The 125,088-nt window shown below is 41.8% G+C and overlaps 2 protein-coding genes across 2 annotated transcripts; both read left to right on the top strand.

Annotated features, from left to right (window-relative positions):
• Window positions 1–25,178: 25,178 nt before the first annotated feature.
• Window positions 25,179–30,599, top strand: oaz1b (ornithine decarboxylase antizyme 1b). The gene is given in 6 exon segments (XM_060936011.1): window positions 25,179–25,374; window positions 28,068–28,122; window positions 28,124–28,210; window positions 28,545–28,717; window positions 28,836–28,921; window positions 29,818–30,599. Coding segments are annotated over 6 exon segments (657 nt in total). The 5' UTR covers window positions 25,179–25,249; the 3' UTR covers window positions 29,949–30,599.
• A 4,680-nt stretch (window positions 30,600–35,279) lies between these two features.
• Window positions 35,280–123,598, top strand: LOC132895418 (E3 ubiquitin-protein ligase UHRF2-like). Its single transcript, XM_060936010.1, has 16 exons — window positions 35,280–35,596; window positions 85,416–85,718; window positions 86,988–87,277; window positions 100,294–100,512; window positions 105,248–105,357; window positions 105,496–105,682; window positions 107,116–107,239; window positions 110,729–110,836; window positions 111,025–111,129; window positions 112,921–113,027; window positions 115,539–115,701; window positions 116,018–116,155; window positions 116,245–116,494; window positions 116,618–116,766; window positions 116,895–116,993; window positions 117,348–123,598. Exons 1-16 carry the CDS (start codon window positions 35,444–35,446, stop codon window positions 117,492–117,494), a joined length of 2,652 nt encoding a protein of 883 aa, XP_060791993.1. The 5' UTR covers window positions 35,280–35,443; the 3' UTR covers window positions 117,495–123,598.
• The last annotated feature ends 1,490 nt before the right edge of the window (window positions 123,599–125,088 follow it).

Genomic DNA, 125,088 nt, shown 5'->3' with positions numbered 1-125,088 from the left:
AGAAGGCCTGAATAGCAGGTTTCAGGCAGGAGACATGGAAAGTGGGGGTTCTAGTCTGTAAGAAACTACGTTGATACACCAAAGTACCTTGTATGGACCGATGTAGCGTGCCTGTAGCTTTCAGCATGTGTTGGGTTCCTTGAGGTTTCTTGTGGAGAGCCATACTCTGTCACCTGGAGAAAATTCTGAGTCGCTACTTCTGTGCTTGTTGGCGTACTCCTTATACTTGGTGTTTACAGACTCAACGCATTGGTGAACCTTCTCCCATATTGCTTGGCTTCTCAAGAACCATTCCTCAACTGCTTGTATCTGTGTGGGTGCGTTGTCCCTTGGGAATGGGGGCAGTTGGTAGCCAAGCATACACTGAAACAGTGTTAGTTGAGTAGCAGAGTGCTTGAGTGAGTTCTGTGCATACTCAGCCCATGGAATGAATCGGGACCAGTCCCCCTGGTTCCTCATGTAGAAAATCCTTAGAAAACACCCAGTCTCCTGGTTTGCCCATTCCATCTGGCCGTTGGATTGGGGGTGATATCCAGATGCGAGGCTCACTGAGAATCCTAATCGTTCCATGAAACAGGCCCATAATCGTGAGATGAACTGGGGACCACAGTTGCTGATTATGTCCTCTGGGATGCCAAAGTACCTGAAATAGTAATTCAGCTGTTTGAAATGCAGTGGGGATCCCAGGTAGCAGAATGAGCCTCAGAGCCTTAGAAAATCTGTCTAGTTACCATGATCGTGGTGTTACCTTGAGATGGTGGTAGATCCGTAATGAAATCAGTGGCCAGGTGGGACCAGGGTCTTTGAGATACAGGGAAGGAACAGAGCTTACTAGTAGGAGGGGTTCATGGAACTTTAGTCTGGGCACACTCAGAACAGGAAGTGATGAACTAGTTGACCTCCATTCGCATGTTCTCCCACCAGTACTTGTGCTGAAAGGAGATACGCAGAACCTTTTATTTTTAAATACATTTCTGAGTGGATCGTATCTCCATCCTTGACTCTTATATGCTGCATAAATGGGAATAAAAAATATGTATTTGAGAGTTAAAATCGACTGCAAAGTTGGCATTTGAGCTGCCCTGCTGAGCCAGCCAGCCCTGAGTGCGTGACATCACAGCAGGAACCAGTTTTAAGGCTGAGGCCTTTGACAGCTATAGACCAAAGTCATATAAATAAAAATTTATGGTGAAAGTAAGAGATACCATTACCGACTTGCTCAACTAAGACTGATTTGACTTCATTGATTGTGGGTTGACTCTCATTAAAACAGGATAGGTGTTCTAACTTATGCAACATACATGTACATGCATGCATTTTCACTGATAAAACATAAGGCTAATTAAATAAATCAGATGAACTAAGATGATCACATTATGAAGCAAATTAAATAATCTTATACCGGTAACTTAAATACACAATACAAGTTACATGTATTAATCTAAATGCAGGTAAACAACGAGTGTTGTTTTTGTTTTGTAGTATCCAAATGAGAGTCGCATCTTACCCATCTGTGTTCTTCCTTCTTGAAGGCTGAGCTTGTGGCAGATTGTTTTGAAACAATGACTTTCAGTTGTTCGTTCAGTTCTCCGTTCATTTGCTTCTTCCACGTAAGGGCAAGATATTGCTGCTGAGGCAAGCATATCCAGCAGAGAAATCAGACAGCTGGTCATTCTCCATTTTCTCCATACTGAGTACTCCGCCATTACTGCTTGGCTCAGGCAATTACTAAAACCCGGGACAAGATGGGACGTCACCGGTTTTAGCAACAACCGTGGGGAGGTCAATGCCTGAGTGATAATAGGTCACGTCCTGTTCCGTCCCAGGTTTTAGCAACAACCCTTGGTTCACACTCCGGGAGAACTGGTGCAACGGAACTTACTTTCCTTTATAATAAATAAATAACCCTTTTCTTGTAGTTTTATTTTCCGTTAATTGTTGGTACTGCACCCTCTTTCAATACCGGCTTATAGCCAACACTCCTCAACAGATCAGAGGTTTCATACAAGTCTTCAGTAAAATGTGCAGAGCAGAGGAGAGACCACTTCGTAGGTGCCCAGTATGCCCATGAACTTCTCGCAAAACGCGTCCAAATCTTTGCAGTTTGAACATTCTTGGGCCATGAATGCAATGTAAATCCACCTTCTGTCATGTTGCTGCACCCGCCAGCAGCACATTTACATGGCATGGCGATAAATTAGCTCAAAATGGAAGCTCGAAGTTGCAGTCAACTGTGTTTTAGTATAGCGGAAATGGCGATGAGACTGATAGGCTTTCTGCAGTGAGGTCACTGATGTAAAGGTCATTCACTCAGACCACTACTTGTATGGATCATTTTAATCATAAAAATTACTATATTAGATTTATTGTTAACGCTTAAAACTATTCCTATGCCATTCTTGAAGTCTCAAGGCATTTATAAACAAAAAGTGAGGCCGTGGTTCTGCATATCTCCTTTAAGCATTTTGGGAGTTTGTTGGCTGCTTGGATGACCCGTGGTGGGGGATGCATGTGCCCATGTGAGGAGTGTCCCTCAGAGGTGCTTCAGGATGTAAAGGAGGCCCGGTGGACGGTTCACTGGACTCTCCTGAGGTTGAGAGTTCTTTATTTCTTAATCTAAGTCTCAAGTGATGGTCTGGACAAAACAGTCAGGTGAGAGAATGAGGTGAGATTTGGGATTGACATGATGAGTTGAAGGTTCAGGACGGGGTGTCAGCCTTGGTATTCTTGGAACCAGGATGAAAGGAAATCGTGAAATTGAAACGTGTGAAGAGTGCCCATCTGGCTTGGCGTGGGTTAAATATTTTGGCCTTCTTGAGATATTCTAGGTTCTTATGGTTGGTCAAGATCATGAAGGGACGTGTGGCTCCCTCCAGCCAACGTCTCCACTCCTCAAGGGCAAGCTTGATGGCTAGTAATTCTCTATTCCCGACATCATAGTTTGTCTGCAGAAGTGAGTTTCTTTCAAAAAAAAAAATGCCACCGGGTGGAGTTTGGGTCTCTCGTTGAAACGCTGAGACGAGAGCCCTCCTACTCCAGTGTCAGAGGCATCTACCTCGACCATGAATGGCTTGGTCATGTCAGGGTGTTGCAGGATCGGAGCTGAAGTGAAGGCATTCTTGAGTCGATTGAAGGCTCTCTCAGCATGTCCTGTAGCACGTCATTGATGAAACACTGAATTACACTTGGTGCTGAAGAAAGGCCATAAGGCTTTACCTGGTACTCAAAGTGGCCAGTGGTAGTGCTGAAGGTGGTCTTCCATTTGTTGCCCTCCTTGATTCTGACCAGGTTATAGGCACTGTGCAGGTCAAGTTTGGAGAAGATCTTGGGAGTACGAAGTTGTTCTGAAGCTGAGGGAACCAGTGGAAGAGGATAGGGGTATTTGACAGAGATCTGATTTAGTCCTTTAAAGTCTATGCAGGGTCTGAGGCCTCCACCTGTTTTCTCCACAAAGAAGAACCCCACTGATGCTGGTGGCTTTGACAGACGTATGCACCCCTGCTTGAGAGCCTCTTGGATGTACTCCTCCATGGCAGCCTGTTCTTTCTGAGAAAGGGGGTAAATATGACTGTGTGGAGGTGACGCACCTGACAGACGATCGATGGCACAGTCATATAGACAAAGTGATGGTAGGCCACAAGCTTTACCCTTGCTAAAGACTTCCTTCAGGTAAGAGTAACACTCGGGAACATTCTCTATAGAATCAGGCTGTGGACTTTCTACTGAAGTAGAGGAGAGACAGGGTTGGGGATGTAGGAGACAGTTCTGAAAACACATGGATGACCACTGGAGGATCTCCTCATTCTGCCACGAGATTAGTGGGTTGTGAAGCTGCAGCCAAGGATATCCCAGGATGATATCATGGTTAACGGTGGTGGTCACATAGAGAGAAATGAGTTCAGAATGAAGTGCTCCCACCTGAATACGAACGGGAGCGGTGCAAGTAGTAACGAGACCATCCCCTTTTGGTCCTCTGTCGATGGTCCTGATGCTGAGTGGACTCTACAGAGGGATTGTGGGCAGATTGAACTTCTGGACGATTGAGCAGTTGATGAAATTTCCCTCCGCCCCTGAGTCAACAAAGGTAGACAGCACATGTGTCGAAGAGGCCAGTTTCAGCAATACAGGTACTTTAAAAGACTGAAGTGAATTTTCTTACTGGACTCACTGAATCGGGTGTAGTCTCAGCTGGGCTGGTGTGAGTTGGGCGAATGGGACACTGAGCAATAAGGTGATCTGAACTCCTACAATAGAAACAGAGTCCCTCTCTCCTCTCCTCTTGTTCAGAGTGTTTCAAACAGGTATGTGAAACCTCCATAGGTGGGGAGGCATCAGAAAACTGAACAGGTCTGGTGTCCTCCTTGAGAGAAGGTCGGTTGGAGAGTAGATGATCGAGTTGAATTGCTAGATCAATGAGGGAGTCCAAGGTAAAGTGTTCATCTCTGCATGCCAGTTCGCTTAGAACTTTGGGGTGAAGACCTTGGCAAAACACCGCCTTTAAAGCCGGCTCATTCCATCCACTGGCTACCGCCAGAGTTTTGAAGTCCAGGGCATATTCTGCGACTCCCCTAGCATCTTGTGTGATGGTGAGTAAACTCTCGCTGACTTCAATCCCCTCAGGTTCGTGATCAAACACTCGTTTGAACAATTTGAGGAAATGTTTGTAGGATTCTGTGTGCTCCTCTCCATTCTTCCATACTACGCTAGCCCATTGTAGTGCTTTGCTGGTGAGAAATGAAAAACTTGGCGAGCTTACGTTCTTCAGAGATGTTAAGCATGGCTGAGAAGTACATGGAACACTGAAGTAGAAATCCCTTGTAATTGAGGGCAACCCGGGCATATTTCTCAGGAATGGGGAGCAGTTGTGCAGGACTCGGAGAAGCTTCAGAGTGCGTTAGGAGGGCCTGTGGCATCGCAGCTGCTAGCTGTGCCATCCTGGTGTAGAGGTCTACAAGCATCTGTTGATGTTCTCCTAAGAGGCGTCCCTGAGCATTCAGAGCAGTTTGCTTCACCTCCTCTGCTGCATCCATCTTTGGCGAGGTATCCTGTCAGGATGCAGGCACTTACAGATGTATGTGCAGGGGAAAGCGGGATAGCAAACAGGAAATGTAGCTAAATCACAAAACTAGAATTGTAGTCACAAAGCAGGCAAGGGTCAGTTGATTGGCAAACAGAACAATATAGAGAAGACGAGGCATAGACTCAGATAGCAAGGGTCAGGAAAACTAGATGGAGGGAGGCAGGCAGAGATAGAAAGGCTTGTTATGACTGGGTAAACTCAGAACAATACTTCGCAATGATTGAGTGTGAGAGAGGCTGAAGTAGCGTGGCTGATTAGATGTGAATGAGAGACAGCTGTAATCAATAAGCTGGTGACAGCGGGCACTGTGGTTCTTGGGCGTTGTAGTTGTGAGAAGCCATGTTTGTAGTTCGGTTAGAGCTGTTGCTCTCAACACCCTTACCGACAGCTGCAAGATGCTAAGTTCTTAGTTTCATAATGGGTCTCCAAAGAGGAATAATGTTAACATGATAGTGCTAAAAGAAGCAATCCAATTTGATCAAAGATATGGTTTAATACAGATTCTACAGTAATTGCATCCAACAATCATGTTGAAATGAAAACTGAATCATTAAATCTAATGAGACCTTCAGGACCAAATCCCATGGTGTGTTTGCTTGTACTGTATAATACTTTTATTTTGAACTTCGTCATTGAAGTAACAAGAGCTAGACTACATTTAGGGTCATTGAGAACCGAGATTAGTGGAAACATTTCGAGCTGCACTGTTACTGTTGTAGTAAAATGCTGCTCATGAAGGAAAGTGGTATGATAAAGCAGAGTTACTGTTACCACCCTGACCTGTTTTCTTATAACAGCACATCCTCAAGTGTTTTATTCATCTTGTACCACAGCAATTGGCCAGTAATTCCATCTTTTTTAAATTATTTTAAAAAAGGACATTTCATACTTTTTATCTTTACCTCTAATGTTGTGGAATGTCAGCAAAACAAGTGAGTTCCTGGTATTGCTTTTGTTATAACAGCTATAAACAATCCCTCACCAGCCTCTCCCCCCCCCCCCCCCCCCTTTAAGTTAACAAGATTAAAAAGTGTCTTGACGACTTTGCCATGTCAGAGTTTTACAGCTTTACCTCTGACTGTTACAAAGCACTGACACTGGTGTCTCCTTCCATAATGTTAAATAAATACCTCCTTACAGAAACTTCACCACATCATACTTTTTCTTCAATGAATAGCATATTTTTAATCAGTTTATTATTAGCCTTGGATTACATAACATATAGGCCATACCAGCCCCTGTGTAAGTTGTTACAGTACTATAGAAACAATAACATATTAGAAAGAGTGCATTAATATAACCCTATGATTTGTAAGAGCTGGTGTTGGCCTATAAAAACTAATCACCTTCTGACCAATCAGACTCTAGAATTCAGTGAGCATTAAACATCATAAATATTTAAAGAACATGTACACAAGCCTAAAGATCAGATAGCCAGCCTCTCAAAAGTGTTTATTTAGGTGTCACTGACACCTACTGATCATTTTAGGTTTTTATCTTTACAGCTCTTCCAGCAGGGGGCGAGATGAGCATTATCACATGACTGCAGTGGCCTTTGGGGTTGATGTCAAAGCTCTTAAAATATGAATAAAATGGATGCCTGCCTAAAAAGTTCACCAGACTTTGACATACCAATGAGCTCAAAGCAGAGCAACTATGAATGAATCAATACTTAATAATTTCCATCATTAGTAACAGGAGTAAAGGTAACAGTCCAACATCTGCATTTTGAGTTCTGAGGGCCATAAACTAAGGTTATTGTGGTTTGTAACATTTTTAATAAGTGCATTTACTATATACGTTGATTATGATTGTGAGTCAGTGTAACATTTATTTTTGCTTCAAAACAATTACATAAATTGTCTGTTCATATCAGAGTTATTGCACTTTCGCAGGAAAAAAAAAAAATGATGCATGCTTATTTTCACAAATATCCAGAGACGTAAAAGTACCCAAATCTTTACTCAATGTAAATGTAAACTATTAAATTTACTTTAACCATGAAAGTTAAAGTACAAATAAACATTAATAAATGTTCACAAAATAAAAAGGCATCTGCTTTAAATCATACACTGATTTTCGTTCTTGGTGGTAAATAAGCCAAGACATGTATGAAAATATTAGCTAAGGCTGACAAACAGCTTCATTTCTTAAAAAAAAAAAAAACCTCATATTTTTCACAGGATAATAGCTCTAATCATACAAACGAACTGAACAAAAACACACATACAAAATGTATGTAGCAGCAGATAGATTACAATCATGTTATTAGGTCCCACTTGCTGTTACATCTGTTAACATATAGATTTGCGAAGAATTTGGACTTATTCATTGAAAATGTCTGATGCTAAAAAATTGCCTGTATAACTTTAAGAGTGGCACGGTGGTGTAGTGGTTAGCAGTGTTGTCTCACAGCAAGAAGGTTCTGGGTTCAAGCCCAGCGGCCGGCGAGGGCCTTTCTGTGTGGAGTTTGCATGTTCTCCCCGTGTCTGCGTGGGTTTCCTCCGGGTGCTCCGGTTTCCCCCACAGTCCAAAGACATGCAGGTTAGGTTAACTGGTGACTCTAAATTGACCGTAGGTGTGAATGACCGTTTGTCTCTGTGTGTCAGCCCTGCGATGACCTGGCGACTTGTTCAGGGTGTACCCTGCATCTCACCCATAGTCAGCTGGGATAGGCTCCAGCTTGCCTGCAACCCTGTAGAACAGGGTAAGTGGCTACAGATAACGGATGGATGGATGACTTTACAAACATATAGAGAAATGCAGTGAAAAGTCAAAAGTGAAAGAAAAACTCAAAGTACAGATATGTCAAAACCTGAGTTAGGTACAGTAACAAAGTAACTCTATAAATGTAACTTATGTCCTACCTTAAGAACTGTATAAACTGTATATACCATGCAATTGTAACTTGTACCACAGTAATGTTGATTCTGGATTCTTATTGGTCAGAAGGTGTTGACGAATGTTCTGTAACAGCAGCTCCAACAGTAGTGCAGCCGTAAATCACAGGTTTATACAGCATTAATGTCTTCATTATAATGTTTTTGTTTCTATAGTAACAGCTCATTCACCAGGGACATGCACCGATCAGCAGTAAAATGAAATCCACTGACAAGTAAAGCATATTACATTATGTTGTGACAATGGCACCTGTCAAGGGGTGGGATATATTAGGCATCAAGAGAACAGTCAGTTCTCAAAGTTGATGTGTTGGAAGCAGGAAAAATGGGCAAGCAGAGTATGCTCATGACCTCCACTGCTTTGATGTCTGTAGCAAATTGTAAATGAAAACCAAGATGTAAAGGTGACAGACCAGGTAGGTTAGCTTGTGTAGTACAGTACATTTATCAATATTTAAAGTATCCGTACACAAGTTTATTTTAAGATTATTTATTTAAGCAAAATGTATAAAGATATACTGTACATTATACCGTACTGTTTTAGCCAGTATTAACTTTTTCAGCTACAGTAGCTCTTCTGTGGGACTGGATCATATGGGCTAGCCTTTGTGCCCCATGCAAATCAATAAGCCTTTGACACTCACGACCCTGTCGCTGGTTCACCAGTTGTCCTTCCTTGGACCACTTTTGGACAATTTGGCCCATGTCAAAATCGCTCAGATCCTTACGCTTGCCCATTTTTTCCTGCTTCCAACACATCAACTTCATGAACTGACTGTTCACTTGCTCCCTAATATAGCCCACCCCTTGACATTTGCCATTGTAATAACATAATCAATGTAATTCACTTCACCTGTCAGTGTTTTTAATTTTATGGCTGATCGGTGTATGATAGACATTCAAACATAATGTTTTCTGTAAGGAAACATTTATTTAACATCTATGGAAGCATAGACATATAAACATAGATGCCGCATTCTGCATAGAATCATGCGTCATCCTCGCCACCATATTGGATGTGGCAAAGTGGAGATTCTTCAACCGTCTCTGGTATAGCATCTAGACAGTAGCCGAGAATAAAGATGCCTCATTCATGTGCTGCGTTTAACTGTACCAACAGGTTTACCGTCCAAACGAGATCACATGGGATTACCTTTCACAGGTGAGACTGGAAAAATACTTTTCATTGTATTTGGTCATTATAACGTAATTTTATGAACAGATTTTTCTGACTTTGTGGCTAATATGAAGTCTCTCGCATAATAGCCGCTCGGTGAAACCTGTCTCCAAACAACGAAGTATTTCCTTCATAACTAGGCAAGGCAAGTTTATTTATATAGCACATTTCATACACAGTGGCAGTTCAATGTGCTTTACAGAAGTAAAAGCAAAACAGTAAACAACAGAAAATAAAATTACATAAAATAAATGGGGAAGAAAATAATAAGAATTAAACAATAGTAGCAATAAAATAATAAAATGAAGTAAAAGTTCAGTAAAAAAACAGCAGAATAAAATAGAATAAAAGATAATTAAAGTTTAAAACATGCAAAGACTGTAAAAGTTAAGAAAGTTTAAAACATGTAAAGATGACAATATTAATCATTTAGCAGAAAGCATCTGAAAACAGCTTGGTCTTTAGTCTAGATTTGAAGCTGCCAACAGCAGGAGCATTTTTGATGTCCTCTGGGAGTTGGTTCCATAGCTGGACTGCATAGTCACTAAAAGCTGCTTCACCACACTTTGTTTTAACAACAGGTTTTACCAGTAAATTTTGCTGCTGCGATCTGGTAGATCTGATTGGGTTAGGCTGCTGCAACATATCAGAGAGGTAATTGGGCCCTGTACCATTTAGAGATTTGTACACCAGCAGCAATACTTTAAAGTCAATTCTGTAGCTTACTGGAAGCCAGTGAAGGGACCTTAGAATTGGAGTAATGTGCTCTGTTCTTTTTGTTCGTGTGAGAACCCTAGCCGCTGCATTTTGAACCAGCTGAAGTCGTTTGATGGTCTTTTTTGGCAGGCCTGTGAAAAGGCCATTGCAGTAATCAACCCTACTAGAGATGAAGGCATGTATAAGTTTTTCCAGATCATTTTTTGACATAAGTCCTCTTAGTTTGGAAATGTTTTTTAGGTGATAAAATGCCGTTTTAGTGATTGCTCTCATGTGACTGTCAAAGTTTAGCTCGCTGTTAATGAAAACACCAAGATTTTTAACCATATCTTTTGTTTTAATCCCCTTTGTGTCAAGAATAGTGGTAATCCTGTGTCTTTCATCTTTTTCCCAAATAGAATTACTTCTGTTTTATCTGTGTTCAGCTGAAGAAAATTTTGTGACATCCAGTTGTTGATTTGGTCGATACACTGGTAGAGACATTCAAGGGGGGCATAATCATTAGGTGATAGAGCAAAATAAATTTGGGTGTCATCTGCATAGCAGTGATACAAAATTGAGTTGTTCTTGATAATCTGTCCAAATGGGAGCATATAAAGGTTGAATAGTAATGGTCCAAGAATCGACCCCTGGGGGACACCACAGGTCAAGGACATTGACGTTGAGGTACAATTTCCCATGGTAACAAAGAAGCTTCTATCTTTTAAGTATGATTTTAACCAATTGATAACTTTACCAGTCAACCCAACCCAGTGTTCAAGTCAATATAGCAGTATGTTGTGATCAACAGTATCAAAAGCTGCACTGAGGTCCAGTAACACCAGGACCGATGTTTTGCCTGCATCAGTATTAAGACGTATGTCATTTATAACTTTAATCAGCGCTGTTTCAGTGCTATAATTGGCACGAAATCCTGACTGAAAGTTATCAAAACAGCTGTTTGATATCAAGAAGACAGTTAATTTATTGAAGACAATTTTTTCAAGGATTTTCTCGATGAATGGTAGATTTGACATTGGCCTGTAGTTGTTTAATACTGAAGCATCCAGATTATTCTTTTTAAGTAGGGGCTTTACAACGGCTTTTTTTGTTGTTAGTTGCTTAACTTTTCCCAAAAATAAAGACATGAAAAAGCAGTGGGAGACAGCTGTGCGACGGGAAGGGTTTTCTGCTACTCCGTCATCCATGCTCTGCAGTGAACACTTCAGAACGGAGGATTTTTACAGAACAGGTCAGACAGTCAGGATCAGAGAGGGAGCTGTTCCTTCAGTCTTCAGTTTCCCAGCTCATCTCCACCAGGTAGGTGTATAGTTATAAGCAGTGAGAATTAGATAATACAGTGCCACACTATGATGAACGTTTTTGAACGTATGATGAATGTTTTTAACCTTTCTGAATGTGAAGGAATCAGTGATGTATTTTGTTTTGGTATGACGTTAGAACCTGGCCGAACTCAGTTTGGCGGTCATTCAGCTCACTTTATTCAACGAGAGTAGGTCTGTGTGGTGACTCAATAAATAAAACAGTAAATTTTTATTTTCATTCACTATTTCCATCATTTATCATATTCAGTCTTGTAGGTTGGTTATTTTGGCCTCAGGTTTTGGTAGCTTGCTACGGTATGCTGACTGATTAGCTTACCTGAGCTATCTATCGCGTATCTGTCGCTAGTTTGCAGTGTACAGGGTATTTCTCACACTATTTATAACCATCACATTAAAAGTTATATATGTTGTTTTGATGCCTGTTTGTTTCGCAAATATACGTGTGTCTCTTAATGGGTGAATAAAAGGCATCGAGTTAAATATTATTGTAGAAAGGGGCTTTATGAAGTTCAGTCCATTTACTTGCATTGGTTTACAGGGAAGATTTGCCACATCCAATATGGCAGACACTCTGACGTATCCCAGCAACGGGCCACCCAGCTCAATGCAGCGTCTATGTTTATATGTCTATGTATGGAAGGAGTCTCTAGTACCAGTGTTTTGTAACAGTCGGAGGTAAAGCTGTAATTTAAAGTCTTCAGGACAGAGGGGTTTATGTTTTCTTTGTAACCTACAAACTGCATTTTTTTGTTTTGTTTTATAAACGTCATGACTGAGGGGAAAAAAAGAGGCTTGTGAGCAAACGAGTGCTTATAACTGCTATAATGTGAATAACAGGAACTAACGTGTTCTGTGGATATTCCATAACATTACTGTAAATGTAACAATAGAATAAATGGATAAAAAGAATGACACACCATTATTTAATAAATATTATAAGAAATTGTAATTATTGATTAATTGCTGTGCTATAAGAGGAATAAATAATGTGGGGATGTGCTGTTACAGGAAAATGATCAACTTTGGTGTGGTAGCAGTAACTCCACCTCATCACACCACATGATAACTTGTGGTGTGGCGTGGCTTGATAACTGTATATTTGATATTTTATCTAACCTGCTGATTTGTTCACAGAACTGATATCACTGAATTACCATCTGACCAGATAACATGGCTGTAAAATGAAAGTTGGTCCTAAATGACCCTCAGCTGATGTAAGTTATGGAAGGATGTCACATCGCTCACGTACATTCACCAGTCATGTTGTAAGAAAAAAACATCAACTGAGATTAAAAAAAAGTGAACAAAAAGAACAGCATGTATGTAGTCTGAATTTTGGTTAAAAACATGGTCTACGCAAATGTACCACTTCACCCCAAAACAGCCAAAACTTGCTGTATTTTTTTTTTTTTAATCTCAGTAAAATTTATCATGGAAACTTATGAAAATACGAAGATCATGGTTGGGGTCACCAAATAGTCACACTTCAAACACCCATAGGGTGGCAACTAACACACATTTCCACTTCTCACTTATCAGCTTTTAAAGTTGTCTTCCAAATTATTTAAATGAAGCTTAAAAAGTTTAATGAACACAACCTGGGCTGAAAGATACAACCTTGAAAATATCAGACAAATTTCTGCTCCCAAGACACATGAAGCAGGAGGGCAAAACAAAACTGGTGTTGAAACCCCTGCTTACAGGTACAACAGTGTTTAAGTCAAAAATACTATACACGAGTTTACCATTAATTTTTATATATAACAGTGGCATGCAAAAGTTTAGGCACCCTTACTGAAAATGTCTGTTACTGTGAATAGTTAAGTGAGCAGAAGATGAACCGATCACCAAAAGACACAAAGGTAAAGACAACACATGTCTTTTCAGTGTTTTCTGCAAGATTTGTGTATTATTTTTGTTTTGTACAATTGGAGAGTGAAAAAAGAAAAGGAACACCATGGGAAAGTTTGGGCCACCCAATACATTTGAGTTCTCAGGTAACTTTTACCAAGGTTCCAGACCTTAATTAGCTTATGGAGCACTTGCATGTGACGTCACAGCCGATCCAGATTGTGACAGACGCCATCTTGTCGGTCAAACGCCATATTTCCGCCTTCTACTTCTACTTCTACCTTTTCTTCTGGAAAACCCTACTATATACAATTCTACTACAACGGCTGCGGCTACAAGCTCTCCCTACCTGTGCATGTTTTTTGTTTTTTGTGTGTATTTTTGCATGTTGTTCATCTGTACCGGACTTCAATATCCACTACAACCGTATGGACTTACTGGACATTGGTTTCCAGCAGAAAATGACGGTTTGTAGCGATTTCCATCGCATGCACAACATTCCGGACGAGAGAAAAAAAAAAACATTCCGGACGAGATAGCGAGACCAGCGGGGTCTCCGTGGATTGTTATCGGAAGCAAAGCGAAGGAGGCGGCCCCGGGAGCGGAAGCAAAAGCGAGGCTGCAGAGCCGGCCTGTTGACTAAGCTCAGAAAACAGCCACTCAAATCTCCACTGCTAAGCCTCTATCTCTCCAATGCCAGATCCATGGTAAACAAAACGGACGATTTGGAATTACAGCTGGAATTACCTTATTCTATTCTATAATCGGCTGGTCAGTGCAGTACTAGTAATACTTAAGTGACTTACCCATCCAATGAGGATTATTTTCTTGTTTACAAGATGCCACATCTGAGTCGCTGACAAATCCTGAATTTCTGTAAAGATAACTGTCCAGAGATTTATAAGCACGCAGTGCTTCACCACTGAGCAGCGAGGGAAAGTTAATGAGGTAATTATACACGTCTGGGTATTCCGCTGGCAGTTCAACATCCACTGACACGGTCATGAAAACTCTGTCCGGTAAGCCATAAGGGTCACTAATCTGTAGATCATTTATTTTAGACATATATCTAGTTATCTGTTCATTAGAAAAATGAGCCGTGTAGTCCGTCGGTTGAAATTGATCCATTCTGTACACAAGTGCAGCAGTATTCAGCGGTGTTCTTTACCGACAAGATGGCGTCTGTGTACTTTCCGGTCACGTGACTGCAAGATCTCTATTGAGCTGTGGCTTGTTCAAATTATTTGTTAGGAAAGGTCAGATGATACAGATTTCAAAGCTGGATAAATTCTCTGACTCCTCAAACTTGTCCCTAAAATCAACAGCCATGGGCTCCTCTAAGCAACTCCCTCGCATTCTGAATAATAAAATAATTGATGCTCACAAAGCAGAAGAAGGCTACAAGAACGTAGCAAAGTGTTTTCAGGTAGCTGTTTCCTCAGATTGTAATGTTAAGAAATGGCAGTTAACAGAAACAGTGGAGATCAAGATGAGATCTGGAAGATGAAGAAAACTTTCTGGAAGAACTGTTAGGATTTTGGTGGGATTTGGACCTGGTTTGCTGGTGTGATAATCCAGCAAACCCCCACTATGCCACCAGGGGGATGACTCAAGTGCAGAGGCATGAGGCGGAAGTAGAAATGTATCAAAAAGTTTATTTACAAAATTTATAATCCATGGCAAAAAATAAAAGTAATCCAAAAGCTCAGAAGATAAAGGGAAAATAAAACATGTCCAAAAGTTCAAAGTCCAAAAATAAGAAAAGAAAAGGCAAAAATGCAAACGCTCAGAAGATCTCAAAAATGGGAAAAACAAAATTCAAAAAGGTCCAAAAAGAAAGCAAAGTACAAAAACCACAAGGAACAGAGGGAACTAGCACTAACAGGCATAGCATAGGAAAAAAACTCCGTGACAAGAGGGGTGTTCACACGGCAACTTTTACTCCGGTGTAGCACCGGGGCTGCCCCGGTAGAGTGTTCACACGGTACAAAGTTATAGCGGTGTCGCCCCTGAAAGCTGCTTAAACCGGTGCAAATCTAACCCTGCTCGGGAGGTGGTTTAAGAAATTTACTCCGGAGTAAATGCTAGTTTGCGGGGCAGCACCGATATAAAATGGGGCGTCTGAACGCTACAGGGGTAGACTCGCTACGCGTGAGGAGAGTTGATTACATACGGGCATTGCATAACTTGCATCCTGGTATTTTGCGCTTCCAAAATGGCGAATATCAACAACAACAGAACTGCGTGTCTTCCAGTGTTGCCAGATTTGGCAGTTTTAAGTGCATTTTGACGGATTTGAACATATTTTGGGCTGGAAAACGTCAGCAATATCTGGCAACACTGGTGTCTTCATCCACGTTGTTTTCCCGGCGCTTGGTGATGCCATGACAACCGGGAAAAAGAAGTACAGTTTCACGCATGCGCATATTTCATTTCCGCATTATTACTATCGGAAATGATAGTAATAATGATAGGAAATTATAGTAATAAAAGGAAATATCAAAACTTTATTACTATCAAAGGAAATGATAGTAATAGTTTTTGCTACTATAACACGGTCGCAGAAACTGCCGTGTGAACGCAAGTGGGGCTGCACCAGTGCTAACACGCTTCTCTCTAGTAAGCAGGGTTGTGACGTGTGAACGCTGCGCAAAATTTACACCGGTGTAAGATATATCGCAACAAAATACATCGGTGCAGCATCGATGCAAATATGTGCCGTGTGAACACCCTATAAGGTAACAAACAGAGGGGTATTTATACACACACACTAATTAAGGAACAGGGCAGGGCAGGAAACAGGCAATGAAGACAAACACAAAAACACAATGGCGGCCTCTAGAGGCCAAAACAAACATGACAAGATGGAAATAACAACGGCCTCTAGAGGCCAAAACAGTCCCAGTCCTAACAGGACCCCCCCCGCCCCCCCTCTAGGAGCGTCTCCTGATGTTCCCAGGGCGATCCGGATGGGCCGAATGGAAGTCCCGGCATAGTCCTTTATCTAGAATGTCCCGGGTGGGGACCCAACAGCGTTCCAAAGGGCCATAGCCCTCCCAATCTACTAGATATTGAAGCCCACCGCGGACCCGGCGGGAGTCAAGCAGGCGATGCACGGTGAACACAGTCTGACCCTGGAAGATGCGGGGGGGGTGGGGGGTTCCTAGGGGCCGGGGCATACATGGACGTCAGTACGGGCCGCAACAGGGAAACATGGAATGTGGGGTTGATCCTCAGAGTCCGGGGCAACTGGAGCCGGTAGGCGACAGGGTTCACCCTGCGCACTACCTTGAAGGGGCCAATGTAGCGAGGAGCAAGCTTGTGGTTCTCCACCCGCAGCGGAAGGTCCTTAGTGGATAGCCAAACCCGCTGCCCAGGGCGGAAAGCGTGGGCAGGTCTTCTATGGCGGTTGGCCTGAGTCTGGTTGGTTCTGGAGGTCTGGATGAGGGTCTTCCTGACCTTGCTCCAGGTCTTGCGACACCGTCTCACATATTGGTTGACCGAGGGCACCCCCGCGTCCTCCTCCTGGTCCGGGAACAGAGGTGGCTGGAACCCGAATTGGCACTGGAATGTCGACAGCTTGGTGGCCGATGACTGCAGGGTGTTGTGGGCGTACCCTGCCCATGGCAGCCAGGTGCTCCACGATGTCGGGTTATCCATAGCCAGGCCTCGCAGGGTGGTTTTCAGGTCCTGGTTGAGCCTCTCTGTCTGGCCATTGGACTGTGGGTGAAACCCAGAGGAGAGCCTGGCAGTGGCTCCGATGACCTTGCAGAACCCGTGCCACACTCGGGAGGAGAACTGGGGCCCTTGGTCTGAGACGATGTCCTGCGGGAGACCAAAGACTCGGAAGACATGAGTGAATAATAGTTTAGCAGTTTCAAGAGCAGAAGGGAGCTTGCACAGTGGTAAAAAGCGGCAGGCCTTGGAGAATCTGTCAACTATGACCAATATGACAGTGTTACCTTGTGACTCAGGGAGACCTGTGATGAAGTCGACTGCCACGTGGGACCAGGGACGCCGGGGAATGGTCAGAGGATGCAGGAGACCCTGGGGGTGCTGTCGTGGGTTCTTGCTTCTGGTGCACACTTCGCAGGAAAGGACAAATGACCTCACTTCCTTTTCCATGCTAGGCCACCAGAAGCGCCTTCTCAAAAAGTCCAGGGTCCTTCGAGCTCCCGGGTGGGTGGTGAGAGGGGACGAGTGACCCCACTGGAGAACCTTGGCCCGGGCTTGATGTGGGACGTACAAGAGGCCCGGTGGCCCCGTCCCAGGACCGGGGTCCTGGCGTTGGGCTCGTTGGACGGCCTCCTCAATACCCCAGCGGACAGGGGCCACAATCCGGGACACAGGGATAATAGGCCCGACTTCACTCTCCCTGTTAGTGGCAGAGAACAGCCTGGACAGTGCGTCAGGTTTGGTGTTCTTGGAGCTGGGGCGGTACGAGAGGGTGAAGTCAAACCGACTGAAAAACAGGGCCCACCTAGCCTGTCATGGGTTTAGTCTCTTGGCTTGCTGGAGGTACTCCAGGTTCTTGTGGTCCATCCAAACCAGGAATGGATGTTGCGCTCTCTCCAGCCAGTGCCTCCACTCCTCAAGGGCCAGTTTGACCGCTAGCAGTTCTCGATCCCCCACATCGTACCGGGACTCAGGCAGTGGGAGAAGTATGCGCAGGGGTGCAGCTTTCCTTCCGAACGTTGAGAGAGCACCGCGCCGACACCACTGTCCAAGGCATCCACCTCCATGATGAATGGTTGGGAGGTGTCCGGGAGGACCAGAATGGGTGCTGTGCAGAAGCAGTGCTTGAGGTCTTTGAACGCTTTTTCTGCCTGAGGAGACCAGACATAAGATCCACCTGTCCCTTTGGTGAGGTCCGACATGGGTGCTGCTACAGAACTAAAGTTCCTGATAAACTTGCGGTAGAAGTTAGCAAATCCTAAGAACCGCTGAACCTCTTTGATGGACTTGGGAGTGGGCCAGTCCCGGACGGCCAGGGTCTTGGCTGGGTCCATTTGGAGTTGGCCTGTCCGTACAATAAAACCCAGAAAGGAGACCTCGGGAACATGAAATTCGCATTTCTGGGCCTTGGCGAACAGATTGTTCTGTAGCAGCCTCTGGAGAACCTGGCAGACATGGTGGCGGTACTCCTGCACGGTCTTGGAAAAGATAAGGATGTCGTCGAGGTAGACAAAAACGTACAGATTAATCATGTCCCTCAAGATGTCGTTGATTAGGGCCTGAAAAACAGCTGGTGCATTGGTGAGTCCGAAGGGCATCACCTGGTATTCGTAGTGCCCAGACGGGGTGTTAAAGGCAGTTTTCCACTCGTCTCCCTGTCAGATAGGGATGAGGTGGTATGCGTTCCGTAGGTCCAACTTGGTGAAGACGGTGGCGCCTTGGAGCAGGTCGAATGCTGTGGACATCAGCGGAAGGGGATATCGGTTGCGCACAGTGATCTTGTTCAGGCCCCTGTAGTCAATACATGGTCGGAGCCCCCCATCCTTCTTGCCGACAAAGAAGAAGCCGGCACCAGTGAGGTGGAGGGTCGAATGAACCCAGAGACCAGGGCATCTTTGAGGTATTCCTCCATGGCCTTGCGTTCTGGCTGAGAGAGGGAAAACAGTATGCCATGAGGAGGGGTAGTCCCAGGGAGCAAGTCAATGGCACAGTCGTAGGCCCGGTGTGGAGGAAGAACGGCGGCCCTGCTTTTGCTGAATACCTCCTTCAAATCCCAGTACTCTGTGGGAACTTGAGATAGCTCGGTGAGATCAGGGGGCTCGGCAGGAGACACAGGAGAGCTAGAGAGCAGACAAGAGGCATGGCACGCAGGGCCCCATTCCACAACCTGGCTTGTTACCCAGTCTATGCGAGGGTTGTGGCGGGTAAGCCAAGGAAGGCCTAGAATCACTGGGAACTCTGATGAAGGAATCAGGTGCAGGGATATTTCTTCCTTGTGACCTTGAGACTGGAGGAAGACTGGAGAAGTTACTTGGGTGACTCTTCCGTCACCTAAGGCTTGGCCATCCAGAGCAGACACAGACAGTGGGACTTCAAGAGGTGCAGTCGGGACATTGATACTTTGGGCGAAGTGAACATCCATAGTTTCCAGCCGCCCCGGAGTCTAACAAGGCTTGACAAGAGTGGACGGACTCACCCCAGGAGATGGAGACCGGGATGTAAACTCCTTGGCCAGGAAGTTCAGGAGAGAGGGTAGGCCCCGTCACAACCCTCCCTCGGCTGGACGGGGCGGTCCTTTTCCCGAGAGCTTGGGACATGATGCTCGGAAATGGCCAGGCTTGCCACAGTAGATGCAGCACTTGTCCCTCCTTCTGCGCTCCCTTTCAGCTGCAGAGAGACGAGTACGGCCAACTTGCATGGGCTCTGGACAGTCACTGGAAGAGGTAGACAGGCTCCAGGTCGAGGCAGTGAGGCCGGGGAAGCTCTGGACTTGGTGGCGCTCTCTAATCCTGTTGTCCAGACGAGTAGAATGTGAGATCAGTGTTTCGAGGCCACTAGGGCATCCGATAGAAGCCAGACCGTCTTTGATGGGGTCAGACAGACCATGGTGGAAGGCTGACACCAGGGCAGTCTCGTTCCATCCACTTACTGCTGCGAGCATCCGGAATGAGATGGCGTAGTCTGCGACGCGTCCCCCTTGCCGGATGGACATGAACTTTCTGGCTGCGTCTTTACTGATGTCTGCTTGATCGAAGACACGAAGCATCTCCTCAGTAAACAGCTGGAAGTCAGAGCACTCGGGTCCCTGTCTCTGCCAGATAGCAGTGGCCCAGGCCCGCGCCTTACCAGCTAACAAGGTTATCACAAAGGCAATCTTGCGGCGATCCGTAGTGTAGGTGGTAGGCTGAAGCTCAAAGGTGAGTTGGCACTGGCTAAGGAACTCTCGACACTCACTGTGCTTGCCGTCATACCTCTGTGGTGCAGGAAGGCTGGGTTCGCGAGGTGAAAAAGGCAGCATGGCAGGAGGCACTGGAGCAGGAGCGGATGGTGGAGCAGGAGCAGAATCAGGCGGAGGAGATGGGGGCAGAGAAGTCAGCTGTGCCAGGGTTTTCCCAGTCTGCTGAAGCAGTACCTCGTGGCGAGCAAGGGTCTCACGTTGGCTTGCGAGAGTCCGTCCATGAGTGTCCATGGTGGATCTGAGGCGTGTTAACGCAGCCATCATTCCCTGAAGGTTGGCCGGGTAGACAGATGAAGAAGCCTCTGCTGAGTCGGTCATGACGGAGTCTTTCTGTTAGGGTTTTGCTGGGATTCGAACCTGGTTCGCTGGTGTGATAATCCAGCAAACCCTCACTAGGCCATCAGGGGGATGACAAGTGCAGAGGCGTGAGGCGGAAGTAGAAAAGTATCAAAAAGTTTATTTACAAAATGTACAATCCACGGCAAAAAACAAAAGTAATCCAAAAGCTCAGAAGATAAAGGGAAAATAAAAAATATCCAAAAGTTCAAAGTCCAAAAATAAGAAAAGAAAAGGCAAAAATGCAAACGCTCAGAAGATCTCAAAAATGGGAAAAACAAAATTCAAAAAGGTCCAAAAAGAAAGCAAAGTACAAAAACCACAAAGACACAGGCATGGAACAGAGGGAACTAGTACTAACAGACATAACATAGGAAAAAGACTCCATGACAAGGGAACAAACAGAGGGGTATTTATACACACACTAATTAAGGAACAGGGCGGGGCAGGAAACAGGCAATGAAGACAAACACAAAAACACAGTGTCGGCCTCTAGAGGCCAAAACAAACATGACAAGATGGAAATAACAGCGGCCTCTAGAGGCCAAAACAGTCCCAGTCCTAACAAGAACTGCTCGTTGGAGTGCTAAAAAGGCAAATAAAAACCCCTGTTTAACTGCAAAAGACCTTCAGAAAGATTTAGCAGACCCTGGAGTGGTGGTGCACTGTTCTACTATACAGCGACACCTGAACAAATATGACCTTCATGGGAGAATCATCAGAAGAAAACCTTTCCTGCGTCCTAGCCACAAAATTCAGTGTCTGAAGTTTGCAAATGAACATCTAAGCAAGCCTGATGCATTTTGGAAACAAGTCCTGTGGACTGCTGAAATCAAAATAGAACTTTTTGGCCACAATGTGCAAAGGTATGTTCGGAGAAAAAAAGGTGCCAAATTCCAGGAAAAGAACACCTCTCCAACTCTGAAGCATGGGTGTGGATCGATCATGCTTTGGGGTTGTGTTGCAGCCAGTGGCACAGGGTCGAGGGAAGCATGGATTCGAATAAATACCAGCAAATTCTGGAAGCAAACATCACACCATCTGTAAAAAAAAAGTTGAAGTTAAAAAGAGGATGGGTCCTACAATAAGACGATGATCCAAAACACACCTCAAAATCTACAATGGAATACCTCAAGAGGCACAAGCTGGAGGTTTTGCCCTGGCCCTCACAGTCCCCTGACCTAAAACATCATTGAAAATCTGTGGATAGATCTCAAAAGAGCAGTGCATGCAAGACAGCCCAAGAAACTTGTAGAACTGGAAGCCTTTTGCAAGGACGAATGTGCGAAAATCCACCAGGTAAGAACTGAAAGATTACTAGCTGGCTACAAAAAGTGAATACAAGCTGTGATACTTGCCAAAGGGGCTGTTACGAAGTACTAACCATGCAGGGTGCCCAAACTTTTGCTTTTTTTTGGTCATTTTGAAAATGTAAAAGATGAAAATAAAAAATTGTTTTTGCTTAAAATATACATGCATGAAAATCCCTAACCTTTCGGCGAAATTCGCCGTTTTGAAACCAAAATGGGTGACCTACATGAATCGTGTAGATCCGATGAGGAAAAAAAAATGGGGGGGGGTTGATATTGACCCAAAGGGCAAGGAGGTCGCACCCATAGACAGTTCGTGCCGGTTTGCGCCTCCTCCTCCTGCTTTGATATTGATGCCATAGCGACGAGTACATCTCGCTGCGAAGGGCAAGCAGCATCATTTCGCGCCTCTTCTCCTGCTGGCCAGAGCGTGCACACATCAGTCAGAGTGCAGACCAGACCGCTGGAAGCTGGATTGAGTCATCGGACTGAATTTCCTACTTTTTTTCAAACTTTCCTGATTTGCCATCAAAACAAACAAAACTTCCGGCTTGATTACGTCAGCATTCGAAAGAGGGCACGTGCGTCTTTTGACAATCCCTGTGTCCGAAATTGCTCGCTACTCACTATAGAGGGATTTCACTGACGTCACCCGAAACCGGAAGTAAACAGACCCTGCGCCATTTTGGAAGACCAACAAACTTGTGATTACGGGGAAATAACGGCAGCGGTATGTGAACCCACGAGAATAAAATGCAGTGGCAAACGACTTAAACAAACAAATCTGAGCTGTTTTATTTATGATTTATTGGCCCAACAGTAGACTTGAAAGAAACCTGTGTGAGACTTGGCGAAAAACTGTGTATATAATGGATAAGTCTGTGCATGATCTGTGGACACTTTGAGGTAAGCAAACGCAAGAAATTCAGATTTAAAACATGCTAAATTGGCCCCAAGTTGATAACTGTATGAGGAGCAAGCCTCCCAGACTTCTACAATTTAATAATAATAATAATAATAATAATAATAATAATAATAATAATTTAGGATGGTTTGGGGCTTGCTCTCCCTCCTATTATATAAATAAAGCATAGTTGTTGTGTAGGCATATATCATAAATACATATGTATAATTTGGATAAATTAACCTAAATTATGGATACCTTAATAGTAACAAAAAGTATTAATTTTTCAACTGAAAAGATATATTATTAAAAGATAAATATCAACAAGATTACCTTGGCCATAACTATGTGTAGGTTATTCTTAATAACAGCTGTAATATCACAAACCAAGCCACTAACAACATAATTGTAAGCCTGTAGCCCTTTGTAGGCCTTCAAGTCATCAGCAGTGTAGGCACTGGGTGTAAACAACAAATAATTTACAATGTCTGGGTAGCAAACAGATGGCAGAATTGGTGTCAGGTCCTCCTTATGTTTCCATTCTCCCTTGCCCCGAGTCTTATCATATGGGTCAAACCCATCAATCACAGCCAGTTTCTCCACATACCATGCCCTTTCTGCAGCTGGTAATGTACTCACATAACCAGAATTATCATCCATCGTGTCACTTTACTCTTGCTCATACTTTGTTTTATATTGTGAGTGCATGTACTTGGTCTTCCAATATGGCGCTTAACAAAATCTCGCGGCGCAGTGACGTCATGCGGTAGCCCTCTATAGGGCACTGTATAGTGGAGACGCCATTTTGTAGTGCTGTCTGTGCTGAAAGAAATCAAATTAAAAGTCTCAAATTTGATTTAATAAAAGACAGCAGCAAAGAAGAAAGTATTCAGCCTTGATTTAAAAAGAACTGAAAGCTGCAGGTACTTCCATATCTTGGCAGGCTGAGTGGTATGCTGGGGCACCTCTTGCCAGCAGACCAGGATATCCAGAGGGAACTTGTGCGGTTCAGTGTTGACCTGACCATCCCCAGCTTCAAGGAGGGAGAGAGCATCGTGGAGTGGTGGGGTCATGTCTTCGACAAACCAGACAAGTGCCCCTCCCTGGGTGCACTGGTTAAGTGTTGCCTCTCCATCTTTCATGGACCTAGAGTTGAGTCCTCATTTAGTCTGATGAATGATGTAATTGATCAAAGGAGTGGCAACATGAATGTGGAAACATTTAATGCAATACAGACGGTCAAGTATACGCTGATGTCAAGGGGGAAGACAGCTATGCAGCTGTTTAGAAGGGAGGACGTGAAGTTTAGGGAAGTGGACAGAACATTAACTCTGCAGCAGCCACATACAAACACCAGCAGAGGGTGAACAAGGAGGAAAAGCAGCAGAGCAAGTATGGCTCTCAAGCAACTTGCAGTGCTCAGCAGGCCAAGAAACCGACTGCTGAAGGAGAGAAGCGGGCAAGGTTGAAACATGTGGCAACTCAGCGAAAGCGGGCCATGGAGATACTGGTGGTCCAGGCAAATAAAAGGAAAAAATGATCACTATTCCTTGTGTGTTCCACTTTCTTCGTTCTATTATTCGCATTTTTTTCCAGGCCATAATTTCACTATAACTGCATGTATTTGTACTGTATGTCCTTGTGCAAATGTCAATACAGTATACTTAGTAAGGAGGCTATAATATTTATTCTGGGGAAGGACCCCCCCAAACAAAATAAAACAACACCAGAGGCCACGTCACCACTCGCGCACCCTTCTCACCTTTTTCACCCCTGACCTGTTTTCATGCCTGAATATAAAGGGAATGAGTCATCTTTAACTTTATGCCTTTTGGAGATCATTTCATCTTCAACTTGCTTAACTGTTCATAGTAACAGCAATTTTGACCAGGGGTGCCCAAACTTTTGCATATCACTGTGTGTATATATAATGAAATCTAAATGTACAAAATAATACCCTTGAAATTCTACAGTAATGAAGGAAATGGTATAGATTAGTGCCAGTGTTTTTTAAAAAAAGAAAAAAATGTCATTAAAAATGCTGGATTTTTGCTTTTATTTAGAGCAGTTTTCAGACATGTGGTAGCTCAAAGTGTTGCACAATCAAGTAGTAAGACACTAAATTACAAAAAGAATGTAACAGAATGCACAGGAGAAAATAAAGTGAAAGTATAAATGCAAAAAGAAGATGGAAAAAGTATACAATAAAACAAAAGTTGATTGTATGAGGTGCAGTAGGAAAGCTACTGGTTTCAACACATTGGTGTCAGAGTTGTTTTCTGAATTGTTCAACATTTACATGTTCATTTAAATTCAAGACATGTACAAGAACTCTGAACTAATTTCTCTGTGTTTAAACTGTACACTTCAGAACAGCCGGGATTAAAAAGATTTAACACGTTCTCCTCCCTGCAACTGATGATGTATGAACAATTCAGTCAGCTCTATTTCCTCTGTTTTTATCTGCAGCTCTCAGTAATTTTCCATTGCCCTGCGTATTTTTTAGTAGGAAACAAGCGCCCCATCCCAAACACCTCAAAGATTCCTCCGTCTGCGCCCTACGAAGGGTACAAAAACAACGGCAGTCTATAGATAACTTTGCGCATGCGTATTCAATAGTTGGACATTTTGGAACGTGGCCCTTGTTTTTAAAGCGTGACACCGAAGTACCGAGAGGTTTCTTCAGTCTAAGGAACTGAGAGACAGTCAGGCGGCCGTGAACCTCTCCGAGGCCGGATGGTCAAATCCAACCTCCAGCGGATACTCAATAGTCATTGTTTCGCCCGTGAAAAAGAAGGAAAACCTCAGTGTCAAATCCAAATGGATGCTTTAAATTGTAATCTTTCTGACATGATTAGCAAGTAAGTGAAAATGAGGAAGCGCTGCCTGGTGGGGGAAGGGAGACTAGCTTCTGTTACTCATGCTCATATTATTTCATCGAAAATTAATTTCTGTGGATATTTTCTGGCTGTGTTATGTCTTTTATCAAGATATCTTTCGTCAATGTTTCTCATATTTTCAATTGTTGAGCTTCAAGAGCGCTAGCCAGGAAGCTAAGGTAACGCAGTTTAAATAACCTTGTCATAATTTGACCTAAAGTTAAAAATTTAACGCTTTAAATTTCGTTTAGCTCGTGTTTAACGATATATGACACTAAATATCGGCACCTAGTTTAGTCACGGTAAAATGACGACGTAGCTAGCCGGATTAGCCTGCTAGCATTAGAGTCTACGATTACTAGATTCGATGGCTAGTTAACGATCCTGGATTTTCTTCCATCTTCTTATTAACTAGCTAACGAGCCCGAACTCTCAGTGCTAAAACTTCTTGAACATCAAGTCCTGATGGTGTGTTCTCTCAAATGTGGGTTTGTTGTTGTTGGAATGTTGCTAGTAAAGTAAACTAGCGTGATTAACTTGGCCGTCTAGGCCTCGTTTCTTGACATTTGCGTCACAGGTTCCTCATGGTGCTGTGACGTCATATGATTGACATCTCTGTTGTTTTTTCTCCCCATATTATTTTTACATAAGAATTAAAAAAAAAAAATCCATGGCTTTTATAACTTTAATTTCGCGTGATATTTTGCTCTGTTAAGGTGCACAACTGGCCATAAAGTCAGCATTGTATTGTTTAAAATAAATTAATGTCAGCCTGTTTGTGTGGTTTTTGTTGTTGTTCTTTTAAAAGCTGTATAGAATTTGAGTTAGAATGTAAAGCTTATCTGTTAAACATGCACATCTAATCACAAAATGCATCTTATTCCTGCTCAAAAGTATTAAAATAATAGTCCATTTGTGAAGTTTGATCCAAAGTACCTTCATATCGAAGTATTGTCTCCGTAAGGAGGAATTCTGTGTAGAATTCGGTGTAGAATTGTTTTTTTTTGGGGGGGGGGCCTTATTGTGGTTGGCTTTTTTTTTTTTTTAAAGCTGATTGTACTGTTCAACTGGGTCAAAGCTGCAGAAATGCCATGTTTTCTGGCTACCTGGGACCGATGAACAAGGAGAAAAATAAACACTAGATGCAATATGCCGAATATTTTTAAACTAAAGATTTACATAATTTGTGTTGGGTGGTTAGCTAACTTGTGGTTTCTGTGGGTGCCTTTGGTAAACATTTGACTTGCTGTATTTGACAGATGTGCATTTTCTGCCTTGCGCAATTGCCCTCAGTGGGTGTTTTGTTTGTCCCCCGTGCAACATGCAGAAACCAAACAGTATCTGTTTCACTGTTCAAAGTGGGGGGGGGGGAACTGACTTTATCTCTTTAAAAGAAATTAAACCCTAGTCATGTGACACATGGTCAGATGTTGTGTTAATGATTGTTTTCAGGCACTTGATACTGTATGTAGGGTTTATCCAGACACTCTTGTTTCCAACCTGAAAGCTTTTGTAACCCAAATGAAGGTTGGGTTGGTGTGCAGTGGTGCTGACTTCCCAATGCCCTTATGGTAATCCCACTGTCGGTTATATTGCCAAGTGCATCGTATCTCGTACACTGTCTACCTGAAGTACAAACATCCATCGTCTATACTGCCCATCTATCAGGATCATGAGGAAAGCTGGAGCTGGGCGAGAGGTGGGGTGTACACCCTGGGCAAGTTGCCAAACTGTCACAGGGCTAAAACTGAGACAAAGAACCATTCACACATGCACCTATGGGTTTTTTTTTTTTTTTTTTATAAAAAGAGTAACCAGTTGACCTAATTCACATGTCTTTTGGACTGTGAGGGGAAATGGGGAAGACTATGCAAACTCTGCACAGAAAGGCCTCAGTTGTCCACGTGGTGCAAACCACTGTGCCACCCAGAAGTGAAAGCATTTTACTAGAGACCTAATTTTGTTCCTGAAACCTCTCAGATGAAGAAAGTTGTAACTCTTGGCCAGTGAGGTAATGTTGGCGTGTTGACTTTATGCTTTTATAGCTGATGGTCTTTGGTCTTGAACTTATATAATCGGTTAGTTTGTAGATGTGATGCAAGACTTGTGCTTTAGATAAACAGCTTGGAGTTTAAGAGCAAACTGATTAAATATTTCACCTGCTCAGTTTTGTGTGATGGTAAATGTAACTAGAAGCTTCCAAATAGAAACTGGGGGGGAGAGAGATGTCATCCTGGTCATCAGACCAGTTGATCGCAATAGCTGCTGGTAAGCAATAAAATGCACTTGGTGTCTGGAGCCGTTAAATAATGGAGTCATTATGATGCCTCCATAAAGCTTTTATGAACATTAGTGCTGTGCTTCTGGTCAGGGCTTCCCTACACCGACCTCAGCATATTTATCCTGGTTTAATGACATCATTTCCTGTTTCCCTAAAACTGCCCATTTTAAACATTTAAATTGTAAATTACTGTTTGACCTTATTGATTTGGGATTCAACTTTAGGGATGAAGCACCTCATGGTTTGTCAAAGTAATTTGTAAACAAATTGGACTTGTTTTAAATGGTTGGTTACATTAATAACCTGCTTTGATGCGCTTAGAAATTTAAGTTTGATGAACAATCTAATAACACCCCCCCCCCCCCCCCCCCCCCCCCCCGGGTCTTCTCTGCAGTCTGTCTCTGAGCTGTAGTAGTAGTACTCCTGGTCCTGGGCCTCTGTGGTGTTCCTGATGCCCCTCTCCCACCCCTGAAGATCCCAGGTGGGCGAGGGAATGGCACACGGGATCACTCTCCCTCAGCTCGGCCACTCTACACGGTGAGAAAAAACATCTTGTAACAAGATGCTTAAACACTAGTTAACGAAGAGTTTGAATTGTGTTCATTGTGTGTGCTTGCATAATCTGGAACATGGTGCTAAAGTTCCCATGTTTACTGTTGAAGTTTGTGATGTGCTAATGTCCGTCTAACTTCTGACTACCTGGTAGGCTACAATGTGCAAAAATAATGTGGAATCTATACACTTCCAAACCATGCATTTTAAAAGGTTCTAGTTGGCTTATGAATATACTGCAAGAACCCATGTTGAACACCTTTTGGGGCACAGGCTTGAAAATCCCATTTTAAAATGAAATGCCCTTCTCTCTCCACAGGACAGGAAGTTAAGTGTGATTGAACGTCCTGCTGGTGGTGGTTGCCCGCCGATGCTGCACTTCCTTAGCCGGCCCACTGTCTCTCGTGTGATTCGCTGGGAGGCGGTTGTCCGTGGCGACGGCCTTTACATTGAGATTCCTCAAGAGACCCTTCCAGAGGGCAGCAAGGAGAGGTCAGGGGTCACCTAGAGATCAAGGGGGTTCAGCTACAAGTGGCATTAGTTAAATATTGGTGATATTAGTGTTTACCTAATTGCATTGGTTAGTGAGTAATTATTTTTCCTCCTGCAGCTTTGCATCTCTGCTGGAATTTGCTGAAGAACATTTAAAGGTCACCAGCGTGTATGTTTGCTTTTACAAGAACCGAGATGATCGTGGTACGTTCCAGCTTAACATCTTGGTGTTCAAGTTGTGGTGTAATGGATTTTGAGGCATATCATTTGGGTTGGTAATGTAAAGAGGGTGGGAGTATCGGGGCATATGGAGCTGTCCTTATGAACATCTGTACAACTTCATCTGAAGATTTATAAGCATGCAGTACCAGTCGAGTTTGGACACCTACTCGTTCATAGGTTTTTCTGTATGTTGACAATTTTCTACATTGAACAATAATGGAGGGAGTGTTTATTAGCCACTGTTTACCTTGACCGCTTTGCACACTATATTGGTGTTTTCTTAGCCATTTTCATGAAGTAATTACCTGGAATACTTCTCAATTAACAGGTGTGTTAAATTGGTGGAATTTCTTGCCTCCTTAATGTGTGAGAGCAAATGGTAAATAATAAATGCAGCAAATGGCCCTATTCCACAACTGCAGTCATTCATATGTCAAGACCTGCTCAACTAAGTAAAAAGAAATGACACTCCATTGTTACTTTTAATATATGAAGTATTTTTAATTAATAAAAATAAACATTTAATTTGGTGTGGCAGTGTTTGACTGGTACTGTATGCTACTTGGAAAACTCATTTCTTACTGAGGTTATTCAACCGCCAGACCTGTCAAAATGTCATGACAAACGCCATCCATCTGTGGCTAATGTTATTTAAATGGCAGTCTTGGCGCACAGACAGGCTAAAAAAAAATGGTGGATACCATGTTTCACAAATCTCAGATTGGAGAGGATTGTTTCAAATCCATGTATGGCTGTCTTGCAGTCTGATTTTAAAGAAGTGTAGTGTTTTTGTTTTGTTTTTTTTAATAATTGAAATGAAACCAAATGTACTTTTTTAAACTTTTTTTTTTTTTTCTTCTCTCCCTTGCTATGTGTAGCCAAGTTGGTGCGTACGTTTAGTTTCCTGGGCTTTGAGGTTGTGAATCCGGGCCGTTCCCCTGTCCCTCCTCGACCTGACGTCTTCTTCATGGCTTACAACTTCGATAGAGATTCATCTGATGAAGATTAGACTCCTCCTTCCCAATCCTTATACCAATCATCTTTTCATTTTGCTTGTCTTTCACTTGTTCATCTCTTTTGTTAGTGTAATAGAGCAGATTTATTGATGTAATGTGGGCTGACATTATTCCTTTCTCCATTTATCATTCCCCCATCTTGAGCCTTTTTTTAGTTGATCTATTATCCTGTTGTACAAGAGGAAATCATTGTTGTAATTCTCACAGCTATAAGATCTATTTGCTTTATTTTGAATGTACATCAGAAAGGTCATTCAGTTTACACTGTTATAGGTACTGTTCAGTGCTGCATTTTGATTGGCTTTGAAGTTTAAAGCAAGTTTAAAAATTATTGTAAGTTAGAGGAAAGTATAATTTCTGCTCGGTGCTTCATAGCCGGGTTCAACTAGGAAGTGAGCTTTGTTAGGCATAAAAAAAAAAAAAATTAAGTGCTGAAGCATCTACCAGTTGGTGATCTATCCTGTTGGGTGAAAATTGGTACGATGCGAAAATGGGTTTACTACCTGCCCTTTGACTTGTTTTTGTGCATCATATAACTTGCGTTATGGTGGAATTCTCCACCCTGTCATGGTTTGGTTCGGATGTTCCCAGCTTTAGTGTTGTGCTTATGTGAGAAATAAAATTGATTTAAAAAAGAAATGAAAGCAGTGGATGCCCTATTGTTTGTGTGTGTATATAGTAGTGTCTAATGTTTATGTGCCCTTATTAAAACACATTTTGGTTGTGTCCCTTGCCATCAGGACGATCTAGTGCATGGGTTCCTAAATGTTTTATGAACACCTAGTGGCTCAAATGTGGAAATATCAAGGTCATGTTTAAAGTTGAAATTGTAATGCTAAATATAATGTACTGAAGAAACATGGATTTAACAAGCTGAATGTTTCAAGTAGGTTTTGTCATTTATTAAAAATATTTACCTGTCCTGATACGTGAGACAAATAATTTGAGTTGAAGGGGTTCTTGAGCCACTTTTGTCTTGTAGACAAAATATGCCACTGTTGTATTGCCTCACTTTTTTTTTATATTGAAGCTCTGTGCTTGGGTTCAGCCTTGTTTGGCTCAAAACATCTGCAGAAAAGTATATGTAAGAAAGTAGTTGATATTAACAATATGAAAACTATAATGAATTACCTGGCTACACAACTGCACCTTTTAACCATATAGAAGCCATTATTTATAATCCCGTTGCCTGTTATCACCCTGTCCTAGAAGGGCTTGCCACCTTATTGTGGTTGTGTCTCCATGTGACCTTAAGCGCTATGCCAGCTGGAGTCTTGTGTTTCCCAGTAGGGTTGCCCAAGCTGAACAGGTTAAAGGGTAGGGATGAGATGAAGAGTGATCCCCTGGTTCTCCAGGCAGGGCTGAGGACCCTCTACTGCTTTAAATAAAAAAATCGCAGAAACAGTGCAAACTTAGTAAGTCTTTGGGATGCTGTAACCTTACCTCATAACAGGAGACACTCCAGGGTTGGAAGTCCTGGAATGAAGTACAAACAGTAGCAGCTGACAGGGAGCGGTGGAAGTGCTATGAAGCAAATACACGGTCAGAAATGGGGGTACAACGCATTTGTCCCCAAGGTACAATCTACACTAATGTACTTCCTAGGGCTCATTACTGGACTTCAAGATAACTATGTATACCTTTTTAGGATAAAAAGGAACAAATGAGTACCTTAGAGGGTACTGTCCCAGTGACAAGCTGTTGTACCCCTAAATGATGTACTTTGTTTTCTGAGTGTGTAGGTGACCGATACCTGTTACCACCCAGATGAGGGTGGGTTCCCTTTTGAGTCTGGTTCCTTTCGATGTTTCTCATGGAGTTTTTCCTTGCCACCATCTCCTCAGGCTTGCTCATTAGGGATACATTTATAAATCTGTATGTTTAAACTTTCTGTGGAGTGCAGGATGAACCCTCTCGCATGCAGAACACCCATGGCTTTCGTGTTTTCACACCTTCCACACCATCACAAATGAAAGATTTTCCACAAGAGGGCGCTCTTGCCACTCTCTCATCCCACTGATGTAATTCTTCCACAGCTTCCACAGAAAATCAACGGGTGATCAAGCTCATGTCCTCTCCGTTTTCCTCCATCTTCCCTCTTTTACTTGCTTTTGCGTTCTCTCCGAGTTTTACCACTGTAGCATGGCTGAAGATTATATAATTTATTCTATAATTTAAAAAATATATTTTATAAATAAGGCTCAACACCGGGGCGGCTCGGTTAGCGCTGTCGCCCCACAGGAAGAAGGTCCGGGTTCGAGCCCCGTGGCCGGTGAGGGCCTTTCTGTACGGGGTTTGCATGTTCTCCCCGTGTCCGCGTGGGTTTCCTCCGGGTGCTCCGGTTTCCCCCACACTCCAAAGACATGCAGGTTAGGTTAACTGGTGACTCTAAATTGACCGTAGGTGTGAATGTGAGTGTGAATGGTTGTCTGTGTCTATGTGTCAGCCCTGTGACGACCTGGCGACTTGTCCAGGGTGTACCCCGCCTTTCGCCCATAGTCAGCTGGGATAGGCTCCAGCTTGCCTGCGACCCTGTAGGACAGGATAAAGTGGCTAGAGATAATGAGATGAGATGAATTGTTCACAATGATTTGCTTCATTTTAAGACCAAACCCAACAGCAGTTTTACCAGATGTATTTTTACTCTTACCACATGATTTTTAAAAAGCAAATTAAAAATAAGTGTTGGCTAAAAACCCATCTATCTTATGTAAATAAAGATACAATTTCGTTGTCCAGTGGTCAAGTGTTTATATGTTGCCTTGCACTTACGGTCGGGATCCATGTGATGGTACACATACGTCATTTGTACAGTCGCAAAAGCCATTAAAAATCAGGTCGATGCATTACCATATTCTCTTAAGTATGGAGTTTTGCACTGGGAGCTCCGCTACTACATTATCTCAAATTATTATACATACGGGCCACTTTTTCCATGGAATAAAAACATGTATTCTATTCCCTTCCAGTGCATTTATTGACTGCATGCAATATTATCATATCGCTTATCCTCCGTGTATTACGCCACTCTCCCCAATGGAGAATGAGCGTGCAATATTGTTACAATATTGCACGTTGTCAAGACAACATGACATCACACATCGGAGCTCATGAGAAGATCCAATGACAAGACTTTTCTGCTGCACATGTGCAGAATCATTTCTTTGTTGGCCGGGAAAGAGAGAAGACGAGGCGAATCCATTGCTCGGTTTAAGCACTAAATAAATAAACTGAAAACTGAAACTAAAGACGCACTGAACACCCATAAGGCTACCAAAACTTCATTATATGTTCTTCATGCATATTTACAAGAGAAAAACATACCAATGGACATCGAAAAACTGGAAAAGAGACACATCGGAGATGTAAAACTTCCATAGCGAGTGACTGTGACAGTTTGTAAGCAAACATTGCCGCGAGGTTTGCTTCGTTAAAAGCGAAAGATTTTGAGAGAATTTTGGCTGCCAGTTCGCTCCGTTGTGTGTAGTTGTCGATGTTGATTTTAAAAGTAACTAAGTAAATTACACAGGGATAATAATAATAATTGGCCTGACTGCGCTAGCATTGGCCTGCGCTAACACTACACTGGCTAGAAGGTAACTGGACTGCCACAATAACAGCACCAAATCGCAGGTAAGCTCACGCTGGCCTTCGAGAATGTTGATATGAAGAGAATGTGTAGGTATAATGATAATAATAATGATAATAATAATATTGGCTGGCTTTTTTTCGTGGTCTATCAGATATATTCCATTCAGCTAGCATGATATTAAACTCGTCTTCAGCTCGTTCAGTACCATGCTAGCTGAATGGAATACATCTCATAGACCACGTAAAAAAAAAAGCCAGCCAATATTATTTAAATATTTAACTGAAAAATATGAGTTTCCATATGTATTTCTCTCTGTCAAACCCAAACTCCAATAAAAGGGCATACAAAATGTACATTTTTGAGAATGTTTTTCACTATTTGGTATTATCATCACATTTTAAACTCGAAATACACAGGATCACATAAATATATATTATTTACCAGCTGGGAGGTCCGTATCGTGAAATACCGTGACCGAGGTCAGTATTTTCAAGGCCGAGTCACGGTATTTCACAGTACGGACCGACCTTAAGCTGGTAAATAATATATTTATTTTTTTCTTTACAAAATTCTAACAGAAAATGAGAGCGCCCGAAAGGGAAACCATGTTTAGAACAAATCTCCTACAAGCCTGTCAAAAACCTGTTTGCCAAGCTACGTCAGCTCGGAATTTTCCGAAAATAAAAAACTTGCTCTAGTGAAATGCGAATTGATCATCATAGTGAAATGCGAAAATAAATGTTGACATAAAATTGCTACGATGTTTGTTGTTGTTGTGAACGAGCGAGTAGCCAAAGGTCCATAACCGGGGTCTGGATCGTAGGATTCCGGACTGCTCGCGAGCCAAACTGAGTGCACGATTTGATGGAAACCGGACGGCGAAAAAAAATAAACCTCATTCAGCAGAAAAGTGTTTCATCACATCTCATTATCTCTAGCCGCTTTATCCTGTTCTACAGGGTCGCAGGCAAGCTGGAGCCTATCCCAGCTGACTACGGGTGAAAGGCGGGGTACACCCTGGACAAGTCGCCAGGTCATCACAGGGCTGACACATAGACACAGACAACCATTCACACTCACATTCACACCTACGGTCAATTTAGAGTCACCAGTTAACCTAACCTGCATGTCTTTGGACTGTGGGGGAAACCGGAGCACCCGGAGGAAACCCACGCGGACACGGGGAGAACATGCAAACTCCGCACAGAAAGGCCCTCGCCGGCCCCGGGGCTCGAACCCGGACCTTCTTGCTGTGAGGCAACAGCGCTAACCACTACACCACCGTGCGGCCTACAGCGATTTCTGATATTTTTTAAATCAGTGCACGTTACAGTGCATATTCATATTATAAATCAAAATTCTTTATGCGAAAAAAGTTCTAATTTTATTCGATATGTGTTTATTCTTTATAGTGGGACCATATTTTCTGCTTCCTTACAAAAAGATTTTATACCAAAAAACAAACAAACAAACAAAAATCTGTATCACAGCGTCTGGGTGGAGATATTTTTCGAGCACAGGTTTTAAAAATAACAAATTTGGTTTATGTAGGCTAAGAATTTATTACTCATTAAAACCTAATTATAATCCAAAATAGTTAGCAACAGGCTAATTCCGAAATTACCTCAGAGATGCGCGTGGCGTCTTTAAAAAGGCGCGAATTTGTAACGTCGCGTGCGTGTTTTTCTTCCCCCCGCTGGCGCCACGTGACTGATTTGAGTGAGTAACGCCTCCTAAAGCTGAGAGAGAGAGAGAGAAAATATATATGGAGACGTGAACACTTTCTCTCGGAACCCCCCTTATTCCCCTCCCTACGACCCCCTGAAACCGGATTAAACCGATTTATTTTTTTTTTCTGTTAAACGTGACCGTTATTCGGGGCTAAACCGAGCCGCGATGTGGATTCAGGTCCGCACTATAGACGGGACGGAGACCCGCACGGTGGAGGATCTGTCCCGGCTCACCAAGATCGAGTCCTTGCGTCTCAAAATACAAGAGATCTTCAATGTGGACCCTGAGAAACAGCGCTTATTCTACAGGGGCAAACAGGTCCGAAATGTCTGTTTTCATGGTTTCCGACTCGTATATCTCAGTCTTAGTGTTTTGTTTCATTATCTTGGCGGTATAGCTATGCTGCTAGCTAGCCAGGTTGCTAAGTTAGAAGGCTAGCTGGCTGGCTAACGCTTTTGGAGCTTCCTGTTTGGCTGGGAATGTTAAGCGGCAGTTTGTTGCGCAAGAAACGCTACAAAAACACTCCGAATCGAGTAAAATTAACATGATGCCCAATATAAGGACTGGACCAGCTGAATTAATGCCTGCAGTATTATATAAGGCTTGACTGAACCCGGATAAACACTAGGTGTCAAGTCAACACTAGGCTGTTTATCTAGTTATGTATTTGGATAATCTCGTGCATTCTTTAGCTTGTGCTTCATTTCAGATACATTAATCACTACTCTTAAATATGCCCAACACTCTGGATATTTCGCTGTAAACGTCCCAGTCTGCATACGAGCCGACTAAATAGTGTCCAAACAGTCCTGTAATAATAATGTACTGTAAGTGACATTCTGTTTAGAACGGTAGTATTGGTTTGGGACGTAGCCATGGTTACCTGAAGACTTGCGACAGTTAATAGCGTAAAGTAAGCTCTTGTGTCGTACTAATTATCCTCACAGTATTTAGTGTTGCGTGGTGTTATTTTACTGTGTTGGTATGTCGATTTGGGACGGAGTCTTTGTCTCATTTCCGTTTATTAAGTTTTTTATTATTAGCACATCGCGACATCCGAGCAGCTGTTGCTGTTGTTTGTTTGTTTGTGTTTTTCTCGCTGCACGTGCGCTGCCCCAAAGCGAAGCTGCTGGAAAGCAGTGTGTGTGTGTGTGCGCGCGCAAGTGTGTTTTGTTTTGACGTCTTTCTCACGGATGGAATGTCACGTCGTGAAAGAAAAAAAATGACTTGCGAGATTAATTAAGATGGGGGGGGGGACAAAAGCAAAGTATTCATATTTCCGGTTTCCTGTCAGCTGCACGTGCTGATGAATGAAAGGCTGTAGTTTTTTTTTTTTTGGGGGGGGGGGGGGGAGGCAAAAATGTACACAATAAACGGAAGTGGCCATATCAAATTTACCTGTACACTCTCAGAAAATAAAGTATATTAATGTACCTGTAAGGTTACAATGGCTTGTCACTGGGGCACTACCCTCTAAGGTACTTATTTGTACCCCTTATATATTGTTTGGGAACATATGTATCTTTTTGGCCCTAAAAAGGTACACATATGCCCCTTTTCCACCAAAGCAGTTCCAGGGCTGGTTCGGGGCCAGTGCTTAGTTTGGAACTGGGTTTTCTGTTTCCACTGACAAAGAACTGGGTCTGGGGCCAGAAAAACCGGTTCCAGGCTAGCACCAACTCTTTGCTGGGCCAGAGGAAAGAACCGCTTACGTCAGCAGGGGGGCGGAGTTGTTAAGACCAACAACAATAACAAGACTGCGAAAGATCGCCATTTTTAAGCTACGAGAAGCAGCAGCTGTACAAACGCGAAGTCATCCATTATTATTGTTGTTTGTTGCTGCTGCTGCTTCTTCCGTGTTGTTTTTGCTTCGATGTTCACACCAAGGTTTATGCAAACGCAGCAATGTAACTGACGTATACAGCGACGTAATGACGTGGCTTCCCTTAGCACCCCGAGCTATGGAAAAGCAAACTGGTTCTCAGCTGGCTCGCAAGTTGAACGAGTTGTGAACCAGCACTAGCACTGGCCCCGAACCAGCCCTGGAACTGATTTGGTGGAAAAGGGGTAATAGTTACCTTGAGGTCCAATAATGAGCCCTTGGGGGTACTTTTAGTGTAGATTGTACCTTAGGGGACAGAATTGGACTCCTACTGTAAACCTATTTCTGACAGTGTACACCTTTTTATATCAGTGTGTAATTATGCCATAATAACTGCATCATGCTGTTGCTTTTGCACTATTATTAATCTACTTTTTTTTTTTACACCACCTCAGACAACACTGTTAAAATAATTTGTCCCTAAATAATATGAAACTTGTGAGAACCTTATTGATTCTTAATGTCTCGGGTTGTGTGTGTCTTGTTGGTTGCTTACTCTTTAATTATTGTAATTCATTTTGGGGTGTTTTTGGTTGTAAATTCTGCCTCCTTTGTGCTGTCCTTCTTTGAGCTGTCTGTATTTCAATCCAAAGATGTGCATTGGCTTTTCTCGCTGCAGTTGTTTGGGCACATGAGTGTGTTTGTGCCAGACCGACAGGCTCAGTGATGCATTTTGACTACTTGCCATGTCCATAAATGAGCTGTGATCCTTGTTTAGTTGCATTTAAAGTTCTGGAAAACCAATTAGTTCCTGTAACCACTTTGTTATAGTGGCTGTTTAACAGTGATTCCATGAAATCGAGTCATACATGAGCTGATAGTATAGTATAACCAGTTGTGCAGTCAGGTACTGTGGCAACTCGGCTGGATAGTGGCTTGGTTGTCTAAAAACAGCATATTATCAACACGATCAAGGTCAAAATGTTCATTCTTTTTCAGCCAAAAACTGAGAGATATTTTGACCACCCCCAGGCCTGGTTCCAGCTCCCATTAACAGGGAGATTCTGTGGGAGGCAAATTGTATAAATACATATTCAGAAGAAACAGGATGTCTTTCGTCAGATGTTACTGACGAAGAATATATATGCGCATTGATACTGTTCCTGGCCCATCTAGGAGTGATCGGTCCAAGCCAGATGGTTTTAAAAACGTATCTAGGAGGAGGATAAGTTAAAGTATAATAAACAGACAAATAAATAAATACAGGGGCGGCACGGTGGTGTAGTGGTTAGCGCTGTCGCCTCACAGCAAGAAGGTCCTGGGTTCGAGCCCCGGGGCCGGCGAGGGCCTTTCTGTGTGGAGTTTGCATGTTCTCCCCGTGTCTGCGTGGGTTTCCTCCGGGTGCTCCGGTTTCCCCCACAGTCCAAAGACATGCAGGTTAGGTTAACTGGTGACTCTAAATTGACCGTAGGTGTGAATGTGAGTGTGAATGGTTGTCTGTGTCTATGTGTCAGCCCTGTGATGACCTGGCGACTTGTCCAGGGTGTACCCCGCCTTTCGCCCGTAGTTAGCTGGGATAGGCTCCAGCTTGCCTGCGACCCTGTAGAAGGATAAAGCGGCTAGAGATAATGAGATGAGATGAGATAAATAAATACAAATATATCCTTGTGACAACAAATTTTCTCTCTCCCCTCTTGAGTGGGCTGGCTAGCCTTATGATTGGATGGGCGAGGCCCACCCTGCACCCCACCTGTGGAGCTGGGCCCGACCACCTGTAATAAATATAGTAAATTGATGTTTATATACACATGCCTGTGGCAGAATCACTGCTGTGCAAACCCCATTTCCAGAAAAGTTGGGATATTTTTCAAAATGCAACAAAAATAAAAATCTGTCATTTTGTTAATTCACATGAAACTTTATTTAGCTGATAAAAGTACAAAAAAGATTTTCAGTAATTTTACTGACCAACTTAACTGTATTTTGTAAATCAGGGTTCTCCACTTTTCAAAAATAAAAGGTGGTGGCAGGGGTTTGGGGGCCGCCTAGGTGGGGAGCCCCGGTGGGGGGCCAGAGGGGCAAAACCTTGAAGCTGATGGACTTTGGGCTTTTTTGACAGTGAAACTGGCCAGTAAATGGATAGTAAATGCTAAATCATTGTTAAAATCATTTTACAAAAAATTAACACATTCTTACTGTACATATCATCTAATGGACAACGGCCAAAGATAGAACTTTTAATACAAGATGTTTTATTGGGTCTGGTTTCCCAAAGTAGCAGCAGAAATTTAACACAAAATAAATTGTAATAATGAAATAAAAGTTCAAATAATTATTACAACAAAAAAAACTTTGTCTACAAACCAGAATACTGTATTGCACTATGTTTTCACTGCCTGATTACATGCACGTTACAGGACTACTACATAACAGACAGTGCCCATGACCCAACTAATCCACCTCCCTTCAGGGATATAGTGGCCTGTCCCCACCCACTGGAAGAGACCAATTACTTTATATTGCCAACATCGCATAAACCATACATTTATATAACAATTTCAGGTCTAAGCGCATGTCAATAATCTCTATAATTCATAAACAAAATACCCAATTACAATAAATGCATACTTTTTTTTACAATACTCATAATGTTAATTGGGTGAAACAACTACAATCAATGCACGAGCTGGTGCGCGTGCCCGTGACTGGCACTACAAAGCCACCCCGGCCTCCGTAGTTCGGGTCCTTTGACCCAGGAATCCGAAAGTACTGCAGTAAACAACCACAGTGAAGCAACGGGAAAATGCAGCTCTCGCCTACACAATAACAGATACGTAAAATAAAAGACCTGAACTTAACTGTGTGTGTGAGCGCTGTTATATGATTACTGTAACTGTGTATGATCAGAAAAGATGATAGATAAGCGTAACTGTTGCACAATAACTCTACAAACGACCTGTGTGTGCACCACAAAGTTATTTAGCTGCTGGCTAGCTGCAGCTTGTAGCTTCCAGCGTTACTATGTGTCAGTATAGTGTAATGTGGTGCGGTGTAATGTAACACAGGGATAGACCTCAATCTGCAGAGCTCTGTGTCACAATCTGTATGCAGCCGGCCAGATGTTTTTCTACTGCAATCGCGTGGCCACTTCAGGTAGCCCCATATGCATTCGTTTAATGGTCTTCTGCGTGTTAGTTACAAAATTATAATAAAGCGAATACTTTACGATTTATTTGGTGTATACTGATGAAGTTACTTTTTTTTTGGCCAAGGGAAGGGTGGCGGGCCAGAATTATAACATCGCGATGCGCCACTTTAAAAGCGCCCGTAGAGAGCACTTTAAATGAAGTTAGAATTTGATGCCTGCAGCATACTCAAAAAAAAAGTTGGGACAGAGGCAAAATAAGGCTGAAAAGTTTATAGGATATTCAAGTTACACCATTTTACTTTGGACTGGCTTATCGTCCTTTCTTGCAGCCAAGCAGCTCAGCATGGCCGAGTCAGAGGCATACAAAGGCACTGCTGGCAGCTGCCATACTACTCATGTCTGACCACAGAACACAGTTCAGATATTCACACCTATGGGCAATTTAGAGTAGCCATTTAACCTAACTGCATGTCTCTGGACTGTGGGGGAAACCAGAGCACCCAGATGAAGCCCACACAGACACGGGGAGAACATGCAAACTCCACACAGAAAGGCCCGTGTCGGTCACTGGGCTCAAACCCAGAACCTTCTTGCTGTGAGGCGACAGTGCCAACCACTACACCACCGTGCCGCCTGTGGAAGCTTGGAAGATTCCACAATAAGCAAGGTAATTGATAACAGGTGAGGGTATCATGATTGGGTATAAAAGGAGCATACTTCAAAGGCTCAGTCTTCGCAAGCAAGGACGGGTCGTGGCTCACCCCTTCGTGCCAAAATCCATTAGAGAATTGTTAGTCAATTCAAAAAGAACATTTCTCAATGCCAGACTGCACACAATTTAGGTCTTTCAAGAAAGTACATAATATTGTGAAAAGATTCAGGGGTTTCTGAGACATCTCGGCGCATAAAGGGCAAGGTCGGAAACCACTGTTGAATGTGCGTGACATTTGAACCCTCACGTGGCACTGCCTAATAAACCATCATGCTAATGTGACAAATTTAGGCTACATCCACACGACAACGGCAACGAGATTTTATTTTTAAAAAAAATCGCGTCCACATGGGCAACGGATCAGTAAAATATCAGGTACATATGGCAACGCAACGCTTGCTGAAAACGATGCAATACACATGCCACACCTCTACGTGCGCTGTAAGACAGTCCCATTGGAGACACCAGAACAATAGAAGAAGTAGGACGCATGCGCATAAACCCCTTCTTCTACCCGGCGTGAAGCACTCACAGGAACAAACACACAACAACAACAACAAGAAGATGGCTGCGACTACGCGAGGAAATCGTGCCTTCTGTGTGTACAAATTAGTTTTATTAGTGTGCATAGTTTTATATAACTTAATTTTCTTATTGTGTGTGAACATTTTGAAAAGCATTTTTATAATTTATATAACTTTTTATATTGTGTGTGAACATTTTGAAAAGCAGTCTTATCCAATAAAAGAGAAATTCAAGAAATGGTTCAGTTACTTGTTTATTTAAAAGAAAAGTTGTATACAAAAGTGAATGCAACGCAGTGGTTCATACAAAACAGCGAGAGTGCTGCTTGTTCTAGTCATGTGGTTGTGACGTCATCGTAAACAAATCCGTTCTACTCATCCAGACGACTTCGCAACGGCGCCGTTGCCAGATATTTCCACTCTGGAACCCGTTCTCAAAAAATATCGTTTTAGGGCACCCAAAACGCCGGTGCCACGTGGACGCCAGGCCGAAACGATAAACAATTTTATCAGATTCACCTGAATCCGTTGCCGTGTGGACAGGGCCATAGTCATGTGGGCTTGGGAGTACTTTGGAAAACCACTGTCACTTTGGACTGTGGGGGGAAACCAGAGCACCCAGAGGAAGCCCACACAGACATGGGGAGAACATGCAAACTCCACACAGAGTCTGCCGCTGCATTCAGAAATACAATGTGAAATTGTATTACACAAGGAGGAAGCCGTTCATCAATTCTGTGCAGAAACACTGACAATTTCTCTGGACTCAAACTTTTCTCAAATGGACCGAAAGACAGTGGAAACGTGCTGTGGTTAGAGGAGTCCACATTTCAGCTTGTTTTCAGTAAAACCAGGTGTCAGGTTCTCCATGCCAAAGGTGCAAAAACCAGCATCTGTGATGGTATGGGGGGCATCAGTACCCATGGCATGGGTGAGTTGCATGTGTCTGAAGGTACCACTGATATATGCTGGGCATATATTGGGATTTTAGAGAGACCTGCTACCATCAAAATGTTCTTCCCAGGAAGTCCATGCTTATTTCAGCAGGACAGTGCCAGGCCTCATTCTGCACAGGCTACCACAGTGTGGCTTTATAGACATAGAGTGCATGTGCTTGACTGGCCTGCTGTCAGTCCAGATCTGTCTGTTATTGAGAATGTATGGCACATCATGAAGAGGAGAATCAAACAACGGCGACCATAGACTGTTCAGCAATTGAAGTTTTGTATTAAGCAAGAAATGGGCAAAAATTCCGATTGTAAAACTGCAACAATTCGTATCCTTAGTTCCCATATGATTAAAAAGGGTTCTTAAATGGAAATGTGTTGTAACACAATGGTAATAATGCCTCTGTCCCAACTTTTTTTGAGTGTGTTGCAGGCATCAAACTCTAACTTCATTTATATTTATAAAATACAATTAAGTTGGGGCGGCACGGTGGTGTAGTGGTTAGCGCTGTCGCCTCACAGCAAGAAGGTCCTGGGTTCGAGCCCCGTGGCCGGCGAGGGCCTTTCTGTGTGGAGTTTGCATGTTCTCCCCGTGTCCGCGTGGGTTTCCTCCGGGTGCTCCGGTTTCCCCCACAGTCCAAAGACATGCAGGTTAGGTTAACTGGTGACTCTAAATTGACCGTAGGTGTGAATGTGAGTGTGAATGGTTGTCTGTGTCTGTGTCAGCCCTGTGATGACCTGGCGACTTGTCCAGGGTGTACCCCGCCTTTCGCCCGTAGTCAGCTGGGATAGGCTCCAGCTTGCCTGCGACCCTGTAGAAGGATAAAGCGGCTAGAGATAATGAGATGAGATGAGACAATTAAGTTGGTAAACATTTGAAAATCTTTTTTTTTTTTGTGCGTGTGTGTGTGTGTACACATATATCTGGGTTCTAACTAGGCCTTTTCAGTGTATTGGGCAGATATGCAATGTGTCCTTTAGGGTTGGGCGGTATCCAAATTTTGATACCTTTAAACCGTCTCTGTGTTTTCCCGGGGTATACGGTATTACCGAGAAAAAAATATTTTGTTTCGGCCTACTGTGTAACATGCGCCTATGCCTCAAATGTACTATTTAAAAGCAGCATAGCGAATTGTGTGCACTGTGGTATGGATTAAGCAGCAAAGCGAATTTTGTGCATTAAGTAGGGTTGCCACATCTGAGTTGTAAAAAACCGGGACACATCGGTCGGCGGCCGCGCCTGCGCGCACGTACGAGCGCGGGGGTTGAGGGTTGCGGACACGCACATCTACGATGCCTTATGCCTTATGTGAATGTTCACGTTTAAAAATAAAACAGTTCAACTGGTGCAGTTAGGCGTTTAGTTAAAATTCATTTTGTCTTCTTAACCCTTAAATGGGCACTGCCACAAATATTATTACAAAAAATAAGTTCATATAGGAATGATCTTATTTGGACGCCAATTTTTTTTTAAACAAATATTTAATAGTAGGCTAACAGCCCTCTGAAGAGTCTCTCCTCCCATTCCGTTTCCAAATCAAAATAATACAAATATAATCAATATAATTTCTCTCAGTCTGCTTCGTTGTTGTTTTAGCCTTTTCTCTGGAGAACTGAACTTTAAAAGTTAGACTACCGTATCATACCAAATAGCCCTAATCCTTTGTTTTAATCACAAGAGAGAGGTGCTATGTTATTGGGACAACTGATTTATTCATTTCTCACGCCAGTGTTCAGGCATTCTTTTTTGATATATTTAATGATTTATTTAATGATTCATTTATTGATGAAATTGGCCCAGGCTTTAGAACCAGCCTTTATCAGAATCAGAACATAGGAAGTAGACAGCCAGCCTACTCGCGCACCGACCAAGGGAACTCTCACCTATTGTTTGGTATTACGGTATTCCACTATCTTTGATTTCGCGCGGCCGCCGTTGTATTGACCACGATCACCTAGCAACGGCGACTGGCTGCGTGCGCAAACATTCGGTGAGGCCACACAAGTAGCTGCCTACAATATGCCCGCTTACGTGAAAACTATTAATATGTTAAGTGGCTGCGAGAAACATTAATGATTTGTGTTTATTTCAATGGGGATAATGTGAGGAAGTAAAAAACCGGGACAAAATGTGTCCCGGGAAGGTTATTCCATTTTCCTGGACATTTTCCATTTTCCACAAAAAACCGGGACAATCCCGGAAAAACCTGGACGTGTGGCAACACTAGCATTAAGAGATATTTCAAAGCATCACGCAACTCTTCCTTCATCTTGAAAATAGCATTCAACTGTCGTTTACACATGTCTGCGTTGAAACGCATTTGCAGCACTATTTCACCTACTCCATCAAAAAAAAGTACACGATGAGCAGGATCATACCCTTTCAAGCATGGGAAATAAAAAAAAGAAAAAGAATCAACCAACACCCAAGTCCGTTTAGACTGCGCGATAAACCATATTCTTCAGCGCAAATGAGGCGAACCTAATTCAAATGCGTGATAGCTGCACAAGGCAAAATCATATGGGCCCACGTCATGCCATGGCGGGGAAATTAATAATCAAATGGCCTTACCTTGCTTAAAACGTTGTCTTGATCACATAACTCCTTACAATTATTCCACTTAAATCCATACGGTTTAACACACCCAACAAAGATAGCAAGCGCATTGCTAATTCCCACCAGAAACCGAACAGTTTACGCTACGATGTTTTCTTCCGTTTCTTCAGTAGATGACATTTCAAACGTTTATTACCCACATCCCAAATGTCATACGTTATATTATTTTACCTTGTTGTTACTCATGTAACCAACTCAAAACACAACTCATTGGAGAGATCTCGTGGAAGTGGAGTACCCCAGGCTATGGTGTGCCTTAGGGGACATATTAGATTTTTCGTTTGGTTTGAAACCAAAATACTGCCACACTGCCGATGTTGTATTTTTTTTTGCCACTAACTCGTTATCTTGACTTGCCATCTTTCAACCGCGGTCTCAGTCTCTTTTTTTTTTTTTAGATAGGACAGTATAGAGAGACAGGAAATGAGCGGGGGAGAGAGAAACGGGATTGGGAAATAACCTCGGGTCGGAATCGAACCCGGGTCCCCGGATTTATGGTACGGTGCCTTAGCCATCTGAGCCATGACACCCCCGGTCTCAGTCTCTTGCGAAGCTTTCTGTCAGACTCCAAAATGTCACGCAGGGTTGCCATGGTAACGACATAAACAACCCTGCACGCGATGAGAACTTCTTTAGGAAATTGATAGAATTAGTGAAAATACGATCACACAGTTATTCGGGACGATCTTCAATTTATTATTTTATATTATGACCTCATGTACTCCATATTTATTTAGATATTATATATTTTTTTAAAATGACGGTAATGAGACCGATACCGTTGGTACTTTTGGATACCTCGGGATACCTTCTTACCGTAATACCGCCCAACCCTAGTGTCCTTACGACTACACCCACAATATTGCCAACACACCTGTAAAAGTTGCTGCTACACTAATAAAAAGACTTGTCAATCTTGAAAATGTGGTCTTTTTGTTTAAGTTTCTCTTGTTATCCCAATGCTTCTTGTTCTACATTCGGACATACTCCACTCCTTGTCCATGTAAGCGTTCAGTGCATAGCTGCCCGAATAGTCCTGTGTGGAGATTGTCATTGATCATGCTAGTCTGGTTTACCTCCTTCCTTATGCTATGTTTGCGGTAAAGTGCCATCCGTGTTAAGAGGCGCTTACACACCATGCACGTAATACACGCCAATCCCCGAGTTAGATCTGGATAGTCATGTATTGTAATTGAATGGCTGAAGCTGAAAATAAAGCTGACACTTGGTGAACGTCAACTAGTTGTTTTATTCTTATTCTATTAATATGTCACCAATATAGTTGACTATTATAATAAGTCTTCAATCAAAAACAATCATAGCAACTTTTGGCAAAATAAAATCTCATTAATATTACCAAAAAAGAGTGACTTTCAGGGAGGCCTGCAAGTGCCAGGAAATGCACTAGAATGCATTTCCGAGCATATAGAACCTGTGAGCTTTTGGGGGCCTAAGGTGGCCCCCGAACCCCCGGCCATTATGACTGGTGCCACTACACTGATATTTTGGTCTAGTTAAAATCCTGATATACGAGTGCATCTTAAACAATTAACATATCGTGGAAAAAGTTCAATAATTTTCCATCAGTTTTTTAAGAAAGTGAACATTTAATGTGTTCTAGACTCATTACATGCAAACTAAAATTTTTGAAGCATTATTTTAATGTTGATAATTATGGCTGACAATGGAAAAAAAATCTCTCAAAATTTTAGATTTCATTTCAAGTTTGAATAAAACAGTATAACCTACCGTGTATCTCTCTCGGTCTCGTTCAGTACATGTAACCACAATCATGAGGTAGACTGCTGACTTGACAGATGTCCAGAACATGATCATCAACACCCTCCACAAGGAGGGTAAGCCACAGAAGGTCATTGTTGAAAAGGCTGGCTGGAAAAGGTACACAAGCAACGGGAATGACCGCAGCCTTGAGAGGATTGTCAAGAAAAATCGATTCAAGAACTTGGGAGAGCTTCACAAGGAGTGGACTGAGGCTGGTGTCAGTGCATCAAGAGCCACCACATACAGACGTCTTCAGGAAAGGGGCTACAACTGTTGCATTCCTAATATCAAGCCACTCCTGAACCAGAGACAACGTCAGAAGTGTTTTACCTGGGCTAAGGAGGGAAAGAACTGGACTGTTGCTCAGTGGTCCAAAGTCCTCTTTTCAGATGAAAGTAAAATTTGTATTTCATTTGGAAATCAAAGCCCTAGAGTCTGGAGGAAGAGTGGAGAGGCACAGAATCCAAGATGTTTGAAGTCCAGTGTGAAGTTTCCGCAGTCTATTATGATTTGGGAAGTCATGTCATCTGCTGGTGTAGGTCCACTGTGTTTTTTTTTTTTTTTTTTTTTTATCAAGTTCAAAGTCAACGCAGGCATCTACCAGGAGATTTTAGAACACTTTATGCTTCCATCTGCTGACAAGCTTTATTGAGATGCCATTTTCCTTTTCCAGTAGGACTTAGCACTTGTCCACAGTGCCAAAACTATTATCGAATGGTTTGCTGACCATTATATTATTGTATTTGATTGGCCAGCCAACTTGCCTGACCTGAACTCCATCGAGAATCTATGGGGTATTGTCGAGAGGAACATGAGAACCACCCGACCCAAAACTACAGACAAACTGAAAGCCACTATCAACGCAACCCGGGCTTCAGTAACACCTCAGCAGTGCCACAGGCTGATCGTCTTCACACCACATTGCATCGATGCAGCAATTCGTGTTAAAGGAGCCCCGACCAAGTACTGAGTGTTAATTAACATACTTTTCAGAAGTTGGACATTTTCTGTATTGTAAATGCTTTTTCAATTGAGCTTAGGAAATATTCTAATAATTTGAGATACTGGATTTCTGATTTTCATCAGCTATAAACCATAATTATCAAAAAACCAAAAAAGATATTTCGCTTTACATGTAATGAAATATAGAATATGAAGGTTTTCCTTTTTGAATTAAATTATTTAAAAATGAACTTTTTCATGATGATTCTGAATTTTTTTGAGATGCACTAGTGTTAATGAATGACTGACTAAATAAATAGCTCTGGGGGAAAAAAATAAGAGACCACTGCAAAATTATCAATTTCTCTGCTTTTACTATTTATAGGTATGTGTTTGAGGAACGTGAACATTTTTATTCCGTAAACTACTGACATTTCCCCCAAATTCCACATAAAAATATTGTCACTTCGAGCATTTAATTGCAGAAAATGACAACTGGTCAAAATAATAAAGATGAAGTGTCTTTTCAGACCTTGAATAATGCATAGACATCAAGATCATATTCAGTTTTAAACAACGTAATACTAATGTTTGAACTTAGGATGAGTTCAGAAATCAATACCCTGACATTTAATCACAGCTTTCGTATGTCTTGGTACGTCCCCCAGTCTTTCACATTGTTCTTGGGTGACTTTATGCCACTCCTGGTGCAAAAATTCAATCTGCTCAGCTTTGTCTGATGACTTGGGCCGAATCCCATTTCACCCCTTGGACATACCCCTTGGCCCTTCCCCTCCATTTTGCGCGTTCACGTGAAGGGGTAGGGGTATCCCAATCCCAGTTAACGCGGAGGGGTAGGGGAAGGGGTAGGGCTTCTGTACCCCTCCAAACGGAGATTTTCCTGGCGCTGACTCCGAACGAAGGGGTTTGAGTGATTTCCCACAATGCCATGCGGATTTCAGCGAGATTTCATGCGGATTTCAGAAAGATGGCGGTTCCCGTGGCAAAAGATTGTCATAAATGTATTTTCTCCATTATTTACGTGTTTTAAGTTGTTATCCAGAGGAAACACGCCGCTTGATTCGCTTTCGAGCTGAGAATGAGCAGCGATTTCTGAAATCCAAGCTGCTGCTAAAAAGCTTTGGGAGTGAGTATTGTTTTCGGTTGCTTGACTGCGTACGTTTTGTTCTGTTATTCTCGCTTTTATTGTTTACATGAGTGTTCTGACACCTCATTCTGTCGGATGTGGTGCACGAAGCGCCAAAGATATCCCATTCAGTGGTGTTAGTTAACAAATCACACCCTGCCAGCAGAGATTTCTGGTTCTGCCTCTGGCTCTGACTGTAGCGGCTGGTCGCAGCCAGTGACGCATTTGGTCGCGTTTTGCTAACGTAAACGCTGACGGAGGTACGCGATGACGTATGCGATCGTTGAAGGGCTATCCCAATACGTAGGGGTTGAATTTCAAGCCCTATCCCTTGTAGCTCAGTTTCAAGGGGAAGGGGGAGGGGGAGGGGTAGGGGTAGAAATTAGAATTGGGATTGGGCCTTGTAACCATCCATCTTCCCCTTGATCGCATTCCAGAGGTTTTCAGTGAGGTTCAGGTCTGAAGATTGGGCTGGCCATGACAGGATCTTGTGGTCCTCCATCCACACCTTGATTGACCTGGCTGTGTGGCATTGGAGCATTGTCCTGCTGGAAAATCCAGTCCTCAGAGTTAGGGAACATTGTCACTGCAGAAGGAAGCAAGTTTTCTTCCAGGATAACCTTGTACATGGCTTGATTCATATGTTCTTCACAAACAAAAATCTGCCCCATTCCACCGAAATTTGGTGGAGGATTACTGATCCTCCACCAAATTTCACAATCTGTGCTAGACACTGTGGCTTGTAGGCCTCTCCAGGTCTCCGTCTAATCATTAGATGATGAGGCGATGAGTCCAATTTTCAGCTTTTCCCATCAGAGAAGATGTCCTCTACGGTCCAATCCTTATGGTCTTTCGCAAACCTCAGCCTGGCTCTTCTTTGCTTCTCATTGATGAAGGGCTCCCCCCCCCCCCTCTCTTTGCATGACTTTAACCCTGCCTGGAGGAGCCTGATTCAAACCGTCCTTGCCATGCAGTTAACCCCAGCTACCATTTGCCATTCTTTTTGTAGGTCAAGTGATTTCATCCTATGGTTTGTGAGTGACATTCGAAGGAGTTGATGATCATCCCAGTCAGTGGAGAGTTGTTTTCACCCTCTGCCAGTCTGTAACTTTTGTTGTCTCCAATGTCTGCTGCTTGACCTTGTTCTTGTGAACCGCCATCTTTGAAATTTTTGAGGATGGAAGCAACCTGACACTCACCTCTGCCAGTAAAGCCAGAATTGAACCCTTCTTTTTCTCAGTCAAAACTTTTTTTTTTGGCATGATGAATAGATATTTTTGTATTCCAGTTTAACTTTAAAGTACTACTAGCACTGTTTTTGCCATCCAAACTGGTCCTATTGCAAGAGGATAGTGATGACCACAGCAGTGGTTTTTATACTTTTCCTTGTTAAATAAGATTTGGATCAGGTAATCACCTAATCAGTATCTCAGTAAGTAAAATGCAGTGTGCTTGTGTTGGAATTCCAGCACAGACACTGGAATGAAATTGCTGCCATACACAGAGATGCTGATTTAAGAAAAAACTGAAGTGTTCTCTTAATTTTTTCCAGAGCGCTCTCTTTCTGTGTGTGTGTGTGTGTGTGTGTGTGTGTGTGTGTGTGTGTGTGTGTGTAAAGCAATATTACTTGAGCAAGAGGTATGTTATAGCCACACAGTCTGCTGTAGGCATGACCCCGTAGGTAATGACAGGTATTCACACCCGTACCTAGCTATATGAAGAAAATTGAATTACCAAAAAATGTAACATTTATTTTCTTACTCTTGATCAACTTAGATATTTTTGTTAAATGAAAAAATATTTGTTAAATTTTCTTAATAACCAACAATAATTTGCCCACATTTGTAAAAGTTGGAGTAAAGTGTAAGAGCCTATTAACTAAAATATTCATTTTATTTAAAAAAAAAAAATTTACAATAAGAAAAAGCCTATTAAACTTTTTACCTCTACCTCCATTTTTCTTCTCTTTTTAGTTTTTGGCAATGTGTAAAAAGAGAGCTCTAATGTATTTGTACAGTTAGTTGCACAACAGCTCTTTCCCATTTTAGATCTGTCTCTGTGTGTGTGTGTTTTCACAGCATTAGAGCTGTGTTACTTCCGCCAAGGAAAGTCTTGTGCATTCCTGCTGTTTTATGTTATTGCACCCTCTATTGTCTAAACAATGCAATTACCACTAGGAAAGATATTATGCAGCCTGATAATAATCATGATTTTTTTTTAAATTTCATTTAATTCGAATCATAAATTTGTCTTGCGATTTACTGTTGTGCGATATATCGTTACATGCCTCTAAGAAACTATTGCAAAAATTGGAATTTTATGTAGCGAACTCAGACAAGGAGAATGATACAAACAGTGACCTCTAAAGTGTGGTTAGACTTAATCTGAGCACTCTTGGAACACTGCTTGTCCAGTCAAATTAGTGGACTGGAACTAACTGTTTGTTTACTTCAGGTGAATGAAATTAAAATATTCTCCATTAACTGTGACAGAGCGAGGGAGCCTGCGTGAGCATCCCTGCATGAGACAGAAGCACATGAGATTGGGGGAGGGAGGGTGCAGCTTCCAGGAAGTGTCGGTTAATATCAGAGTTCAAAACACCTGTGCAGATCATTCAAGATTCCCATGTCAGTTGGCTCATCTCTCGTTATAGTGGAGGAAAAAGCCCACTCTTGTGTATCTTTCAGTAATAAGTGTACGCTGATGTTTTTACAGAGTTCTGACACTAAGTGCATAATGATTGGTGGGTCTGATATTTTAAAATAATCTTCAATAAATGTCACTAGGTATCATGGCAGCGTAATATCGTATAGACATGATATTGTTCTATCACACAAGCAGAACATTAGAATGAGGGCATTAATATAAACCTGCCCTCTTGTCAGGGCTGTAATAGAAAATTAATCAAAACCTTCTGACCAATCAGAATGAAGCATTTAGCAGTGCTATGGTATAAATAACAATAAGGATATATAAATGGGATCTTTTTAATACTGTTATTTAACACTATTGTGTTCTACCTGATACTAGTTTAAGCTGTTATTTCATAATATTTTATTTTACCTGAACATTAGGCTAATACTGTTATTTAACAGTGATTTTTGTCTCCAAATATGTTCATATTTTTCGTCCATTAGTACAACAAGGTGCACTAGGCTTACATCGTAATGGTATTGTATGTTGGCATTGGATCATTTTTTTTTAATAGTTATAGGTAAATGAATATTATCTCTCAGATTACCACTAGCAGTCTTTGTATCGATGCATCCCTGATTCACCTTTGTTAAGGGAATAAACACCGACTGTATATGAAGAATTTGAGGTCATCTTCCACACCTTCCCATTTTGAGTATGAAGCTATTGACATGACCAAAGTTCACAACCTTAATGCTGTGCACTCGATTGCATATTATTATTATTATCTCATCTTATTATCTCTAGCCGCTTTATCCTGTTCTATAGGGTCGCAGGCAAGCTGGAGCCTATCCCAGCTGACTACAGGCGAAAGGCGGGGTACACCCTGGACAAGTCGCCAGGTCATCACAGGGCTGACGCATAGACACAGGCAACCATTCACATTCACACCTACGGTCAATTTAGAGTCACTAGTTAACCTAACCTGCATGTCTTTGGACTGTGGGGGAAACCGGAGCACCCGGAGGAAACCCACGCAGACACGGGGAGAACATGCAAACTCCGCACAGAAAGGCCCTCGCCGGCCATGGGGCTCAAACCCAGACCTTCTTGCTGGGAAGCAACAGCGCTAACCACTACACCACCGTGCCGCCCTATTATTATTATTATTATTATTATTATTATTATTATTATTATTATTCACAACAGCTCTTTTTCTGAACCAGTGCTTCCTCTAAACCAGAAATCTTGACTCTGTAAGCCTCTCTGCTTCTGGTTGTCACACTGTGCTTTCTTGTTTCTGGCATACATTTTCTTCCGCTTTGCCCTTCTGCATTGGTCAAAGATTTCTACTCACCACTGAAGCATATACTCTTTGTAACTGGGGGACTTTTGCCAGATGCTGAGAGAGCATTTCACTGCATTTCTCTCGGTCCCTCAAGGAAATGACTCGCCTCATCTAATAATACTCTTACAAAGAGATTAGATTTTTTTTTTTTAATGTCAAATCGGCATAAATATCATTTGTTTATAAGTGACCAGGACCATAACATCAAATCAGTGCTCAAATAAAAGTGGTAATTTGTATAAAAATGTATGTAAATATGTGCAATTTACAAATACTATGCTGTGGTATGCTAAAATAGCCCCAGTGCTTAGAGAGAAGCATGTTAACGTTTGAAGAAATAATGTTCATCTAATGCAGCAGTGGTAATTTTGTCAGGAAAAAAAAGGCCATGATCAAAGCTGATATTATAAAAATAATTAAATAAATCACCGCTGTATGCTAATGTTTAGAAGTTGGAGAATGTGCTGTTGCACTCCTGAGACACTAGATAACTATCAACTACCGTGAAAAACCCACTCGCTTTCAATGAATCCGGAGCCTGTTCTGGGAACACATGGTGCATAGCGGGAGAATTCACCCTGGATGATGTGTCAGTCTATCACAAGGTATCAAGCAGACACATTGACACCTAGGGGCATTGCCAGTCTGCCTGCCTGCATATTTTTGGGGAGGGGGAGGAAACCCATACAGACAGAAGGAGAACATTCTCCAGACAGTAACCTGAGCTCAGTATCAAACCCAGGACCCTAGAACTGTTACGTGGTAGTGTTACCCACTGTGTCACTATGCCATGCCACAGGAAAAAACTGTATTGTAATGGCAGTCTAGTTAGGCTAATATAATATTAGCTAGCGGGAACTGGCATACCCAATAACCAAAGTCACTGAAATTAATTTAATGCTATTAAATGCATTATGTCAAGTCAAGTTTATTTGTATAGCGCTTTTAACAATAAACATTGTCGCAAAGCAGCTTTACACAATTTGAACGACTTAAAACACGAGCTAATTTTATCCCTAATCTATCCCCAATGAGCAAGCCTGTGGTGACGGTGGCAAGGAAAAACTCCCTCAGACGACATGAGGAAGAAACCTCGAGAGGAACCAGACTCAAAAGGGAACCCATCCTCATTTGGACAACAACAGACAGCACAGGGCTCGAAATTCGTATATTTTTTTTCACCAACCAGCCGGACTAGTTACCTTCCAAAGTAACTAGCCAAACAGAAAATCAACTAGCCAAAATTTGTTCATGTATGAATTTTACTTCTGTCAAAAATAACACAAAAGAGAGTAGTTACCATTGTTCATGACTAATGTGGATTTATTTCAAGAACCGGAGTATTTTGATACTGTTGTTAAATACATAAATGATCAACACAGAGCACCATAATATAATAACAACAAATAATAATATATTGGACTTTTTTCCCCATCAGCAGGGGAGGGGTCTGCAGGTTGGGATGTCTGTAAACCAATCAGGATGCTCTTTGTCTAGCATGCGCTTCATGAACAGGCACACACGCGGTCTCTCTCGCGCTCCCTCGCGCACTCCGTCATATGCGCGATGCAGACATTAATGTTTCGCGTGCACGCTCTTGCTTGCTTGCTCTAGATTCCGGGAGATATTAACCAATTTGCGGGCATCAGGGAGCCACTATCAATATGCGGGAGACTCCCGGAACTTCCAGGAGACTTGGGATGTCTGTTATATGCATGCGCAGTAGTGAAAAAACTGACAGCCTGACCGTCCTGCCGATAAACACATCGATTAACACAGACACGGCACACGCTTAATATGTGGCGGCTTCAGTTGACAGTGTGTCTGAATCTTCGCTTCATATATATCTTTTATTTTCAACTAGCCAGCTGGGCTGGCTAGTGACAGAAATTACTCGCCAAATGACAAATTAAGTCGCCTCGGGCGACCGGACCACCGCGAATTTCGAGCCCTATAACGTTAACATTTTAAACAAGAAGTCAGTTTTGTTGATGTTATAAACTCTTCATTGATGGAAACTTGAGTGCAAAACTGTTCATGACAACTGCAGTCCTAAAGTTAGCAAGTCAACTGTAGTCCTCAGCCATAAAAGCATTACTGTAAGAGTCCAGAGTGTCCTCCAGGTGTGACTTTCAACTGTCCTCATGGGGCCGTCCTCCACAGCAGCGATGCGATGAGACTTCAACCAGACACAGGGCACCAGGATTATATGGCTGAAAGTTTGTGGACACCTGACCATCACACTCCTATGTGGGTCTTATCCAAATTGGTTCCCACAAAGTTGAAAGTACGCAGCTGTATGGAATGTCCGTCTGCTGTAGCATTAAGATTTCCCTCTGTGCACAATGTGACCGTCATAAAGACATGGTTTGTCATGGCTGTAGCTGAAGATTTTGAGTAGCTTGCACAGAGCCCTGACCTCAACCCCACTGAACACCTCTGGAATGAACTGAAACACAGCCTGAGCACCAGGCCTCCTCACTCAGCATCAGTACCTGACCTCACTAATGCTCTTGTGGCTGAATGAGCAAATCCCCACAGCCACATTCCAAAATCTAGTGGAACGCCACCCCAGAAGAGGGGAGATTACAACCCTCATGCCAAAAAAGTTGGGAAGCTGTGTAAAAGATGATTCCTAATTCTTTGGTGTGAAGTGGCTTTTAGTATCCAAAATTGAGTTGTTTGATCAGATTTGTTGTGAATGAAATACAACCCCAGTTTCAAAAAAAGTTGGGACGCACTGAAATGTTGAAACTGAGAAATTTCAGTTTGCTGGCACTAAATTCAAAATGAGCTCATGTTTTTGAAAAAAACAAGATTTCTCAGTTTTAACATTTGATATATGTTGTCTTTTGTACTATTTTCAATGAAATGTAGGGTTTGCATTATTTACATTTATTATTTACATTTACACAGCATCCCAGATTTTTTGGAAATGGGGTTGTATTATAACAGCAAAAGGGATGCTAGTGGAGCATTTGACTTGCCTTGTAAGTGGTAATTTGCAGGTTTGGGATGGCATCATTTTCCAGCTTGGCACATTTCAACTTAGCAAGCAAAGAGGAAAAAACAAAACAAAACATGGGCTTGTCCCCTTTTGCCTTTTTGTTAGCAACAAGCTAACTGTGAGTTCCTTCTCAAACAATGAACTGCATAGTCTGTGTTAGATTTAATGTGTGAATGTCTGTATGTTGATTGCTCTAAGGATTCTAAGACTGTTTTGTGATGAAACGCATCAATGCTGGTGTTAATGTTGACAAAATTACCCTTTTTATAAAAATCAGGATTTTATGGGTTGAAAATGGCTCAATGCCATCTACTGGTTAAAATCATCCTGAATCTTGCAAGGCCAATGCTTATGTAGAGTTGACCATTTGGTACTCCTATATCATGATTTTTTATAATAAAATCCAGAGATGGGCGGCCCACCAGCCCACATCCTTTCGTGGGAGTCTGAAATTGCGCTCATTTTCAAATACATGTTGATCGAGACTCACCAAGCAACCCCTGCCTCACACACATCCATGAACTTGAACAAGAACACAGAGAAAGCTGTGAAGTATTGAGAAGGTTAGGCCTTGTGTTGAGTAAATGAAGTGTGCTGAAAAATTGAAAAGCACAGCCGAGAAAATTAGCTTGCCTCCTTCATGAGTCCTCCTTCACTCACACACACACTCTCTCTCTCTCTCTCTCTCACACACACACACACACACACACACACACACACACACACACACACTTGATTCTGCAGTGGTGCCAAAATTTGGGATGAGGTACCAGATACCACCATTAAATCCTCTTTGCTCAGTGAGATGATCAAGTCCCTTGTCAGCCTCCACCAAACCCAACATCAAGCCCTCCTTGGCCAGCACCAGGAACACCAGCAGTGGTAGCCATCATGCAGGAACTGGCCAAGGACAGACAGGTACTTCAGATGCTGCTGCAGTCCACAACTTCTGCAGCTCTTCCATCTATGGCTGCACCAGCCAGCCTGGCTGTAATTCTCATGAACATGTCCTACATGACAATCTGCTGGTCTTCATGGAGCTTTTTGAGTGTGTGACAGCTGAATGGGATGGCCAGAGAATGAATGTACCCTTCTCCTCTCCTTGCTGTCAGGGGAAGTCCAATGTGCTGTCTAGCAGCTGCTGTTGGGGATGCAACTGGAGTACCAGAGCATCAATTGAGCAGTACTGCAGAAAGTTGGCTGGGTGCCGGAGGACCAGTGATGACGCTTCTGGTCCCTGACACACTCTGTCTCCCACTGTCTTTCCACAGGCAGAACCATCTGCACCCACCCTGACTGGGGCAAAGCCTAGACAAGTCTGCTGGCACCACGGGGAGGTTTTTTTGAGCAATGTTCCCTCATGGAAGTAGGCGCACTGATCTGAATCCCTGACATGTCTCAGGCTTCTCCCGATCAAGCAGTTTCACCCCTCCACCCTTCATGGGGATTTCCCTCAGGAACTTCTCCATGGAGCACTTGCACAACAAAACCCTGAGGCACAGCTTTGACCAAGTGAGAGTAATTGATCAGCAAATCCAGCCAAATATTGCATTATCACACCAGTACTTTTCAGTTAACAAGGATTGGTTATATTGAGTGATACAGGATGAAGGAAAAGACAACCCAGTTGTTGGTACCAAAGAGCTGCAGGGAAATGCTTTTACATGCAGCTCAATAATTTCATGGCTGCGTATTTAGGGCAGGTTAAGACACTAAACCTTCTCATGGCCATTTCTATTGGCTGGGGTATTCACAGGTGGTGTGCAGCATGTCAGGCATGTCAGCTGGTGAATCTGCCAACCACCCAAAAGCGCCATTGCACCTCCTTTTTAGTTAATCGAGGTCCCCTTTGGAAGAATTGGTACGGACATCATCAGGCCATTAGAACAGAGTGCACAAGGAGATTTGCTTTGTGTTTGGGTCTAGTGGACTATGCAAAGCAATACCACAAAGTTGTATTTCTTCACAACCTCTTCAGTATGCAGCATTGTGGAGGCAGTCTTCTGAGTTATGTCCTGAGTCAGGATCCCAAAGGGGATCCTGACTGACCAAGGCATGTCTTTCATGTTGCACATTCTTCTTGAACTGTACAAATTATTGTTCAATAAATCAATTTGCACCAGTGTTTGCTGTCTGCAATCAAATGGACTGGTCAAATAGTGTTAATCAAACCCTAAAAAATATGATTCAGAAGTTCATTCATGATGATGCATGGAATTGAGAAGTGGCTCAAACACTTATTTGCAGTATGTGTGGTCCCACAAGCCTCCATGGGGTTCTTGCCATTTGAATTACTGTCCAGGTGCAAGCTCCACGGCATCATAGACATCATTAAAGAAAATTGGGAGGAAGGATGTTCAAACAGCAAAAACAAAATTCAGTACGTTCTGAACGTGAGAGTAAAACTTCACATCTAGAGTCACCTAACACAGGAACATTTGCATCGGGCCCAAGAAGCTCTAAATTACTCATGAAGTGGCAAAGGCCTATTGAGATCACACAGCTAAGAGGTCAGGTGAAGGGACAGAAGTGAGTTACTTCAAATTATACCTCCTCAGTCTCCTGAAACCATGAAGAGAGGCAGTTCCTGTGGTTCTGGCTATGGTGGTTCCCAAGAGGAAGGAGCTGGTGCTAAATCTAAAAGATGTGGCCCAGTTGGGGAATTTTGTTTTTGTCTCGCACCAGGTCAAGGCATGGTTATACACAGCCACTCCTACTGGTTAACCAAACATAAATGTGATTTGGGTTGAACTTAAAGTGCATATCCTGGACCAGTTTCTTTTTTTTTTTTAATGAAAGTATGTCCCTTTACACACTCATCCAGAAGGGTAATTTTGCACAAGGCCATCTGTCTACAGTAAAAAAAAAATAAAATGACAAAACGCATCTGGAAAAATCCCAAGGGAACCTGGAGCCAGATTCGTGACGTTACCTGCGGAAGCGCCAGCAGGCTGCTAGAGCTTGCACGGTTTCAGTGCACAGCCTGTGTAGACCAAGCGCTCCCATTTCTCTCTCATTGTCCGGTCTTTTGGAAAACGATGAGTACTAATCCCATCAAGGTTGGTGTTGCTACACCCTCCTACAATACATCTGTTAACCATTTTAATAATTGCGTGATAATGTTGAAGAAATTTGCAGAAAACCACCAGGTCGTTTTCTCATAAACAAACCAGCGCTGACGTAGGATTCAGAAGGAGGCGTCCCGCACGCGACGTCACGAAAATCAATGTTTGCCGGGAAATCCAAATGCCAAGTTTTTTCAGAGGCGGACGAATACGCCTCAAATGGCTTGATTTCAACTGAATTTTTCTGGTATTGCGCAAGGTAAAAAAAAATTGCACAAAATGCAAAATGTGACAGATATTTGACCAAAGTTTAATATAAAATAGGAGAATTACATTGATCTTGCTCCTGAATTTACCCGTGATATGCACTTTAAGATTATGGGAGTAATCATGGAGTCCCACAGGGATTGGAGTAGCCTGGTGGGCCTGGTGCCCAAGGCCTTTGGGTTGGCCTGTTTTTTGTATAGACTATAGAAAAGTCAATGCATTGTCTAAATTTGAAGCATATCCATTCCCACGCATTGATTTACTGCTCGATTACGCTCACCTCTTTTATTCAACACTAGATTTAACCAAGGGGTATTGGGGGCTTCCCTTGATTCCAATATCTTTTTGGCTTTTTCCACGCCATTTGGGTTACATCATTCTGTCACCCTTCTGTCTAGGTTGCTTGGAGCCCCAGCAATGTTTCAATGTCTCATAGAGAGAACACAATGTCTGGAAAGCACATATACTGATCTAGATGATATCATTTATAGTAATGATCGGTAGTAGCAAGAGCAGTCCTGAGATCCTTGAGACAAGCAGAACTTGCAGCAAACCCAAAGATGTATGCAATTTGATCGATGGAAGTACAGTATCTGGGCTTCCGCTTGGACCATGGTCAATTTGGAGATGCAACTGCCAAGTCAGCAGCAATTTCAGGCCTGCCTGAAATCCCAGACAAAAAAAGAGGGTGAGGCAGTTCATGGGATGAAGGAAACCAGAGTGCAGATCATTTGTTGATATCTGACAGTTCAGCCATGCAAGTATGAAATGGTCCACAGGCCAGGGGTGCAGATAGATGGCTGTGGCAGATTTTCTTCCATGCCAAACCCTGGAGGTTGAGGGTGTATGCGGAGTCGGATTCAGGCCAGATGGCTCCCTGGCTTGAGTTAGGCAGTGGGGGGGTGTGGCAGTGGGGGTGTGGTCAAGCATTCTTGGCTCACAACAAACACACATACAGAATGTGAGCCAGTTTGGTATTGGGATGGGCATTTCAAGCAAAAACATTGGAGGATATTCTCTGAGAACTATTCAACCATTCTTTGTTGAAGATCTCCCCACCCTCCCATCTCCCTAAGTATCCACACATACAACTGTGTGTGTGTGTGTGTGTGTGTGCGCACGCACGCATTCACACACACAGACTTGAAGCAAAAGAGACACATGTTTTATAGGCACCAGGTAGTAACGTATAGGTGGGTTGCATCCAACATCACATCTGCCTCATAAGATATGCAAGACATGAAGTGGTGGGCAGCTAAGTTCAATGTTCACAAAGCGTTACTTTTGCTGGGGTGCCTTGCTAGTTGTTAAAATGCCTGACACTTGTGTTGTTTTGGGCTGTTCGAATCAAACAAACTGTGAAACTGATAAAAGTTTCTTCTGGGTTCCCCGTGAAATGATTTAAAAAAAAAAAAAAGGTGAAAGAGCAAAGGATTTTACCAAAAGAGAAAGGTGGCTCTTGAACCTTTCATGATCAAAGGGAGCTGAGTCGAAGAACGCTTGAATTTGCAGTGATAACTTTGTGAAAGGTTTGTAAATACCTCTGATTTATTTTGTTTGGATTTTCAAATTATTTATTTATTTATTTATTTAGCCATTTTCCATCATTTTGTAATGTTTAAGTTTAGGAGACGCTTAAGTCCTCAGATGTATTTTTTGGTTTACTGTTTTAATCATGGTTGCCATATTGTAAACTAATGCGTATGTTTTCACTTTATCAGGATGTCCTTGCAGTTTTTACAAGGACGATTATATAGATTGGGTTCCTACACTGAACTAGATGGATAAGATAATCAAGACTAGAAAAGCACTCGGAGAGCGCAGACCTCCGCCAAGAATCCTTTAAAAAAATCCGGGATCCAGAAGGTGATCCGGATCACCGCCAAAATGTAATGGATTGTTACTTGTGCCCAGTCACACCTCTGGAAAAAATTTCAGAGCAATCCGTTCATAACTTTTTCCATAATGTTGCTAACAGACAAACAAACTAACTAACCAACCAACGCTACCGAAAACATAACCTCCTTGGCGGAGGTAACAATCCACGTAAACACACAAGCAGAGCTCACGAGTTAACAGCATGAAACTGCTTCCACAGCCATGCAGTTACAGTGAGCTGTGATAACTTCTCCATCCTGTTTCACCAATACCCAGGTTTTTAAAGGGGTTTCTGTGGATCTTTACTTCCGCCAAGGAGGTTATGTTTTCGGTAGCATTGGTTTGTTTGTTTGTTTGTTTGTTTGTTTGTTTGTTTGTTTGTTTGTTAGCAACATTATGGAAAAAGTAATGAACGGATTGCTCTAAAATTTTTTCCAGAGGTGTGACTGGGCACAAGTAACAATCCATTAAATTTTGGTGGTGATCCGGATCACCTTCTGGATCCCGGATTTTTTTAAAGGATTGATTTTTTCCCCATTGAAATGAATGGGCGCACGATGCAAAAAACAGATTTATCCTTCTGTAGGCCAAACCATAAGGTGTAAAGCCATGAAACTTGGTGCACTGATAGAGGAGTGGCCCCTGATTGATTTCATCAAGTTTCATGTTGGTACGTCTCACGCTGTAGCGCCACCAACTGATCACAGTCTTACATGCGTTCATGCATGTAACTTTCGATCCGTATGTCCGATTTTCATAAGTCTGGTGCTGTTGGAATCCTTGGAGCTAGACGATTCCAACGCACCCTATGACGTCATTCTCCGCCTAATTAGATTTTCCGCCATTTTGAATTTTGTCCAAAGTGAAGGTAGAGTGACCCTAGCCGCATGTTTTGTCTGATCATCACGAAACTTGGCACACATGATCTCCAGTCCATGCCTAATGAATGGTATTCGTTTCGCTCTCATATGTCGAAGCGTTCGCCCGTGGCAGCCAATCAAAATTGATGGCGAATCCACCAAACAGGAAGTGAGCTCATATCACGGAAACACTTTGACGTATCAAGACCATATTTAGTGGCATGACTTTGGACACCATCCAAACTACCCTCATCAAATATGGTGTCATTTGGCCACTAGGGGGCATCACAATTAGCAAAAACGTATTTTGGCTCATATCTCTTTACGGATTTAGAATTACATCTACATTTTCATGTTAGTGATGCTCTGGGATGTCCCTGTAAAGAACCTTGCCAGCCTGTCATCTCCGTATGAGAATCCGCCTTGTGTCTTGGCCAAACTTTCGCACGTTGACACAAAACTTGTTGTGTGGTCGCCTCTCTTGCCGGGTCGCCATGGCGGCACACCTGAACAAGCACACTTTCGCATTTTCTCCGGAAATGCATTCTAGTTATTATTATTACCTCCGCCAAGGAGGTTATGTTTTCGGTAGCATTGGTTTGTTTGTTGGTTGGTTGGTTGGTTGGTTTGTCTGTTAGCAACATTATGGAAAAAGTAATGAACGGATTGCTCTGAAATTTTTTCCAGAGGTGTGACTGGGCACAAGTAACAATCCATTAAATTTTGGCGGTGATCCGGATCACCTTCTGGATCCCGGATTTTTTTTAAGGATTCTTGGCGGAGGTCTGCACTCTCCAAGTGCTTTTCTAGTTTGTGAATGATTTAGCTGGAAGAGAAGAGCAGGGAGGATTGATAATCAAGCGGCTGTGGTTTGTTTACACCTGATACTAACATATCAAATGTTGAAGCTGATAAATTTTATTGGTTTTGAAAAATATATGCGCATTTTGAATTTGATATCAGCAACATGTTTCAGAAAAGCTGGGACAGGGGCAACAGATGACTGAAAAAGTTGTTGTGTAATGCTAAAAAAAACCCTAATTTGGTTAATTGGCAACAGGTCAGTAACATGATTGGGTATAAATAGAGCATCCCAGAGAGGCGGAGTCTCTCAGAAGTAAAGATGTAGAGGGGTTCACCACTCTGTGAAGGACTGCATGGGCAAACAGTGCAACAATTTAAAAATAATGTTCCTCAATGTAAAATTGCAAAGAATTTGGGGATCACATCATCTATGGTCCATAATATCATTAAAGGATTCAGAGAATCTGGAGAAATCTCTGTATGCAAGAGACCAGGCTGAAAACTGACATTGGATGCCTGTGATCTTCAGGCGACACTGCATTAAAAGCAGACACGTGTCTGTAGTGGAAATCACTGTATGGGCTCAGGAACACTACAGAAAACCATGGTCTGTGAAAACAGTTCATTACTGCGTCCAGTTAAAACCAGATATAAACAATATCCAGAAACACCGGCGCCTTCTCTGGGCCCGAGCTCTTTTATGATGGACTGAGGCGAAGTGGAAAATTGTCCCAAGGTCTGACGAATCAAAAGTAGAAATTCTTTTTAGAACTCATGGACACCACGACTTCCAGGCTAAAGAGGAGAGGGACCATCTGGCTTGTTATCGGTGCACAGTTCAAAATCCAGCATCTATGAGGGTGCATTAGTGCACATGACATGGGTAGCTTGTACATCTGGGAAGGCATCATTAATGCTTCCCAAAATCTTTTTCAGGGAAGGCCTTCCTTCTTTCAGCAAGACAATGCCAAACCGCTTTCTGCACATATTAAAACTGCATGGCTCCATAGTAAAAGAGTCCGGGTGCTAAACTGGCCTGCCTGCAGTCCAGACCTGTCTCCCATTTAAAACATTATTATGGTGTATTATGAAGTGCAAAATAGACAAAGGAGACCCCGAACTGTTGAGCAACTGAAATTGTACATCCGGCAAGAATGGGACAACATTTCTCTTTCAAAACTACAGCAATTGGTCTCCTCAGTTCCCAAACATTTACCGGGTGTTGTTAAAAGTAGATGTGATGCAACACAGTGGTAAATATGCCCCTGTCCCAACTTTTTTTTAAATGTGTTGCTGACATCAAATTCAGAATGAGCATATATATTTCAAAAAACAATGAAATTCCTCAGTTTCAACTTGTGAAATGTTGTCTTTGTATTATGTTCAATGAAAAATAGGGTTTCCATGTTTTGCAAATTATCGCATTCTGACTTTTATCTACAGTTTACACAGCGTCCCAACTTTTTTGGAATTGGGGTTGTAAATAAAAACGGAATTCTATAATTTGCAGATCATGGAAACCCTATATTTCATTGATAGTAGTGCAAAGACAACATACCAAATGTTGAAACTGAGAAATTTTATTGTTTTTTGAAAAATATGTGCTCATTTTGAATTTAGTGCCAGCAGCATGTTTTCAAAAAAGTTGGGACAGGGGCAATTAAAAAAAAAAAAGGGAAATTCGTGTAATGTTAAAAATGCTAATTAGGTTAATTGGTAACAGGTCAGTAACACAATTGAGTATGAAAAGAGCATCCCAGAGAGCCTGAGTCTCTCAGAAGTAAAGACGGGTAAAGAAGTATAAGTATGTGAAAGTAAAAATGTGAATGACTGAAAGGGCAACTAGTGCAACAATTTAAGAATAATGTTTCTTAATGCAAAATTGCAAAGAATTTGGGGATCACATCATCTGCAGTACATAATATCACTGAAAGATTCAGAGAATCCAGAGAAATTGCTGGACGCAAGAGACAATTCCAAAAACATTGACTTACTTAGACTTGGGGGCTCCCGTGTTGTCCTACACATGAGGCAGTTAGGTTGGCCCAGCAGGCTCGGTCAGCAGCTATCCTCCTTACATCCTACCAACTCATGTTGACTGCTTGGAGAGCCCTCTCAGTTGTCTGTCTGTAGTTCATCCTAGGGCGACCTCTGTGTCTCTTCCCCTGTGGGTTCCACTGCAGGATTTGGTTTGCCAGTCTGTCTGGCACGAGCCTTATAGCATGGCCTAGCCAGCTCAGAAGCCGTTTACATATTGTTGCAGACACTTGCTGCTGGTTGGTTCTGGCTCTTATCTCCCTGTTGGTAACGAAATCATCCCATCTGATGCCCAGGATCTTCCGCATACATTTACTATCAAAGCCATCCAGTCTCTTTTCTTGACTTATTTTCATGTGCCAGGTTTCACAACCGTACAAGAGAGTGGAGAGAACATTGCTGTTGTAAAACCACAGCTTTGTCTTGAGGGAAAGTTTCTTACTAGCCCAGATCTTGCCAAGCTGGTTGAAAGCAGCTGAGGCCTTTCCTATTCTGCAGTCCAGTTCTTTATCTATGTCTCCTCTGTTGTTGATGGAGCTCCCTAGGTAGGTAAAGTTCTCCACCACTTCCACTTTGTTCTGGTCAATGATCACACTTGTTGGTGGAGGGTGTGTCCCTACCAGCATGTTCTTTGTCTTTTTGGCACTGATGCTGAGTCCAATGCTGCAAGCTTGCAGATGAGCCTATGTCGTTCACTAGGGGTTGGAGGTCTCGTGTACAGTCAGCCAGCGCAGCGATGTTGTCGGCAAAGTCAAGGTCTGCTAGTTTTGTTTCCTGTACACACTGTATCCCCCTCTCCTTTGTTGCCTTCCCAAGTACCCAGTCGATAGCCATGCCAAAAAGGATTGGTGACAGGACGCATCCTTGGCGGACACCACTTACAACGTCAAACCACCCGCTGTATCCCTCGCCTGTCCGAAAACAACACTTTGAGTCAGCATATATTTGCTTGATTGCAGAGGTGAGTCTACTTGGAACTCCATATGAGTGCATAGTGTTCCATAGTGAGGGCCTATGGATGCTATTGAAAGCCTTGGTGAAGTCAATAAAACTAATGGCCAGTGGTGTTTGTAGTTCTGTACATTTCTCGATGATTCGCCGTAGAGTGAATATCTGCTCTTCACAAGATCGCTTTGGGTGGAATCCAGCTTGTTGCTCCCGGAGGACCTGGTCTACTGCATCTCTCATGCGGTTCAAGATGCATGTAGCATACACCTTCCCCGGTATGGAGAGAAGTGTCACTCCCCTCCAGTTGTCGCATTCTGCGAGGTTGCCTTTCTTGGGAATGCACACTACTGCTCCGTTCTTCCAGTCCTCCAGTACTTCTCCTGAGTTCCAGGCCTGGTTGCAGAGATGACACATCCACTGGACAGTGCAGTCACCCCTGGCTTTCAGCATCTCGGCAGTAATGCCATCCATGCCTGGTGATTTGTTGTTCTTCAGGGTCTTGATGGCTTCCTGGACTTCAGTTTCTGTAAAGTCACCGGTGTCAATGGGTAGTGGGTGCGACGGTTCATCGAAAACTGTTGGTGGTGAAGTAGGGTCTGGACTGTTGAGGACTTCCTTGAAGTGTTCTGCCCATCTGGCAAGTTTGTCCTCTCCCTTCGACAGTAGGGTCCCGTCCTTCGCCTTGACTGGGCCTGAGTGGGCTTTGGAACTGCCAGTGGTCTTCTTGGCTATCTGGTATACAGTTCACATATCATTCCGGGCTGCTGCTCCTTCTGCTTCTTCTGCCTGTCTCTCCATCCATGCCCATCTATCTCTCTGGACACTGCACTTCACTTCTCTGTTCTTCTCCATGTACTCATGGTGGACAGCATTGTTGCCAGACTTGTTGATGTATCTCCTCTGGTGGAGGGTTTTCCTTTCACTGATTAGTTTCCAGGTGTGATCGCTGATCCAAGCTTCTCGGAGGGACTTCTTATAGCCCAAGACCCCCGCTGCGGTCATTGCTTCCTTCAGCTCATCCCACCATACTGTTGACCCTGGAGGCGGGTCTGCTAGAGCAGAGAACTGGTTTCTCAGGGAGGCCTCAAACTGCTCTCCTGTAGCAGGATCTTTCAATTTGCTGGTGTCAAACCTCTTGGGTAGAGATGCCTTCTTTTGCCTATTTAGTTTGATCTTTATTTTGGCAATAGAGAGGTAGTGGTCGCTGCCGACTTCCGCTCCTCTGTATACACGGACATCTTGTAGACATGGGGTCCTCCATCTTGGACCAATGGTGATATGGTCGATCTGTGTCCTAGTTGTGTGGTCATTTGATAACCATGTTACCTTGTAGATGTCCTTGTGCTCAAAAAGTGATGAGCCAATCTTCATATTGTTCATTGAGCAGAACTGTACAAGTCTATTATCCTCAGAATATCCTGGTATTATCCTGAGAATAATATAGTTTTATTGTCTGATTGTCTGATACAAACTTGCCTGAGTCTGTCCAACAGACCTCACTAAGGCCTAGTATGTTAATATTGTATTCTTCCATTTCCTTAATGACCTGTGCTAGTTTGGATGCCTGGTAGAGAGTTCTCACATTCCAGTATCCAATACGTGTAGTTGATTTTGCAGACAGGACTCTGGTCCTCGGGGCACTTGCTTCCTCTGTGAGGCTTTCACTGGTGTCCGTCCTTCTGTCTCCGTCCGGAGACGACTGTTGTCCTGGCTGCTTCGAAGCTGCTTTCCTCCTAACTGTTTTCGTAGCAGTTGGTTTTTACAGAGACAAGTCGCTGACCTGAAGCCAAACCTCGTCCTTTTCTATCCCGCTGACAGGAGGACGGTATTGTGTCCATCCTTTAGCGACTACCCAATTTCCTCCCTCTCATTCGAGGTTACGGAGTAGGGACGTTGCACCTACCCCAGGACTAGGAAATTGGTACATTCGGGCCTCTGCACCACGACAAGGCGGATGGACCGGGAGCCCCAGGTGTTCAGGCATCCCAGCAGAGGGCCTCGGGCAACACTGCATTAAAAACAGATTCTGTAGTGGAATTTGCTGCATGGGCTCAGGAACACTTTTGAAAACCACTGTCTGTGAACATAGTTCGTCACTGCATCTACAAATGCAAGTTAAAACCATATATAAACAATATCCAGGAACAGCGCCACCTTCTCTGCGTCCGGGCTTGTTTACAATGGCCTGAGGCGAAGTGAAAATCTGTCCTGTGGTCTGACTAATCAAAATTTGAAATTATTTTTGGAAATCATGGACACCACGTCCTCCAGGTTAAAGATGAGAGGAGACCATCCGGCTTATGATCAGCGCACAGTTCAAAAGCTAGCATCTCTGATGGTATGGGGTGCGTTATTGCGCATGGCATGGGTAGCTTGCATATCTGGGAAGGCACCATTAATGTTGAATAATACAGGTTTTGAATCAACATGCTGCCCTCCAGAAGACTTCTTTTTCAGGGAAGACCTTTGTTTATTTCAACAAGACAATTCCAGACTGCATTCTGCACGTATTACAACTGCATGGTTCTGAAGTAAAAGAGTCTGGGTGCTAAACTGGCCTGCCTGCAGTCCAGATTTGTCTCCTATTGAAAACATTAGGCACATTATGAAGGAGACCCTGAATTGTTGAACAACTCAAATTGTGTATCAGGCAAGAATGGGACAACATTTTGCTTTCAAAACTACAGCAATTGGTCTCCTCAGTTCCCAAACGTTTACAGGGTGTTGTTACAAGTAGAGGTGATGAAACAGTAGTAAACCTGCCATTGTCTCAGCTTTTCTAAAATGCATTGCTGGCATCCAGTTCAAAATGAGCTTATATTTAAAACAAAAAAAAAATTTCTCAGTTTCAACATTTGTTGTCTTTGTACTATTTTCAATGAAATATGGTTTTTCCATGATTGTTTTTATTTATGTTTTACACAGCGTCCTTTTTTTTTTTTTTTGAAATGGGGTTGTATTTCATTTTCAGCAACTCCATTTTGGATAATGAAAGCTGCTTCACACCAAAGACTTTTATGAATCATCTTTAAATTGGGTATGGGTTTTCATTTACAGCAGTGTATAAATTTAGACCAACTGAGCGATGCATTGTAAAGACACACACCTATCATATTGTGTTTTTTTATGTGTTTAATAGGGGTGTAATACAATGCCACTGTATCTTTTTTCATTCTTCACCTGCAGGAAGGTAAACCCCTCCCTATTTGTACAACTTTTTTTTTTTTTTTGTCTCCTGTGGGATCATAGTCTCAACCACATGCTTTGTGAAACTTTCTGACAAGCTTTCTAAATAAAAAATAAAAATAGTGCCCCTCCTACTCGTATCTGTATTTGTATCCAGTTAGAGCATGTTATCTGTTCATTTCAAGAAATGTATTTGTTGTTTTGGTTAGATTCACAATGTTTACCCTGTACAAAATAGATCCAAATTTAATTTTAAAAAGTCATCAAATTTTATTCAAATAACCAATTTATTTACAAAATCGTCAGCAATATGTACTGTATGTTTATTAATGTTCTTAGTCAAATTTGCACTCTACAGAAGGTCAAGATTGTGATGCACTTACTTTCACAATGCTTTACATTTAATCCCACTGAATTGTTGAAAGATCCAATAAATCCATATACATGAGTTTTTACTCTGATAAATACAGCAGTACAATATAATATAAAGGTAGAATTATAACCATGCAGTTACATACAGTAAGTACAATATTGTCAAAAATGCAGTACACAGAATCACACAAATACTGCCAAAGGTGACAAATTATACAAAAAAATGCTAAAACAGAAAGAAATGAAGTCTGAATGATGGAAGGGAATGTGACCCCTTCGGACACAAGGAAAATTCTATGGAACTTCATGTGTACAATTGTACACATTATGTCCGAAGGGGTTAAATATCTCAACAGTGAGTGGTGGATTTTTTTTATTTTTTAGTGTGTGTGTGTGTGTGTGTGTGTGTGTGTGTAATTATATTGAGATTATGTGCAGTAAAGTGAACGCATCAGAGAGGAGGGACATGAAATCGGTTCTCTTTAAGGAGGATTATGGCATGGGGGAAGAAGCTGTCAGAGAATTTTAGTGTTTTGTCTAATTCTTAGTTTCTGCCCTAAAGGGGGAAACAAACCTTCTAAAATTGGGTGTGTGTGGATGGGGTGTGAGGGGTTGGCTACGAATTGAAAACTTAGTTACAGCATTACGTCTGACTGTTCCAAAGCGCTGACACTGGAGACTCCTTCCATAAATGTCTCTCTTCAGAAAACTCCATCATCTCAATGATTGTACGTTTTTCTTTGTTAAAGGAGCATCTGTCAAAATTCATAACGATTCGGTCTCTAGCGCTGAAGTAGGTGAAGTTCAACAAGATTTCAGGGATTTAAAAAAAAAAATTTTAGTTTTTAATTTTTTGATATGGCAGCACGGTGGTGTAGTGGTTAGCGCTGTCGCCTCACAGCAAGAAGGTCCGGGTTCGAGCCCCGTGGCCGGCGAGGGCCTTTCTGTGCGGAGTTTGCATGTTCCCCATGTCCGCGTGGGTTTCCTCCGGGTGCTCCGGTTTCCCCCACAGTCCAAAGACATGCAGGTTAGGTTAACTGGTGACTCTAAATTGACCGTAGGTGTGAATGTGAGTGTGAATGGTTGTCTGTGTCTATGTGTCAGCCCTGTGATGACCTGGCGACTTGTCCAGGGTGTACCCCGTCTTTCGCCTGTAGTCAGCTGGGATAGGCTCCAGCTTGCCTGCGACCCTGTAGAACAGGATAAAGTGGCTAGAGATAATGAGATGAGACTTCTTGAGATCGTCCCCATTTTTTCCCCATGTACACAGTGCCCCATAGAAGGGGCAGCCATGGCCTGAAGGTTAGAAAAGCGGCCTTGGACCCAAAGGGTCGCTGGTTTGATTCCCGGGACCGGAAGGAAAAATGTGAGCGGAGTTGAGTGAATGAGCAACACTTTCCCCTCCCTCTGTATCATGTCTAAAGTGCACTTGAGCAAGGCACCTAACCCCCAACTGTTCCTCACATTGTAGCATCGCTGGCTACTGGTGTGTGTGTGTGCGCGCGCGCTCAGTGCTCATTTGTGTGTGCGTATGGATTAAATGCAGAGGAGGAATTTCACTGTGCTTGTGTTTACAGGTGACAAAGGTTTCTTCAGTTAGAATTAGCATGCTCACTAGAGTTAGCGTTAACAATAACTGTCATGACCTCACTTTCAAGCAGTGAGGTATTATGGGCTTCCTTCGTTATTGAGATATAAATGATAAACGTACCTAATGTTTGCACCACATTAGGGAAGATAATATAGCATGATACATAGCTGACATTATGCTCACATAGCTTAAGTTGATATTGTATTTCACATTTATTTTATAAACCGTGGTTTATCATCCAGTCATGTTTTGCAAGTACTCTTCTTGTCAGTGGCAAATGTCAGAGTCCTTCGTGCAGGCTGGATGATGGGGTTAGCATTTTGGCTTGGCCTGTGTTTTTGCCCACTCGGCCATTCATTTGCTTTAAAGACAAGTTTATAATATGAACATGCAAAATTTGGCTCATTGACTTATGAGAGTGGTCAAGTGTCCTTGCTGTCTTGTTTTTCCTTGTAAGGAGGTCTCAGGCTTTTAAGCTTCAGAGTTAACATCATTAACATAGCTAACTCCCATGCAGCTAACAAACGTTACATACGTTTCTGAGAAAGTAGTTCATCTGTCGCCGAATTTTATGTGTCTCTTTAAAACCCCATTCCCACTCCCACTGAAAACAATATATTTTCCGGCTTTATGCTGTAATGGTGTCCTGTGGGAATGGGAGCAAAATGGCAAAGCAAAACGTTCATCTACCCCCTAGCAATCTAGTAACATTGGGGAATTGGAACCATCAGATGTGTGTTGTGACGGTCGTAACATCGCTGTCGGTGACATAAATGATGACGTAGCGGTGATGTAACACGACTACTCATACTGGCTCAATTTGAAGCAACTGGTGGCAAACTCAAAACAGCAAGCAAAGAAAACACCAGCAGTTACAGTGGGAGCGACGTATCCGTGGGGGGTTATGTTCCAAGATATAACATGGAGAGCCGAAACTGCAGATAGGAGTGACCTTATATAAAGCTTGTTTGTTTGTTTGTTTGTTTGTTTGTTTGTTTGTTTGTTTGTTTGTTTGTTTTGGACGGACATACCTATGACAAAGTTTCCTTTGAGCAATTCCAGCGTTATGGACGTGACACTTGAACTCAAAATGGCAACAAATGACCCAGTGCATGTTTTATTGTCTCCCATTATTTAAACAGGTGTTGCATATTTTAAGGCTGTACCATACTGGAGAAGTGATAGAACAAGAACAATTCCCATAGTACATCTAGGGCATGCCAGAAAATGCCAATAAAAGATGCGTTATGGATGTGACAGAAAAAGTATCACTTTTCTTGGGTGACTGTACATTTTTATCAAACTCTGTGAAATCGTAAACCTAATGTCGAAATGGAGAGATCCATTTGATAGAGGGGTCCAAGGTGAATATTAAAAAAATCTTTGTTTAAAATATTTTGTATTTCATGCAGAGTTTCGGAAGGAAAAGTCAGCGTTATGGATGTGACGAAATTCCGTTATGGATGTGACGCGTCTGAAATGGACATGGCGTATGTTTAGAAAATCAGCAATTTAACCACCATAACCCTTTGAAAAACTCTCTAAATATCAGCTAAAACTATCAAAGTTCTTAAATAATATTTAGGATGGCTATTGTTTTGCTGTTTTGTGGATTTTTGCATACATTTCTGTGGCTTGTGGCAATAATATAGAATTGTACATGATCAAAGTTGATTTTAGCTTGGGTTTTGCATTATAAGAAAGAAAGACTGACAGTGACATATTAGGTTGGTTACAAATTGGTTCAACTTATTCACATCTGTAAAATACAGGCCTAGGTGATATCTCTGGGAGTGGTTTTGATGTATTACATGTTGCTTTATTTTTGCATGGTGAGGTTGACATTTACATGGAATTGCCCCTTTTATAAATTACACAAAATATGACAAACAACGGTGATTAATAATAAAATAAAATTTATAATAATATACTGTAATAAAAGGTTATTTGAATGTTGTCTGTCTCCCGAATGAACGGGATTCTGACATTTTCACTTCATAAATTTTACCCTCTGGGGTCTGAGGGTATTTTCTGGCACTCTGATGATTTTGGCATGCTTTGATTTTGTTGTCAATTTTAACAAATCTAAGCAGTATTTTTAAAGTCATATGACTTTTTTTTTTTGTATTCAGCACAAATTCAGCTACAATAATATCTATATAGTTTGTATGTCATGATTGCTTTTTTTTAAAAATATCAGATAAATGAGGCACGGTGGTGTAGTGGTTAGCGCTGTCGCCTCACAGCAAGAAGGTCCTGGGTTCGAGCCCCGGGGCCGGCGAGGGCCTTTCTGTGTGGAGTTTGCATGTTCTCCCCGTGTCCGCGTGGGTTTCCTCCGGGTGCTCCGGTTTCCCCCACAGTCCAAAGACATGCAGGTTAGGTTAACTGGTGACTCTAAATTGACCGTAGGTGTGAATGTGAGTGTGAATGGTTGTCTGTGTCTATGTGTCAGCCCTGTGATGACCTGGCGACTTGTCCAGGGTGTACCCCGCCTTTCGACCGTAGTCAGCTGGGATAGGCTCCAGCTTGCCTGCGACCCTGTAGAAGGATAAAGCGGCTAGAGATAATGAGATGAGATCAGATAAATGAAGATGTTGTAAAAAACAGTTTTAGAACGGTGTTGGAATGCGTGAAAAAAGCATGACCTTACCCATTGTGACAAACCGTTTTTATCACTTGAGGTGATTCTGTTCAGTCTTAGGAATGTATCAAGCACAAAAACTTAAATCTGCTACACTGATTTGGACAATTAACTAGCCGTCAAAAAAAATTTATGTCCTATTGTTTTGAGATAAAGTGGGTGGGGTATTCAGTGAGAAGAGTAAAAAATTCCATTCAATGAGAAGAGGGAAAACCCCTCCCACTGCCAGCTCTTAATCCCATCAGGTCAAGTGACCAAAACGGTTCGTCACAATGGGTAAGGTAATGTTTTTTTCACACATTCTAACGCAGTTTGAAAACTGCTTTTTACAACAGCTTCATTTATCTGGTATTTGGCTTTATTTTGGTACTTGACTCTCTTCAATGTGTATTGAAATTAACTCCTTGTACCATTTTACTCAGTTCAGAGCCACATCCTACTCTGTTACACAGTTACTATGTAAGTCAAGTCAACTTTATTGTCAAATATGCTATACATGCTCGACATGCAGCACAGATGAAATTTCAGTCCTCTCTGACCCACGGTGCAAACAGGCAATGCAATAAATAAAAATAGAATAACTAAAATAAACAATATAAACAGTATAAACACTCTAGATAAGAAATAGACATAGACTAAACACTCACACACACACACATACATATAAATTGGAGCAAAGGGACATAAAATAACAATCAAGGGCACTTGAGGTATAGCAGGTAAACATGAAATAAGCAGTATAAACAATAAACTAATAGCTGTTAAGGTGAGGTAGTGCGGAATAGTGCAAATGAGCGAGGTAAAGTGAAATGTGCAGTCCCTGAGTTCAGTGTGCAAATGAATGTTGAGAGTATGTGTGTGTGTTGGGGGGAAAACTGTGAGGGTGACATGATGTCAGATGCTGAAGGGGGGGCAGGGGGGTGTATGGGCAGAATCTGTGGCAGGGTGCAGAGGGGGGAGGAGGGGCAGAACAGGGAGGGAGTTGAGCCTCCTGACTGCCTGGTGAAAGAAACTGTCCTTGAGCCTGCTGGTTTTGGCCCGGAGACTCCGCAGTCTCCTCCCCGATGGCAGCAGGCTGAAGAGGCTGCGAGATGGGTGGGTGGGGTCACCTACAATCCTGATGGCTTTGCGGGTGAGGCGGGAGTTATAGATATCCATAAGAGAAGGGAGAGAGACACCAATGATCCTCTCAGCTGCTCTCACGATGTGCTGCAGAGTCTTGCAGCAGGACACGGTGCAGGCACCGTACCACATGGTGATACAGCTGGTCAGGATGTTCTCGATGGTGCCTCTGTAGAATGTGTGCATGATGGGGGCCGGGGCTCTTGCTCTCCTCAGTTTGTGGAGGAAGTACAGATGCTGTTGGGCTTTTTTGGCCAGTGATGCGGTGTTGTTGCTCCAGGACAGGTCTTCAGAGATGTGCACACCCAGAAACTTGGTGCTGCTCACCCTCTCCGCTGCAGCACCGTCGATAGTTAGTGGAGCATGCTGGGTGTGCGCTCTCCTGAAGTCCACAACAATCTCCTTCGTCTTCTCCACGTTCAGGTGGAGATTGTTGTCCTTGCACCACATGGCCAAGCGGCTCACCTCACTCCTGTAGATTGTCTCATCGCCATTGTTGTTGAGACCCACCACAGTCGTGTCGTCCGCAAACTTAATGAAGAGATTGGAGCTGGATGTTGGTGTGCAGTCGTGGGTCAGCAGAGTGAAGAGGAGGGGGCTCAGCACACATCCTTGGGGGGCCCCCGCGTTCAATGTGATGATGCTAGAGGAGTTGCTGCCGACCTGTACAGCCTGTGGTCTCCCCGTCAGGAAGTCCAGCAGCCAGTTGCACAGGGTGGTGTTGAGTCCCAGCTGGTCCAGTTTATGAATGAGCTGCTGAGGAATGATTGTGTTGAATGCTGAGCTAAAGTCTATGAACAGCATTCTGACATACAAGTCTTTTGTCTCCAGGTGGGTGAAGGCTAAGTAGAGGGCAGTGGAGATGGCGTCATAGGTCGAACGGTTGGACTGATATGCAAACTGGAAAGGGTCCGGGGGGGGGGTCAGACTTGATATGCCGCATGACTAGCCGCTCGAAGCACTTCATGAGGATGGGAGTGAGTGCGACCAGGCGGTAGTCATTGAAGCAGGACGGAGACGGCTTCTTCGGGAGCGGGATGATGGTGGTGGTTTTGAGGCACGTGGGAACAACAGCCTGGCTCAATGAAATGTTGAAGATGTCTATAAAGACATCTGTGAGCTCCTTGGCACAGTCTCCAAATTTTACTCTCTAAACTCAAAATAGAGCAAAATTAACTATTTTTGAGGAAAATACTTTTAACTCTGGAAAAATTGTCATTTTTCCTGTGTATGCACTATAGTGCGTGCATATCAACCGATCTGCTCATAATAAATAAAAGAAATATTTACACCTACTCGAGCTGATCTTCCGCTGGATAGAGTCAAAGTTTTTAAAAAATAACTAAATAAAAAAGGCACTGCTCATCAGCGTCGCAGTTCTCAAGATTGAATTGAATCATGAATTGATTTGCTGTCCTGAAACTGAATTGCTATCATGAACTGAATCATGAATTGAATCACTGTCCTGAATCATCCAAAGCGCATAAAATCTGCGTGCCATCTCGCAACAAGTTTTACCTCCAAATAGCTTAAACTGTGGCTGACAGATTTTATCCTGTTTATGGTGGGCCTTCCCACTACGAAAGAGAAACGAATCAAAATTGAAAGCGTGAACGTGATTATTCATGTGGTAATGGCATGATAGTCTTTTATGAATGCATAAGTGGACGCTCAGTGCGCCGACTCCGGTGTGACTGAGTAAGGTGACAAGTTTTGTTTCATCTAATTTAGGTAATTTAAAAAATATAATATTATTTGGCAGTGGGCACATAGAAAAGTGTAAAGTTTCTATCAATATGTTTATCATGCTTGTATGATAAAAACTCTAAGATATTTATATCTAAATGCATGACCTACTCATTCTAAACCTGCTGAGCTTCGCTGGTGAAGCTCTCAACCCCAGAGGGTTAATCATGGTTGAGGCACAGGTATGAATGCGGAAACCTTTGATTTACACAGGATAGTCAAAGCAACAGGGTGGCACGGTGGTGCCGCCTCACAGCAAGAAGGTCCGGGTTCGAGCCCCGTGGCCGGCGAGGGCCTTTCTGTGTGGAGTTTGCATGTTCTCCGTGTGGGTTTCCTCCGGGTGCTCCGGTTTCCCCCACAGTCCAAAGACATGCAGGTTAGGTTAACTGGTGACTCTAAATTGACCGTAGGTGTGAATGGTTGTCTGTGTCTATGTGTCAGCCCTGTGATGACCTGGCGACTTGTCCAGGGTGTACCCCGCCTTTCGCCCGTAGTCAGCTGGGATAGGCTCCAGCTTGCCTGCAACCCTGTAGAACAGGATAAAGCGGCTAGAGATAATGAGATGAGGTGAGGTCAAAGCAACAAAAACACCAAGCATGAAAACATGAGAGTAGAAGTGAGGAACACCACGTGCATGGAAAATAAAGACAAACGCAAGACAAACTAACAAAAGGCAGGGTTTAAATAAGGCGAGTAGTAAGTTTCCAAAGTGAAAGCAGTTGTGTAGGGTTGAGTCTATAAGCAGGGTCTGTGGGAATTATAGTTTGAGGGGCTACACTTGTAGGCTGCACAGTACACTCTGGGAGGTGCAATGCACTTAATGGTGCTAGCGTGACAATTTACAGATCAGGGTAAATTGCAGATAACCGAAACCATCGTTACCGAGTCAGCAGATACAGCGGTCCTACTGTATAAGCACAAATGTTAGAAATGGCTTGGACAAAACAAATGTTCAGAAACAGGAAGACAACTCTCTTTCAACAGAGACACAATGCAACTCAACTCATGCCATGTTGCTAACTAACGAATGTCTCAGCTTGGGTTGTTCACAACAATGAACTTGCGGCCTCGTGAATTATACGTCATATCCGGTCTTGCGTAGTTCACAAGTCATGGTTTGTGCGCCGTAGCATTCTGTTAAATACATTCAGGTGGAAAGGCACAATATCTGGTAAGTTTTGGAAGACTAAGTGAGAATGAAAATTTGTTATCGATCCCATGTTGTTTTGACCTCATACGGTAATGGATTTCATAGGTCAAGTTTATTTGTATAGCGCTTTTAACAATAAACATTGTTGCAAAGCAGCTTTACAGAATTTGAACGACTTAAAACATGAGCTATTTTTATCCCTCATCTATCCCCAATGAGCAAGCCTGTGGCGACGGTGGCAAGGAAAAACTCCCTCAGACGACATGAGGAAGAAACCTCGAGAGGAACCAGACTCAAAAGGGAACCCATCCTCATTTGGACAACAACAGACAGCATGACTATAACATTAACAGTTTCAACATGAAGTCAGTTTCGTTGATGTTATAAACTCTTCATTGATGGAAACTTGAGTGCAGAATTGTTCAGGACAACTGCAGTCCTAAAGTTAGCAAGTCAACTGTAGTCCTCAGCTATAAGGGCATTACTGTAAGAGTCCAGAGCGTCCTCCAGGTGTGACTTTCAACTGTCCTCATGGAGCTGTCCTCCACAGGAGCTATGCGATGAGACTCCAACCAGACACGGCACCAGGATGGATCAAGCAGGTCCGAGGAGCAGAAGAATAAGAATATGTGAATTGGGCTTAAGTGTTGAAAACATGTCAGCTTGATTCAAACCATTCAAAACTTTTATGCAGATTGTGTTTACATATTGTACCTGTCCAAGAACACTGTTGCTAATTCGGTGTCCGGCTTCATCCCCTTCACTAACAGATTACTTTGTATTGGAAAAGCGCCGTCATTGTTTATTCTAGTTTCAGTGCATTACTTGACAAGTTTTTTCGAAGTGCAGTGTGGTTGTTTTGTTCACTGTACCTGGCTATGCTGAATTCTTACCATTTTCAGCCATGTTTTTCCATTTTCAAACAGACTGATTTGGGGGCGGAGTGATGGGGCACCAGGGCCGTGTTTATAACAAGAGGCTCTTATAAACACAAACCAACATAACCTACAGTTTTACAGCGCATTTTCTTAGCTGTTTAATACACTTGTGCTGAGACTATGGCTTCAAGATTTTTAATCATGTTCTATGACTATTGCACCTTTTTAATGTTTTTTTTTTTTATCCCCCCGGCATATAATGCAGGGGGATATAGCTATCGCTCTGTCCGTCCGTCTGTAAACATTTTTAGTTTCCGGAGTATAACTCAAAAACTATTAGGAATTTTTTTTCCGTTATGTTAAGTGCCGGGCGGCACGGTGGTGTAGTGGTTAGCGCTGTCGCCACACAGCAAGAAGGTCCGGGTTCGAGCCCCGTGGCCGGCGAGGGCCTTTCTGTGCGGAGTTTGCATGTTCTCCCCGGGTCCGCGTGGGTTTTCTCCGGGTGCTCCGGTTTCCCCCACAGTCCAAAGACATGCAGGTTAGGTTAACTGGTGACTATAAATTGACCGTAGGTGTGAATGTGAGTGTGAATGATTGTCTGTGTCAGCCCTGTGATGACCTGGCGACTTGTCCAGGGTGTACCCCGCCTTTCGCCCGTAGTCAGCTGGGATAGGCTCCAGCTTACCTGCGACCCTGTAGAAGGATAAAGCGGCTAGAGATAATGAGATGTTAAGCACCGGGCGGCACGGTGGTGTAGTGGTTAGCGCTGTCGCCTCACAGCAAGAAGGTCCGGGTTCGAGCCCCGTGGCCGGCGAGGGCCTTTCTGTGCGGAGTTTGCATGTTCTCCCCATGTCCGCGTGGGTTTTCTCCGGGTGCTCCGGTTTCCCCCACAGTCCAAAGACATGCAGGTTAGGTTAACTGGTGACTCTAAATTGACCGTAGGTGTGAATGTGAGTGTGAATGGTTGTCTGTATCTGTGTCAGCCCTGTGATGACCTGGCGACTTGTCCAGGGTGTACCCCGCCTTTCGCCCGTAGTCAGCTGGGATAGGCTCCAGCTTGCCTGCGACCCTGTAGAACAGGATAAAGCGGCTAGAGATAATGAGATGAGATGAGATGAGATGAGATGTTAAGTGCCTAGAGGAGTTGTGCCTTTTGACATTTTGGGATTTCTGTGATTTTATTTTTTTATTCCGCCCCGTATTTCCATGGCAACCAATTCAACTTAGGAAAATTTTGGCATGGGGTTTCATATGGGGGCCAGGGGATAGGTCATCTCCTGATGACTCTTGTTTTAATCTATTTCTTATTGGATCACGGAACATGTTCATTATGCAAGTTCCTGTGAACGGGCTGTTAGTATAGAAAGGATAACGATAGAACAAATGCAATAACGTAAACCTGTGATCTGTCTGAGCTGCTGAAACTCATACACGCTCGCTTCAGTGAATAATCTCACCTGAATGCTATAGATTTTGTACCTGCTGTAATCATAAACACTGTTCCATGCTCAATCCAAGTCTCTTCTTCATACTGAGCACCATTTTAATACACCGTTTGTCTTTACTTTTTGACACAAGTACACTGCAATGATTTATAATCCCACTTGTATCACCCAGAAGAGGATGGTTTCCTTTTCAGTCTGGTTCCTCTCCAACTTTCTTCCTTATGTTGTCTCAGGGAGTTTTCCTTCGTCACTCTTGCCTCGTAATTCCACTTTAGAAATCGCTATCCAAATTTCTATAAATCAGCTTGGTGACAATATTTATTATTAAAAGTGATACGCAAATAAAAAGTAATTGAATTGAATGTGTACCATTTATGGGAAGATTTTATCATTTTTCCTTTCATTTTCACCAGCAGCTTGTGTGTTTTTAAATAGTTGATAATACCGTGATAGCATGATGTTTCTACGCTCGGTTATTATGAGGTGAAAATTTGTAACCACTCAAACACGCCAACTGGACAGTAAGATCAGACTCGTTCTGTGGTGAAAGTTCCCTGAATGCGCACTCTCTCTAGCTAGATTATCTGCATACTGCGCAGGAGAAAATGAGATCCGATCACGATGTATACAGGATGGAGGTGAGAGCAAGTCTAATCCCCAGGGAGACCCGATTGCTCATTGAACAGACAGTGATCTTCAGCTACGTGTCACACGTGACTGCAGGCTGTAAAGCAGAGAGAAAACAATGGAAAGAAAGAAGGGTTTAATTTTGTGTCGCTCTGTGTTTAATAATCAGTCAGTTACGTTTTATTACCCAGTCGCACTTTAGTACACTGTTGTGTTGTTGTATCGTTATTGGAACGTGACCCAATTCTTCCTCTTCCTCCTCTTTCTATTTATTTATTTATTTATTTATTTATTTTGTTTCACTTGCTTGCGCTCTGCCTGGCTGGTGGTGGGGGATGGGAGCTGCTCCTCAAATTTCCCAGAATTCTCTTTTCCTTGAAGCTGAAATGGCGGTTGGGCACATACATGCACACAAATACACATATGCGCGCGCGCGCACACACACACACACACACACACACACACACACTGTATGCTTTGGCCTCTTTTTGTGAACTTGCAAGTCAACCCGTCAAACTAAGGCAACTGTGCGTTTGCACACTTTTTTTTTTTTTTTTTTTTTTAAAGACAAGGCACACTAACGTGTGCAAAAGCACTGAAATATGAAGTTGGGAAGAATTTAAATATATTCACACACACACACACACACACAGGCTTTAGATATTTGAGTGCAAAACACGCAGACACTCAAACACATACTTTGCTCTCACACACACACACACACACACACACACACACACAAACTGATCCAGGAGAGCGTGATTGTGAGCCAGCGAGTGGTGTGTGTGTTGTGTTTTGTTTTGTTTTTTTCCTTAGCACATCATGATGGCGCGTCTCGCTCTTAAAGAACCCGCCATTTTAACACTCGCGCAAAACCACGGCATGAAAATGGAGGGATGAAATGGAGGAGGAAAATAAAGGAAACTGAAGGGAGAGGAACAAAACGATAAAACTGAACACGAGAACCTGTAGAGAGAGAAAATAGAGGGATGGGGAAAAAAGAAAAAATTATCAGCAGGTAAAGGCATAAATTAAAGTTCACTAGCGATTTAAATACAGGATTCATGAATAAATAACTGCCTTAATGAAAGGTAACATCACTAACGAGGTACGGGTGTGTGTGTCTGTGTGTGTCAGTTATTTGACACAGACAGTGCTCGCTGTTTTATACACACAGTCGCCTTTCCACCTGTGGTTGTTTATTACTGTTTTTTGTTTTGTTTTTTTAATAAACCTATAACATGCTTTTGTTCTTCAGGTTTCTAAACTAAATCCCCAAACTGTTTAAACTAACTGTGGAAAAGTGGTGTAACCCAACACCATTATCTGTTTAGTGCTCCAAATATCAATATCTCTTTTTGGATATAAGCCCATGGCCTAAAACAGAAGTTTTCTTTCTCCCCCCCCCCCCCCCCCCCCCCCCCCCCCCATGGATATGGAATAATCTGGCACATCGAGATGTTGAACTTTGTTTTTGTTTTTTTTAACCTGTTCGTGTTGTTTTTGTTCATACCAACTAACAGTATTTTCTAACAAATTTGGTTGGTTTTATTTCCCAAAACATAAATGAACTAGTTGCTTAATTTAAAGCACCATGTTCCTGACCAGGTAGTTACTAAGGAGGAATAAACTAGAAGGGCATTCCGAGAGGGCAGTCCTCCTCCAAGGACAATAATCGACTCTTTCTTTTATGATATGCAAATCTGCAACCACAGCCACTTTCTGGATATATTTCCAGAATTATTGGAATTGTGTCCCAGAGTATTATTGGCACCCATGACTGTGGATTGTGATTATGGAGTCCTCTTATTTTGGGGCAGCACAGTGGTGTAGTCCCTGTCGCCTCACAGCAAGATAGTTCTGGGTTCGAGTCCAGTGGCTGACGAGGGCCTTCCTGTGTGGAGTTTGCATGTTCTCCCCGTGTCCGCGTGGGTTTCCTCTGGGTGCTCCGGTTTCCCCGACAGTCCAAAGACATGCAGGTTAGGTTAACTGGTGACTCTAAATTGACCGTAGGTGTGAATGTGAGTGTGAATGGTTGTCTGTGTCTATGTGTCAGCCCTGCGATGACCTGGCGACTTGTCCAGGGTGTACCCCGCCTTTCGCCCGTAGTCAGCTGGGATAGGCTCCAGCTTGACTGCGACCCTGTAGAACAGGATAAAGCGGCTAGAGATAATGGATGGATTGATAGATGGAGTCACCTTATTTCTACATTGGCTATGTTTTGTCACTATTGAACTTTACTGGATTTTAAGATGTATGGCAAATGCCGTTTCTTACAATGTTAGCAAAAGTGAAAATAAATTAATTGATCCACCCTGTGACTGGGATCTGCTCCAAAATGTAATGAGTTCTTCCTTGGCCCATGCTACATCCTTCCACTAAATTTCATGGAAATTGGGTCGGCATCCTCACAGACCGACAGACAAACAAACCACACTGAAAACATAACTTCTTTGGCAGAGGTAATGAACACTAATGTGTCATGTTTGTGTTAATTACCATGGTCTTTGTCCCACAAGTTTGATATCTGACTGTGCGCTTGAGTCCGCATTAAAGTTAAAAGGAAAAAAAAGATGACAACTTAAGGCATGAAGACCAACAGTTTTCCCTCCTTCTATTCGATGTACTTTGTTTCTCTTTCATTTTCTTCCTACATTTTATCACCTTGTTTTCTTTCTTTTTTTTAATTCTTGTTTCATCTCCCTCTGTCACTCCTGGTTCTCTCTCTCTCTCTCTCTCTCTCTCTCTCTCTCTCTCTCTCTCTCTCTCTGTGTTTTGTCTCACTCCATTTTCTCGACGTGGATTTGCGAGAGTGTTAAGATGGCGGGCTGGTGAGAGTCTCTGCATGTCGGATGTGAAATGAACTAGCGGAGTGATTCTCCGCGTTTTCCCTGTGCTCGTTTGTATTTCTCTCTTTCGTGAGCATGAGCAGTTTTTGAATCAGGAATTCACATGGTTGTATTAGCGCTGATTTCTTAGCAGATTCTGTGATAAATTTCTTGATACCTTTTTATATAATCTGTGAAGGGGGGGGGGACCTGGGGTGGAACAGGGGTGTCACTGATCCTGACAACTGGGGTGATAAAATAACATGGCGTAGTGCACACTCAGCATTAATGGGCTGTTGTATTGACGGCTACAGAAATAAAACCTCACACAGAACACCGTGTAACCCAATGAAGTTTATAACTGGATAAACAATCGAACAGATAAACATGATTATGTGACCAGCTGCAGATAGAGCAGCGTGAAGATTTTAGCGTGTAGTCTGTGTGCTCGTTTCATATTTCTACTTAATTGGAGAAAAAAAAAATGGACAGAAGCGCGCGAGAGAGACAGACAGACACAAGGACACAGACTGGTGTCTCTGTCTCAATATTTCTTTTTGTTTGTCGTTCGGTTGCTCCTTTTCTTGTGTATTTTTTTTTCTTTTTTGTGCTTACTGAGTCACTTCTTTCTCTCTGTCCATTCTCTCTCTCTCACACACACACACACAAACAATACCACAATAACAGAGAAAATGGCGACATCTTCTCCTTCATGCTCGTCCCAGAGACAGGGAGAGAGAGAGAGAGAGCAGGAAAAATCACACACTTCGCCATGCTCACTGTTTCGCAATAGGAACGCGAGCACACACACACACACACACACACACACACACGCGCGCGCAGATTATCAACGGAAAATGTGATGGTAGAATGTGATAGTTGCCGTTCACTGGAAGTCATTTTCCCACAACCACTCCATTACTGCAGTACCACCCTATTACTAATATTGTGTGTGTGTGTGTGTGTGTGTGTGTGCGTGCACGCACGTGTGCGCAAGCTCCATTTGCGACAGTCAACATGGCTGAGTGTGTGCTGCTTTTCCCGCTCTCTCAAACAGAGCGAAGAAGAAGCCGCCATTTTGCTCTCATTGTGTGTGTGTGTGTGTGTGTGTGTGCACGTGTGCTTGGGCTGAAGGTGAGGTGGGAGGGATTTTGTGTGTGTGGGTGTGTGTGTTTATCAACCTGCCCTTTTTGTTACTATTCAAATATGTTTATATTCGTAATATTGATTTAGATTAGTAGTAGCCGTTTTTGCGGGTGTAGTAGCACCCTGCGTAAAGCGCGCGCACACACACACACACACACACACACACACACAAACACAAACAAACAGTGGCGTACATGATAATGTGAGCTTGCTGAATGAGTAAACTCCTTTTATTTTTCCATTTTTCTTTCTTTCTTTCATTCAGTCTTTTTTTTCCAATTTCCTTATTTTCTTCTTCCATCTGTCTGTATTTTAAGTTTCCCTTATTTCCCTTTCTTGTTTTCCTTATTCCTACTTTTCTTTTTTCTGGTATTGCTCCCTTCCCCTTTTTCTTCCTGTGGACCAATTTCATTCCTTCTTTTCTTTCTTCTTTTCCTTTTAGCGCTTTTTCTTTTTCTCTTTTTCTTTCTTGCCATCTTTGCCACCTTGCCTTCTTCCTTCATTCCCTGTTTTCTTACCTTTCTTTTTCCTTTCCTCATTAGCGTTTTTCTTTCTCCCTCTATTCTTATTACTCTTTATTGTCTCTTATTTCCTCCTTTCTCTTTCCTTCCTTCCTTCCTTCCTTCCTTCCTTGCTTCCTTTTGTTTCACCCTCTTTTTCTACTGTTTGCTTTCATATCTTCCCTCATCATTTCTGCCTTCTTTCACCTTTTCATTTGCTTTTCCTGTTCTTTTCCATTGCTCTTTTCTTCCTCCTCTGTTCTTTCTCTGTTTCACACAAATTTCACATTTCTTAATTAACTCATTCATTCATTCATTCATGTCTACCACACACTGTCAATTTATTATTGAGTGGCGCAATAACACTCTCTCTCTCTCTCTCTCTCTCTCTCTCTCTCTCTCTCTCTGATTTACAGATGGAGGATGGACAGACGCTCTTCGATTATAATGTTGGCCTTAACGACATCGTTCAGCTTCTTATTCGTTCTCACACCGATCAAGCGGACAGTCCAAGCCCCACTCCCAACAATGGAGAGGTCATGGCTGGTAACGAAACCCCTCCCAGTAGCAGCTCTACCACGCCCACAGCCACCACATTAACCACAGAAACCTCGGCTTCCCCGGCAACAGTCAGCAGCAACAGTGTGTCAGCATTAGAAAGTCAGCCTTCAACATCCTCATCTGCTGATCTCATCGAACCAGGGATTGGAGTTTATAAGGTCGGAGCACCTTTAAAGGGTGTAGGTGTAAAGGGCAGGTGTACTGGGTGTAAACGTAAACAACAGGTCTAAAGAGAGCAGACGTAAAGGGTGTAGTTGTAAAGAGCTAGTGCAAAAAGTGTACATGTAAGGAACAGGTGTAAAGGGTGCAAGTGTAAAGAGCACGTATATGGTGTGTAGATGTAAACGATGTATGTGTAAAGAACAGGTGTATAGAGTGTATGTGTAAAGAGCATGTAGAAATGTAGATGTAAAGGGTGTGGGTGTCAAGTTCAATTGTAAAGGGTGTAGGGGACAGACCATGTATAAAGTGCGTGGGTGTAAAGAGCTGGTGCCACAGGTGTAGGGAAGGGGGCAGTTGTAAAGGGTGTAGGCGTAAAGGGTCTAGGAAGAGGGAGCAGGTGTAAAGGAGTTAAAAGGAGGAGCTGTCGAGGAGGGGACAGTGTGATTGGTGTAGGGGAGGTAACAGTCATAAAGGGCATAGTGCAGGTGTAAAAGATGTAGCTGTATAGAGCTGGTGTAAAGGGTGTAGGTGTAAAGCGCTTGTGCAAAGGCTGTAGGGGAGGGGGCAGTTGTAAAGAGTGTAAGCCTAGCAGGTGTAAGGGGTGTAGATGTAAAGTTCAGCTGTAAGGGGTGTAGGGGACAGCGCAGGTGTCAAGGGTGTAGGTGTAATGGGAGTATGTGTAAAGAATAGATGCAAAGGGTGTAGGGGTAAAGAACAGATGTAAAGAGCGTAGGCGTAAAGAGCGGGTGTGAAGGATATAAATGTAGAGGGTGTAGGTGTAAAGAATAGGTGCAAAAGGAGTATATGTGAAGAAGTGTAAAGTGTGTACATGTAAAGAGCAGATATAAAGGGTGTAGGTGTAACAAGCCGGAGTAAAGTGTGTATGTGTAAAGAACAGACGTAAAGGGGGTTGTAAACACGTAGGCTGTAAACAGTTGTAAGGGCTTAGGTGTAAAGTGCAACTGTATAGGGTGTAGGTGAAAAGAGCGGTTGTAAAGGTTGTAGGGTTGGAGACAGATGTAAAGAGTGTGGGTGTAAGTAGCAGGTTTTAAAGTGTGTAAAGAAAAGGTGTAAAAGGAGTATGTGTAAAGAAAGGGTGCGGGGGGTGTAGGTGTAAAGAACAAATGTAACTGATGCAGTTGAAAGGGAGTAAAGTACATTTTAAGATAGTTTGTATGAAGAAGTTAAAGGTGAAGAGTGTAGGTGTAATGTGCAGTTGTAAAGTCTGTCGGTGTAAAGGATTGATATTAATGTTGTGCTTTCAGATTAATGAGCTGGTGGACTGCAGGGATGTCAGCATTGGAGCCTGGTTCGAGGCCACTATCGAGAGAGTTACTCTGTCCAACAAAGGGAGCAAAAGCAAAGCTGAGACAGCAGCATCCTCTACAGGCAGAGCAGGGAGAAACGGCAAACGCATTAACGGGAAGGTGGAGACGGAGGCAGACACGAACGGCACCATGCCACTAAACTCGAACAGCGAGGAGCCTTCAACGTCTCAGACCGAAGCAGAAGATCCTGGCAGAGACCATATCAGCTACCACATTAAATACGAGGAGTGGGTGCATTTAACAATTAAATTAATGTTCAGATTTAACAGGCAACCGTATCTACCTAACATCCGTACCACGTTCTGCCGTTTTAAATTCGTGAAAGCCCAGCGTATAAAAACAAATACGAAGATAGCTAACACGACATTACACTAAGTATTATTCATAAACATTCACCACTAAAACTAGCCATTTAGCTAACAGCAGCTAACCTGATAAGATTTCACAGGCGCTTAACTATGCTATCCAGCTAACACTGTCTTTCTGGGCTTCTGTGTCTCTGTGTGTGTGTGTGTGTGTGTGTGTGTGTTTGGGTTCATCACTATGTATTTAGGTATGTTTCATTTATATGTGTGTGTGTTTGTGCATACATACAGTACCAGTCAAAAGTGTGGATACCCCTACTCATTCATAGTTTTTTTTTTTTTTTTTTTTGTATTCTATTTTCTACATTGTAGAACAACACTGAAGACATATATGTTATTTACCAGCTGGGAGGTCCGTATCGTGAAATACCGTGACCGAGGTCTTGAAAGTACTGAGCGAGGCCCTCTGGGCCGAGGTCACAGTATTTCACCATACGGATCGACCTTAAGCTGGTAAATAATATATTAATTTTTTTCTTTACCAAATTCTAACAGAAAACGAGAGCGCCCGAAAGGCAAAACCGAGCCGAGCCGCCATTTTGAATCCTCATTCACGGCTGTAATGCAGATTGCTTCCTCCTCGGTATACAAGTGCACTTCCATTGCAGGAAAAAAAACTACATTTTGCTGCCTATGTAGTCCCCTATTTATACAAAATTGAGTCATTCAGGATTCAGCCATGTTTTTGCTCGGCATTAGCAACAGCTACAGGTTTTTATCTTTCTCCTGAAATGTTTTCTTTTATTTCATCTTCCTCAGGGTAGTAAAACTCGCTTTCGCTGTGAACACTGTCGTTATCGCTATCCATGCTGTAGAATTAATGCTGTTTTGAATCCTCATTCACGGCTATAATGCAAATGGCTTCCTCCTCGGTATACAAGTGCACTTCCATGGCAGGAAAAAAACTACATTTTGCCGCCTATGTAGTCCCCTATTTATACAAATAGGAGTCATTCAGGATTCAGCCACGTTTTTACTCAGCGTTAGCAAGTTAGAGGTTTTTATCTTTCTCCTGAAAAGTTTTCTTTTCTTTCTTCTTCCTCAGGGTAGTAAAACTCGCTTTCGCCGTGAACACTGGAATTATCGCTATCCATGCTGTAAAATTAATGCTATTATGCTGAGAAATGCTGGCAAAACTTTTTATAATATTTTTGATAAATAAATCTTATAAAAAAGATAAACGTTGACAAAAATTGCAACTATGTTTGTTGTTGTTGTGAACGAGCGAGTCGCCAGAGGTCCGTAACTGGGGTCCGTACCGTAGGAAACGGACCCACTCACCAGCCAATCAGAGTGCAGGATTTGATGGAAACCGGACTGCGAAAAAAATAATTAAGTTATTCCACCAAATCGAGTCATACATGAGCTGATAGCCTACGAGACGCATAGCATTGAGTTGCCTATAAGCCATGTATGAAGAGATTGAGTGAGTGGAATAATTGTTCTATTCTATCCACATTCACTGGTTTTTGAGAAACGGAGCATTTTTATTTTTTGCAAATTCGATAAATAAAAACTTTGTACAAAACGTCCGACAAAATCATTTCTGCTTAGAATGTAAACAAACTGGCAAAATGACGGTAGCAATTTGTGAAAAATGGCATAATAATAATTCTTGAAGAATTAAAAAAAAAAGAGAGGTTCTTACAGTCAAATACTTTCATTTCTGTTTTTTTTCCTTTGTATTTTTTTGGGTTTTGTTTTCAAGTAGCGTTTTTATTTCCTCCTTGGTTGGTGCAGCAACAGGCTCCGCCATTTTCTTCTTTTTTAGGGGCTTTTTTTTGGTAGTTGGCAAACCAACTTAAAGGCGCATTACTGCCATCAACTGGGCTGGAGTGTGGAACAGGAGATATTGGGGTGGGGGGTGTATTATTATTTTCGTTATTTCTCGTCTCATTATCTGTAGCCGCTTTATCCTATTCTACCTATCCCAGCTGACTACGGGCGAAAGGCAGGGTACACCCTGGACAAGTCGCCAGGTCATCACAGGGCTGACACATAGACACAGACAACCATTCACACTCACATTCACGGTCAATTTAGAGTCACCAGTTAACCTAACCTGCATGTCTTTGGACTGTGGGGGAAACCGGAGCACCCGGAGGAAACCCACGCGGACACAGGGAGAACATGCAAATTCCGCACAGAAAGGCCCTCGCCAGCCACGGGGCTCGAACCCGGACCTTCTTGCTGTGAGGCGACAGCGCTAACCACTACACCACCGTGCCGCCCTTCGTTATTTCTGTTTCTTTTAAATATTTGATAGTGATATATATGACCTTGATGCGCTCTGCCATTTTGTTTTTCTCTACTCATGGTATATGAGCTGATAGCCAAGTAGTGGAGTAGCCAATCAGAGCACGCGATTGCTCATATCCCGTGAATGTGGACAGAATAAATGGAATTATGTAAGTAAACAAAAAAGTGTTTAAAAAAAACCAAAATACGTTTCCTATTTTAGATTCTTCAAAGTATCCAGCGTTTACCTTGATGACGCTTTGCACACTATTGGCATTATCTTAACCAGCTTCATGAGGGAGTCACCTGGAACGCTTTTCAATTAACAGGTGCCTCGTCAAAAGTTATTTAGTGCAATTTCTTGCCTCCTTAAGGTGTTTGAGATCAAACAGTAAATAATAAATAATAAAAATGCAGTAAATAGCCCTATTCCACAACTGTAGTAATCCATATTATGTCAAGAAACCGCTCAACTAAGTAAAGAGAAACGACATCCATCATTACTTTTAATATATGAAGTGTCTTAATTCATAAAAATAAAGAAAAAACACTGAATTAGAAGGTGTGAACAAACTCTTGACTGGTACTGTATATCCATGTGAGTGCTTGGGTTCATCGCTGTTATATTTATGTGTAATGTAGATGTTTGTCTTGCACGTGTGTGTTTGTGTGCGTTTATCATTGCCTATTTAAATGCAGATATTTGCATTGTGTGTGTGTGAGTGTACCTTACTCCCTTCTTCCTCAGATTTCTGCCTGCAGTTGAAGGAGAGGCAGAATGCACATTCGTCTTATTTCTCTCGCTCCGTGTCTCCCCCCCCCCCACCCCCCTTCTTCCATGGCAAATTCATCCGGAACGCGCCGTTGCCATGGAGACGAGCGACCTCTCTTGAGCGGCGAGCGTTTCTTTCTTATTTTCTCCCCCTTTTTTTTTTTTACGCCGTGTTTATGAAAAAAATAAACAACCAAATGCAGCATATCTATAAAAACAATTAGATATATACTGCAAATGTTCTGCAACTGTGTACATACACACACGTTTATACACACAAAGCCATAAATAATTAAGCACAAACGGCAAATCGGACTTGTCTGTTTCTGCACTTCGTTCAGGGATTAGGCTGCCTAGCTAGCAGCATGTTTAGGCACCGTTAATGGGATAAAGTCTGTCCAATTCAAAAGGGCAGCAAAATGACAGGGTCCATATTTAAACCATGAGAAAAGGAGCATACATCCTGCTGAGAAAATCTGATAATACAGTCCACTAGACGAGTGATTTTAGGTTTTTCAAAAATATAGCTTGCAGAGAGTGTGTGTGTGTGTGGCGCTGCGTGGGCATTGGAGAGGTGTTCTTATATGCTGGGGAACAAATATCTCCACAAAGACAGGAATATGCATCAGTTTTGACATTGTGGGGACATTTGGCTGGTCCCCATAAGGAAATCAGTTTTGTTTTTTGTTTTTTTAAATGAAAATGTCAGCTTTTATTTAAAAAATTTAAGGAGCTGAAAGGTTTCCTACTGGTGAAGGTCACAAGGATAGTAAGACGTGTGTGTGTGTGGTAGGGAGGTAATGTACACTGCATGACCATCATGCTTTCTTTGTTAGCGATGTTTTCTTCTCTTGCTCGGCTCATTACAAAATGGTGACAGACCGGAGTTACATAAATAACTAAAAAAAGCAAACAAATTAATTTAAAAGAAAATTTTCAATAAATCAGTCAGTCTTAAATTTTAGTGGTTAGCAGCTATATGAGCTGTAGTTTAATTCATCTATAAGCTATTCTGTATAATGCAGGACAATGTGCTTTTTCATGATGGGAAGAAGACGTTAAAAAAAATAAACTGATTTCATATCTAAACACAGCATGCCTGAAAATTGGGATTTTTTTTTTTTGTAGCAGATTCGTTTAGATATTGTAAGCAGTTTATCCTTCTGATTTTGAGAATAACAACCAGATGTATTTTCTGAATAAATAAAAATGTAAATCTATAAACTTCAAAACAAAAAATCCACAGCTGAAATTCTGTACATGAAGTGTGAAGAGCCTCGGGTTGTACCATTCCCAGGAAAGGGGGGGAGGAATAACGGCGAAGAATCAGGACATTTGGCGCATGTCAGATATGTCGTATTAAAAAAAAGATATGTTAATCATATAGTATGTTAATGTCTCAGCACACAGTTGGAAATTATTAGCACTCCTACTTTTTAAACTGTTCCCTTTTTTCCCTGAACACTAAATTAAGATGGCAGCGGCAGAGGGATTTTAACACAGTCGGGTGCTTTGTTGTTTTTCCCCACTGAGCTGTGCTCACTCTCTCGTTTCTCCTCGTGTGTGTGTGTGTGGTGTATCATTTGCGAGGGGAAAAACAGCTTGTCAGAAATGCGAGCCACCTGGGATGGAAACAGTGGAGAGCATTTCTAGGAAAACTTTACAGCACCAGGATTAGCTTTGTGTGAAAAGCTACTTTCCTTGTTGCGATTTTTACCCTTTTTTTTATTCAGTCAGCTTTAATCTTTAAACTAGTGTTTGATACAGAGTTTTATACCATAATGCTGTTGAATTGTGGCTTCTGATTGGTCAGAGAGCATTAATTCATGTTCTATATCAGGAGCTCTGACAGCAGTTTGTAGCAGCTGCAAGTCAGGTTTATATTAACGCACTTGTTCTCTAATATGTTATTTGTATCGTAGCAGCTCATTCACAAGTACTTCTAAAGAGGATGCTCCGCATATTCGAAAACTAATAATAAACAGATTAAAAACGTCAGTTAACATTAATATGGTGACGTTTTCTGTAGGGAGACGTTATTGAATATTTATGGACGGCGTCTCCTGTGGCAGCGCTTTTTACCAGTCAGAAGTAAAACTGACACGAGAAAGTCTTCAGGACAGAGGAGTTTGTTTAGTGGTTTCTTGGTCAAAGAACAAGCTGCATTTTTGTCATATTAACTCCGAGAGAAAGAAGAGAGCCTGGTGAGAGAACAACTGTTCATAGCTGTTAAATGATAATAGGGTGTAACTTTTTTTCTTTTAAGTTACACAGCATTTAAATGTAACTAAAGGGGAAAAAACTTTACATTGACATGCCAGTCTCTAATAAATAAAAAAAAATATTGTTGGCAAAGTGCTGTAGTTAGCACGAGTTTGGACTTCATCAATCCACAGTCAGACAGATTGTGTACAAATGGAGGAAATTCAAGACCATTGTTACCCTCCCCAGGAGTGGTCGACCAACAAAGATCACTCCAAGAGCAAGGCATGTAATAGTCAGCAAGGTCACAAAGGACCCCAGGGTAACTTCTAAGCAACTGAAGGCCTCTCTCACATTGGCTAATGTTCATGAGTCAACCATCAGGAGAACACTGAACAACAATGGTGTGCATGGCAGGGTTGCAAGGAGAAAGCCACTGCTCTCCAAAAAGAACATTGCTGCTCGTCTGCAGTTTGCTAAAGATCACGTGGACAAGCCAGAAGGCTATTGGAAAAATGTTTTGTGGACGGATGAGATGAAAATAGAACTTTTTGGTTTAAATGAGAAGTATTATGTTTGGAGAAAGGAAAACACTGCATTCCAGCATAAGAACCTTATCCCATCTGTGAAATATGGTGGTGGTAGTATCATGGTTTGGGCCTGTTTTGCTGCATCTGGGCCAGGACGGCTTGCCATCATTGTTGGAACAATGAATTCTGAATTATACCAGCGAATTCTAGAGGAAATTTTCAGGACATCTGTCCATGAACTGAATCTCAAGAGAAGGTGGGTCATGCAGCAAGACAACGGCCCTAAGCACACAAATCGTTCTACCAAAGATGGTTAAAGAAGAATAAAGTTAATGTTTTGGAATGGCCAAGTCAAAGTCCTGACCTTAATCCAATCGAAACGTTGTGGAAGGACCTGAAGCGAGCAGTTCATGTGAGGAAACCCACCAGCGTCCCAGAGTTGAAGCTGTTCTGTATGGAGGAATGGGCTAAAATTCTTCCAAGCCGGTGTGCAGGACTGATCAACAGTTACCGCAAACGTTTAGTTGCAGTTATTGCTGCACAAGGGGGTCACACCAGATACTGAAAGCAAAGGTTCACATACTTTTGCCACTCACAGATATGTAATATTGGATCATTTTCCTCAATAAATAAATGGCCAAGTATAATATTTTTGTCTCATTTGTTTAACTGGGTTCTCCTTTATCTACTTTTAGGACTTGTGTGAAAATCTGATGATGTTTTAGGTCATATTTATGCAGAAATATAGAAAATTATAAAGGGTTCACAAACTTTCAAGCACCACTGTAGCTATTTCTTTTTCTTTTAAATACTTGCTAACAAAGCTGCCATTTTTTTTCTACTCATGGTATGAGCTCATATCCTCATAGTAGAGTAGCCAATTGTGAAATTTTATATATATACACACTCTGTCTAAAAGTGGAGCTCCTGATGAGTGCCAAGCTGTCGGCCCAGGAAGCTGTATTTATTATGCTACAGATGCTTGCTGTGGTGTTTTAGATTAACCATGTGCGTCAGTCAGAGTTTTAGGACGGTTTGATATAAAGCTTTGCTGCCCGTCATCCTGATACGTCATTCATGCACAATGTAAAGTTTTTGTGTGTCTTTTGTTTGTGTTTGGTGCATTGGTTGAACTGTGGTTTAGCACGAGACTTTGAGTGCAGAGTTTAGTGGTGCACATTTGGCTAACTTGTAGAGGTTTGCATCCTTGGTTGAGCAGAGCAAGGTGTGTACCGTTCAGAGCATCGTCTGTAAACATTACTATGCAAAATTGCGGATTTGTTTACATCTGTTTTACATTAATTATTTTTGTTTCATTTTCTTTACTTTTCACGGTGCTCGGTGTATGGTGTTTGATATCCAGTGTTTGATGCTATACTCGTGTTCAAGAGGAATAAAACACATATGCACCCATCAGAGACTCTCTGCTGTTGTTTGTAATGACCGTGTCCGTTAGCAATCCCACGTTATTTTTAAAAAGCAAATTAAAAATAAGTGCTGGATAAAAATCCATCTATCTTATGTACAGTGGTGCTTGAAAGTTTGTGAACCCTTTAGAATTCTCTATATTTCTGCATAAATATGACCTAAACATCATCAGATTTTCACACAAGTCCTAAAAGTAGATAAAGAGAACCCAGTTAAACAAATGAGACAAAAATATTATACTTGGTCATTTATTTATTGAGGAAAATGATCCAATATTACATATACGTGAGTGGCAAAAGTATGTGAACCTCTAGGATTAGCAGTTAATTTGAAGGTGAAATTAGAGTCAGGTGTTTTCAATCAATGGGATGACAATCAGGTGTGAGTGGGCACCCTGTTTTATTTAAAGAACAGGGATCTATCAATGTCTGATCTTCACAACGCTTGTTTGTGGAAGTGTATCATGGCACGAACAAAGGAGATTTCTGAGGACCTCAGAAAAAGCGTTGCTGATGCTCATCAGGCTGGAAAAGGTTACAAAACCATCTCTAAAGAGTTTGGACTCCACCAATCCACAGTCAGACAGATTGTGTACAAATGGAGGAAATTCAAAACCATTGTTAGCCTCCCCAGGAGTGGGCGACCAACAAAGATCACTCCAAGAGCAAGGCGTGTAATAGTTGGCGAGGTCACAAAGGACCCCAGGGTAACTTCTAAGCAACTGAAGGCCTCTCTCATATTGGCTAATGTTTATGTTCATGAGTCCACCATCAGGAGAACACTGAACAACAATGGTGTGCATGGCAGGGTTGCAAGGAGAAAGCCACCGCTCTCCAAAAAGAACATTGCTGCTCATCTACAGTTTGCTAAAGATCACGTGGACAAGCCAGAAGGCTATTGGAAAAATGTTTTGTGGACAGATGAGACCAAAATAGAACTTTTTGGTTTAAATGAGAAGCGTTATGTTTGGAGAAAGGAAAACACTGCATTCCAGAATAAGAACCATATCCCATCTGTGAAACATGGTGGTGGTAGTATCATGGTTTGGGCCTGTTTTGCTGCATCTGGGCCAGGACACCTTGCCATCATTGATGGAACAATAAATTCTGAATTATACCAGCGAATTCTAAAGGTAAATGTCAGGACATCTGTCCATGGACCGAATCTCAAGAGAAGGTGGGTCATGCAGCAAGACAACAACCCTAAGCACACAAGTCATTCTACCAAAGAATGGTTAAAGAAGAATAAAGTTAATGTTTTGGAATGGCCAAGTCAAAGTCCTGACCTTAATCCAATCGAAATGTTGTGGAAGGACCTGAAGCGAGCAGTTCATGTGAGGAAACCCACCAACATCCCAGAGTTGAAGCTGTTCTGTACGGAGGAATGGGCTAAAATTCCTCCAAGCCAGTGTGCAGGACTGATCAACAGTTACTGCAAACGTTTAGTTACAGTTATTGCTGCACAAGGGGGTCACACCAGATACTGAAAGCAAAGGTTCACATACTTTTGCCACTCACAGATATGTAATATTGGATCATTTTCCTCAATAAATAAACGACCAAGTATAATATTTTTGTCTCGTTTGTTTAAGGGCAATTCCATGTAAATGTCAACCTCACCATGCAAAAATAAAGCAACATGTAATACATCAAAGCCACTCCCAGAGATATCACCTAGGCCTGTATTTTACAGATGTGAATAAGTTGAACCAATTTGTAACCAACCTAATATGTCACTGTCAGTCTTTCTTTCTTATAATGTAAAACCCAAGCTAAAATCAATTTTGATCATGTACAATTCTATTTTATTGCCACAAGCCACAGAAATGTATGCTAAAATCCACAAAACAGCAAAACAATAGCCATCCTAAATATTATTTAAGAACTTTGATAGTTTTAGCTGATATTTAGAGAGTTTTTCAAAGGGTTATGGTGGTTAAATTGCTGATTTTCTAAACATATGCCATGTCTATTTCAGACGCGTCACATCCATAACGGAATTATGTCACATCCATAACGCTGATTTTTTCTTCCTAGATTCTGCTTGAAATAGAAAATATTTTAAACAAAGGCTTTTTTTATTTTCAGCTAAGACTCCTTTATTAAATGCATGCCTGCATTTGGATATTATGTTTGCAATTTCACAGAGTTTGATGAATATGTGTAGTCACCCTGGAAATGGGGTATTTTTTCCGTCACATCCATAACGCATGTCTTTTTTGGCATTTTCTAGAGTTCTAAATGTACTATGGGAATTCTTTTTTTCCCATGACTTCTCCAATATGAGAGGTCTTAAAAATATACAACAAATTTTAAAATACTGGAAAGGAATAAAAATTAACTAGGTCAGTTGTTGCCATTTTGAGTCCAAATGTCACATCCATAACACTGGAATTGCTCTTAACTGGGTTCTCTTTATTTACTTTTAGGACTTGTGTGAAAATCTGATGATGTTTTAGGTCATATTTATGCAGAAATATAGAAAATTCTAAAGGGTTCACAAACTTTCAAGCACGACTGTATATAAAGATACAAATTTCGTTGTCCGTTGATCAAGTGTTCGAGATATGTCGCCTTGCACTTAGGATCGGGTTCCCTGTCGTGGTACACATATGTCATTTGTACGGACCTTGTACGTTTGCAAAAGTCATCAAAAAATCAGGTCAATGCATTACCACATTCTCTTAAGTATGGAGCTCTGCTATAAGAGGAATAAAACACTTGGGGATGTGCCGTTGTCGGAAAATAATCAACTTCAGGGAGGTAAATCCACTTCGTCATGACATCCCGTCAGTCGATATTTTACTATAATAGCAACACAGTGTTTTATTAGGTACTTAAGGGCCATTAAGTGCCTTCTCTTCTCTACTAGGAATGATGAGTTACCTTTTTTTAATATCGGACAGTCCAAGAATTTTAATTTATATATTTTATACAATTTAATGATAATCACCTGTATACAGGTGACCGACAGATGAGGAAGAAGAAGCCGGGGTCGGTGGGCCTCTGATTGGCCAGAGCAGACTGATTTGTGTCATCACGTCATGTTTGTAATTACGAATAGTAATTACAAAACAAGTTTTGAAAAGATTAAATAAACCTACAAGTGTCAGATCTAAAAGTTTACAGATATTGTTAATGGCGATGATGATTAGAAAGTGATTAATTATGTAGGGATTTTGTTTGTTTGTTTGTTTGTTTGTTTGTTTGTTACCAGTGTTCTCCTGTTCTATTGTGCCTGTCACTGCAGAACCTTTAAATAACATTGAGCAGCATGAACCATGAAAGTATCCACGACATGGACATTTAGGGAACCAATTTGTAAATGGATTATTTTGAAAATGCACTCTTAAGTTTATTGCAATTTAACGTGAGTTCCTGTGGAATTCCCTAAAAATCCACCATCCAGCTGATATTTTTTTTTTATGAACGCCGTAGCCAGTAGCAGTTCCTGAGTGCATATTATTACACCCTCCTGTTCTCTCTTCAGAGCCAGATCATGTTCTAGCTGACGAGTGTAGTGCAGCAGGAGGTGGGCTTCAGAAAGAGTAGCTCATGATCATAAAAGTTTTATAGTTACAGCATTTAAGGTGTGTCTCACCACCATGAAGCAAATCAAGTTTAAATACACACAACAAATGAAAACGTTTGTGAAGTCAAGGAGTAAGATTTATTTCTTTGTATGGTTGTTGATCTTGCTTGTCCACCGGGCAGCTATGAATAAAAACTAATAGACCAGACATAATATCTGACCGTGCACCTCGAGTTTCTAACCGTGGAAGTGTAGGCTATAAACTGACATCACACACTGTTAAACCGAAGTTTTTCAGAAATAAGGAGTTCATTGAAGATGTAAAAGCTACTATAAAGCTGGAATCCGGTAATGACTGTAATTCTGTAGTTGTAACTGCAGTAAATATAACCCCGATTCCAAAAAAGTTGGGACAAAGTACAAATTGTAAATAAAAACGGAATGCAATAATTTACAAATCTCAAAAACTGATATTGTATTCACAATAGAACATAAACAACATATCAAATGTCGAAAGTGAGGCATTTTGAAATTTCATGCCAAATATTGGCTCATTTGAAATTTCATGGCAGCAACACATCTCAAAAAAGTTGGGACAGGGGCAATAAGAGGCTGGAAAAGTTAAAGGTACAAAAAAGGAACAGCTGGAGGACCAAATTGCAACTCATTAGGTCAATTGGCAATAGGTCATTAACATGACTGGGTATAAAAAGAGCATCTTGGAGTGGCAGCGGCTCTCAGAAGTAAAGATGGGAAGAGGATCACCAATCCCCCTAATTCTGCGCCGACAAATAGTGGAGCAATATTAGAAAGGAGTTCGACAGTGTACAATTGCAAAGAGTTTGAACACATCATCATCTACAGTGCATAATATCATCAAAAGATTCAGAGAATCTGGAAGAATCTCTGTGCGTAAGGGTCAAGGCCGGAAAACCATACTGGGTGCCCGTGATCTTCGGGCCCTTAGACAGCACTGCATCACATACAGGCATGCTTCTGTATTGGAAATCACAAAATGGGCTCAGGAATATTTCCAGAGAACATTATCTGTGAACACAATTCACCGTGCCATCCGCCGTTGCCAGCTAAAACTCTATAGTTCAAAGAAGAAGCCGTATCTAAACATGATCCAGAAGCGCAGACGTCTTCTCTGGGCCAAGGCTCATTTAAAATGGACTGTGGCAAAGTGGAAAACTGTTCTGTGGTCAGACGAATCAAAATTTGAAGTTCTTTATGGAAATCAGGGACGCCGTGTCATTCGGACTAAAGAGGAGAAGGACGACCCAAGTTGTTATCAGCGCTCAGTTCAGAAGCCTGCATCTCTGATGGTATGGGGTTGCATTAGTGCGTGTGGCATGGGCAGCTTACACATCTGGAAAGACACCATCAATGCTGAAAGGTATATCCAGGTTCTAGAGCAACATATGCTCCCATCCAGACGACGTCTCTTTCAGGGAAGACCTTGCATTTTCCAACATGACAATGCCAAACCACATACTGCATCAATTACAGCATCATGGCTGTGTAGAAGAAGGGTCCGGGTACTGAACTGGCCAGCCTGTAGTCCAGATCTTTCACCCATAGAAAACATTTGGCGCATCATAAAACGGAAGATACGACAAAAAAGACCTAAGACAGTTGAGCAACTAGAATCCTACATTAGACAAGAATGGGTTAACATTCCTATCCCTAAACTTGAGCAACTTGTCTCTTCAGTCCCCAGACGTTTACAGACTGTTGTAAAGAGAAAAGGGGATGTCTCACAGTGGTAAACATGGCCTTGTCCCAACTTTTTTGAGATGTGTTGTTGTCATGAAATTTAAAATCACCTGATTTTTCTCTTTAAATGATAATTTTCTCAGTTTAAACATTTGATATGTCATCTATGTTCTATTCTGAATAAAATATGGAATTTTAAAACTTCCACATCATTGCATTCCGTTTTTATTTATAATTTGTACTTTGTCCCAACTTTTTTGGAATCGGGGTTGTAGGTAGATTGTGAGTATCTGTATTGGCCGAGTGTTGCATCGGTATCGGCTATGACCCAGAGAAGTATTTTATTTGATGAGCTTTTTGTTTGACCATACTGTCATGTCTAACTGAAGAGCTAACATTTTCTACTGTCTTGATCACCATTGTATTTGTACAAAACGTTAAAAGTCATGTGTCTGCAGTTACCCAGAAAATGGTGTGGTGGAGATGAATCCAGAGGATGTGCGTCCTCGAGCTCGGACGGTGCTACGGTTCGAACAGCTAGAGGTGGGACAGGTGGTGATGGTCAACTATAACCTGGAGCTTCCAGAGGAGAGGGGATTCTGGTACGATGCTGAAATCACTACGCTCAATCACATCTCCAGAACCAAGAAGGAGGTCCGCGTTAAAATCCTGCTTGGGTAAGAGCGCCCTGCACACTTTGTGCGGTGCTTACTATCCTCATACATTTCATGGGGCTCATCTTAAAGGAGAGACACAGAACCTTTGTTTTTAAATACATTTCTGAGCAGATAGTATCTCCATCCTTGACTCTTGTATGCTGCATAATTGGGAATAAAAAATTGTATATTTTTGAGAGTTAAAATTGACCACAAAGTTGGCATTGGAGCTGCCCCGCTGAGCCAGCCAGCCCTGGGTGCGTGACGTCACAGCAGGAACCGGTGCTATAGACCAAAGCCAGACTCGGTAGGCGAGAGTGGCTGCAATGGTCTCATCGTTCGGATTTATTGAAGATTCTTCGGATTCCTCAGATAGAAATACATCTGACTGTGATAATCCTGAAATTGGAGTGTGTGTACATGCTACTGTTATACACGTAGAACCGTATCAGTTCGAACCATCGGAAAGTGAATCCGATAATAACATGTCAGCCACAGAGGCCCCCACCTTACGAAATAAAGCCAGAGAACAAAGCCGTCTAGAGAATTGGATGGAATTGAACTGATAGTCTCATGTGACTCTCATTAAAACAGGATAGGTGTTCTAACTTATACAACATACTGTACATGCACGCATTTTCACTGATAAAACATAAAAGGCTAATTAAATAATCAGATGAACTGACACAATCACATTCTGGGAGCAAATTAAATAATCTTATACCGGTAACTTAAACACACAATACAAGTTACATTTCTTAATCTAAATGCAGGTAAACAACGAGTGTTGTTTTTGTGATGTAATCAAATGAGAGTCAGAGCTTACCCGTCTGTGTTCTCGCTTCTTGAAGGCCGACCTTGTGGCTGATTGTTTCAAAACAATCTGACTTTCAGTTCTTCGTTTATTTGCTTCTTCGACGCAAGAGCGAGATATTGCTGCTCAGGGGCAGAGCAGCCTATCCAGCGGAGATATCTGACAACTGGTCCACTCATTCTCCATTTTCTCCATACTGAGTACTCCGCCATTACTGCTCGGCTCACGCTCCGGGAGAACTGGTGCAACTGAACTTACTTTCCTTTTCTTGTAGGTTTCTTTTCCTTTAATTGTTGGTACTGCACCCTCTTTCAATACAGGCTTATAGCCAACACTCCTCAACAGATCAGAGGGTTTGTACGAGTCTTCAGTAAAATGTGCAGAGCAGAGAGACCACTTCGTCGGCGCCCAATCCATGAATTTCTCGCAAAACGCGTCCAAATCTTTGCAGTTTGAACATTCTTGGGCCATGAATGCAACGTAAATCCACCTTCTGTCGTGTTGCTGCACCCACCAGCAACACATCCATGTGGCACGGCGATAAATTAGCTCAAAATGGAGGATCGGAGTTGCAGTCAGCTCTGTGTTTTAGTATAGCGGAAATGGCGATCAGATCGATAGACTTCCTGCTGTGACATCACAGATGTCAAGGTCATTCACTCAGACTGCTACCTATATAAATCACTTTAATCATAATTACTATATTAGATTTATTGTTAACGCTTAAAACTATTCCTGTGCCATTCTTGAGGTCTCAAGGCATTTATAAACAAAAAGTGAGGCCATGGCTCTGCGTATATGCTTTAAATTCATTATTTCACAGATCAGTGAAAGAAATGTCCCTTTTCACGAAGAATGTAGTTGATCAGCCAAGATCATGTTTGCTGTCTGAAGTTTACGTACAAGAAATAGAAGTTTATATATGTACAAGAAATAGAAGTTTAACATGGTGCACTATGCACTCATCATCCACTTTAACAGGAACGCCTGTACACCTGCACATTCATGCAGTTCTCTAATCAGCCAATCCAGATACAGGTGAAGAGTTTCAAGTTCATGTCCACATCAAATATCGGAATGGGGAAGAAATTCTGATCTCTGTGACTTTAAAGGAGAACTGAAGTCATTTTTAAACTTGCTTTATTTCTTAATTAACGTGTCATTCAATTACATTTTCAGTTTTAGTAACCTTATATCGTGACTCGTATTGGCAACTAATTGCAATTCAATATTACACTTATCGGCCTATTCGGTTTTTAGCCATGTTGAATTTAGTTCGTTTGGTCCACGGCAGGCGTCGCTTATCCGCGTGATCTTCACGAGACTTGTGTGAGACTTTGAAACGTCAAGTGTCAGCCAGGTGTCAGTGCTGCCATTTTGAAAACTGTTTTCCAAACGAAATATTTCACAAAAACGAGTTTAAATGACGATTACTGCCTACTTTATTCAAACTTTCCTGATCACTATCAAAACAAACAAAACTTCCGGCTTGATTACATCAGCATTCGAAAGAGGGCGCGCGCGTCTTTTGACAACGTTGGCAGATGTCAGTCACTTTGATTTCCGCTGTACGTTTTACTTCCGTCCAACGATGTCTCGCGCAGGTCTCAACGAATCTCGTTTACGGCCATCGCTTTGACATACGGACTGATATATTACAGAGCATATTTCAAACACTCATAATTTGCTACAGCAGTGACAGAATAGCTGTCAGAAATGCATTCGTATATTTAATAAAAAGAGAAATATAATTTTGATAATAAAAAATTTGCTTTCGGTTCTCCTTTAACTGCTGCATAGTTGTTGGTGCCAGATGAAATGGTTTGGGCACAGACTCACTGAATCTGGACAGCTGTTGTAACCCATCCACTGCAAGGATTGATATTTTGAGATGCTTTTCTGCTCATCACAGTTGTAAAGAGTGATTGAGTTACTGGAACCTTCCTGTTAGCTCAAACCAATCTGGCCATTTTCCAGACATTTTTAACCAATAAGGTGTTTCCACCCAAAGAAATGTTCATGCAATATTTCTTTTTTTTTTCCTCCCCATTCTATGTAAACTCTAGTAATTGTCGGTGTAACTCCCAGGAGCTCATCAGTATATGAAATACTCAAACCAGCTGTTCTGGTACCAATATCCATTCCACGATCAGTCTTAAAGAGATCATATTTTCTCTCCCTAATTCTGATGTTTGATATGAGCGTTAACTGAAGCTCTTGACCTATATGTGCATGATTTTATGCATTGTGCTGCTTCCACACGATCGGCTGATTTAGATAACTGCACGAGTGTGCAGGTGTTCCTGACAAATTGGGCAGCGAGTGTGTATGGTCAGGTCAGGAGCCGCTGCTGGTGATAAAATGCCTACATCTCTCACACACACTATGATTTCACCTCCTCTAAAATGCAAAATAATAGGATGTGCTGGATCAAGTGCTAATTTATAAGCTGCAGAATAATGATGGTGGAAGCCATATTGTTAAATTAAACCCAATATGTAATTATTAATGAGATAGGATTGTAGATGCACCAGTCTACTAGACTCCTATCAGATTTCAGCACTTGCCACCTCCTCATTCATATATCATTTGTATTAGCTTTTTATAATCGTCTCTTATTTTTATTTTACACTTTATTACAATTGACAACAAAGAAAAAGCACCGTCTGCATCTTCAGTTCACATTTTATATCCATGACTTTTTTTTCCCCAAATAGAGATTTATTTTACAAACAAATTATTTAAAATTGGACTCCAAAATAGTTTTATTAAGCATTAAATTAATATTTTTTCATATTTCAGACTTTTTTTTTTTAAATAAACATTTTTATTAAGATTAGATGGTGGGTTGTAGTTTCCACATTCATAACAACATTTGGAAAATTAAAGAATCCCTTACTATAGCCCCTTTCACATTCGAAAGCTGTTAATGTATCATGTAAAAAAATCATAATGTGGCAAAAGATTATCGTTAATATTACAGGGGATAGATTGTTTCGACTTTTATCATTTTGCTCCCATTCTCACACGGCACCGTTGCAGCATAATAGTGAAAAAGAAACGGTTTTCAGTGTGAGTGCAAATGAGGTATAAGCTTCCATGTCTCCAAAACTTCTACTCAAGAAAAATCTGGCAACCTCAGAGGCGTGAACAACACACTGCATCCATCCATTATCCGTAGCCGCTTATCCTGTGCAGGGTCACAAGCAAGCTGGAGCCTATCCCAGCTGACTATGGGTAAGAGGCGGGGTACACCCTGGACAAGTCGCCAGGTCATCACAGGGCACATGGATACAAACGACCATTCACACTTACATTCACACCTACGGTCAATTTAGAGCCACCAGTTAACCTAACCTGCATGTCTTTGGACTGTGGGGGAAACCGGAGCACCCGGAGGAAACCCGCGCGGACACGGGGAGAACATGCAAACTCCACACAGAAAGGCTCGAACCCAGGACCTTCTTGCTGTGAAGCGACAGTGCTAACCACTACACCACCGTGCCACTCCAACACACTCCACATTTGCCTAATCTGAATGCGGAGCCCAGAAAATCAATTTAAGCAGTCTCCGAAATTGCATAACGTTCCTCACTGATGTAAACACTGATGAAACCTTAGGCCATACATTGCCACAGTCACAGATCTAAAAACTTTTCAGCGCTCCAGTGAGACATAACGTCTCGAGATAAGTGTGTGATGATTTATAAATGGTGGAACAACTGGAGGGTAAAGCCTTTGTTGTTCGGCCTTGGTTTTATTGGCTGAATGACTATATTTAAGGTGAAAAGGGACATTCTGAAGATGTGATTTTTGGTGATAATTGGTGCTGGATTTAACTTGTCCAATTTAGCCTTCACTCCTGTTTTCAAAAAAAAGTGTACAGAGTCAATTGTATTGTCAGTCTGTATTGTATCACTCTTGCTGCTGGTTGTTTTACAGAGGTCCAAGTGATGTGATTGGTGACTGTAAGTTGGTGTTTCTGGATGAAATCTACCAAGTTGAGAAACCTGGAGCTCCTCCTCTTTCTGCCACTGATGGCCAGTTTAAACGTAGGCTATGATGCAAACCCTCAATATTACACCATGTGTCACAGTTGCAAGTAAAACAAAAGATTTATGCCCTCCTCCCCGTGTGTGTGTGTGTGTGTGTGTGTGTGTGTGTGTGTGTGTGTGTGTGTGTGTGTGTAGGTAAGAGTGGGCCAGAGTGTAAGCACTGTAAAGCTGACCCGGATGCCGAGTGTCGGTTCTGTTCGTGTTGTGTGTGTGGGGGGAAACAGGACGCACACATGCAGCTGCTGTGTGATGAGTGTAACATGGCCTTCCATTTGTACTGCCTCAACCCCCCACTGTCCACCATTCCAGAAGACGAAGACTGGTGAGAACACACACACGTACCCAGGTGCATTAATACAGTGTGACCCTGTAGGTTACAGGTGTCAGACTCAAGGCCCATGGACCTAAAACGGCCTGCTGCCTCATTTCACTCAACCTGCGCAACTCTACCAAGATAATACTGAAACACCCTGTAGCACACTACTACTCAACATTTTCACACTGTCTAGAATTCACAGCAGACCTACAGCGTAGCAGCTGCCTGAATACCATGCACCACTGTAGAGCACACATGGGCTCGCACACCACAGTGCTGAAATGATGGTTAAAATCCGCACCTATCCGCTCAGTTTGATGCATGGCAGACCTGCATCTAAAAATTCAGAAACCCATTGGGGGGTTGGCCTTGAGTGTGATTCAGAAAGAGATTCTAAAACCTGAAACGTATCACCCAAGCCCTAATCGTGCATACAGCTGAATAAATAGCTCTTTTTCTTTAAAATGTCCTGTTCAGCTTTCAGAGGCTAGGTTGGTTTTAATCCATAGAAGAGATAATGTATTTTTATTTTTTCGCGGTGCGGTTTCCATCAAATCCTGCGCTCTGATTGGCTGGCGAGCGGGTCCGTATCCTACGGTACGGACCCCGGTTATGGACCTCTGGCGACTCGCTTGTTCACAACAACAACAAACATAGTAGAATTTTTTGTCAACATTTATCTTTTTTTTTTTTTTTTAAGATTTATTTATAAGATTTTTATCAAAAATCTTATACATTTTTGCCAGCATTTCTCAGGAAAATAGCATTAATTCTACAGCATGGATAGCGATAATTCCAGTGTTCACAGCGAAAGCGAGTTTTACTACCCTGAGGAAGAAGAAATAAAAGAAAACTTTTCAGGAGAAAGCTAAAAACCTCTAACTTGCTAACGCTGAGCAAAAACAGCTGAATCCTGAATGACTCCTATTTGTATAAATAGGGGACTACATAGGCGGCAAAATGTAGTTTTTTTCCTGCCATGGAAGTGCACTTGTATACCGAGGAGGAAGCCATTTGCATTACAGCCGTGAATGGGGATTCAAAATAGCATTAATTTTACAGCATGGATAGCGATAACGACAGTGTTCACAGCGAAAGCGAGTTTTACTACCCTGAGGAAGAAGAAATAAAAGAAAACATTTCAGGAGAAAGCTAAAAACCTCTAACTTGCTAACGCCGAGCAAAAACATGGCTGAATACATAACCTAACAGTACACTTTTATTTACATATTGTTTTCATCATCGACATTTCTATCTCACTTCACTGTCGCTGATTGAATGTTTAAATATTTTTATTGTTTCATTTTCCCTCCTTTTCCATGTTAAATGACGTGACCTTGTGCGTTACACAAAGCCCATCATTAAACCTTTTAACGTCAACACTGCTGTTTACAATTATCTACGCCTGTTTTTGTGTGTGTGCGCGTGCGTGCATGTAGGTACTGCCCCACTTGTAAGAATGACACCACTGAAGTGGTTAAAGCAGGTGAAAGGCTGAAAGAAAGTAAGAAGAGGGCCAAGATGCCTTCAGCAACCAATGGGAGCCAGCGAGACTGGGGAAAGGTGAAAATACACACGTGTATACACCACACACACACACACACACACACACACACACACACAATGTGCATATGTTACATAAAGGCACAAAATACACAAACTAAAAGTCCTCTGACTGCAAATATAATGCATCAGCAGACGTGTGATGCTTTAGTTTTACACAGGAGCTATGAGACTAATGTAGTACTAACAAATAATAGAAGCTTATAGGTTTCAATACAACAGCACTTTTTATACAACAGATTAAGTTTTTATTTATGAAATTTTAACCTGTGTGTGTGAGAGCGAGAGAGAGAGAGAGAGAGAACTGCTTAATATTGCATAAGCAGTGTAGGTGACCATGTGACTGATTTAAGCCAGTGAACACAAAACAAATCTGTTACATAAGAAAGATGGAGTTTAATGGGGGAGGCGATACATCTGTGGTGTTAGGAATTTGAATTGTCTCCGTTCCATGGTCGGTCATGCCATATGATCAGACATCTACCTCTTCTCATCCTTTTTGTGTCTGGCTGCAATTCCCCAAACATTTCACACCCCTTCCCGCTGGTCTTGCCCTTAATACACACTACAGCAGTTTTTTTTGTTTGTTTGTTTGTTTTTTCCCTCGACTGCGCAACTATGCTGAAAACACTTTACCGCTTTAAACACACTACCTCTGAACACGTTCCTAAATTTATCATACATGACGACCACCAGATGCACAGAAGATTTTCTCCAAAGGCTTGTGTGGTGTAAATGGTTCATTAATACTATGATGCAGTGAAACGGTGATATTTTTAAATCAGGTCATCATACCATGAAATATATAAACCATAACACCCCTATTAGGAAACGCTACATGAGTTAGTCTCTTTGAAATCACTACATGAGGATTTGATGCTGTTGCTATTCTTGTACCATAATTCAAGACCATTTTTGGACTTTTAGAAGTATGTGAAAGAACGGTTGTGTTTTTAACACTGCGTGATGCTATTATAATACATTTAGTTGTAATGTTCAGCTTTGAGCAGGGATGAGAGTTTTCCGCTTTTTCTGAGCAAAAATCGATATTATTCCAAATCCGTTGAGATTTTTTTTCATTGAGGGGGGTTGGGGTATGTTCCTTCGTGATACTCAAGCGTACGACGATGTTACATGTTTACATTTTCGCCATCTTTAGTCTCGCTAAGTCTCGCGGTAGAATACGTGTTATCTACAATGTAATTGGCCAAAACATCGCTAGCGAGAGCATGATAGCCAATCATAACAGTTCTTACAAGAGTGTGGGAGAGAACAAAAGCCAATCATAACAGTTCTTACAAAAGTACCTGCATCTGTTCTATTTTATCGAAACTTGCACATGTTCATCGTCACTGCGCTTCAAAAATACGTGTCTCTTTCGTATCGGCTTTTTTACTCAAAATGCCGAATACAATTGACAAGCGAGACAAAGCGAAGGTACGTGAAATCGATGCTGGTATAAAAAACAGAGAGAGGACTGACAAGCTTTTGTCTTTGGCCAAAAGGCTGAAGAAGTCGTCAAAATGATTAAATGAAAATGAGAAGTGACTGAACTATAAATAATTGTATAAAGTGTACATAGACATTATCCCATAAACTTAGCATTCGTTTGATTTAATACATTGAACATGTATATGATGGTCAGTAAATCTGAATTAATGCTGACAGTTTTGAAAACTTAAATATTTCAAAAGACTTTGAAATCATATGCAACTAATGAGGACATAGGGTGACTGACCTTTTCTCCCTAAGAAATTTTATTTAATATATGAACATTTTGATAATTAATAAAACTTACGTTTAATGTGAATTTAGTTTGTCATTTTTGTTGATCATAAATTATAACCATACCCTTGAATGTAGAATGTGATTTTATTTTGAATTCAAACAATACTCCTATTGATTTGAAACATATTTTCATGTAAATATATAAAAAAACAACAGATTTTTTATCTACTACAGCTCAGATTGCAGGAAAAGTGGTTTGTAAGGCCTTATTTTTCAAAATTTTCTTGGGGGGGGTATCCCTCCCAGACCCCCGGCTTCGGGCGCCATCTTGTTTTCTGCTTTTTTGGTGACCACCCACTCTCATCCCTGTTTGAGTATAGTGTCGGGGCAATTTGAGGAGTAAGCTGGTTTGGTTACACAGACCTGCACACCAGTCCTAAATCTCGCTGTTAGGATTTCTGCTTTATGTTACCTCTTCTGCCAATCACGTAGAGCTTCTCGTACCCGTCTCTTTCATGAGGAGTGATGAAAGAAACCAATAACCGCTTTCAAACCGAACAAAGCCAAGCTTATTTATTTTAGCAAGATTTCACAAATATCCCACAACTGAAATAGCCAGCCAGCCTAGATGTAAATATTTATTCCCCAAACTAAACAAGTTAGCTAATATTTACCAATGCTGTCTGGACTACTAAATAGAGAAGAAGGGAAAAAAACCCTCTACAATGGTGCAGTGATGGTGTGTTTTAAACTAGACGGCTAGTGCCAGCACTGAGTGAATGAATATGCAGTGAGTCATAACAGGGAAACACTTCCTGTGCTCCTCGTTAGTGCTGTGGCTAAGAGAAAGCAGCAGGGGGGGATTAGTATGTGTGTGAACAGTGGCATTAGACAGTATGTCTGTGTGTGTTTTGTGTGTATTTTCACGTGACATCTCATTGAGTCATATCCTCTTATGTAGCTCAGGCCGAGATCAGTCACAGAACAAAATGCTGTTACTGGAAACACCAGAATACACATACACACATTCATTAGTTCCTGGAAACACACAACCAATGCTAATTAAAAACACCAACATTAGAGCTCAGAGTAGTGAACTCTGACCTGGTTAGCAACAGGCACGTGCTGATTATTCGATACGGGATACACTATACATCCCCAACACACAGAGCCATTTTTACGGATACATCACAATATCATTAAGCGTGTCGTTAAGAAGCCGGCTACCTAGATAGGGAGCATCTCTTGTTGGCGTTTCTGCTCCTCTAATAATATTGATAAGGACCACCATCATGAGCTTGGACGGATTTTAATGCAGTGGTGTGTTTTTTTTCCCTGAGATGGAAAAACGCAGAGTGGGGGGGGGAATACAGATTTAATACGGACATGTTTGTATGCATGTTCCAGCCTTTAAGAAGATAAGTGGCGAGCTTTTTATTTTGCTTTTCAACATTCTCCCATTTTTGTGTTATGAAAGACTACATGTTTATCTGGGCTGGGATTTGTTGCCACTTTTAACAAATATTCCAGTATTCTTAGTAATTCATCTCATTTATCCTGAGATTTGACACGTGATTTGTACAGAGTGCCTGTATGTTTGGATTTTTTTTTTTTTCCCTTTTGTAATCAATACCAATACAGATGTTGGTATGAGTAAATGAATTTGTATTAACCAATCAGCAAGAACATGGAACATTTTTATTTAGCTCTGTTTGTTTGCCCTGTTTAAATATGACTGTAATATAAGTGTGTGAATTGTAGGGAATGGCGTGTGTGGGTCGTACTAAAGAATGCACCATTGTTCCATCCAATCACTACGGTCCAGTTCCTGGAATTCCTGTGGGAACCACCTGGAAGTTTCGTGTGCAGGTGAGGACATGGTGTGAGGAGACTTGGAGCTTTTTTTTTTTTTTTGTTAAATATCAGTTCAGGTATGACTATAGTTCAAGCTTTTTATAATTATTTATGCTGTTATTGTGTCCGTACTGTCCATTAACACACCCTGGGCTTTTTTTTGTGGTAAAATTCTGTCGTGCCTTTCGGCGCTGGTGCTTTAGGTGAGTGAGGCGGGGGTGCACAGGCCACACGTGGGTGGGATTCATGGACGCAGTAATGACGGCTCCTATTCGCTGGTGCTGGCCGGAGGATTTGAAGACGAAGTGGTGAGTTTCACTGAGACTCCATTACGTTGTACACACACACACCTTCTCTCTGCCTCTCTCTCGCACACAAACTACATCGCTGTCTTTTTCTTTTCACTTCTTCTTCGCTCCCTCTCTCGTTCTGCTTCTTGCTCTCAATTAGTAGCTTTTTCTGCTCCCTTCCCCACCACGTCTACTGATTGTCCCATTGCTCTTGTATGAGTTCTAGTTTAGGAATGTACTAGACACTCCCTCCCCCCCTCGCTTTCCTGATTGAAATTCTCCGCTTCATTTGTAGTGAGTAAAGAAGGATCTTGAAGATTGAATTTCGTCTTCTCATGTTCACATCTCACGCTCGACTGCTGGGTTTAATAAGGAACTTTATGAAGCAGAAATCGGCACCTTCGACCAGATCGGCACACTGGATAATACAACTTCACACAGCTCTGCAGATCTTTTGAGCACTTTCACAACAGCTGACCTAGGATCAGCTTACTATGGTTCCTGGAGAAATACGAAGCATTTTAATGTGCCGGCCATTTTTATTCTACGTAATACGTGTACTTCCTCTAAATCGGCACTTTAGAGCCCCCTGGTGGTGTAGTCTTAGTTAGTGTTCGTCATCTTTCTTTGTCCGATTACTGACACTACGATAACGCTAACTTCCTGTATTACCATGTGTGTCAGTGTGACATTAGCACTAAGCTAACAGTAGTGTAGCCTTCATAGCTGCTGGAGCGTCATGGTTATTGTAAACACATTGACAAGTAAGCATTAAAACAAATGCAGTGATTTTATAATAAATATTGTGGTCACTTCACTGTGTAAGAGACAGCACTTGAAAGGCAAACAGTACTGCTGTCAGTTCAGCAACGAGTGTTATTGTGTTCACTCATACAAAAGTCAAACATTAGTAGTAAGATCACCAGCGTTCTCTAAAAAATCTGAAATAGCCGGCTTAAAAAAAAAAAAGTAGTAGGTGGCTGATGTGCTAAAGCTAGGGGAAAATTTGAAATTTACATGCCTTCTGGTGCATTCTCAGCTAATAAATTACTAACCATCTCATCTCATCTCATTATCTCTAGCCGCTTTATCCTTCTACAGGGTCGCAGGCAAGCTGGAGCCTATCCCAGCTGACTACGGGCGAAAGGCGGGGTACACCCTGGACAAGTCGCCAGGTCATCACAGGGCTGACACATAGACACAGACAACCATTCACACTCTCATTCACACCTACGGTCAATTTAGAGTCACCAGTTAACCTAACCTGCATGTCTTTGGACTGTGGGGGAAACCGGAGCACCCGGAGGAAACCCACGCGGACACGGGGAGAACATGCAAACTCCACACAGAAAGGCCCTCGCCGGCCCCGGGGCTCGAACCCAGGACCTTCTTGCTGTGAGGCGACAGTGCTAACCACTACACCACCGTGCCGCCATTACTAACCATTTCCCTGTAAAATACTTGCAAAATATGTCTGAAATTTTCCTCCAGATGTTTGCATGCTTGGCTTTCTCAGTTACCCTCTGTAGTATGCTGCCTGGCTCTGTAACATAATTATATGGTGTAACACAACTACATACACTACGGCGTGGTCCGACTCAGCCAATCGGAGCGTGAGAATCGATCAACAAATATGGCGTCGCTTCCGGTCATGACCCTAATCGAAGGCAATTTTGTGGTGAAATAATTGGATTTGCAGCAAATTATGGGCAGCAGAGATGATCTAAATCGCTTGAACATTGAAAGGGTTGAACATTGAATCCTACATACTGTATGTCCTTAACGTTTCCTTTGACCTTTTTGTTTTAGGATCGGGGAGATGAGTTCACATACACAGGCAGTGGAGGTCGCGACCTTTCAGGAAACAAGCGGATCGGAGAACACTCGTTTGACCAGACTCTAACACACATGAACAGGTGCAACCTTTCAGTTATGTTTTTGGGTCAAAATAACCTTTTTTTTTTAATAAACAAGGCTTGACATTCACGGTAGTCCGACTGTCCGAGACAACCAAATGTTTGGTCCAGACAAGTCAAATCTGCATCTGCCTGTCCGACGAGAAAAGTTGAATATTTGTTGAAAACCACCATTTTTATAGTAATTATTCAAGAGTTACATCAATAACGTTCCAACAAAACTAGTTCGATCACATCAGTGATCTGGCCGTTTTACTGTTTACGAAATTCCTGGGAAGCCGAGTACAGCAGGTGCGTGTGTAATAATAAGCACGTTGTAATATCTAATTATAGATTATTAGACTCTGAATTCATCAAAATTGGAGAAATGGCAATCAAATACCTCAATAAAATAAATATCTGTGATGAAGCTTCATTTCATTCAGACATTTTTTTTTCTTTTTTTTTTTTGTATGGTACACATTAACCATCACAAATATTGTCAAATATTTCACGTGAATTTTACAACAGTGCCGAACTCACTCAGTTTGTTTTCATTCACAATGTGATTCTGTCACCCTTATCATGGCCAACTTGTTTTCTTTCGGTTTTGTTTCGTCAAAAGAAAGTGAAAAAGATGACAATCCCAACTCTTAAAACTGCAGATCAGGTAATGGGTTATAACAACGCATGCACCATAATGGGGCATTGGATAGTTTTTGTTTATTGCTCCAGTTAAAGTTTGAGTGTTATTGAAAAATTATAAATCATTAAAGCATAATGATTATCATAACTATACCTGCTTTTTGATAAACTTTCTTAACCACTTTCCTTTCACTGAACTAGTAAATACATAGTAATAAAAAGTTTATGGTCAGGACAAGTGAAAAATCTTGCTGCTTGTCCGACTGGACAACTGGATTAAAAAGTTAACATCAAGCCCTGATAAAAAAAAAAAAAATGTAAAAGGTTTTCCCCCACTATAAAGAATTTCAAGGAGAAGAAGTGGAAGTTGTAAGATGTGTTTGCAATGTTTTATTTTTCTGAAGATTGAAATCTGTTTTACAAATTGAGACATTTAAGCCTTTGTATAAGTCTTACACTGTCTAAAAATTGAATTTACATGATCTTACTTTTTAGGTTACAAGAACTGATTTCTGCACTGGGTAAATATTAGTAAATATACCATGCAAAATAACTGCACTAAGCATCAGCTTATTATAAACATTTAGTCTATGACCACTTAATTCTTCAGTTTTTTTGCTACAGTGAAATTTTCACTCCAATACTCAGTTCTTCAAACCTTAAATTTGAATATAAAACCGACAAAAGGATTTCGTTTTGCTGCAATATGACAATATATATATATATATATATATATATATATATATATATATGTATGTGTATGTATATATATATATATATATATATATATATATATATATATAGTGTTATTTACCAGCTGGGAGGTCCATATCGTGAAATACCGTGACCGAGGTCTTGAAAGTACTGAGCGAGGCCTTCTGGGCCGAGGTCAGTATTCAAGGCCGAGGTCACGGCATTTCACCATACAGACCGACCTTAAGCTGGTAAATAATATATTTATTTTTTTCTTAACCAAATTCTAACAGAAAACAAGAGCGCCCGAAAGGGAAAACTGAGCCGAGCCGCCATTTTGAATCCTCATTCACGGCTGTAATGCAAATTGCTTCCTCCTCGGTATACAAGTGCACTTCCATGGCAGGAAAAAAAACTACATTTTGCCGCCTGTGTAGTGCCCTATTTATACAAATAGGAGTCATTCAGGATTCAGCCATGTTTTTGCTCGGCGTTAGCAAATTACAGGTTTTATCTTTCTCCTGAAATGTTTTCTTTTATTTCTTCTTCCTCAGGGTAGTAAAACTCACTTTCGCTGTGAAGACTGTCGTTATCACTATCCATGCTGTAGAATTAATGCTATTCTCCTGAGAAATGCTGGCAAAAATTTATAAGATTTTTGATAATCTTATAAATAAATCTTAGATAAATGTTGACAAAAAATGCTACTATGTTTGTTGTTGTGAACGACGAGTCGCCAGAGGTCCGTAACTGCTCGCCAGCCAATCAGAGCGCAGGATTTGGACCGCGAAAAAAATAAATGGCTTTATTTTAACTTGTAGAGATTATGGGCTAAATGATATAAACTACACACGAAAAGATTATTGGTGTATTTCAGAACAAATATGCTTTAGGATCTAACAGCTTCCCATTATTAGGACCAATGTCCATCGTAAACAATCATGTAACGCTTCCCTTTATTGCTATTTAGTGAATTTGTGCAGACTAAGCAAGCAGACATTTTGGTGTTTGTGAAGTTTTTTAATTTTGTTTGTGAGAATCTGCATACAGACGTGACGCATTTGTGTATCCGAAGTGTATTGTGAGGAATCTTCTGTCCAATCCACACTGCTTGTAATTTAATTGTGTTCCACAAGCACTGGCAGGGATTTTTTTTTTTTATTTGACCTTTAAACTTGACCATTGACTTCTCAGGGCACTTGCTCTGAACTGTGATGCCCCTCTAAATGATAAAGATGGGGCGGAGTCTCGTAATTGGAGGGCGGGGAAACCAGTGAGAGTGATCCGTAGCTCAAAAGGCAGACGAATCAGCAAGTATGCACCAGAAGAAGGAAACCGCTATGACGGAATCTATAAGGTAAGAAAACACATGTGCACCTGCCATGTTTCTCACTCATTGGCGGGGGATTTAAAATTTTGCTAGTCGTGTTGCACTACGTCCCAGTTAAAACACATTTTAGTAATTGCTTGTTAGCTTGACAAAGGTCAATCTGTGTCTTTTGTCCAATTAGGAATAATTTGTATGGCAAGCTGTGCTCACAATAGATCCTGGTCTCCTACTCAGGAACTGAAATTGGCACTAGTTCCTCTGGTGGAAAGATAGCTCATTATCTGACTCGGTTATACACATTTTTTGGTTTTACTCACCAGGGCTTTGTCTCTCCGTCCCTCAGGTAGTCAAATACTGGCCTGAAATTGGAAAGTGTGGCTTTTTGGTGTGGCGTTACCTGCTGAGACGTGATGATGTGGAACCTGCACCGTGGACACCTGAGGGACTTGAGCGCAGCAAAAAACTTGGACTGAAAGTGCAGGTGAGGGCATGGGACACACAGCACTGTCTATACAACACATACACACACACCTTTATTATGTACATTATACATCTCTTTCTCTCTCTCAGTACCCTCCTGGTTATTTGGAGGCAATGGCCAATAAGAGCAGGAAGGAGGCAAGTGTGAGAGGGGGAAGGGGCGGAGCGCCACGTGGTAAACGACATGGAGGAAGAGGAAGACCAAGATGCGGACGGCCACCAAAGAGGGTAAAGGAAGAAGAAGAAGAAGAAGAGGAAGAGAGAGGAGGGGACGAACCTGCAGAGCATGAGGATGAAGAGACACAGAAGAATGGAGAAGAGGACTCTCAGAAAGACACAAGTCAGTGTGTGAGATACAGAGAGACAGGCATCCCAGGGTGCTTCAGTTAATCAACCAATCATTTGGCAGTACTTTAAATAGCGAGCTGATGTTAATTTACTGTGTGTGTGTGTGTGTGTACAGTGTGTAAGGAGCAGCAGGAGCCCAAAGCGAAGCGGCTAAAGGAAGTAGAGGCATTTGTGTTATCAGAGCAGCAGCGTTCACTTATACAGGAGGATCATGGGAACAAGAAAGTGTGGGATGAAGCTCTGGGCTTCCTTACTGAGGGACCGGTATACATACATACACACACACACACACACACACACACACACACACACACACACACACACACACACACACAGAGGTAATTAAGCTGTACTTATTTTTGATCACACATTACTTCCTACTTTTCCTGCAGAACTTCCTGCGTAAGGTAGAGCAGATCTTCATGTGTGTGTGCTGCCAGGAGCTCGCTTACCAGCCTGTCACCACACCCTGCCAACACAACGTCTGCAAGGTGTGTGTGTGTTTGTGTAGTTTTATTTTGGTTTAAAATTTCAATTGGAATTATTTTAACTTCTTCAGTTGACAAATGTAGCAAAATGAAAATAACGCTGGGTATTCGTTATTGTTTTCGGAAATGGCCGTTCGTTATTTAGTGTGATGTATTTCAGTGGTCCACGATAACCGGCTGTAGATTGAGGGGTCGCAGAAACATGACCATATTATTGGTTAATATTTTCTGATTGTGCATCTCATGTTATTTTGCATTTCAATGATTCTGCTGTTTCACCAGGAAATTTCTTTACACACAAAATTCTTAATGAACCACGTGAATGATCTCGCACTGCTGTTGTGTTGTGATTTATAGACCTGCTTACACCGATCGTTCAGGGCTGAAGTGTTCAGCTGCCCAGCATGTCGCTACGATTTGGGGAAAGATTACATCATGGTGCTGAATAAAAACCTGCAGCAGCTCCTGGACCAGTTTTTTCCTGGATACAGCAAGGGACGATGAGACGTCACTGGAGACACGGACAGAAATAATCTCCATCCAGCTCAATGGCACTTACACACATATACATACACACACACACACACACACACAATTGGTGCATTAAATCCTACACCCAACACAATAACATGCAAAGCGCACACACAAAATCAGTGCACTAACTTCTAGACCCAACACAATATCATACAAAGCGCGCACACACACACACACACACACACACACACGTTTCATGTAGATGTTTCTTTCATTAACACCAGCTAGATACTTGTATCCCAAGGACACCCAGGTCATCACCATGACCACGACCTCTGCTGGTTGTGCGTGAGTTATTCCTCCTTACAATTCACTCAACTGAAGGACACACACACACACACAAAAACACACAAACCCATTCTCTTCAAAGGAGCAGCAGAAAACTAGCGAAGGCTCATTCAGTTCAACAGATCTGTTGAGGACGGGCTAATGCTAATCAAGTGCTAAGTGTCGCTAACAGGGGAAAAATGGCTCACAAAAATGATAGCTTAACCAAACAGTGATAACCCGGCATCAAAGAATCAATGTTAGTGGTGGTTAGTAAGAGTGGAATATCCAGATGGGTTTAATTTACAATTAGGGCAGTTGTGTAATTCAGTGTCCAGTTGTTCTCCGTTAATCACAGCCAGCTAGATAGCTATACACCAGATTACTTTGAAGAATTACAGTTAGATTAATTGCCTTTTGGTTTTGGGATGGCTAAATATCTCCAGCTAGCTGGCTAGCTAACCCTCATACTTGTAGTGTCTTGTGTCTAAAATTTCGATTTTTATATTTCAGCAAATCAGTTTGTTAATCTCGATTATCTTTCACTCAAATTGCATGCATTAGCATACTGATTAACATAATACTGCATACGTTACGTAATAATATAATGGCCAAACAGCATACTGTATGAAAATTATCTGTATGATGGCTGTATATGTTGGAATACACTCGCCAGTCGTGAGCGACTGTGAGCTCGTATACAAAAGACGGCAGATAGCGCTTTCCTCTGAGTGTGTCACAATGCCCTGTGCAGCACGAGTTCAAAAAGCTGCAGCGGCTGGTTTCATGTCTCAGAGGAAGCATGTGTTTGTCCTCACCCTCCCTGGTTGGTAGCTGTCATGTGACAGGAAAGAGGTGGCTGGTGGGAGGAAATGGTAGATAACCAAACTGAAAATGAGGAAAAATCCCCCTAAAAAATCTGATGATCTTAGTGTTAGTTTGTGTTTGTATGCTAGCTAGCTGAAAATATTTCACTCATTCAGTTTATTGCTTTATGTTTTGTACTTAATCTGAGCCTTGGTTTGGTTTCTCTAAAACATTTCTTCCGATGCTCTTCTTTAAGTCTGAAAAAGACTTGCACATTAGCGCGTACAAGTAATTAGCCTGATAGCTAATATATTCATGGTATGATTACTGTAAAACTCAATATCGCAGTTTTGGGCATATGCCAGTATAAATTATCAATATTCTGGATCACATCCGATGATTATTGCATTACTTGTTAATGGGCTTGTTCGCTAGCTAGCTTTGTTTTGGGATAGCTAAACATCTACAGCTAGCTGGCTAGCTAATGCGCTAATAGGATATCAGTTATCACTTACTTATTTTGTGTTCCACAATAAATCTCAATTTTATTTGTTTAGCCTAAAAGCTGTTCCTGATTTTCTTCTTCACATCATTAGACAAACCTGAACGCGTTGTCGCTTAATTAGCTTTGTAGTTAATCAATTCAATCCATGATAGCCATACAAGCCAAAATTGTTGTTCTTTGTATATCATTGTATAAGTTGATGGATCTCATCCAAGAATGAGGAGAATGTGAGTGTTAATCGTTTCGTTTGGCAAATGTTAATCATTTACAGCTAGCTAGGAACACTGTAGTGGCTCGCTAGCAGCTCTTCAGTCAAATGTCCTGCAACTAAGCTAATGCTGCTAAATATTACACCAATGTCAGGAAAGCGTGAGTTCAAGTTTCTAGCAACATTTGGCAACTGGAAATATTTATATGATTCTTGTGAATATTATATTACATCAATATATAATAAGATTTCACAGCACAGCCTCTCAGCCTGAGTTAGCCAGTCAGCACACTAATATTAGCAGCTTAGCTTGCGTTCCTTGTTGCTGGGTTAATAATGTTTGGTTAAAGGAAATATTGCTACCACCAGGTACTGTTTATATTTAATCAGTTTTCTAAACTTGAAAGAAAAAAAATCCACAAACATGATGCAAGTCCAGAATGGTGATTTCTGATTGGCTGAGAGCACTAGGACTCAGTATCAGGCATTCGGCGTAAGGAGATGACAGTTTTACCTTTGGCATGAAGTAAATACAGAGAGAATTTGTCACACAGGTAGACTCTAGATCTCGGTCAATATTCAGTTCTCAAACAAAAGGGATTCAACCGAATGGATAGCAGATAAAATATACAGTAATTGGTGAAGTGCAGTGGCTGAACTGGAGTTAAATTCAATCGATAGTAAAAGATGATTTACAGGTTTGAAGCTTGGTGTTTGCTGAAAAACGTAGCTCATACCCCAAACTGTCCAATCAGCACCCAACAACTGTGGTGTATTTCAGCTTTTTTTCACTTTTTCTTTTTTCTTTCCCCCCCTATTGCAGACCTGCCAACCTTCATTCATTTTGCATAGGAGTGACCCGTTGTAACTTCGGAGTATGTGAGTCGTCATTCACTTGTACGCCAGTAAAAATGGCAGATGAGCTTAACATATGAATCCGAAATGACTGACAGTTACAGGGGTGTTTTAAATTCAAATATTAATTGACTTTCTGGAAGCCCCGCCCCCTTTTCCCATCTCACTTTAGTAAACTTTTGGTTCATCTTCACATCAGCAGTTCTCCTGCTGATGCGGCTCCCTCACTTTGGAGAACGTTTTGCATTCATGAATGGGAAATAAAATCTATCATGGTATACTCTATTTCCAACATTACACGACTATATTTATGAGGGATGTCGCCGAAAAGTTTTCAGCCAAAAGAATTTTTTTTAAAAAAGGCCTAAAATTTAATATTTTTTTTGGGGGGGGGGTTAAATGGATTTCTCATCCTTGAAGACTTAACACATGATCGTAATTCAGTTCCAGTCATTTTATTTGTATAGCACTTTTAACAGTAGATATTGTCACAAAGCAGCGTCAATTCCAGATATACATTTTAAATGTATAAATTTATCCCTAATGAGCAAGCCAGAGGCGATGATGGGGAGGAAAACCTCCCTGAGATGACATTAGGGAGAACCCTTGATCAGAACCAGACTCCACCTACTGTAACACATATTTAATAGTAATAATAATTCAAAAGTGATTATAAACACTGTGTTCAAACGGCATGGTTAAGCCTGCCACTGTAAACAGATTGCCAGGGTTTTACAGTAACTACCAGGCACTTGGGGGAAGGAAAGTTTATATGCACGCTTTCTGATTTAATGGGTTACTTGCACGAACACACTTCCGCGTTATAGCTCAAACAGCACTTCTGCTTCCGGCTCGTCCGTTATAATGGCAATGCCACCATTTTACACCTATGACGTCCATCATATATGTAAGAACACTTACGGAGCTCCTGTTAGTAAGCTAGAGAAAGGTGTCAGACTGCTTCTTCATACTTTAACTATGAAGATAATAAAATACCTATTAATAGAAATCAACACAAACTGTTAGTGCAATATTGACTTTCTTGAAAGATTAAAAAAAAAAAGTTGGATGATGTTGTCTTGTTTGTTGTACTGCCAAATGTAAACAGTCCTTCCAGAGACACAAGATTCATGCTGTTTCAAAAGGGAAATATGTCATAGCCTTGAGTGCAAGTAGCCTATTCCTGTTTGTAATTTGTTCCTTCCTTTTCCTACAGTAGGAAGAAAGAAAGAACATGTGTAAATTTTTCTATTGTCCATATCTTAACTATAACATACGGCAGCTCCCCAACACACACACGCGCGCACACACACACACCTGCACCTGGTGTTTACCGAAAAACCCGTTATGTACTCACACTCCAGTTTCTACTTTAAACAAGTGATTTGTAAAAAGATGGTATTGAAAATGTGTTGAGTTTTTACCCTGCAGGGTTTATGCATTATTCCTCTTTGGGGTTGGCAGGACTGCAATTGATTGATTAGTGAGATTAAGCTACATTCAGTTCAGATGTATTATAAGAGTGATCGAATAGATCCAAGACATGAAGACAAATTGAATTCAAGGCACCACTTTGGGATTATGAGCCATTCAAAATCTGATCAAGATCAGATTTTTTTGCCCTGTTTGTCAACATCACAAAAACTGTCTGTTTTTATTTACACAAGTCCAGAGAGGTTATGCAGTATTATTACTTTTCTTTCCAGATCAAATAATAAGGTTTGTTAATGCAAACTGATTTAAAAAAAAAACCAAAAAAAAAACATGTAAAGCTAACAGCTAGCTGTGTTACTAATCGCATTTGAGACCTTTAATCATTTTTTAATAATTTGTAATGATCATAATTTTTTTTAAATATGAACATTTGTATGAAGTTATTTTATTACTTGTGAAATGTACTGTAAAAACATTTTTATGAATTGAAAATTCATTATCATATTAGAAACCTCTCTAATTGCAATTTCACCATTACATGTCTATTTACGTTTTATGCTTTTATTACATTCAGATTACAATTACAAGGCACACTTGATCCACTTGCACAATACATAGACAACCGAAAGTCTCTAGCTGAAGTTTTTGACAAAGAGAGCACCAGGGAGCTAATGCGGCCAAAGCCAAAATATTCTGTGACCTCTATAAGTAAAACATGCACAAAAAGTACACATTCACAAACTGACGATAGAGTTGTGATTCATAAACTAACATCATTACTTTAAACATGAAATAAACTTGAGGTTTTGTTGATTTGACTTGTTACTTTAAGATAATGATTAACAAAAGGACTAATGCATAGCCTCCCTGGACTTCTGTAATTCTGTCGGTCTTTTGTTTTTCAACAAGACTTTTGACAGTTTAAATACCGTTAAAACTGTAGTCACAGGTCCAGCATTGTCAGGAAGAACTTCATGGTCCTAATGAGTGACAGGCGTCACGGAGTCATCAGGGGCGGAGCTTAAGTGAAATCTGATCAGCCAGTTGCAGACTCGGTCTAATCACCACTTGCCTTTTTTTTTTTTAATTCCTTTTCAACTCAGCAAAGCGTTAGCATCAACTACTGGTCTTATTTTACAATATAGTACAGTAGCCTAATAGCTTAACATTAGCTATGAAACAGCAGTGCTTATTTTGCTCGGATTAGCACAGTCCTGCATTTATGTAGCTGGTTAGTTTACCAGATGCTGGAGAACTGTTATGTTTTGTAATAAAAAAGAAAAAGTTTATGACTGGCTGATCAAACGTAACTTATGCTATGCCTCTGTTGTCGTAGAGATACCTGACACTGCAAAACCAGGATTTGAGCCCGTTTCTTTTCTTCTCATTTACATGTTTGCTCCTCAATCATCTGTCCTTTTCATGGAGGGAGAGAGCATGTGATTTTTAAGTTTTGGTTGTTGTTGTTTTGTTTTTTTTTCCTTTTATCTTTATTTGAATGAGTTAACTGATTAAAATGCTTCATGAACTGTTATACTGTCTTTGCAGCTAACTGTGATTTTGCAAACCGCTTTTCTTTTTTTTTCCTTGGAAAAATATTTTTAATTATCCCCCACAATAGTCAGTAGTGCTAATAAATTCCTTTTTTGTGAGTTTCACTCTCTCTCATTGGTTCTTCTCTGATTCTAGTTCACGTTCTGCTGCTTTGCTTTTCTGCCTTCCATGTCTGTTCTGTTTCACAGCACATATTGAAGGAGAAATTTTTTTAAACAATATAAAACAGTCGATGTGTTACTCTCACGGGCGCTGATCATGCCGTTTTTTCTAGTGTTTAATCCCTTGTTTATGTTCATCATCAGCTCTGTTGATGTGGCAAACACTTACCTGATGACGCACAACCTGCCTCAGCAGCAACATGGCTTCATATTGTGATCCCAAATTTTATACATGGTATTATACTTGATATGTACCTATTAAATATTTTGATTTCAGAAATAACATTCTGTTGTTTTGGCTGTGTTTAAAGATGTGTGTAATGGGAAATCAAACATCCGCACAGTCCTTCTGCATTACCTCACAAATAAGTGTTAATGTTTATGCAAAAGTATTGCAAAGGAATGCTTGAAAGAAAATTCTCCACCATGACCCTTTGTGCATTAAATGTGTGTAAATCATCACATAGACAGACAGAGGAGTGAAGTTCTGCCCTAACTAACATTTCGGTTAAACTCTTCAGTTTTCTTTTCTCTCAGTGATTACACGCATATAAAACACTCCTCATGGAAATGTGTGGACTGAAAATAGCACCAAGCAAAAATTCATCTTTCTGCTCCACACTTAGAAGCAACCATTTATTAATTAAAACTTTTTTTTTTTTTCACCCTCAGTCCTGAACATCATCCTAACAGTAATTTTCTTTTAATCATGGTTGTTACTGAAATAATTTCAAGTTATGCTTATCACATATTTGGTAGAAATTAAAAAAAAAAAAATTTCACCTGAACAGTGCAGAAGGTAAACAGCAAAATAACAAGGATAAAGTCTTGGTTACCATGCAAACCGTAGCTGCAACACCTAGTGGGTGATGTGTAACTTGTTGGGAAAGTGAAAGATGGCCTCTAGCTAGAGAAGCAGATATACAGCAATATTACTTATTTGAGAATCGGTGACATTGAATTTGAAAACATAAGATGAGGCAGAAGTGAAACATGGAAAATTGAATTATATGACTGAGCTCATGATGAAATATTAAAAATGTGTAATGAGAGAAATATGATGCTCCAAGGCGGCACGGTGGCGTAGTGGTTAGCGCTGTTGCCTTACAGCAAGAAGGTCCGGGTTCGAGCCCCGTGGCCGGCGAGGGCCTTTCTGTGCGGAGTTTGCATGTTCTCCCCGTGTCCGCGTGGGTTTCCTCCGGGTGCTCCGGTTTCCCCCACAGTCCAAAGACATGCAGGTTAGGTTAACTGGTGACTCTAAATTGACCGTAGGTGTGAATGTGAGTGTGAATGGTTGTCTGTGTCAGCCATGTGATGACCTGGCGACTTGTCCAGGGTGTACCCCGCCTTTCGCCCGTAGTCAGCTGGGATAGGCTCCAGCTTGCCTGCGACCCTGTAGAACAGGATAAAGCGGCTAGAGATAATGAGACGAGATGAGATGACGCTCCAACTATGTGAGATTTCAGTACAACCAGAATTCTAACTCTGTGTGTGTTGCAGACTCTGGCACCTCCTGGTGGTAATCACAGTGAAACTAGTCTTTGTCTCAAAGAAGTCATGTCTCAGCTCACACACTATGGCCTAATATCTAAATGTATTTACTATGTAGTCTAGTCTACAAGATAAACACACACTACGAACAGCCTCAGAAGTTCTGACTGGCTCTCCACACGTCCATATCTGTACATTACAGGGGTGTTTAAATTAAGTTGATCCTGCCATGAATCTTTATGGAGGAAAGCTCTTTATGGTTTACTTGGTATTTCACCACTG

Source organism: Neoarius graeffei, chromosome 12 (genome assembly GCF_027579695.1).
Source record: "Neoarius graeffei isolate fNeoGra1 chromosome 12, fNeoGra1.pri, whole genome shotgun sequence".
In the NCBI taxonomy this organism is placed as follows: domain Eukaryota; kingdom Metazoa; phylum Chordata; class Actinopteri; order Siluriformes; family Ariidae; genus Neoarius; species Neoarius graeffei.
This window is presented reverse-complemented; position numbering and strand designations above follow the sequence as displayed.

Bases quoted from the DNA above. Each gene is read 5' to 3' on its own strand.
- LOC132895418 (XM_060936010.1), top strand. From the start codon at position 35,444: ATGTGGATTCAGGTCCGCACTATAGACGGGACGGAGACCCGCACGGTG. The intron at 116,156-116,244 runs GTGAGGGCATGG...TCTCTCTCTCAG, and splicing joins AACTTGGACTGAAAGTGCAG to TACCCTCCTGGTTATTTGGA. The intron at 116,495-116,617 runs GTCAGTGTGTGA...GTGTGTGTACAG, and splicing joins GGACTCTCAGAAAGACACAA to TGTGTAAGGAGCAGCAGGAG.